Raw genomic sequence first — 144,179 nt, 5'->3', positions numbered from 1 at the left:
GGGCATTCAAAGACTGTAGCTTAGTTGTACGTTCTTTGAATGCCCAAGTAGAGTCAATGGGTTGGGTCCCTTCTGGGGGCATCAAATTCCGCTTGCTGGTTTCTCACAGGCATCCATTTGGCCACTTTGAGAACAAGAAGCTGGGCTAGATGGGGCATTGGCCTGATCCAGCAGCCACTTCTTATGTTCTTTTAAAACTGTGGAGATTCACTGCCAGTCAGTGGAGCTGACAGTACTGGGCTGGATGGACCAGCGGTCTTACTTGCATAAGGCAGCTTCCTAAAGAGTAGCTCAGCGTATGGGGCTGCACACATCACTCTGTAGTGCCCAGTCTTCATGTACTGAGGCCAAAAGTCTGTAGGTCGTGAATGGCACAGCACATAGCCAATCTGCTGTTTCCACAGCTTCGCCTGCACTGCATCAACCACCTTGCCTTTCAATCTCTCAGTTACCGGCCTCAATCTCCATCAGGCATGCAGCCAGGTATGCAACGTTGCCCCACCTTACTACTAACGGTAAAGGTAATTTAAATAAACATTCACATTATTAGCATCAGAAAATGTTTGGAAGATGGTGTATTTAATTTTATTTTTATGTTTTTAAGGTTTGATGTTATGTTATTAATAACTTTTTCTGTTGAGAGATAGCAAAGCGGGTGAAAATAGAAACAAACCAGAAACGCAAGTTGGGGGAAGTCTTGGAGGGGAGGGAGGGAGGAATATATAGCAAAAGTTAAGAATCTGAGATGTATGTAATGAACGAAAATGAAAAATGAATAATTTTTTAAAAATAAAATAAAATAAAAGGTAAAGGACCCTTGTCAGTTAAGCCCAGTCGCAGATGACTCAGGGGTTGCGGCGCTCATCTCGCTTTACAGGCCAAGGGAGCTAGCATTTGCCCGCAGACAGTTTTTCCGGGTCATGTGGCCAGCATGACTAAGCCGCTTCTGGCGCAATGGAACACCGAAAACAGAGCAGCACATGGAAACGCCGTTTACCTTCCCGCCGTGGCTGTACCTATTTATCTACTTGCACTTTTTTGGCGTGCTTTCGAACTACTAGGTTGCCAGGAGCAGAGACCGAGCAATGGGAGCTCACCCCTTGTGGGGATTTGAACCGCTGACCTTCTGATCGGCAAGCCCAAGAGGCTCAGTGGTTTAGACCACAGCGCCACCCGCGTCCCTTTACCAGCCACTACTATAGGGGAATTCTTTGCATGATCTCCTAGATGCCCTTAGAGTCCTCCTCATGATCAAGAAGCCAATCACTCAGGAATCCTGCTCTTAGGATTCCTAAGCCAAATGTGTCAATAATTCCCCATCATACCTTGTTGCTCAATGAAGGTAGAGCTGGCAGGGATACGGATGTTGACTTGGGGGGAGGCAAGCTAGCACACATGCCCTCTTTCCACAGGCATTCCTTGACTATGTAAATAGTGCTACTGACTAGCATGTATTTGTGTTCACATTTCATGCAATGGCCCCGGGATTGCTGCCTTTTTTTTCCTTGCCTTGCTCCTGTGCCTCAAACAGCAGATCAACAGGAAGAAATTAAACAGGAACGGGGTTTTTTAGCATCGAGAAAGAGCGAGATGAAGTATTTTTCCCTGCTTAATTTCTTGATTGCGATTTGTTTCAATTAGTTAGTCTAATCCTGGCACTTATTGCTTTATCAGGTTGCTGTTAAAGGGAAAGTAACAGTGCTCCACAACTCCCTTCAGGCCCAGCCATCATGGCCAACAATCAGGGAGGATTTGGGGTGCAGTCTAACATCACCTGGAGAGCCACAGATCCCCCATCTGTGGTCTTAGGAGAAACACCGCTGTGGCCTTGTGTTTAAGAGCCCTGTTGGTGAAATATACACAACTCTGTTGAGAATGCGGTTGTGTTACAAATACCTGTGTGGAGCTTAGACAGTTGACAAGACACACCCTTGACAGTATTTTCTATGTGACAAGCTATTTCCATGCAGTGGGGATTTCTTTTAAACAAAAAGAAAAACAATAACACCCCACAGTGGTTTGTTTTGGTTTTTTGTTTAGGTTTGCGGATTGCAATGGCAACGGGAAAATTTCTTAATCAACGTGACAAGCCACTGTTTTGGAATGTGTGCTGCATGCAGGAGCCTCCCCCAAAGCCATCTGAAGTGGCAGTGATCAAGCAAGCAATCTACTTCACAGCCTGCTGTCTGCACACTTGCTACAATTTGCTTGGCATTCCTCTATTTGACCCGGGTGCCAGGGTCTGTTCTAACATGCAGCCGGACATACTTAGAAAAGTGGGGAAGGGGGGGTTATGCCACAGGAACAAAGTTTTGGTGCCACTGGGTCTATATGGAGTGTAATAAGGAGTTTGCTTTCTCTTAAAATGAAATAGCATGGGGGTTGGAGAGAAGATAAAGGGAAATTGAACTAAGGATGAGAACTGTTTCCTTTCAATCTTCGTATCTTTTCTTTTCTCCAGCTTGGCTCCAGTACCGGAAATGGGGGAAATTGTGTTAAAGCAGTGGAGCAAGGGAAAGTAATGTGTAGGGTCAGGGGAGTGAGCTTCCCCATACGCTCCTCTTAGAATTAACTCCTACCCCCTCTTTTATAGCTGAAAAGGGTGAATTCCATGTTAGGAATTGTAAGGAAAGGTACTGAAAATAAAACTGCCAGAGCACTCTTCACGTGTTACTTGCATGTAAAGGGTACATATGTTGAATGGAGGCTCAAGGCTGCAGCATTCTGAATCACGTGGGTAGCCTTCATATATAGCAAATATGGGGGAAGGAGGAGTGGAATAATTTTTGGGGCGAGGCTATATGCATGGCCCCAAGCCCCCATTCAACACACCTTCTACATGTGAGTAGCACATGAAGAGGGCTTTCTTTTCTTTTTTTCTTGTTTTCCTTCCCTACTCTTCTTTTCCCCACCTCTTCTCTTTTTTTTGTATTTGTCCCCATTTACCTTCTTCTCTTTCCTGTTTTACTTTGTTACTTTTTGGTTAGCAATAGATACATGAGCAGTGAGCATGAAAGGAAGAAGAAAGAAAGAAAGAAAGAAAGAAAGAAAGAAAGAAAGAAAGAAAGAAAGAAAGAAAATGGGCTGGAGCAGGGGTCAGCAAACGTTTTCAGCAGGGAGTTGGTCCACTGTCCCTCAGACCTTGTGGGGGGCCGGACTATATTTTTTTTTGGGGGGGGGGAATGAACAAATTCCTATGCCCCACAGATAACCCAGAGATGCATTTTAAATAAAAGGACACATTCTACTCATGTAAAAACACGCTGATTCCCGGGCCGTCTGCAGGCCGGATTTAGAAGGCAATTGGCCGGATCTGGCCCCTGGGCCATGGGCTGGAGGGTTGCTGCATGAACTGCCTGTGCAGTGAACTGGGGTTGGGGGTAGACAATGGAAAGAACCTATGTGATCATTCCTACTACTACAGAAGCCACTGCTGCCTGTCATTCTACTATTCAACAACAGTAACTCTTTTGTTGTTTAGGTGGGTTGGACGGCAGTGTAGAGAGCAGTATCCCCCTATGCCATGCTTTTACCTGCTCAGAAGTATTTCCAGTTCTGCTTGGGACCTTGGCAGTCTACACTTCTTTTCTAGAAGACACACCATCCATAGCGAAGCACCCGTTCATGAAGTAGACTGAGGTGGAACTGAAGTAGACTGAGGTGGAAACCAACTGACGTGTATAGTACCTAGTGGGGCGACTGACTGTGGAAGAGGGAATAAAGGTAATTAGCAATTAAGTTAAATACGGTTAGGAAGTAAGTTTTATCAGGAAGCTCCCTTAGCTATCATTTAATGATATAGTAACCTTATTTCAGCAAATATAAGCTAGTCTTAAAGAAGCAATATAGTATTCACCAAATCATATCTTTGTAATTTATAAAGAATATATTGTCACTTTTGTTAATAAAAAGACGTTAGGCTGATTGATTTTGTACCACATCTAGCCAATACCTACTGGAATATAAATGTGTTGGTAAACAGCACAGTACAGATATTTGGTGACAGCGGTTAGGAGGCGAATCAGCAGTGATAAATAAAAGCTGGTTCTCCAGTCCACTTATAAAGAAATAAGAACTCCTTCCACATAACCAAGCATAGTGTATATCAAAATATAAAACACTGAGATATGTGGGACTCAGTCCTTCCCCTTCCACATGCCAAAATCTGACATGCATAACAACAAATGACTTCCTATACTGATGGCAGGTGTTACTTTAAAGAAATTAAACATTTACACCTATATTTAATAGCAATCCCAAAAGATTGCCAAAGCAGGGGGAACCTTTTCTAGCAGCAAACTGTTTCACCTTTCCATTTGAGTTGATCACTACAGTTTTCTTTGAGTTAATATAATTTAGTTATAATATGCATTGCATGGTTTTTCTTTGCTGTAGATCCTCAAACATTACGGTATCTCATACATTTTTGCACAGGTGTATATATAACTCTAGTGGATTGATTAATAGGATTTATTTCTCCAGCAGTTTCATTCCTTGTTGAGCTAAATTCAAGCTGAAACTGTGAGGCTGCTTAAACAGTGCTTCTATTTCCATATAGTGACGACTTATTAATCCTATTAATAAGTCGTTAATCTTAAATGAGTCAAATGTGGCTGTGAAGTAATGCAGGTATACATTTGGAATGACTAGGCCACCCTAATAGGTCTTACAACACAGCATATTCTTTGAAACGTAATGTATTTTGCTTCACTTGCAATTTCTTCTGTAGCATGAAAAACTATTTAGATTTCTTTTGCTAGTTTTGTTTCCTTTATTACAGATATATCTTGCCTTAGTAAAGAATGAAATATCCAAGTAGTTATTAAATGCTATCTTTCAGAAAGTTCTGTTTCTTTTGCTTGGCATAGTCACATGTTGGCAAACTTCAAGAAATGGTATAAGATGCTTAAATTGCAAAAAATTGATGATCAAAGCAATAAAATCATAGTTTGTTCATCCGGTCCTTTTTTGTGGTAGAAAAAACTATATTTGTTTCTCAGAAAATCATGCAGCTATGACTCAAAACAAGCTGGAAGGTGGTATAGATTGAGTATGCAATCTTTGTAGTCACGTTCTAACCGCAACCACAGACTTTGAAAGTCAGGAGCGATCTTTCACTGTGAGTTCCCATTGCTATCAGAAAAGAGATGTTTAGCTTTTTGCACAAGCTTGGAAGATAGAAATAACAGATTGTTGACCTTAAAACTATATTGTAATGGCAAATTTTATTATGTTTTTATAAGTGAAGACCCAGGTGTCTTTTGACTTGATTACTTGCAAATGAGTACTGATTACTCCCCAGATGCTCTGGTTGCGTTGGAAAAAGCACTTATGAGTGGCAACTGCAAACACAAGTCTTGAGTTTTGTGGTAGGTAGGGGCATGTGTTTATAGGCCATGCTTTTGGAAGCAATGGGAGTGCTCACTGGAAGGACAGATCCTGAAGCTGAGACTCCAATACTTTGGCCACCTCATGAGAAGAGAAGACTCCCTGGAAAAGACCCTGATGTTGGGAAAGATGGAGGGCACAAGGAGAAGGGGACGACAGAGGACGAGATGGTCGGACAGTGTTCTCGAAGCCACAAACATGAGTCTGACCAAACTGCGGGAGGCAGTGGAAGACAGGAGTGCCTGGCGTGCTCTGGTCCATGGGGTCACGCAGAGTCGGACACGACTAAACAACAACAGGGGATGTGTTTATAGGCCATGCTTTTGGAAGCAATGGGACTGCTTTATAGAAAAGCAGTGACTCTCTGGGTTCTTGTCTGCTCCTCCATGGTCAACATGTATATTTGCTAAATATATAGACATGCTATAGGCCTGCAGCACTCTCTGCTTGCAAGAAATAGCTGCCCCTGTATATATGTAATGAACAGGAAAGTGTGAAGCCCCGCTCAATAAAAGCAATGCAACAAAATAGAGGATTTCTTCTCCAGACACATTCAGTTGGGGTTTGTTGTTGCTGTTTTGCCCTCTCCTCTTCAAGGTGCACCTGAAAGTTAGGAACATTGTAAGCCAAATCCAGATTCAATAGTACAGCTGAAATTTAGCCCCACTGAAGGCAGCAAGGAGCTTGTTGTTGATTAAACCAATCCAGAATTTCACTCTAGACCATATGCCATTTGTTTGCTGTCCAAGTAATAGGCAATCTGACCCTACAAATAGGCCTTAGCCGATAGCTGTATTGCTGCAATTAAAACGATGCCAAATCTAATCCGAGCACTTCGGAGAAGAATCAGTCTTATCTCGCCTTTCGCATCTGACATAACAGAAAAGCAAGCCAAAAACACATTAGTTTTCTGTTATTTCAGATGGCAAAAGCGTAGCAGTGGACTGTTAGCAGATGCCGTTGCATAATTGGTAGTAGGAGACACTGCATTTTCTCCTAGCTTTGCCTGAATGGTGTTAAGGGTTTGAAACAAGGCCACAGAATTCACTCAAATCATAGCTTTAACTCAAGAAAGCATGGGAAGAAGACGATTAGATTCAGTTACCCAAATGTCATGCATAAAAGCGGAATGAGGCCTACTTTGTCCACCCTGTTTTAAAGAGTTCAGTGAACTTCTGCTAGTTTAAGAAATCAGGTGGACATTCCCGCCCCCCTTCTTCTTTAAAATATTTCACAAGAACATCAAGACAATGTTCTGGGAGTTTTCCAAAGGCTGCAACTGTCATTTTCTGTGCATTTTAAAATTTTGCAACAATTTTTATATAACTCACTTTTTGCAACATCTGGTTAAAAGCAGCACAGTGAGACAGTAATTGAAAGTGATAAAAAAGAAGAGAGAGGCCTTTGACTGTGTGCAAAAGTGTTGACTAAACCCATTACCAATATTGTCTTTTTTTTTATTAGATATTTATTGTGATTTTACAAAAACATAAGTTTACAAAATAGAAAAAAGTCACATAGAAAGAAAAAGATACAAAAAAGAAAACATAGAAAAATACATAAAAGAGGAAAAAAAAGGAATAAAAATACAAAATACAAAAAACAAATAGATAAAAAAAATTAAAAAACAAATCCGTTTTTAGTAACTTTAAACTCATTAGCTTGTTTCCTTGACCTCCTCACACCTCCCCTTTTTGTATTCCCATTTAAATAATCAAATCAGCAAATCCTTACCTTCTTTCGTTTATCTTAACTCTATATCTTAACATATTATAACTCTATATTTTCATCCATTTATCAATTCATTTTTGCATATTCTTATTAACTTTGTTGCTAATGCCACTTATTTTCAGTCCAACATCATTTTAACATTCATTAATTTTACAGTGTTTCTGAAGGTAGTCTTTAAATTTCTTCCAGTCTTCTTCCACCAACTCTTCTCACAGGTCTCAGATTCTGCCAGTCATTTCCGCCAATTCCATATAATCCATCACCTTCATCTGCCACTCTTCCAGAATGGGTAACTCTTGTGTCTTCCAATACTTTGCAATAAGTATTCTTGCTGCTGTTGTTGCATACATAAAAAAGTTCTATCCTTCTTTGGCACCAATTGGCCGACTATGCCCAGGAGAAAGGCCTCTGGTTTCTTCAGAAAGGTATATTTAAATACCTTTTTCATTTCATTATATATCATCTCCCAGAAAGCCTTAATCTTTGGGCACGTCCACCAAAGGTGAAAGAATGTACCTTCATTTTCTTTACATTTCCAACATTTATTATCGGGCAAATGATATATTTTTGCAAGCTTGACTGGTGTCATGTACCACCTGTAAATCATTTTCATAATATTCTCTCTTAAGGCATTACATGCCGTAAATTTCATACCAGTGGTCCACAACTGTTCCCAGTCAGCAAACATAATGTTGTGACCAATATCTTGTGCCCATTTGATCATAGCAGATTTAACCGTTTCATCCTGCGTATTCCATTTTAACAGCAAGTTATACATTCTTGAAAGTATCTTAGTTTTGGGATCTAACAGTTCTGTTTCCAATTTTGATTTTTCCACCTGGAAGCCAATTTTTTTATCCAAATTATAGGCCTCTCTTATTTGATAATAATGAAGCCAGTCTCGCACTTTATCTTTTAATTTCTCAAAACTCTGCAATTTCAATTTGTCTCCTTCTTGTTCCAATATTTCCCAATATTTCGGCCATTTGGCCTCCATATTGAGCTTTTTCTGAGCCTTCACTTCCATTGGTGACAACCACCTTGGGGTTTTATTTTCCAGTAAATCTTTGTATCTTATCCAGACATTAAACAGTGCTTTCCTGACAATATGGTTTTTAAATGCTTTATGTGCTTTAACCTTGTCGTACCACAAATATGCATGCCATCCAAAAACGTTGTTAAAACCTTCTAGGTCCAAAATGTCTGTGTTCTCAAGAAGCAGCCAGTCTTTCAACCAGCAGAATGCTGCTGATTCATAATAAAGTTTAAGGTCTGGCAGGGCAAATCCACCTCTTTCCTTTGCGTCAGTTAATATTTTAAATTTTATTCTAGGCTTCTTGCCCTGCCAGACAAATCTGGAAATGTCTCTCTGCCACTTCTTGAAACAATCCATCTTGTCCAAAATTTGCAATGATTGAAACAGAAATAACATTTTTGGCAATACATTCATCTTTATAGCTGCATCGACCCAACAGGGAAAGCTTCAAATTTGACCATATTTCCAAATCTTTTTTCACTTCTATCCAACATTTCTCATAGTTATATTTAAATAAATTTAAGTTCTTAGCAGTCATATTAACCCCCAAATATTTTACTTTCTTAACTAATGTTAAACCTGTCTCCTTCTGAAACCTCTCTTTCTCAATTGGTGTAAAATTTTTCTCAAGCACTTTGGTTTTTGACTTGTTCAACTTAAATCCTGCCACATGACCAAATTCTTGAATCAATTCTAATACTCTTTTCGTACTAGATTCTGGCTCCTGTAACGTCAAAACTAGGTCATCTGCAAAAGCTTTCAATACCAATATTGTCAATGGTGAGTGCTCCCACAGCAACTACATTTGAGAGCACTGGGTTCAAATAACCTTTGTGATATTCTGCAAATGCTTCTGTAAGCGGTAATGGAAGATGTTATGTTATAGCAGGCAGTTCTGCAGCTAATCTCTGTCGCCCATTTCTCAAAATGGAAGAATATCCTTGGATTTAGTTTCACTTTTCTGATACAACATTGTATGTGAGATATGCAATAGCTGTGAATAGGCAACACCTTTCCTTTGCAGAACAGCACCTTAGTTTCAGTACAACTCAACATATTTATGCTTTCATTGCTTTTTTTTATCCTTTTGATATGGTGATTTGATGTTTCAGCAGTAACACTGTACAAAAACAAATAAAAGTGAGCAAATGTTATTTTTGATCCTTGGAGCAATTGGGGACAGTAAAGCAACACTTTTTCTAGGAACAACAGAAAAGGACAAAGAGGTCCCATGAAAGTGGTTGCAAGTTGGACATTTAAAAAAGGAATAAAAAGACATTTCTGTTAGAGGGCCTGAGGGAAACCAAGACTCTTAAGTCTCATGCAAGTAAATGGTATAAAGTACAGAACAGGCTGACTTGAGTAGATGGCACAAGCTTGGGGTAGCTTGCTTCTACCTTCTAACAGGTCACAGGGGTCTTTCTTAAGCGGTCCAGTGTTGGTGGTTTCCCATGAGGACTGATAGGGTAGACATCACCGAAGTCAGCAGTAGATAGAGTCTGAGGTGATGAGGGTCACAGCCAATGAGTTCTAGTTTCTTCCCATTTTCCTCTCTGTAGAGCTCTACAATGACAATACTGAGACTGTGGAGAAGGAAGTTGACAGCTAATGCCACCCCCTGGACTGCTTTTAAGTAAGAAGGCATGGCAAAGGGAAGCTGGCTGAGGGCAGACTTGAGGTTGGTTGGGCAGCTCCCCATTCACCCTATGGAAGCATGGAAGTCTCCATGGAAGCAGTCACAAGGAATGTGAGAAAGGGCTGCTTAATATGACCAGCATATTGATTAGCTGCTTCCTGTAGTATGAGAATGCCTCTTCAAGATGGCTCAATCAAGAGTTTTCAGGAACAAAACCAAAACCACAAGAAAGAATATTCAAGCCTTTGATTATTTAAGGGGACCTGGCAGATGTAGTGGGCTGAATTCAACTAAATAGCTGCACTAGTGATTTCCAGTGCAATGAGTCCTTCTTAGAGCAATGGGACTACAGAGTAATACTGACTTATTACTGCAACAGTGTACATTTCTCTACACACATCCAAGGCTATTTTCAGATACTCTGAGAAAGCCCAAGCATAGCTGTAGTTCTTCAGTGAAGACAAATCTTACTTGCAAACAGTTTTCGATTTGTAATATGAATCTTACTCACAAAAAGCTTTCAAACAGCAACTTGAGTTCTTAACAATTTGGCTCCTATGAGTGATCATGAGAACGAAAGTCTGCTAGCAAAAATTGGCAGTATGTGTTTGATAGGCTAGTGATGAATTGCAGAAAGGGCAGCTAAAATGAATTGAAGGAGCTGTATATTTTCAGGATCTATCCTGTTTTCTGTGACTGCATTTCAGCTGATTCCTTGGTGACCTGCTGGAATGCGGAGTTAACCAGGGCTATCGACTGTCTGGCTCTGAAGTGCCCTCTCCAATTGCATGGAGCCTGGACAGTCCCATGGTTTCCCTAGAGCTGTGGGCGATGAAACAGTCACTGAGACGGCTAGAGTGCTGGTGGCAGAAAACTCATTCTGAATCAGACCATACAGGGGTTAGAGCTCAACGTTGAGTCTAACAAGTGGTGACAGCGACGGTGAAGAGGACCTTCTTCGCCGCCTCTGTTGCTTCTGCAGAAAACAGCAGCAGGAGACTCTTTCAGGTGGTTTGCAATCTAACGGAACCACCTCCACCATCAGGGCCTGGTGAAGACCCCAATATCTCCTACAATGATTTTGCAATTTTTTTTGCAGATAAAGTTTCAGAAAGAGGTAGACTCCACCATGGTAGTAGGGTCAGAGTGGGAGAGTGCTAGAGTCCTGTCTAGTCAAGTTGCATGGGATCAATTCCAATCTGTTACCTCCGAGGATGTGGACAGGCTGCTTGGATGAGTGAAACCGACCACTGTCTCCTTGATCCTTGCCCCTTAAAGCCCTAAAGGCCTCGGCTCAGTATACCTGAAGGAGTGTCTCCACCCCCATCGTTCAACCAGGACACTGAGGTCCAGCACTGAGGGTCCTTCTGGTGGTTCCATCCCTGCGAGAAGTGAGGTTACAGGGAATGCCCACCTATCACATGTCAAGGAAATAATCAAATACTGTATCCGACTTTTAGAAGACATCTGAAGGCAACCTTGTATTGGGAAATTTTTAATGTCTAATGTTTTACAATTTTTTGTGTGTGCTGTAAGCCGCTCAGAGTGGCTGGGAAAACCCAACCAGATGAGCGGGGTATAAATAATAAAATTATTATTAGTAGTAGTATTAGTATTATTTTGTAACTGCAAATTTTAAAAAACTGTTTTCAGTGTATTTTAAATTGTAGTAACCCACCCTGTGACCTTAGGGTGAATGCTGGGTAATAATAATAATAATAACTCCTTTTCAGTCTTGTTCCTTTGCAAAAGCTCACCACAAAGAAACTGACTGAAGAAGTGTTCTTAGTGCCCCAAAAATTATTTTTACAGAATTCTGAAATACCATCAAACTTTGGTATTTTTTAAAAATGCATCAGAAATCTATGCTGCTACGTTACAGCTGCAAACACCATAATTAAGTCAACTGCAATGTTTTCATAACATCATAATGCAATACATAATAGATTGGATCCAGGCTTGGTCATGCTCAGACCTGGTGGGAATTAGGTTAGTCATAGCTAAATACAAATCCAATATCATGTGTTTAGTATTACCAGTTGAGATAGAGTTGACTAAAGTTAACAAAGCATTTGTGGCTAGTTGGAAGAACAACTAGCAAATCAAGGCAGTGCTTGAGAGTGGGGAAATGCTGGTGACCAGCTTGTTCCTCTCCACAAAATCCTTTCTATGTGCTTGTATATAACTACTATCTGGAAACTTGACAGAGAGGAAAGCAGAGTAAGAGCAAGGAAGGCAATCCATGACAAACGAAGAAGTTGGCTTATAGTAGCAGTGACTTCAATCTTCTTGCAGATACAAGGGCTCTGATGCAGGCTCAGAATTTCCCCACCTTCCATTTCACTAGAGTGCTGGCTCTAGACTGCAAAGCTGCCCTCTCCGTTGAAATGAATGTGCAAACCTGCTAAATGGAAGCTTTATGGGCATATCAAGTTCTGCAATTGTCTTTGAGCTCTAATCTTCATTCTCCTCTACAATATTTTACAGCTAAGACATTTTCTAGTTGCATTTGATGATATGGGCTCTAGTCTACAGAGTCTGTGACAATAAATTTGTGAGTCTTTAAGGGCCAGGCAGCTCTTTCTCTTTCTTTCTTTCTTTCTTTCTTTCTTTCTTTCTTTCTTTCTTAAATCATTTTTATTGATTTTCCAATAAAAAACATCCAAATAATATATCCAATCATAACACTCCAATTAAAATAAAAAAGAGTAAATTATAGTCCAAATTATTTTTATTAATTTTTCAGAGCTCCCCACAGTCTGGATCTCTGAAGCATATATCCATATCTCAGTCCTGCCTCTCCTTGTTGTTTCCATATTTTCCACATCTCGATTTTGACGCTTTATAATTCTCCGTCCCTGAGTCCATTTCTTTTTCTTTTTCTTAACCTAACAAATGTGCTGCTGTATTAAATGCATTAAAACCACTTTTCTGGTACATCAACTTGATTTTCTGAATGATAATTTACCATTGGTTCATTGTGGATCATATAATTTGCACAATGTATTTGTTTGTTGTGAACTTGTAAAAATTGGCATACCAAGCAGTAGCATTTTTGTAAATTAAGAATGCTGCTGATATTGTTTGCGTGTGTGTCGTTGCAAAAAAGAACAACAAAACAGTTATAGGAATGAATAGACCAAGATAACCATTTCGACTTTTAGGACCTCATTACTCATTTCTATGGCTCCTTCCTACCAGTAAAAAGCAAAGTCCAAAACCACAGCATCTCTACCCACATGTCAGCCTCAAAGTACATTAATGATTCAATACTTGCTCAACAGGCTGACCCCTCATTGTACTAAGCAGACAGAAACTACCTGTTCATTGGTTTTTTCCCCCTTAGCTTTTGTAATCTGAATCAAGAACGAATGAATCAGTCTGTTGGCCATTCATAAAGGCAGGCAGCCACCAAAACTGAAACTTATACTTTCAGTAATTGCTTGTGAGTTGTAATTCATCTTTCAAATTGAAGTATTGTTTTCTTCAGAATGTTATTGGTACCTGCACCTGGCAAAAGCCAACACTAAGCTAGGAAGCATAGCACATTGGGAGGATAATGTTTTCTGGCTGAGTAGGGATTTGAACCCTGATCTTCCAGCTACTTGTCCAGCACTTTAACCACCACACCATACCACACAACAACTTCTGAGTAGATGTACCAAGTAGAATTGCATTGTCCATGTTAGATTGTCATGAGTACCTCCACCTCCTTTCTTGGAGGGAGGAACTCAAAACCCACTGAATTGGGAGGAAAAGATTCAGGTATTAAAGCAACTAGAATGGAGTAAGATACACTTTGTGCCCGTAAAGCTCAGAATTGATTTTTATTTTTTTTAAGTTACAATGCTTCAAATCCCAGGCTTTCAAACTTCTCAAGATGGTTTTGGTGAAAGATATATTTGTTTACTTGGTGAAAGATATATTTGTTTAAGAGAATGGTTAGTGGTAGAATGAGAGATATTATATTCAGGTTCTCCTTGCAAGCTAAAGGCACCTGGCTGGCCACAATATAAACAGGATGGTGGACTAGACGGGCTTTGGCCAGATCCTGCAGGGTTCTTCTGATGTTTTTGTTATACTACAGAGTCAGGTACCAAGCACTAGCTCTAGTTCCACCACCACAGGGACGCATCTACCACCAAAGCTCTCCAAAGCTTCAGACTATTATGCTTCAGGGGGTGCCCTTGGGCCACACTTACCAGCTATACCAGCTGCACTGGCTCCCCATGGAGCACAGGATCAGGTTTAAGGTGCTGGTTTTAACCCTTAAAACCCTATAAGGCCTAGGACCCACGTACCTAAACGACCGCCTCTCCTGTTATGTCCCACAGAGGACCTTACGGTCTTCAAACAAAAACATCTTGGAGGTCCCGGGCCACAGGGGGGTTAGGCTGGCCTCAACCAGATCCAGGGCTTTTTTGGCTGTGGCCCCGATCTGGTGGAACGCTCTGTCACAAGAGACTAGGGCCCTGCGGGACCTGACATCTTTCCGCAGGGCCTGCAAGACAGAGTTGCTCCACCAGGCCTTTGGCCAAGGCACAGTCTGACCCCCTCCTTTGGTAATCGTCATCGAACTCTAGCCCAATGGTTGCCATTAATTTGATTTTGAATTGATTTTAGAATGAATTGATTTTAGAATGCTGTGTTACTTTTATTGTTAGCCGCTCTGAGCCCAGCTTCAGCTGGGGAGGGCGGGATATGAATAAATTATTATTATTATTATTATTATTATTATTATTATTATTATTATTATTACTGCAGATAGTGGGGTTCAAAAAGCATAGTTTCAAAAAGTCTACCTCAGGCAACACTCAAAAGCAGGTATCTTCAACCTTTGCAGACCCAGGACTCACTTTTTACCCAAACATGCATTTGGGGACCCATTTCTTAATCTTTTGCCATATATTTGCATGGTAGTAGTGCTCCTGTTGCGACCTGCCTTGGATTACGTCATGACCCAAACATGCGTCCCAACACACCAGTTGAAGACCCGTGGTCAAAAATCAGCAGTACAGCGTGTTCAGGCAATGTACAGCAAGGTGGGTGTCTAAGAAGCCAGAGACCTGAACAAAAATGGAAACTAAGAGATTATGATGAGATAAAAGATCACTTTCAGAGTTGGTTGCACTATCAACAATTACATGAAACATACAAAGAAGACAATAAGAAAGGATTCACTTACACAATATCAAGGTTTCAAAGGGAAGTGGTAGAAGGGAAAGTCAAATTATTGAAGGGTACATGTAGCATCCTGCTAGAATGGGAGACGAAAGACGAAGATGTGAAATCAGTTATGATTAAATGGTCACAAGATATAGGTCATAATATTATGCTGGAAGATTGGGAAACGTTATGGAAAAGTGATTTAAAATTTACAGATCGCTCCTTGCTGAAAGAAAATTATATGAAGATGATGTCAGTGGCGTAGCATGGGGGGGTGCAGGGGGGGGGCCGGCCGCACCGGGCGCAACATCAGGGGGTTAGGGTTAGGGGACGCAAATCCACGGGTTAGGGGGCGCAAATCCACAGGTTAGGGGGCGCAAATTACTTGCCTTGCCCCGGGTGCTGACAACCCACGCTACGCCACTGGATGATGTATAGATGATATATAACACCAGTGCAACTAGGAAGAATGTACAAAACCAGTTCAAATATGTGTTGGAAGTGTAAAGAAAAAGAAGGGACCTTTTATCATATGTGGTGGGATTGTAATGAAATTAAAAAGTTTTGGGAAATGATATATAATGAACTGAAGAATATGTTCCAATTAACATTTGTTAAAAAACCTGAAGCTTTTTTGTTAGGGATTGTAGGAAAAGACCTGCCAAGGAAACTGAAAAATATCTTTATGTATGCGACAACGGCAGCAAGAGTCTTAATAGCACAAGGATGGAAGAACGAGGAAATCCCGACTAAAAAACTATGGCAAGAAAAATTGATGGACTATGCAGAATTGGCAAAATTGACACACAAACTACATGACAAGGATAACTGTGATTTTAAAGATGAATAGGAACCCTTTACAAAGTATTTAAAGAAACAACAAAATGAACTGGACTCCTTGGCAGGCTTTGAATAAACTTTCACAAACTTTTTATATTGATAACATTCAGATAGATAAATTGAGGATCTGTACAGTTTTGTAACATGCAGAAAATAACATATGCTGACAAACCAGAGACAGGAGCTGAGGGAAGTCTGGGGGGTGGTGGGTTATGTTGAGGGGAGGGAAAAACAGAGAGGGGAAATTTAAGGATGATATGTTTTTTGATAAAATGTGATGTTGAAATTACTAATAATTTTTAAAAAAGAAGAAGCCAGAGACCTGTGTTGTTTGCAACAAATGGAAATGCTTTGGCTTCCTAGACAATGACCGCTCCCCGCTTAAAACGGGGGGCGCCCTTTGCGTGGACGCGTGCAGCCCCTAGATCTGGAGCGGCTCCATCAGCATAGGCTTGGCTTTGCCTTCCCTCAGGTGGGATACCTGGAGGTCTCCGCCTACCTAGACAATGCCCTAACCACATCCACTGGAAGCAAAGGCGTTCCAGAGATTGCTTGTGCACAAATAAACATCCTTACTCGTGAGCCACACAATGACTTCAGGTCTGTTAACACATGCTATTTCATAGCTCTTCAAGGGTTCTTCAGCTGTCTGTCACTAGAGGGGATCCTCAGTACTGGTTCCAGGAGACCCTGTGTGCTCCATAAGGTCTTCAACCTGTGGAGTGTCTGGTTCATGTTCTGAGGAGTTTGTGTCTGGCAATAGGTCAGGACTAGGCATGACAGAAGTCTTTCCCAGCCCTACTTGGATGTTCCAGGATTGAATCTGTGACCTTTTGCATGCAAAGCATGTTCTCTTGGACATGCTTTTGTTGTTAACTTTGAAGCTAGCCACTCAGAAAACATGGGGTGGATCTACGCACAGGGGGGACGGGACGACGCTATAAATAAGTCAGAAATTAGATCGTTTTAACACACACACACAAACCCCTATGGAAAAACACGTATAAAAATTTATTGCTCTCTGGCACCATCTAGTGTTGCATGTTTATAGCAATTTTAAATCGTCGTTTCTTTACTAATGTAGTTGAGTCCATGACCTCCCACCCCATGCGTCAGCAATGTCATCTGAAAAGAGAGATGAGCTCTCCTTCCCTTTGGTTGGTTAAGTATTTTAAATGCCTATTGGTTTTGGTGGGAGAGGTTTAAACGAATGTTTAGCACTCATGCTGTGATCTAAGCAGCCTTAAGGAAAGCTTCATCTGGAATCGTGGAGTGTACTCATAGATGCTCAATAGTCATAATAAAAATGTTATGTACCACACTGGAGACAACTACTTTGTTTTGGCAAACTCTTCAAATGCGCGGCATTGATTTATAATGTTGTATTACATAAAACTAGTGATAAGAATCCTGTTAGATACTTGCCAATGAAGACCATTAATCATAGCCTCTCATGTTATACCATCGCAGCTTCTCATACCACCTGCAAATCCTTGTACTTAAGGTTTGAGCTGGCCCAAAACAAACACGCTTCTGGCTTGCCTGCCTTATGACTCAGTTCATTAGGCAGAGCCTTGGGCAGGTATAAATAACACACCTCTTCTTATACCATGTCATGTATGTGAAAGCAAATGCAAAAGGTAAGTGTACTTTGGGCAACCCCATAAAATCCCCTCACATCAAACAAGAGGGAGCCCCCTTGTAAATCACATTTGCATGAAATAGCAATACAGTGCATTTAAAATTATGGGAAGGTCACATGTTGTTACAAGCACTCTCAGAATTACAACATCTGTCAGCCATCTCAAGCCACAGGTGCAGAAGCAGATTACTCAATAGGAACGAGGCCTGAGGGACTGGTGTATTCACTGTGTTCCAGTCAGATGTTTTGGGGAAATCTCCAAGCAAGGCATGAAGGCAATATCCCAGTCCTGTTTCTCCCGGCAAGATCTGGATTTCACGGTATACTTCCTCTGAAAAACTAGGTTCCATTTAGCTACCATAGACTGAGGCTGTGCACACATCACCAGCTTTATTTATTTATTTATTTCTAGCATTTATTTCCAACTTTTTTCTCTGAGGAGCTCAAGGTGGTGTGCATGGTTCTTCCCTGTCATTTAATCCCACAAACAACCCTGTCAGGTAAATTAAGCTGAGAAACTATGAATTGCCCATGGTCACCCTTCATGACTGAGTGGAGATTTCAACCTTAGTCTTCCAGGTCCTTGTCCGATGCTCTAACCAACACAGCACACTGTCTCTCCTATGCTGCTAGGTTCTTTTTGTCAATTTGGATCAAAGCTGATTTGGGGGAAAGCACATCAAGGTGCAGTATTTCATAGGAAACAACAGGGCGGATATGGATTGGGGCTAATGTCATGTGTGCACAACTTCCCAAACCAGCAGTGGGAGCACACTGGATGCAGATTAAACAGGAGTGTGTACACCACCCTATTCTTCATGAATCTAACACTTTTTGAAGTCATTCTCTCTCTTTTTTAAAAAAAATATCTTTATTAATTTAAAATAAATACATTTATGAGAAAACAGACGCACACACAAGTAAACAAACATACAATCAAACAAACAAACAAATAACAGAAAAATCAAACAAACCACCACACTATAAGATACAAGAAGATTAATACAATTATCATAATATATACTCCTGATACTGAACACAATTATAAAACTTATAGAGAAGAAATTGAAAACTGACTTCCAATTAATCTCACTGTACTTTATCTATCCATTACTTTATACCGCACAGTTACATATTTCTTATATAATTTCTATTTACCTCCCTACGAACTTATATTTATACAATACAGGGATTCTTGGAGCATTGTTGCTTATGTAGCTAAAACAACACCATGCACGCACTCAAAGAGTAGGGATCAGCAGATCTGTGAGGTCACCAAAGTCTGTAGAAGTGCAAACAAAAAAATATTTTTTTGAGGTGGAGACAATTGGGGAAGCACAGAAACTGCCTAGACTGTCCTGGTTGGCTTGTATATATTATGGGAACATATGTCTTGCTTATGTGAAAAATTTGGGGTTGGCTTTTGCAGCCCAACTCCCTATCAGTGTCCTCTATGTCTATTATTGGTCAGAGAAGAAAGGATGGAGGCAGGAACTAGTTAAAGCAATCAGATCTTAATTTTTCTGTTGCGACAAAGTTGTGCAGGGCATGTGGGGGGGATGGACAACCGTGGGTATAAATCTGTGGGTTTAAGAAATAAACCCACTGGATAAAGTTTGAGTGCTTCACTTGTAGCTTTATAAATCATTTAATGTGCCAACACAAATAGAAGTTATTAAAATTGCAATTGCTGTATAAGGAGTTATTATTATGACCGGAATGTAATTGAAATTAATAAGATTTTGGAATGCAGAAATAAAAAAAATCATCAAACCATCAATTCTAGAATTATATAATTCGGTATTTGAATGATTGGTATTAGTAATTGTATTATATATTGGTATTGTTACAATGAGGCTCTTATTGGATTGTAATTGAAAACTAATACAAAAATTTATCAAAAAAGAAATAAACCCACTGGAGCTCAAAGATCATATAACAGTGTATGCATCAGTTATGTTCTTGAGGTCAAATTGATGCTAACGGCTGCTTGTGACCTAATGTTCTCTAAGCCATAGATTCTGGTCAACCTTTTGAAGCAAATGCATGAACTTCTGTTCATGAAAGCATTATGCAAACAAGGATTGCTCAATCATATACTCCCCACCCAAACTCCAAAGGTACTGTGAATGTGAACAAGACAGTGAGTGGCATTCAACTAAGTTTTACTCAGAGTAGACCCATTGAGATTAATGGCTCTTTATTTGAATGGGTTGTTTAAATAAATAAATGAAATAATAATAATAATAATTTTTATTTATACCCTGCCCATCTGGCTGAGTTTCCCCAGCCACTCTGGGTGGCTTCCAACAAAATATTAAAATACAATAAGTTCAATAGGTGAGTAAAACTTAGTTCAATACCACCAGTACATCTCACCATAGTGGAGAAGACATCAGGTGCCTTGTGTGCTTGCTCAATCTGCTGACCAGGTACTGCTACCTGTTGATGGGCAATTTCTCCCTTTTTCTGGTTCTTTAGCTTTGCACCAGACATGGACTGGGTAACCCTTAAAGAGAGGATGTCTACAAATAGAGGACTGCCCTCCATAATGTAGGACACATGGCCACACCACCAAGAAAATGCATGGGATCTGGCTGTAGAAACAGTCACACATCTTGTAGTCACTTTCCTCTCCCCCACCCTCTGCATCCCTCACAAGCCTCTCAAATGAGCTCCTAGCATATTGATTTCCTAGTACTTGTTCAGAGTCTAAGGTATTTTTTAAAAGGTCTCTTGTTCAGCCTGAGATGGTGGGAAGAGCAGGGAATAAAGATGACATGATGTGAGTCCCTCACTCTCTTCTGCAGAGAACAGCATAATCAAATTTGGTTGGACTGCAACTCCCAGCATCCCTGACCATTGGGTGTACTGACTTCAGCTGATGGGACTGTGACTGATAGCTGTGGACACAGCATAAATTTAAATCAACCTGCACCACCATGATGTGGGCAAAGCAAGTTGTGCCCTTTGGCTTAGACTGTATAAAAGGTAAAGGTAAGGTAAAGGACCCCTGGACGGTTAAGTCCAGTCAAAGGTGACTATGGGGTTGCGGCGCTCATCTCACTTTCAGGCCAAGGGAGCCGGCTTTTGTCCACAGACAGCTTTCCAGGTCATGTGGCCAGCATGAGTGAACGGCTTCTGGTGCAGCGGAACACCGTGACAGAAACCAGCGAGCATGAAAATGCCATTTACCTTCCTGCCACAGTGGTACCTATTTATCTACTTGCACTGGTGTGCTTTCAAACTGCTAGGTTGGCAGGAGCTGGGACAGAGCAATGGGAGCTCACCCCATCACAGGGATTCGAACCGCCAACCTTCCGATCGGCAAGCCCAAGAGGCTCAGTGGTTTAGACCACAGCAGCACCCGCATCCCTGTACACACATTTACTGGGTTGAAACATCACTAGGTTGTTCTTTTTCTCAATTTGAATAAAAGCTGGTTGTGGGTGGCAGGGAGTGCGTCAAAATGTGGTATTTTGTAAGATATGACAGGACAAACATGGGACAGCTGTGAATTGTGACTAATGTCATGTGTACACTGTTTCCCAGAACAGCAATGGGAACGCACTGAATGCAGAGTAAATGGAAGAGTGTTCGTAGTCTTACTCTTGAAATCTCTCTGTTCTTTTGCTCTTATACCAAAAAAGAAGCATACAACCAGATATGCCAGTTTCACACCTGGTCTACACTGATCCTCACACTTCGTGCTTTAAATGAAGTGCAATGACATGATTGTGCACTATTTTGTGATACTCTGGCCACTGGAAGGTAGGGTTGCTATATTTCAAAAAGCCAAAGTTAGGGTAGAAGATACTGATCTGGACCAATGGCCTGATTTTACATGAGGCAGCTTCCTATGCTCTTCATGGACACCTGCACCTGTCAAACTGTTGCTTGTTACACAACTGTTAACATCACAGAGACCTGGTTTTCATGGCACAGGAGGCCAAACTTGGGCTTACTGGGACCATGCAAATGTGTGGGTTCCCAGAGAGCAGCTTGTAGCTGCTTTGCTCTTCCACAGCAGAACTTAGCCAAAGTTTGGCTTAGCATAACATCGAAACCTTGGCTCGTGGTTAAGCTTTCTCCTCTCAAACCAAAAGCCGTAGCCAAGGTTTGTTCATAGTTTGGCTTACTGTGTCATGTGAATGAGGCCAGCATCTCTATCAGCGTGGAAATCAGTATTAATTCTGCAAAAGTAAGTGTGCTGGGAAAGCCACATGCAAATTATAATTGGGTTCCCTGCAGTACAGGCTGCCAAATTTCTCCTTACAAATAAAAATATTTAACATTTATATAGTGTTTTGCAACCCTGTGCATACCTGGAAGTAAGTTTTATTAAGCTGAATGCACCTGACTCCCAAGTAAGTACACAAAAGCATGCAGCCTTAGAATATTCACAGCACTTCACCTCAGTAATCTTTAGATCAACCCAACAATGTTGATCAATACTATTATCTCAACATGGCCGGGGGTGGGGTGGAGCTGAGAATGAAGGGCTCATCTAGAGCTATAGACAGTGTAATCCTAGGGTTTGCCTCCAGGTATGTACAGGAAGTCTAGCACTGAAACCCTAGTGTCATTTTGTGCCAGAAGGGACGTTTCAAGTGGGGACTTCCTGGTTTGAGACCCTGAAGCATCATTGTTACATGAGTTCTAAATGTGAACATAAAAGATAGCAATCTAAAACATCAAAACAATTTTCTGCATAACTTTATTCTTAGGTCTTTCTTTGCATGCTTCTTTCTGGGAATCAGCGGGTCAGGTTTGTTTGTTTTTTAACTAAACAGTCTTTGGGAAATCAAAACTACTCATTCAAATGTGCTATTCAAAAATATAAGTATGTGACTATCCCTTTTCTTTTGTTTTACTGTCTGAGTAACACTTTAAAATGCCATTTTGTCTTTACGGAATTTTTCACCAGGAAATAAGAGAGGGAGAACCCCAGTGACACTGTTGAATGCTACCATGAACTTTTTACAAACCAAGAATGAGGAAAGCCCCTTGTTAGAAAAGTATTGCTGATATACTACTACTACTACTATTAATATATTGCCCTATACCCAGAGAGCTCAGGATGGTTCACAGAATAAAATCAAAATATAAAGCCACAAAATATATAATCAAAATTAAAAACAACAACCCAATAACCCCCCCAAAAAAACCCCACTGCTTCCTTCAAACAGGCAGAGACCACTCCCTCTCGTAAAGAGGCATTGATCGCCTCCCTGGCCCAGCCAGCTGTTCCCTCCCTGTTGGTTTTTAACAGCCAATAGTGGTAAGGGCCTAGAGTGCAGGTGGTCGCCCTGACTGATCCAAGCACCTTGTCCACATCCTCAAGCCTTACCAAGTGAAACTCATCCACCACAACAGGACTAGACTGTGCTCTGGACACCCCATGAGATTCATCTGCTATAACAGCAGAGTCAAGGTTTTGGTGGATGTGAGCGATTTTGTCCTCAGAATGCTTTGCAAACAAGTCAAAGCGAGCTACCGTTGGTTCTGTCACCTCCTTTGGGCCAGCCTGCAAAAGGCCCTGTACAACCCAGCAAAGCTCTGCTGGATGACATAATGAGGATGCAATGGAGGCAGCAAAGTATGCCTTCTTTGCTGCCTTCACTGCCACTAGGTAGGCTCGATAATGAGCCTTTACCAGTGTTCGGTTGCATTCATTCGGATCTTTCCTCCACTTGTGTTCAAGCCGTCTCCCAGCTTGTTTCTATAAATATAAATATTACTGTATGCAAAACCAATGAATTTTGACTATGCTTCTTCTAGCTTACAGTTATTAAATAACACAATATTATGGGGAAATTATTTCAGATACATTACCTGGATATTTGAGTTTATTTAGAGATATACATACTGAGCACAGATGGAGGCACAGCTTTAAGACACCCAACAGACAGCCCACTCCACTGCCCTGCATCTCAAATAGCTCTGATGCAGACAAGGAACGTGCATGTATGCAGTGGCTCCTCTATTCAGATCCATGTAATTATTATTATTATTATTATTATTATTATTATTATTATTATTATTATTATTAATCTATACCCCACCCATTTGGCTAGGTTTCCCCAGCCACTCTGGGTGGCTTCCGACAGAATTAAAATCACAATAGAACATCAAACATTTAATATTTCCTAAACATTCCTTTGCTGCTTATTAAACTGAATGTGGCAGCCAGTCAGTGTAAGAATGTCCTGTAAGTAGTATTGATCTTGGGCAGATGTGTGAGCTATGTGTGTACTCTCTCTCTCTCTCTCTCTCTCTCTCTCTCTCTCTCACACACACACACACACACACACACACAGAGAGAGAGAGTAACTACAGCTAACACTACAATAAATCCTTACTTTGCCCAAATAAACAGGACCTATTGCTCGGAATCTGGTGAACATGATGATACAGGAAAATCAACATCCCCGTTGAGCAAGAGAGATTGATGTACCCAGTCGATACGGACATGGGTGTATTTGCATCATTCTGCTCATCTGAACCTCATTAAACCTGCTGGATTTAGATGTGGGCAGAAATGGGCATCTCCATTTAGGCAGTTGTACCTAGTTAAAGCAGGAGTGGAGCCATTGAGTTGCAGAGTTATTAGAGAGCATTCACCGAGAAAGTCTTTCTACATATTTTTATGGTTTGAACCTGGGAAAGCTTTTGCATACTGAACACTGATCTTCAAGACTGCAGATGGACACAGGAAAGAAAGAGCGTAGTGGCCAAATTGCTCATAGGTCATGATTATGAAAAGGGAGACACCACAGCTTGCCTTTCTAGAGTCACTTGGAATGTACACACAAACATCAATATGAGTCATATTTATTTGCTTGACATACATATACAAAATCCAGTTCCCAGGAAAAACATTTTTTTGTGTTTGCTAAGAGAGAAAAAACCCACTGATGGTGTCTAAATGCAAAGGGTACTGCTATTGGAAAATATTAGTCATCGATAGAGAGGCCAACTCATTTTAAATAGATTGCTTGACATATTACTTTAAGCAGATGAATAATAGGGAATTCTTGTGTCGCCTTTCAAGACATGGAATTTGATATACCAGATTTCTAGATATAGATGTCTTAGTAGACAGCAAAGAGTGAAAAGGCAGGAGAGAAAGAGGCACGTTGATATGTTACTGTGGAATTCTAGGGGATTACTTAAAGCAGTTATATAAAACAAAGAACACTGATGACGAGTTATTTCAAGGAGCATGACAGGCGTTGTAAAATTTCCCAGTCTCTTTACACAATAGTCTGTCTCCTGTTCACCCTGCAAATATAGGAACCGCCAGTTTAATTTTAGCACAATCACCAATTCCCAACTTTACTTGTGGATTTTCAAAGAAATGGTGAATATAGGCAGCAGTCATTCCCTGGTTTTCAATAGGGTAGTTTCCCCCACCCCTTCTTTTGACTTTTCAAAAGTGAGATAGCAGGCATCAAACATGTGCCAAGATTCTTTAGAGCTTCTGTTTTCAGGTTTACATTGTTGCCTGACTTTTAAACACCCTTTATAGCCATGGGGTGATATCCAATTGCAGAGTCCCACATTGCACATCTGACACCCAGGGCTGGATCTAGACACATCAAAGAAGCATTTCAGTTAAACACATTGTAAACTTTGTATGGAAAATCAGGTTGGCAAAAACGGAACTCCACAGCACCATCTGGTGTCACAATGTTATAATGCATATGCAGTACATATAAAATGTGTTTTCTTTACCAATCAAGCTGAGTCCCAGATTTAAAACTGGGCATATCCTTCCTCTCTTTCCCTATCCCACTTCCTTCAAAATCTGCTCTGGAGGGTTGTGGGATCCTTTGTAGTAGAGGTGGGTACAGGAAGGAGAGTAAGAAGGGGAAGTCCTATAGTGTTCATTGCTGTGGTGTTAGATCTTACCCATAGGATGAATCCTGTGCAAGGTTAGTCTGCTGAAATCCCAAACAGATTAATCTATACAGGAATGCTGCCTCATTTTGCATTCCTAAGCATGCATGTACATGGAAGTATGTCTTATTGAAACCAATCAGATTTTTTCTATTTTCAAGAAAATGAAAATAAATAAAAGTACATGTTGTTTTGTATGTGTACTTTTATTTTCCATTGTCTGAAAACAAAAAACAAAAAAACTCACACACAAAACCCTAAAATAGCAAAATATGTTGTTGCTGTTATACAAGTGTACATGCCACATAATCAAAAGTTTCTTAAGTGGTGCACACCACAAAATCTTATAAAAGAGTATAAAGTTAATATATAAAATTCTCCCAGCAGTAATCAGCTTTTGATGATTAGCGTATTCATATTTACTCCTAATCTTTGTGCGATATGTTTGTATCAGGGACCATGCTGAGGAGGGCGGTACTAAGGAAGAAGGGTGGGAGCCACCCCCTCCCCCTGATCCTGATCCTGAATCTTCCCAGGAGCAGCAGGGCAGAATAGATTTGGAACAGTGGTTTGCAGAGGGGCATAGTTCAGGAGGCAGAAGCTGGGAAATCTGGATAAGGAACAGCTAGGAAAAGAAACACTAGAAGAGAGAGAGAGTTAACAGATTCACAGTCTCTGGACAGCATTCACCCACCTCCTCCAAAGACTCCTCAGAAAGTGTTAGAACAGAAAGTGCAGAGGGTACAAACTCAGATTACAAGATGTAAGAGTGATATAGATTAATAGGGACGGCGGGGGGGGAGTGACCCTTAATTGGGAGCACCGCCATTTCTAGGAGACGTATTCTTTGTTCTTTCACTGTGATTATTAAAGATTCTAACTGGTAAGACGTTCCTTTCGTTTGATCTTCTTATCTACTGCCACAGGGGGAGGAAGCCAATTTCCTGAAGCCTGACAATTTGTTTGCTTATAGTTCCGTTTCTTCTTTTTACTCTATCCAATGTTTTTCTCAGCTGTTCCAAAAGATAAGATGGAGTCCATTATTCCACATTGGGTGCACACAATCAAAGCTGCTCCTAAAGCAACATAGTCTCTGTTAATATATGTAATAGGGGTCCTGATGCTCCAAGTTTCACATTGGATCTGTGCTTCTTTCTATTTTTTAAGGACTTGTTTATCAGTCCCTCTGTGCTTTGATCTGAGTTTCTGAGTTGCTTCCCATGCTGAAATTAGGCTCAAAAGAAACATTCTATTGAAGCAAGTTTTTAATACATTGTGGTGTGTGCTTAGTTGCATTATGTGCGTGTGTTCAACACTTTCCCTGATTTGCTAATATGCCCACATGTTCCAAAGGGTTGGTGAACCCTGTCTTAAAGTAATGTGAAAATATTGTATTGAAAGGATGTTGATCTGCATAAAAACTGATAGAAGGACTGAGGTGTTCAGGCCCTCTGAAGTCACACCCACCGCCTTCTCACACACAGATTCACACCCTTTGTTGCAAGACCAAACTATGTTCACTCTGTGGAGCCGCCTGAGAACTTTCCACTAGAAGCTTCACATGAAAGCAGAGTGCGACCTTCCAGGGCACTGCAAGAGGATGGTGAAACTAAGTCATTTTGTATGTCGTAGTTACAATGGTTTTTGGGATATGAAAAATGAAGCTAAGATTAGAGTGGCAGTTTGCATCATTCCTAGCACATGAGGCTCATGTTTTGCATAGAAAGTGTCCTGTGTTCGATCCCTGGCATCTCCTATTGGGTTTATTTATTTGTGGGCAGGGTGGTCCCTCCCCCTACCTGGCCTGATCACCTTGGCAACGCCTCCCCAGGCGGGATTGGGCAACTGGCTGAGGTAGGCGGAGGCCCCCAGGCCACCTGGGCAAGGCGAAGCCAAGCCTGTGTTAATGGTGCTGCATAGGGTCCCAGGGGCTACGCACAACCACGCAAAAGGTGCCCCCCATTTAATGTGGGGAGCGGTCATTCTGCCCTAAATAATAAAATTATTATTGTTGTTATTATTATTATTATTATTATTATTATTATTATTATTATTTATACCCCGCCCATCTGGCTGGATTTCCCCAGCCACTCTGGGCGGCTTCCAACAGAATATTAAAGTACAGTAGTCTATTAAACATTAAAAGCTTCCCTAAACAGGGCTGCCTTCAGATGTCTTCTAAAAGTCTGGTAGTTGTTTTTCTCTTTGACATCTGGTGGAAGGGCATTCCACAGGGTGGGTGCCAAAACTGAGAAGGCCCTCTGCCTGGTTCCCTGTAACTTGGCTTCTCGCAGCAAGGAAACCGCCAGAAGGCCCTTGGCACTGGACCTCAGTGTCTGGGCAGAACGATGGGGGTGGAGACGCTCCTTCAGGTATACTGATTGCAGGGTGGGCTTGCAACATAGAACATAAGTGCCAATACATAACACAATATCTATACAATGTAAAAATCAAAACAGTTATATAAATGCAATAAGTACATAATAAAATACAGATTCTCATAGCAGGGACAGCATACAAAAAATAAAGGAGGAGAAAATCAGCAGCTGGATATCTAAAATACAGAACAGTGCACAAATGCAGGATCTTCTCTCTATCCAAAAGTAGCTCTTAATCCCGGCCACCACAGAAAATGACAGACCCTCCCAGGTCTCACCTGGGAGCCTTCCTGTCATCTCTCAATCTTTCACCTTGTGAGATATTCATCCTGCAAGTCCAGTTTGCCTATTTCTGTGCTGTGGCAGCCAGTTAACACAGTCCTGTGTACCAAACTGAATCAAACAGAATGCAGCTTTGTTGCTCCAATCAGGCCATAAGCCTACACACTCCCAGAATGGTTTAAGTTTGAGAACCAAGATACCACTGTACTGAGAGCCCCACAACATCCCTTCACCTTCATCAGACAACAGGATTGGGAAATACTTTTGCCAGAGATATTGGAGAGCAACTGCCTGGCAGACCAGGCTATATTGGGTGAAGTAAATCAACTGCAGATTTGTTTGATCAGTAGTTCTGGTGACTCCTGGGCAGAAGGGGTCATGAGGTGGGGAAGAGCTGCTATGTTAGCTTCCTGCCAGGTGGGTTGTTGTTGCTTACCAGGAGAAAAAAGGGAAAGAGCAAGGGGGTGAGGAGGACAGCATGGTGCAAACACATGCTGCAAACACCATGCTGACTTCCCCACCATCTCATTCTTCCCCTCTTCTTTCTGGTAAGCAACAGTGACAACACCTGCCGGGAAGTTTGTGCAGTGGCTCCTCTCCACTCAATAAACTGCTTCTGCCTCTGGGTTCCTTAACATTCGGTAATGGTGAGAAAGCTTTCCTATGAGATAATTTGCACACCACTCTTCACTTTCCATTTAGCACCTACCCACCCACACTCTTTTAGGTCACTAACAAACTCAGTCTTTTGGTTATGATTTGTGTATATGCCCTCAGTGTCCTTTGCAAGCAGTTAGGCTTCCTTGCGTCTTGAGATCCACATTACTGTCAGGCTTGGACTTTGATTGGCAGGCTTTGACACAGGAGAAGAAAGAAACAGAAGGAGGCTGAATGGTGGAACCTGGGTTGGAGGAGAGGGGGGACACTTTGGAAGGGGGAGCGGGGAGGCTGGCTCTCCTTTCTGACCTTCCTGTGGAGCAGACAGCCTCAGAGAAGGAGCAGGTATGGGGGTTGATCAGCCAATGAGGGAGCATGAAGGTGGCAGAGACTGAAATGGAGTCTGAATAGGAGGGTGCAGCCTTGTCTCCTGGAACCAGATGCTTCCTTCACAGATAGGAGCAGACCCACCTGCCCTAACAGAGTGCACTTGAAAGCTTTACATTCTCACAATGCATGAGAGTCTCATGGGTGATCACACCACACTTTGTCTTTAAAAGCTGGTGGGAGAGGAGCTTTTGGGGGGACTTCTTTGTCTCTTCTGTCCAGTTCTGAACTTCTTGTCCTGCTGAATTGTGCCTCCTGAGCACTGCCTGCTCCTGAGCCTGTACCAATACTTGCCTGAGTAAAGATCTCTTACTTATAAATAAGAGTCGCTGCTTGCATGTGTTGGGCAGGAACCAGGACACCTTGACAGATTATTAGGGCTTTTTTGGCAGATGATGGGAAAGGAATGACCCAAAACCAGCCATTTTAAAAACTGTTGCATTGCATCCAGTCACCTTGATTTTAATTCAATTATTACATAGTTCATCTACCCCAGCTGCAACAAAACAAGTCTCTCCCATATCAGCCTCTACAGCCACAGCAGGTGCTGTAACCTTCCAACAGTTTGACGTTACCCTCAAAGGCTCCATTGTCTCCTAAGACAGATGGATATCAACCAGAACAGAGTTCTAAGTATAGACGTAATGTGATGCCAGGCACATATTTCCTTTGCATGAGCTTTTCCTGAATGCAGCATCATGCTTATTGTACACTTTTATTCTGTAAACCACCCTGAGATCTTATGATGAAGGGGGGTGTATAAAGTTTAAAATAAAATAAATATACCATCGGGTATTTTCTGTGCTCTCAGTAGAAAATAATGACATACAGATGGTATTATTTTTCATTCTGAAAATGTTTTTGGAAAAAAAATTAAAAGTGAGAAAGAAGATATATTATTTAATATTTTCCTCCTGGAATTCTGTTTCACCAAGTACACAGAAGTTGTCAGTTTGAATTCCAAGTATGCCAATAAGCAAAGCTTAGGAATTAAAACTGAAACTGCACTGTCATGAACTGCAGAAAATAGTAACATGCTTCCTACGCATGAAACCAACACATCTTATTCCTAAAGAGCATACAGAGGGATGTGGGTGTATTAAAAAATGCTTTAGGATACAAAGAGTAAAATGCAGGAGTGCCAACTTGAATAAAATATGGGGGGGGCAGGTAAGCCCCGCCCCAATAATTGATCACATTACATGGCTCATGCACACCATTGGAATGGCAATGCCCATCAACTTTGGGGGGGATACAGGAGAGTTAGACTGAGGGGGGGGGAAACTGTGGAGAAAGGTTTGCAGCCCCACAGCCGCAATCTGACATGTCTACATATATGGTTTGTCAGAAGCAAGGCATTTTGATCCATATCTTGTTTAGTTGCTTCCTAAATGAACGTAGTATTATGAGAGGATTATTCCACCAGACCAAAGATGCTGAATGACACAAAAGAACTGGGTGTTTTAGAAAACCATGATGCAGGAGAAAAGGTTGCGCGTCATATCAGCGTTCTGTGAATACGAAACTAACATGAAACTGTGGCAATCTCACACGAGGCCAGTTTGATTAATGCTTTCTCTTTCATGAAAACTAGAGCTAGAAATTGTCGCTAATAATATGTTTTTTAATCCAACCACAAAGCAGGAGATAAACAAATACATAGATTGCGTTATACTAGAAAAATGGAAATGCAAACATGCTGTGTTGGAGGAAATTGTTTGAGTGTTCAGTTCTCACCTTTTGGTCCCATATGTTCAGACATCCAGAACTGAGCAGAATGCTTAAGGTTATTATAAACCTTTCTGCTTCTGAGAAACTTCAATGACCTACAAATGTATACAATGACCTACAGATGTTTATAGAAAGGCACTGTCTCAAACAGCTAGGTGCTGGAGATGTAATGCTGGAAATGCCTTGTTGAGACACATGACAAGGGCATGCACAGTAATATATTCTTTTTAGTCTCACATTGTTGACACATCAATTTTATACTGGTAAAACCCTTGATATTTGCAGGTGTTCATTTATTTTAAAACTATATTCCAAAGGGGATTAAAGGCTGGACAACAAAAGTGGACTTTGTGGGCTATTATGGTAGCTAAGAGATTTATATATATATATTGCTACAAGGAGAAATACCCACTGTCTATTACACAGTGTTCTAATGAACTCACTGCCCTGGCTGCATCCAACATATTTCACATATATGTCAATTCTGCATGGATACCTATTTTGGTATCTGGCAAGCTTATATTAATTTATATGATTCATTTAAGATTCATGAACTTATGGTTCCTGTATCTGCAATGTGAATTGTTCGTTGTTTACTGCTATTAGTAGTATTAACTGTAGATTTTCTTTCTTTCTTTCTTTCTTTCTTTCTTTCTTTCTTTCTTTCTTTCTTTCTTTCTTTCAATTTCATTTCCCCCTTTCTCTTCTTCTACTTTACTTGTTAAATTTACAAATAAGAAATATTTTTTAATAAATCATTCAAATAAGAGGCAGCTTTTGGAGTATTCCAATCACCAGTCTTTCAACAGTATTTATTTTATGTAAGCACTGGTGATTGACCACAGCGGTGCCTTCCAAAACATTTAAGCAAGCCAACCATGTCACAGACCAGAAAACTGTCACACAAGGCAGTGTGTACAAAGGAAAACATTTATCTGCATCAGCCTTCAGCTATTGCAATATATTTCCAGAGTACATCAAACATAAAAATGCAACTGAACACATAAAATTGCCAGCTAAAAAATTATCCAAGTTGAGATTCAGAGATCACCATAGTGGCCTTTAATGCCAGCTGTTAGAAATTTTGCAGCCTATGAATTTCCAAACAGTTTCCAAACTGTGTAGAATAGCTGTTGGGAAAGACTTGGTAAATGCCTTGAAATCTGCCATTCTCACTGAGTCCAGTATCACACCTACTTTGATATGCATAACCCATAAAAGAGGATAGGTATAATTCAACACATTCCGTTAGATCAAAAATAACGATGGAGAGAAAGAAGTGTGGGACAGTAGCCAGGATAAAAACATTGCACAATGATTATCTAAATTACTATTTATATCCATTCAGAGATAATGTGAAAAATTCAATTCACATTTGTTTTCATATTGGGCAAGACTCCAGCAAATATAGAAAACTGCTTCCTCCCCACCCCCCATCTAGCCCAGCATTGTCCACTCTGAGTGGCAGAAGTCTTCCATCACATGTTACATGGTCTTTTAAACTCAATGTAGAACCTGGAATCTTCTGCATGCAAAACAGATGTTCTACCTATGGTCCGTCCATCAATATGGAAAGAGTAGTGCACATTTTTTGATTTATGATGTACTGACTTACTCTCCTCTGCAGCCTCTGGCCCAGTGGTGGCGAACCTATGGCACGTGTACCATAGAGGGCACTCAGAGCCCTCTCTGTGGGCATGCATGCCTTCGCCCCAGCAGGGCTGTAGCTTCCGTGCTGGGGGTGGGGGAGGAGAGGAGGGCTCGCGCGTACCATCCAAAGCCTGCAGCACCAGGGCTTGGTGAGCATCGAGGGGCTGAGCAGGCATTGATCTTTGATGTGCCAGGGCCTCCTGCCAGTCTGTTTTTCCTACTCGGGAGTAAGCCATCTTGAGTTCAGCAGGGCTTAACTCCCAGGTCAGTAAGCATATAAAGACGGTAACCTAAGAAGGGACTGCTGGGTTTACATGTTCGCTGGGCTTTCCCGTGGAAGCCAACAGAGAAATTCATTCCGTGGAGGCTGCGATCAAACAGCAGCCAAAGAAATGGCTAATAATAATTATAATAATATAATATTATGATTTATACCCCATTATAAATAATATAATATTATAAATAATATATTATAAATAATAAATAAATAAATAAATATAAATAATATATTATAAATAATATAATATTTATTTATATTAAATAAATATAAATAAATATTTATTTATTTATTTATATTTGTATGTGCACACGCAGACGATCATTATTATCTCATATTAAAAATTGGAAGAGGGTGGCTCTTAGTACAGCCCTCCAGTGTACACTAGTGGCCAGAATTGTGGAACCTTCTGGGGAAAATGTATTTCAGAGGTTTGATGGCTCTTAACACCACTTTGTTTTGGAGTAATAGCAGTGCATACCCTGAAACATTTTGTGAATTTAACAAGAGAAGAAATTCGTTGTATTTATTTTTCCCAATTGGAACTGTATTTATTTTTCCCTGGTGGTGATTTTCCTGAGTCAAAATGAAAGTACCCCTAAACATTTATTTTTTTTAGAAAAAAAGCACTAAGTTATACCATAAAATTATATATCAATGAAAATATAATTTAATGAAGGATTATTTATTACAACAGCAGTCATAAAGAAGAAACGTGAAACGCAGAGGAAAATTGAGATATACAGGTTAAATTGCCATGTTGGCACTTTGCGATAAATAAGTGGGTTTGGGGTTGCAGTTTGGGCACTCGGTCTCTAAAAGGTTCGCTATCACTGCTCTGGTCCATAGTTTTTCAAAGCCATGGATCATGGCCAATCGTACTTTTAAGAATATGAATAGAATTTAGGTATTGTTTATAACTATCTTATTTTAAAACGTTGGGACAAAAAAATAGAAAATGCTAGTGCAGTTGTATATGAAAAAGAAACCCAGTCATTATAGCAATCGAGATTCCATATTTGCTGATTAACAGCACAGATTTAAAATCTTAAAATATCAAATCTTAAAATCCAGTCTGAATGATTACTAATGCCATTATAACTGCCATTAATAAAGCAAAATATGCGAGAAAGCTTTCCTATAGACCAGTCATGCATTTATATAATATCATACTCCGAGACTAAAGGGCTTGTCCATCATGCAGCAGAGTTTAGGCATGCTTAAGACCAGTGAAATCAATAGGTTTAAGTGACAGAAATTTCACATTGAAGCTACAGTATTTATGGCCCATGGCTGTTTCAGAGTTTTATTGACTATATCAATTAGCATCTTGAATTGTAAGTAAAAATATTAGAACTTGTGAAGTGAGGTGAAGGCAGCAGTAGTAACAGCGCTCCTCTTGCCACTATGGTCCGCTTTCCTGGTTTATATGAGTGTGCAGACCGAATCCCTTTTCCCCTACCCATGTAATTTTCCACCCCTTTTGATTCTTCATGACACAGTAGTTCACCACTGCAAGTATATAAAATACACAATTCCCTCAAGAGACTTTAAAAAGACCATTTTAAGATAGAATATGATAGAGAAGCAGTTTTAATGACACATTCTGAGAGGCAATCCAGTTACCCCCAAGTGTAATGCTGTATGTGCTGACATCAAGAAAAAGAATCTGGGAAAGAGAGAACACGTGCTATAAGCAAATCAAATCAAAGCAAATCCATGCTGAAATATTACTGGAATCAACCACCAATTTTATTTTTTTAAAAAAATTCAGATTCTACAAATGTAAATTACATTCTACAAATGTAAATTTCCTCCCCCACCCACTGCAGACATTTCCCAGCCCACCCACTGCACCCAGCCCAGACATTTCATGGAAGAATGGAAGAATTGCCTTACTAAATAAAACTCAGCAGTGACCAGCCAGTGGCCTCTGGAAGCTCACAAGCATGACAGCCAGGTGGTGGTCATCCCTTCTTGGTTGTCGCCAGCATCTACTACGCTAGGTGCATCTGCCTCTAGATATTACAGAGGTCCCACCTAGCTATCGCATCTCAAATCTATTGACAGATGTTGACATACTTATGCAAAAACTGTCTGCAAAGCACAATTATAGTCTCCCATTCACTTCAGGAGCACTTTGTACTTGCCTGTGGCATTTGTTCCAAACATAACATTTGAAAGGATGCCAGTAGGAGTTTCTCCTAGCCGTCCAAAGTACATATTGACAGCAGAACAGTGCTGTTTTCCCAGAGTCCTGTGATTATAATATTATAATTGTCAGTACATTTAGGATTGCAGCTTCTACTGAACTACACTGGAGCAGCTTCTAAGCAAACATACGTAGGATTGTACTGCCTGCACTGTGAGTTTGCGAGGGCCTGGAACAGGGTGTGCATTCTGAAGGGAGGGTGCTTGAAAGATGTGGCTGGGAGGGAGACAGAGTAAGGAGGACTCACAGATAATCAAGCATGCCAGTGGTTTGGGTGGGGGGAGAAGAGGACATGGCTGGAGGGGGTGGGTCAGATGGAGACTTACAGATACATGTGTTATGTTGCTTGCACTAACCACCTTCCCACCTGTGGTATCACTGGAAGCTGTGCCCAATGGACTGCTGTTGTTGTTACTGAATGCTAGGCTGGTTCATTATAAGACCGTGCTGATCCATTATCTTATTGTGAATAAACAGGCTGATCTAGTCTGTATAATTGAGATGGGTGGGGGGTGTCCCTAGCCTCACATGGTTGTGCCCACTTGGGCACTCTGCGCAGCTTCAGTTCTGACCAGAGGGTTGGGGAGTGGGAGACATTTGCCATGGTTCATAGAAGTTAACTGTCCTTTACTAGGAAACCTCTCTGCATAGGAGCTGCACTGCATCTGGTGTGGGGTCATTGTCAAGGCAGGAGTTGGGAGCATGTTAGCAATAACTCAAAGTGTGACTGTGAAGGTAACTGGTGAGCACCGCAACTGTTCCCAGCAGGTCTTGCCCCAATGAGGCAAGTGCAAGGACCGAAGGTCCCCTCCTTCCCTCTGCTCTCTAAGACTCCTTTGCCTTCAGGTCCTTCCCAAGCAATCTAAGGCTCCTTCAACTTGTCTTTCTTTGTCCAGGGAGGAGGGGAGCTGGTCACAGCAAGAGGGGGGCACTCCCTGGCTTCTTCAGCAGCCACCACCAATCTACCTCTTGGCCTCCCTCCTCTTCAGCTTCCACTCTAATTCTGACTCTGCCACAGCCTCTTCCTGCTCACTAAACCCTGTTACCTCTTCAGCTTTCAGCACCTCCTCCTCCTGGTCTGCTCCCTCTTCTCTCTGACCACTCATTGTCGTCCCATCACCATTTCCTTGGTCTGAGCCTTCTTCCCCTGGGGGTTCCCTAGCTGGTGCCTCCCACTACTCGTCTGCATTCAGCCAGTCCATGACAGTCATGGAGGCAGGCTGGGAATACTCTTGGTGTACCACCTACCTTTACAGCCTCCCTTACTGAGCTGGTCTCCAGACTGCCTCCAGTGTGGTTTTGGAAGAACCACCCAGGTCTCTTGTCCTGGGTGACTTCAGCGTGCGTGCTGCAAATGCCACGAGGCCAGCCCAAGATTTCTTGGCCTCCATGGCAGCCATGGGACTGTCTCATACCATATGGTTATCTGGCCAATGCACAGAGCAGGTGTACCCTTGATCTAGCCCTTGCTCCCAGTAGAGAGAGGGGTGGTCTGGATAGAGTGGAGTGCCTTACCATGTTGTTGTGGTGAGACCACTTCCAGGTGAAGTTTGGACTTTTGGTGGCAGTCTTACCTTGTAGCAGTGGGGCACCAATTCAGATGGTCCAACCCCAGAGACCAGTGGAACCTCGTAGGTTCCTCAGTGTTGAATAGGGATAGTCTGGTCATGGTGAAAACAACCCAGAGCAGAACTATGCAGTGCTCAACAATACAGAAAAACACACACATATATATTTAGAAAAGTGCAAAAATTTAAAAGTGTCAGGAATAATTTTTGCAGTTGAAGTAGGTGATATATTAAACCCATTGGGATTTTAGCTGCATCTCCTTAGCAAACATGAAATGAACAGAATATATTGTTTTACAGTTAATCTCTTGTGTTATTTTTGTCTGGTTAATCCTTATTTGCATTGAGATATATATGGGGATTTTACATAGTTGGGGAAAACCTTTACGCTTTTCAGAGATGTGTTTTAAAAATCTGAAATTGATTTGCCTACCAGTTGTGGCAGTTTAACAGGAAAAAAACAATTTAATTGGGTTTTCAGAGATTTAAATAATGAAAGGTCATTTTCTCCCTTACAATAAGGACATTTACCTAAAATTTAGGAACTAAAGGAACAAAATACCATGATAAATGAGAAAAGCACCTTTTTGTGTTTCCATTATACTGTAATTAACACAGCACAATCTTTCCTTTCTCCTTTCCTACATTTAAATTTACAAGAAGGAAATTATGTAAAAAGATAGAAGGAAGGGGTCTTGGCAATTCTTTTTCTATTTAAAAAAAAACTTTTTATGGGAAGAGGTTGACCTTTTGGTTAATTTGAGTACCATATCCTGCGAAATGAGGAAGGAAGCTGGATGGTATAAATTAGGAGCCAATCAAGGTGATGGGCATTCAGATCTGGCTTTTTGCCTCTTGCAAATTGAGCTGAACCACAAAGGAAATCTGTGAAGGCATGAACTCTCTCAGAGCCTTTACTCTTCTGTCCCTGGTGCTCAACCTCGAGAATGCACAGGGCCATCTCTCCGAAAGCAGCTGTAAGCGTTTTGCAGACATCCTGCCTCACAAGCTCCGAGAGTTGCGGGTCACGTTTCATGAGATTAGAGATTATTTTGTGAGTATGACGATTCTTTCTTCCTCTAGCAGCTTCTATTGCATCCAGAGTTTAGGAAGAGTGGAGGAAAAAGGCTTTGCTTCTTTTTGTATAGCAATTGAAAACACTTAACATAGCTTACTGTGCTATTTGTTTTTCCATGTTTTGATTTTTTAAAAAAATGTTTTCAGTTGACGTGTTTTAAGCAGCTTAAAAAAATATTGTTGTATTGTTTTATTATTTTTCTGTTTGCCATCCTGGACACTTTTGGGAAGAAAGGTGAGATAGACATTTAATAAAATAAATACTTGCTGATAAGTACAAGAGATGCATTGCTTGGGACACAAACCACCAAGAAGTTCTCCTGTGCAAACCCCAACAAAATGAATGGGATTCAGTGAATTTTTTGATGGATTATGCCTTTCATTTCAAATGCTGTCTAATGAAATTATGTGAACAGTTGTGATTGAAACTGACAAGAAAAACTCATTTTCTGATTTTGGGAAGGGGAGAAAGCTTGTTAGGAACCAAAATGTTTCTGAGGGGGTCTGAGTAACATTTATATTATTCTATGTTGCCATGAATGTCCAGATATTTGGAGAAAGTTGATATGCATGTGTGAAGGACAACAATAACAGATGAAATGTATGAATAGCTGAAACTCTATATCCATTGCCCCTTTTTTAGACATGCTTGAGAGAAGGCTGGTGATTACATTTAAGTGTATGTTGCTTTCACTGGTGTATTTCTGAGCTTTTAGATAGCCACACATTTGAAATCATTCACAAAAGTTTAGGCATATACAAAGGTTAGGCATATACTATAATGTATATATATCCTGTGCAATTAAAAGCTTGCTGTAACAATATTTGTCATAGCTATTATCTACCAGTGGATTCAGTAGAGAGGGAAGACCCTCAGATAAGAAGTTGCATCAAATCTGAATGCTCACATGTAAAAGAAACTGGGCGATACTAGATGCTCTAAACTCTTTGCTGATAAGTGGGGTCAAACTTATCTGAGTCTTCTTCATTGCATACTCTTACAGCAAGCCAAAGATGATGAGCTAGAGATCATGTTGTTAAAAGAGGATCTACTGGAAGATTTCAAGGTGAGATTTCAATTGTCTTCACGCTATTTGGAAATTAGTCCGTGCTGATCTATGGGGTAATGGAAAGATGTTTCTTAGCAGAAATAAACTACGAGACCAATGTTTCAGACATCATGTCAGGCAGGAGGGTCTTTCTTATATCATAAACCGTCCGGTGATCTTCGGATGAAGGGTTGTATAGAAATAACAACAATTCACAATAATGTGAATCTGCCAGTGTATGTGTGTTGAGAGCTAGAAGATGCTGTTTTGAAATGCATGTTATTATATGCATTTGTGTTCTAAGTCTGTACTGTTAAAATCCTTGACTGCACCTCATCTCCCTTAACTCCCACTTTCCATTTCCACATACAGTACTTACTTGTGAGGAACTTGTAGGGGAAATTGCAACAGTGCCAACCCTATAACAGTCAGCATTACTGTATAATATTTAGGTTGTTGGAAGCCTGACTAAGAAAAGCAGTATTCAGTGTACCTTTGCCTGAACAAACAGTTCTGAACAAACTATCCCAAGAAGTCATTCCCTTTCAAAAGAGTTGAGGTTACATGGGGCTTTGTTCAGTTAATGCATAGTATGATCTAATGAATAGACAATAGAAGCAAGAAATATCTACTAGGACTGGCCAAAGTCCAGCATAACTCAGGGGAGTTATTCTCTCACTTATAGCAGCACTTCTTCTTTTGATCTTAAAGAGCAGGGGAGTTCAGGTCTCTTGTCAACTGGGAGTAATCAAGCAATCAGGAGCTAACTGAGGCTTTCTCTGTGTTGTTATATTTTTAGGGATAATAGTTTTAATGATGTTATAGTTAATTTACATGTATCAATATTTTTTTTATTGCCATGCGCTATGATGGAGCAATGGAAAGACATTATAGAAAATTTACTGAAATAAACAAGTTGGCAGTCTATGGAGTCACAATTTTTATTTGTATTCTTATTTTATTATTTTTTGCATCAGTTTCCAAGTATGTCATGTGCGTGTTTGGGGAGGGTTTATCTTGGCTTATCAAGTAGCACAAGGAAACTCTGAAGTAAGAAAACATTGTTTACAGCGACAGAATTGTCATATGTGTACTTCGTAATCCATGGAACAAAAGTCATAATGAGCCATCTTATTTCTGAAATGCCTTATTCATGGGCTCTTACCATTATTATTGTCTCCTCTTCCTTTAGGGGTACTTGGGCTGTCAGTCAGTGGCAGAAATGATACAGTTTTATCTGGAAGTTGTTTTGCCCAACGTAACCACTGGCAGCGCCATTCAGCGGACTGTAGACTTTCTTGGAGAGAGGCTACTGGATCTGAGACAGACAATCAAGCGCTGTGTAAGTCAGCCCATTTCCTTTCCTAGGCCACCTGCCATGCTCCCGAGCAAAACTGCAGTTTCCTGCCTCTGTGGAACTGTTCAAGAGGAGTGAAATATGGCATCCAATGGTGCTTAGACCCTAGAACCAAACAGCATGTTCATTATGCAGAGTTAGTGCTCTACAAAATAGGACTACATTCTAAAGTGCAATATATTACTTCGAAAGATAAAAGAATAGTTTCCACTTCTATTTGTAAAAAGTGTTGTGGGGACAGAAAATATAACCCAGAACATGGGTCTCCAGCTGTTTTTTGGACTACAGTTCCCATAATCCCTGAGCACTGGTCCTGCTAGCTAGGGAAGGTGGGAGACCCAAGTTTGGGAAACTCTGTATTAGAGATTTCAAAAATGTAGGCATTGCCAAGGTGCCTTCACCATTTCTTCAGGTGTCAGAGTCAGTGTTATGTATATTCTGGGCTACAAAAAAGATAAAAATGTCTCCTCCCAGGTAATCACAATTTTGTCCCAAGAAAAGTTTAATCCATAATATGTATAAATTACACATCGTAAGCATATGATGTGCATAACTTTGCTTATTTTGCCAAATTAATTTTGTTACTGCTATTTAAGCAAATGCAAAAAGTCATTCCCAGCACGTCAGATACTAGAAATCCAGCACAGCCTGTCCTCTAGATTTAAAGTTTCACTATGCATAACTTACACTGTTTCAAACAGAACTTCACAACCTTCAGGTCTAGAAGCTAAATTAAATTCAAGATTCTTTCTGTACTCAATTCTGCACCCAGTAACAATTTCTGCACACAACTGTAGGATGCACGTGGTCTTTGACATAGCTGTATTCATTAAGCACAGTGTTGTAGTTCCTTCAGGAATGAGGTTACCTTCTCTATAATGGTGACCTCATAAGCAGATTAATAAAGCACAGAGATAGATTATTATGTATGGGACTGCACAAACTGACTATTTTATCATACAGCCTGTGGATAAATATATAAGTTAAGTGCTGATGTCTTCTTTCATAAACCTTACGTAAAATTCTTACCTAATAGCTGCTGCTTCTACAAAGGCACAACTACAGATGACAGAGCAATTCAGTGCCACATCCTAACATTACTTTGCTGTGGTGTCCTCACTGTGTCATCTGGTCACAGTATGACTCAGAAAACAAGCACGCAAGGCCACAAGGAAACCCTCTGTGCTTAGCAGAGTTGCAAGAGGAAACTCTCCTCTCAAAGCTCTTTTCTAGGACTAAGGGGTATTCATGAACTTACTCATCAGAGTTGGGCTGGACCTTTGCCAAGTATAGAGCTGTAGGGAAAGGCATTTGCACTGAAACAAAGCAGAAGTTACCCTCTTCAATCTTCCGTGGTGCTTGGCTTTGGATTGTGGTGCACATCCCCACCAGGCCAAAGATGTTTCCTGCTTGTTCCGTGTTGCCTGGATGAGCATCCCCAGTGGAACACATCTGTATCCCTTGCATAGACAGCAGCTGATTGCATGGGTGGCTCTTCTTTGCACTGATGGCTCTTCCTTGCTGAATCAGGCCAATGCGCAGTAGAGCTCTTAGGATTTTCAAGGATAACCAGAAGAAAGCCACTGAATTCACGATTCTTCTGCTTCCTCTTTTCAGCATAGGTTCTTCATCTGTGAAAAGGAGAGCAAAACAATAAGGAACATCAAAGAAACCTATGAAAAGGTAGGTTCCTATATCACATGGCTAAATACCCTTGTTTAGAGGCTTTGCACAGTACATCAAAGAGCCAAAACAATTAGTGTGTGAGAGTCGTGCATCCTCTTGCCACTCTTCTGGATTAATACATACACTGTAGATTGGATTTACATTTTCAATTAATTCTGTGGCTTGCCAGTTTAAAAACATTTAAAACCTGAGAAGACTAGCGCTGTCAAGTGGAGGTTAAGGAGCGGGAGCAAGCTCACTTCATGGTGCAGGGAATGCAACTTTGTATTTGCACCCAGGCTTTTAGGTGTTCTTCTGGGCATGCAATGTACACCCTTGGGCAGGTTGCCACTGGCTACAATAAACACACACACAAACCAGTTGTAGGTGGTACTTAATGTTTTATTTTCCAACTCCATCAGCGAAGCTGAAAATGCTATATTCTACTGTCTGGAGCGAGCATTCAGTTTCAAACAACTTTCTTTCATTTTCTGTTTCATCCAAGTAATGTCCAAGGGATGCCTATGCTGTTACAAATGAGGACTTGCTTCCTTTTACATTAAGAATGCTGTCAAAAATTGTCCTGAAGTCCAAGTTGTAGTTTCAAAGCAGCTTTCTTCTGTGACCTACCGGTATATCCTGCACGGATCCAGTAATGTCTGTAAAGAGGAATTGTGTAGGTTGCTTGATTGAGATAGATTCTTCTTACACTAGCAATTTGTGTTAATTGTCCCAAATGATGCACTCAGAAACCTTTAAATAACAGTGATTTTTCATCTATTACTCCATTTGTTCAAGTGGCATGTTTACTTAGTCTTTTGTTTCACTGGAGACCCTCTTTTAAAAATGATTATTCTCCTTTGTTCCCTTCTTCAAGCCAGAATGGAATAAAGACAGGGAAATGAAGGCTAGGCTTCACACAATGGTGCAGAGCTGTGTTGTCACAGGGAGGGGCTGGCAGTCTTGCCCATCGCCTTCCCAGTCCTGTTCCCCATACTTGCCTCTCCTTCTTGCAAAGTATCACTTCAATCCTGGTCAACAGCGTTCAAAATTCTGTCACATGCCAAATCTCCAGAGTAGAATAAAAACGATGGGGAAATGCATGCATGTTTATCTTGCAACAACTATTATTCCTTCAGTTTGTAATTAATTATCCCTCCTCTTCCTTTCCAGCTGCAAGGCAAAGGCATCTATAAAGCAATGGGAGAGTTTGACATTTTCATTAACTACATTGAAGAATACCTGGCAATGAAGATGAAAAAATGAAACTTTTTTTTCCACTCAGGACAACTAACTTTTGTAACTGTAACTGGAATATATTTTGCAAAGGTTTTACAAGAAATCAGTATTACACAATACTATATATTTTTAACTTAAACTTATTTATTAACACAGATACCTCAGCTTTTGTCAGTGTTATACATTTTTATAAAGGAAAAGCTATAACGTAATTTATTGACCTGTTTTTGCTTCTCCTTCTCCTTTTTACATAGCGTGTTTTTGTCCTTTTAGTTTTCTCTTAGCTTAGGAATGCTCCAAACTGTAGCATTCAAGGAAATGCTTTTTAGGAAGTGAGAAATTGTGAGAAGTAGATTCTAAATCTTTATTATGTTTGAGTCAGCATTTTGGATTTAAATGTGAGCACCATGATCCAAAGACTTCAAACAGGTTGCTAATTTCAGCAAGGGGACTGTCTGCTGTACAATATTAAGTACATCTGAGCATGTCAGTTTCCATTTCAGGTCAGATGTTAACAACTGATAGTTTGAAAGTACAGCCACCAGGCTGCTAGCTGAAACTCATCACTGGGAACACATCCCACCAGGGCTTAAAGACCCTCACCAGCTCTTGGTCCACATCCAAGCACAATTCAAAGTGTTGGTGTTTACCTTTAAAGCAAGGGTAGCTAACCTGTAGCTTTCCAGATGTTTTAGACTACAACTCCTACAGCATGCACAGCAGTCAGAGACAATGGGATTTGGAAGCATTTGGAAGGGTACAGGTTGGCAGCCCCTATTTGCCCATGCACTGAGACCTGTTTTGGAGTATCTCTTCAAGGTGCCCCAACATTTGAGGCAAGATGGGTAGCAACTGTAAAGAAAGGTTTCTTGGTTGAGGGCACCCAAGTTACAGAGTTCTCAGCTCAGGGAGGCTAATTCATTGCATATACTGGCTTTTTATACTTCCAGAGATTGGGTGAATTTTTTTGAATTATTTCAGGTTTTTTCATGACTGATATATTTTTATTTCTGCTGAATTGCTTTTCAATTTTTTTTATTGGACTTTTCACAGTATTTTGATGGCAATGCCCTTCTGAAAAAAATGAAGGATAGAGTGGGGAAGTTTGTAAATAAATAAATAGGTCAAACAAGGACAAACATGCACTGAAATATTTTAAAATTTAATATCGTCGTTTGCTCGTGCAAAAATAATACCTGTCTCTGCGAGCACTAGTACATGACTTCTGGTACATTTTATTGCCTATGCTAGCAATGCATCAAATCACAATATGCTCGTGCATTTCTGTGGATCTGGGTTACAGTTGCCTTGACAAATGTGAGACTGTTACTGCCATTGATTTTGCATTTGTTTTTTTTAAACAGGAACTAAATGTTTTTTTTCTGCATCAGAATGATTTTTAACCTCAAAGTAGATGATTAAGCATGTTTGCTTTTTTGTTATGTAAGCTTATAAGGAAATGTGAAAGCTCTTGTTTATGTCCAACACACTCTGATGTCATTAGGCACCCCATGATGAACAATAAAAATAAAGTAAAACAAAAAACAAAAAATCTCAGCTCCTGACACTTATTCATTCTTAACTTGCTGTTATATGGAAAGGTTAGGAAGAATGAAACTTGGAATAAGAATATGAAAAGGTTGATTTTCCAATCTCATCTTCTGAGTCATTGTTCCTTCTGCTGGGGTTTGCTGGGATGTGATTCACTCAACTGGGCTCTCTGGCTTCTTCCCCTTCTTTTTGCATTGCTATATTAACTAAGCTGTGTCCTCCTTGCTGACTACTCCATCCCACTCAGCACCTTGAGGGTCCTCTGGTTTTTCCAGCTGTAATGTTGCTAACATCACCATGGCTTCCTGCAGTGTTGCAACTGCCACTTATGTGAGAGTTCGGTTCTGGTGGTCCACAGAGAAAGGTGGTGCTGACCTTTAAAGCCCTAAACGGCTTGAGCCCTGTATATCTGAAAGAGCGCCTCCACCCCATCATCAAACCCGGACACTGAGGTCCAACGCCGAGGGCCTTCTGGCATTTCCCTCACTGCGAGAGGTGAGGTTACAGGGAACCAGGCAGAGGGCCTTTTCAGTAGTCGTGCCCACCCTGCTGCACACCTTCCCAGCAGGTGTCAAACAGCTAAACAGCTATGTAATTTTAAAAAGACATCTGAAGGCAGCCCTGTTCAGAGATTTTAGTGTTTGCTGTTGTGTTGTATTTTTACTATTTTTTTGTTGGGAGCCACCCAGAGTGGCTGTGGCAACCCAGTCAGATGTGTTTTTTTCCACAAAATTGGTGGCAGTGGAAGAATAAAATAGTGGTGTACAGGTCAATAGTCCGTGAAACGACCGGGGGCTCTGTACAAATGCCACAATGGGGTTTTCAGGAAACAGGTAACCAGGAAAGCTGTGCAATGCAGACAAGTGAAGAGATGGTTTGCAGAATGAAAAGACACACACTAATAACCCTTGGCAACCTTAAAAGTATGGGAAGCACCAAAAACACAGGCAATATATGCAAACAGTATTAGCAAGAAGAGAAGTCTGAATCACAAGGGAATCTCCATGTAAATAGTGGTGGGTTTATCTTTAAAATAAAGCTCTCCACCCAAACTTCCCCAAGTTTGAAAATAAACTACAATGCAGTGAAAGTCATATTCTGTTCTTATGCATGAGGAACAACAGCATCAAAAATAACCCAGAAGAAAGGAAGTATAAAGGTGAGGTATAGGTAACTTATATTATTACTGATAGCGCCTGTTGTGTGTCTGTTTTGGCTATTATTCTGAACCAAGTTTAAAAAACAATATTTCTGGCACCTTTTTATCAGCATACAGAAATAGTGCACAAAGGAAACATTTTAAAATGCATTGCTAACAGTTATACATGTGACTCACAGCACCTACATCAAACTAGAAACAGAGTACTAAGTTTTAACTTCCTTGCCTTGCCTTATCATTTGCTTAAATCTGAAACTTGCTCACATAAGGTTTTCTGTTGCATGTTGTTTTTTATCATTGCATTTTCACATAATTTAAATTTAGTTACAGTGGTACCTCGGGTTACATACACTTCAGGTTACATACGCTTCAGGTTACAGACTCCGCTAACCCAGAAATAGTACCACGGGTTAAGAACTTTGCTTCAGGATGAGAACAGAAATTGCGTGGTGGTGGCACGGCAGCAGCGGGAGGCCCCATTAGCTAAAGTGGTACTTCAGGTTAAGAACAGTTTCAGGTTAAGAAACTCTGGAATGGAGAGGTACCACTGTATTTGGTTTCTCTGCTGCCTAAACTGTCCTTCAGATTTAGTTATAACACTGACAACATGAGCATATTTTCATTATCAGTACTCTAATCAGCCTTTCAGTTTGTGTTAAGGTGAGTAGAATTTCCTGATTTTTAAAAATGCATTAGCAGCGTCCGGGGGGAATTGGCAAAATGACAACTTTTTATGTCTGGATTTTTACTTCTTGGAATATGGCAACCCTACATTACTATGTATGAAATGGGGAATGAAATTCTACTTTGTTTGTAATGATCTGTCTGCAAAATGAGTCCTGCTTTTACAGGACAAAATGTATCCATTGTTCCTGCACTTTATGGAGGAGTTCACGTCTGGCTTATGGAAAGGGATTGTCTATGGGATTATGGCCCACCAATCCTGGCTGCAGTTTCCTTTTGCTAGGGAAATTGCTGGCTAATTACTCAGAATGGGCAGTCTCCAGTGATCTCTCCTCCAAAAAGGAACTCAAATTTGAGTAATGCTGACCCTGGAGCTCCTCACTAGTTGGGAAGATGGCAGGGAGCATAACAAGAACATTGCATTTATTTTCCAGAGATGATTATGTGATCAAAAACTGGAAATAGATTCAGAAAATATCCCATAGACACACACATTTGGAAAAACCACAACAACAGGATGAGGAGAAGAATAAAAACCCTACAGATAATCTCCAAGTCCTTGAGACAGATAGCATAGCTGATGGTAATGTGATATACTTCCTGTGCCTTTAATACAGAAAAGAGTCACAGGCAGAGACTGCAATATGGGGCCCAGAAGAGGGGATCTATCTATGACAAAACTACACATAGACAAAATCCAAACTTGCATAATTCTGGAGGCTGTACTTTTCGTGAATAACCCGTGAGCTAGTGTGATATCCAATGTGAATCACTATTACTTTGTCAGAATTTAGGTTAGCTCTTTCTGGAAGGGCATCCTGGTGAGATGGATAAAAGTATAGAAGTGTCAGTATTACTCTAAATAGAAAAAAACATTAATAGATAACACAAACTGTGAATAAAGACAACTGGTGACTAACAGGCATCATGTGGATGAGTGACCAGCACAAGAACCAGTGGGTTGTTGATGACAAAAGTTGTTGATGACCCATCGAAGAGAAATCTTGGGCCTGGGCAGACAGAGGTGCTATGCTGATGGTATATATGCTTGAGGTGAGAGGGAAAGAGTGTATTTCGCAAGGTGTACTTGGAAGAAGAAGGGAGAACAAAGATGGAGATCCATCTTGGGCAGGTTGGCTGAAGGCTGGCTGGGAGAGATGCCTTGCACGTCTGGGGGGACAAGCCCTTCTTGAGATGACAATGCTGTAAGATCTCTACTCCCTCCATGCAGACTGAAGGGGTAAATTTGTCTCTGCTACATCTTCAATTCTCCAAAGGAGTGCAGACCCTGGATGAGTTCCTGGAACCTCCTGGGAATTTTTCACCACTCGGCAAAGAGTGATGGTGGAGCCCAACTTTTGTAATAGTATTTTGTTGGGGGTTGCTGGTGTTCAAGAGCATACCAGAAATTTAGGTTTGTTCAGTTAAAATGCTCTGTTACAACAAACCCATTCTTTAAAACAACTTTTTATGGTTGGGAAAGAGGTGAGGAAATGCACCGAAAAGTCTATGGTTATTAATAAGAAGACTTTATTATCATTATTATCAGCCTTTGCACAGCAAGACAATTTACAAACATAATAAAAACAATTAAAATGTTTTTAAAAACAGTACAAAACAACAATGGAAAACAGGTTTTAAAGCAATGCAAAATGAACTCCCAAAGCAGAGACCTTTTCATCCAGCTGGAAATGCTTATTGAAATTGAAATATTTCTAGTTGTTTCCAGAAAGGGCAGATAGTGGGCATTGTGAACAGGAATGGTGTTCCAAGGAACAGGGAAATCCATACTGAAAAGCCCTGCTCCACGTAGAGCTTCTGATATAACCACCACACACGCAAATCAAAATGAATTCAGGATGAAAGTTCATTGTGGTATAACCACCCCTCAGACATACCAGAATGAATGCTCCTTAAATACCAGGCATACTCTAATCTCTGTGCAAGCAGGATAAATGCTCAAAAAACAGTTCATCTGGAGGTGCCCTTTGTCTCACTCACTTAACCACAGAAATGCAATTAGGGACAGTATCATCCCCTGTACTGGATATTTTCTTCCTGCTACATCAAGGAACACACGTGTTAATCATCTCTTTGTCACATCCTTGTTGACAAATCCTGGAAATATCTGGGGACCAAAAGATGGAGCATAAGAATGCTGTTGGGTAGGTGGCAACTTCTTCAAAGTAATATGAAAGATTAAAGGAAAGTCACGTTCACTTGTTTGGGGAGAAAAGGGGGAAGGTGCTGTCCTGATTTCAGTAGCTCTTCCATTTGTGCAATGTTCTAAAAAGGGGAGAGATGATCCTGTCCTGCCCCACTCTACTTTCAGGCCAAAAGAGCAAAGAATGGGGGAATAATAATAATAACAATAATAATAATAATAATAATAATAATAAATTTTTATTTATATCCCGCCCTCCCCAGCCGAAGCTGGGCTCAGGGCGGCTAACAACAATCAAAATAATCCAACATTATTGTGGATTAGTGGAGAACTGCCACTAACACAACACCATGGAAAAACATTGCAAGGTAGGCTGCGCTCAGACCTTCTCCTCAGCCTTCTAATCAATCTACGAGTCATGAATGGGAGCTAGGATTAGTTGGCCTACTCCTTCTCTGGGTGATCATGCTCCATCTCTGAAACCACAGCAGCAGAAGACATAATGTGCTCTTGTGGGCACACTTTCCCTAGTGTGAATGGTGCTTCCTATCCCTCTACAGCAGACATGACTAACCTGTGGCCCTCTAGATATTTTTGGATCTAGCCAGCTCTAGCCAGCTCTAGCCAGCATGGCCATTAATCAGAGTTGATGGGACTTGTAGTCTGGCAACATCTGGAGGTCAAAGATTAGCCACCTCCACCATCCAGGAGAGGGCACCTCCAGACATTCTTTTTGTGTGTGTGCATTCATGATTATATGTGTTCTTGTTGCTATCGGGACAGCCATACACAATCACATTTTCAATATTTTTAAAATGTCGTAGACTCTTCTTCATTGGAGGTTTTCAAGCAGAAGCTGGATGGTCAACTGTCATGGGTGCTTTAGTTGTGATTCCTTCATTGAAAGGGGTTGGACTAGATTGCCATTGTGATCCCTTCCAACTCTACAATTCTATTACAGTGGTACCTCAGGTTAAGAACTTAATTTGTTCTGGAGGTCCGTTCTTAACCTGAAACTGTTCTTAACCTGAAGCACCACTTTAGCTAATGGGGCCTCCCATTGCCACTGCACCGCTGGAGCACGATTTCTGTTCTCATCCTGAAGCAAAGTTCTTAACCCGAGGTACTATTTCTGGGTTAGCAGAGTCTGTAACCTGAAGCGTATGTAACCTGAAGTGTATGTAACCCGAGGTACCACTGTATTCTATTATTCTATGCTGCTTCATTTCCAATCAGTGCATATCCAGTAAGTAACTTCTGAAATCCTGTGACCTTTTCTACCACAAATGTTCCGACTTTGGTTTGGCTTTTGTTGCACGATAGCCCCTCTCAGCAGTGATAGTGTGGTAACGAGGGGAAAGCACTGCAGAATAATCTGAAGAAGAATAAGTCTACCTCTAACGCACTGTTGTGTCAAGCAGATGATGCAGAATACACATGTGATAAAACACAAGCCTGGAAGTGTCCAAGGAGATGCCTGTGCATGCTTCTCTCTGTGTTTCTTGCTCTCTCTCTCTCTTTTGCATACACAAACACACACTCACAAAGCAATGAGGCCATAGCTGTGTGCCTGTACGCAATAAATTGAGACACCTGATTTATACAGGTGGCGACATTTTGCTTTCCATAGCAAATAAACTGTGCAGAACGTGAAGGGAGTGGATTAATGTAGCAACCAGACAGTCTTGAATTTAATTATTGTAATTTGTTATGTCTTTTTATGATGTTCAAAAGAATCTGTGCAAGCAGGTGACCACAGACTATCTTTGATCTGTGTTCTAGACATCACAGACCTTTGCAGAAAGTCTGAGGTTTGCATAAAATAGGTCAAATTATGTCACTGTCTTTCATATGGGCTTGACACATGTACTGTTGTAACAAAGATTGATAGAGGAAGAGGCCTCAGTCCATGACTTCCCTCTGCAAATTAATACACTCTTTCTTACCCCTGCCCAGCCTCCAAGTCACCCAACTAAAATCAATTGCTGATTAAAGTTAAAATTACTCAGGTTACAAACTTTAAATTCTCAGAATGATTGAAGAATCCAGTAACAGTAATACTATCCAAAGAATGAAACAGATGTTGAAATTCACCACCTTTGCACACTTTATTAGTGGGGTGACAGAATGAAAGTCTGCAGGTGCAGCTTCTCAAAACATGAAATCGCAGTGAAAGCACGAAAAGCAATAATTGCTCATTTCCTGCAGAAAGCCTCTCTTAGGAAAAAGAAGATTGCATTGCTACCAGTGGATGACATGCTACAATTCTTTTTGTTTCATGAAGAGGAGCAGCACAGGCTCGGGTCATTTTCACACTATCCCACTTGTAGCACAATAATATAGTTTTTCTCAGTTTGGAATTGTTCTCATCCTCAACAGCCTCCATCTAGATTGATTCTAGCTCTTGCCATATATAAGGGTGGGTATGGTTCTGAAATACACATTTCTACGACATGGTCAACTATCATGAACATATTTTTTTGTCATCATAGCAACAGAGTGACAGTTAATATATTCTGGGCAGAGTAAAAGAAGAGTAAAAGCCAACGGAGAGTTGCTTGGCCCAAACTGGGCAGTTGTATTTGGTGCACTTTCTCAGTTTTGTAATGATAAAGAAAACCACACCTCTGGACCTTTGATACAGAAGCTTTTTCTCTCCATGAAATATTGCAGCTCTATCCTTAATGCTCAGGAGTATATTACTGTCCTTAGGCATCTTTGTGCATAGTGTCTGCTGGTTGTATGGTTGGGATGTGGGCAGTCTTGTGGGCAAGAGGCTATGCATTAATGCAGACACAACAGCAGCAAGTTGGTCACCAGCAGGTTCCAGAGCTCTTGATCTGTATCATTCAGTTCTGCTGTCCCCATTTCTTAGGGTCAGCCGTTATTACCCGACAGCCATCCTTACTGTCTGTAGCCATTACTGTCCATATTTCACCTGCAGGAATACTGCTTTTACTGCACATTTCATCATACATGTCACGCTCCTCTCAGTGTGAAAAGCATTCTGCATTTGTCACCAGAGAGGTTGGTGAAAAGGCAGAGGTACAAGCAGATGGGAATTCACACACCTTTGAAAAATGCCACTCTTAATGAACGACTATTGTGATGTTGTATCAGAGCAAAGTAGGAATGTGCATGGCTGGGTGGTGTACTCAGGGGAAATCCTGGAGAGAAATTTCCTAAGTTTCCCTTAAGGTGAGGAGTGAGTTCTTTCTCATCTACCTGTGAGGGTCTGGTTAGGGATTAATGTGGCCTGTAGCTATCAGGCTACAAATGCGGGTGGTGGTGGTGGTGTTGTGTTGTGATCCCAGCTGCATAAGGCTCTCACTTCAGGAAGGAAGGCCAGTAGGAAGAAGTCATGGTTGCTGGTATGCATCTACTCTTTCTCTAAAATTATTGGAGGCACAGCAGGTAAGGGAAGGCCGCTGACATTTTGCTAGCAGTTTTCCTGGTGCCTTTATCAGCTGCTATGCCTTTTTTCTTTATTGTATACAAGCCACCGGGGTCCCAGAAGTAGAAGAGCGGTTGTCTCATTCTGCTTGTGGGAAGACAGTATGTCTTATATAAGGGAAGTGGTTGTATGGGGGAAATCTGTTCTGGGTGACAACTGCAGGGAAAGGAAGCTAAGCTTGGTAGCAGCACAGTTTGTTCCATCTAATGCAGTCCCCATGCATGATATGTAATCTTGCAAATACTATAGGTAGAATGTGCTGTTTTCACTCTTAAACCAACCAAAACAAATTAAAGCACCATTTTTTCAGCCAGAAGCTTCTCTGCTCTGCCTTCATCTTTGGGCAGGGAACACGTTGTTGCGTCATTAGATAGGCTGAAGGAGCATGACAACAGTCAATGAGGGAATCTGTCCAGACTAGTATGACCAGCGTGTAATTATCCTGACACTGAGGTGCAATGATCAGAAAAGTATTTTTGGTTTCTGCACAAATTATGTTGTGGTTTCCCCCTCATGCCTTAATAGTCATTTTCTCATAACCAGGATCATCCCCCCTAACCCTTGCTTTCATATAAGTCCTCGACCGTTATCTCCTTATTAGTTATTTAGTGAACTAAAGAAGTAGTTGTTGAGTTGTCAGTATTGTGAAGTAGGGTAGTGGAGCATTTTGAGGGCTTTTGTTTGGTTCCATGAGTCAGATAAATTGTGCTGGCTACTGTGTGGTACATGAGGTCAGGGCTACACACATATATAGGCAGCTTCTCAGAAACAAAGTTGGCTTCAGTTAAATAATTTGAAAATAAATGTCTCGACACAAATTGGTTTACCAAAGGGTCATGTGAGTTACTCAGCTATTCACGTGTGAATTAAAGTTAGAACGCAGTTTGGGTGAGTGTCCCCCGACCAAAGGAAGTCTGAGTGGGAATGCCAGCAATATAGTAACCAGTGGGGGATCTCTGAGGTTTTTTGTTAACAGATATAGTAACTTTTTCAGTCAGCTTTTTCATTTACTGATAGGTATCGGCTTTCTCACAATTGAGAAATTGTCTCTAAGCCTTGGTTAACAAAAGGATGCAGTGGGCCTCCCACAGTTACCTCTTCCACTTAGGTGATAAGCACTTTCCCATGTTACCAGTGTACAGTAAGCAGGAAGCCAATGGCTGAGAAACCATTTTACGGCAGCAACTCTCAAACGGGGTACACATCCGCACATGTGAAACACTATGATACAATTTTAACAGGCATGGATCCCTTCCCCAGATCCTGGGGACTGTAGTTTGTTAAGAGTGTTGTCAGGAGACCTCTGCTTCCCTCACTGGAGAGCCAGTGTGGTGTAGTGGTTAAGAGCGGTGGACTCATAATCTGGTGAACCGGGTTCGCTTCCCCGCTCCTCCACCTGCAGCTGCTGGGTGACCTTGGGCTAGTCACACTGAAGTCTCTCAGCCTCACTCACCTCACAGTGTTTGTTGTGGGGGAGGAAGGGAAAGGAGATTGTTAGCCGCTTTGAAACTCCTTCTGGTAGTGATAAAGCAGGATATCAAATCCAAACTCCTCTTCTTCTTCACAGAGCTGCAATTCCCAGAGCTCCGCAGGAAGATGAAGATATGGTTAAACCACTCTGGTATTTGTAGCACCGTGACAGGAATAAGAGTCCCCTAACAACTCTCAGCACCCTTACCAAACTACAGTTGTCAGGATTCTTTGGGGAAAGCCATGACTATTAAAGTGGTAGAGTGAAGCTTTAAATGTTAAATGGTGTGGAGGTGGCCAAAAATAGTGTCAATGGAGCCACTGTCACAAACTCCCAGAAGCATGTCAAAAGAGATAAGCAGTGAGAGACTCAGGGTTCAGTTCATATGGAATGAGGGTCAGCAGAGGCTGTGGTGTCTTTAGGATATATGGCTTTATTTACACATATATACAGCCCAAGCATAATATGGAGGGGCTCACAGAATTAACACCCCGACAGATCTTACTTCTCCCTTGGTCACAGGGCTCATCCACACTTCCTTTTGTGCCATGCTTTGAGGCACAGGTCCATATTTTCCCCAGGAAAACCTGGCTTTCACCACTGAACGGAACAAACAGCAATTGGGCTTTCAGAGGATTGATATTTGCTCTGAATCAGTGGTAAAACATGGGTTTTCCCATTATTCTCCACAGTGTCTTCAACTGCTCAGAGGTTTGCTAGATATTCACCAAACATTTGCTTATGGTATCCTTAACTTGCATATTTATATCCGATCGATATTTCCTTTCAACATTTGATATTTGACAGTGTTTCATACTTGTACAAGCTGACATGGGCAGCTAACATGGACAAGTAGCATGTAATGTTTGTTGACATTAAATTATATTTAGCAGCTGGCCACACTTGTATGTTTTAGCGGACATCAAATATGTAATATTCAAAGCTATCAACAGTTTCCAGTAAAGTTACATTGACTCCGTTTTGGGACGGACGGGGTGGAATTCACAATTTAAAAAAAAATGTATCTTGAATCTGAAATATCCCATCCAAACTTTTAGTGGCAAAACTGGAAGATTTATCAGATTTTTGAATTTGTTAAAATATTGTGTTGACAGTTTCCTCTGTATTTTATTACTTTATAATATTATGAAGTTTTAATGATGTCATTGTACCTCATCATTATACTTTTCTATGAGTTGGAAGCTTGTAAATAATCTAATAAATAAATAAATAAATAAATAACGCTCTACATTTCACTTGCCCACCTGTCTATTTCACCCCACACCTATATTCCTGGGGTAGAATTAAGCGTCACTAAAATACAATTTTCCATTTGTGGCCATTTCTGTTTACCTGGTAGAACAATCACCCCTCTCCTGTCATGCATTTTCCCAACCATCCAGAGTGAATTGGTGGGGAGTGGGGAAGCAGCAGGGAGAGAACATTGTGCTACTGGGTGATCTTGCATTGGCTTCTGCTAGTGCACCAGATTACAGCAGTTTAATCTGGGCCCTGGGGACTTTTCCCCATATAATTCATCATGTGCTAGATGGAAATCAGAGCACAGGGTGAAGCTGTTACAACAATCATTTTGCCATGCATTCAGAATTTAGAGCAGGCCAAGGAACGAGAGCTAAGGCGCAGTATTGTAACGTATGCAAGCTTTTAGTCGCATATCTTTTAACTGTCTCTTTCTGCCAACTTCCGGTTAGTAACTCATTATTTGTCTTGGCATATTGGTGCTGGTGAATGTTCCTGGAACAGTGTTGTACTGATGTTGTTAGATAAAGCAGTAAGCGAGTGCCATCGTGTTCACACTGGCTAGCAGAGCAATTTTTAGGCTAGGCCCATTGTGTTTAAACGGCATATTTCCATACAGAGGTGGTGACCATTTCATGTAGGGGTTCCGTTCTTGGCCCTCGCACACATTAGCAGAACATTCATAAGCATGTCCCACCCCCTTATGCCCCTTCCCCTTATGCCCGTGTTACACCCTCTTCTGGGTCCAAAAGGACCTGCACATTGGCGATCACATGTCAGCTGGTCACTCCTAAAATGCTCATCAACTAATCTAGATTAACATCCAAATAGCTTTGGCAAACATTTCAAGATTAGAAAATCTGTAGTAATTAGTGAGCCCCATTGCCATTATATAAGAGAACAAGGGAGGTGTTCATGATGAGTTCTGGCACCTCTTTTTCTGGAAAAATAGCACTGGTGCTATGTATTAAAACACTTGGTCATCTTTCTCAAAAACTATGCAACGTGATTTACATTAGATAGCATCAGACAAAATTTGACAACCATCTGCCATCACAGCAACAAGCAAAGGTACTGCTTATAGACAAAATGTATTTGCAACAATTTTACCTGGAATTGCATCAGCCATATGCAAACAAGAAACTGGTGCAAGTACTGAGAATTTAGAGGATTCTGTTGAAAACTAAAGTTGTTAATCTAATAAACATTTATTGATGTATCGTATTTTTCCATGTATAAGACTAGGTTTTTTTAAAGCAAAAAATTGGGTTTAAAATTGGGGCTCGTCTTATACACGGGTAGTGCTGAGGGGTGTTTTCTTAATTTGGAGTCCCCCAAAATAGGGGGCGTTTTATACATGGGGGCATCTTATACACGGAAAAATACAGTAAATTCTTCCATAAGCCCTCTGGTTAGTTTAGGGTGGGGAAAACTGCCGCCACTATATATGTATGATGGGGAAGCATTTGATTTTACTTCCCAATATCACATGCTATTGTGGTTTGGAATTTAAAATATGAGTTGGCCTGAGTCTATATGACGGTGTTAGTTATATAACACCATAAACAAACAGCATCAGAGAAGACCACAGACTTCTCTCATCAAACTAGCTGGCTACCACTTCTGCCTTTCATGGGGAATATTTTTAACTGGGAGAGAATTTAGGCCAAATAAAAATATGCTGATTATGGATGACAACTTTTTTCACATCCTTTTGACTGTAGGCCTGAGGGCAATGGCCACCTTACTACTGTGTTTGTTTGTTTTTGTACACCACTTTGAGGTCTTTTTTGGCTAAAAAGCAGGTTATGAGTCTATGGCCATACTACCCTGAACACGCCCGATCTCGTCTGATCTCGGAAGCTAAGCAGGATCAGGCCTGGTTAGTACTTGGATGGGGAAAAGCAGGTTATGGATAGGAAGCATAGGAACATAGGAAGCTACATTATTCTGAGCCCAGCCATTGGTCCATCTAGCTCAGCAATGTCGGAACTGACTGGCAATAGTTCTCCAGGGTTTCAGGCAGGGGTCTCTGGGCCTTACCTGAAGATGCCAGGAATTGCCTTTCAGGATGCAAAGCAGATGTGGTGCCACTGAGCTATGGCTTTTCCCCATGGTTTCAATCAATTATTCTAAAGTGGCATCAGTGAGAATTTTTTCCTGCTCAGTGCGAAGCAGTGGTCTCTGTATGCTACCTTGAGCGCTGGAAAGACAACTTATAATTTTTAAAACGATAGTTATGGTGCGAATGAAGAACTCATTGTGCATTATCAAATAAGTAGGTTTGTTAAGAACTGGAATTATTATTATTTATTAAATTTGTATGCCACCCTTCATCTGAAGATCACAGGGGCAGTTCACAAGCTAAAAATACAAAATGAAAATACAAAATACTTGATAAAACAAAAGCCAAGCAAACCAATAACCTCCCCTCCCACAGACACATTTTAAAGCCCATAGAATGTTCATCAGCCCAATGCCTGGTTGAAGAGTTTTCACCTGTCACCTAAAGATGTGTAATGAAGGCGCCAGGAGTGTAGGAAGGAAGGCGAAAGGGTAGAGAAAAGAGGTGTTGGGCTGCACTAATACTCTAGTAGAGGAGTAGCCTCCATTTACTTTCTTTTGGGATACATTTGTATGTATCCAAATGGAGTTGTTGAAAAACCAGAAGTCTTGATGTCTGCTAAACATGTGCTTGCTGGTTTGGGTATATTTCCATTACTAAATAGAACACAGGGAATAGGAGTAAACCTGGCACCCGCTCTCTCCTCCCTACTCTGAGGACTTTATTCCCAGTAGACTCACTTTTGCCACTGGAGATAGACTGGGAGTGGGGAATTAAAGTGTGCAGCGCAGCGAAGCAGGCAGTAGAGGGGGAGTATTTTACTCCTGTCTCCCATCCATTTAGGCTGTGATCCTAACCCCCACTTACATGAGAGTAAGGTCCATTGAATTAATGTCTGCTTCTGAGTATGCATGGTTAGGATTAAAGGTAAAGGTAAAGGGATCCCTGACCATTAGGTCCAGTCATGACCGAGTCTGGGGTTGCGGTGCTCATCTCGCTTTATTGGCCGAGGGAGCCGGCATACAGCTTCTGGGTCATGTGGCCAGCATGACTAAGCTGCTTCTGGCGAATGAGAGCAGCACACGGAAATGCCGTTTACCTTCCCACCGGAGCGGTACCTGTTTATCTACTTACACTTTGACGTGCTTTTGAAGTGCTAGGTTGGCAGGAGCAGGGACTGAGCAACGGGAGCTCACCCCGTCGCGGGGATTTGAACCGCCAACCTTCTGATCGGCAAGTCCTAGGCTCTGTGGTTTAACCCACAGCGCCACTCGCATCCCATGATTAGGATTACGTTGTGATTTTTTTAAAAAAATAGACCCACAGTCTATTTTTATAGCCAAACAGTGAGTGTGTGTTTAGCAAACATACTTATGTGTCATTTGGTCCTATGGGTTTTAGTTCCAGAGTGATTTAATATTTGTTGTGCTGTACTATCTAAACTTTGCTGTACTATCTGAACTTTACTTATTATCACTTTGTTTAAAAATGTCTAAACTACCCACCAATCCAAGTACAGTGGTACCTCAGATTAAGAATTGAATTCGTTCTGGAGGTCTGTTCTTAACCTGAAACTGTTCTTAACCACTTTAGCTAATGGGGCCTCCCGCTGCCGCCGTGCGATTTCTGTTCTCTTCCTGCAGCAAAGGTCTTAACCCGAGGTACTATTTCTGGCTTAGCGGAGTCTGTAACCTGAAGCGTATGTAAGCTGAGGTACCACTGTAATCTGATAATACAATAAACCATAAGACATCATAAAATAGTAAAGACTAAAAGGCAGCAGCTAAAAACCCTTTAAAATGGCTGGGCAAACATGTCTTAAACTGGCACTGAAAACATTGGAATGCCAATTCATCTCCTCTAGGGTGGGAATTTCAAAACCAGGGTGCTACCACAGAAAAGGCACCTTTCTGCAAGTATAACTCACTTCAGCAAGTGGCGGCATTCAGAGAAAGACCTCAGTCAGCAATCCTAATAATCATAACACTATGTTAAGTTGTCTCTAAAGTATCTGTCTTTCTAGGGAGGAAAATGGTGATGATGTAAAACAAACAAACAAACCCTGAACATAGTTATTTATAGACATATGTACCATCTGATAAAACTCATTATCAGTGTTCTAATAAATATTCCTTCCTCCCCACCTACAGAAGGTGGTTGTGTCCGTAATCGTTGTCATTAGGTGAAAATAAAGCATCATCTTTGCTCAACTTGTTCCAAACACAGTCATAAAATGATATATTTATCTCACAGCTAGCTGTGACTTCCAGTTATACTTATGATGCAGCAAAATGGCATCACACCTTCATTTTATCTTGGAACATATTGTTTTGAAATCACCTCCGGTTTTCAGTAGAAATTTTAAACCAGGAGCTTCTTGTAAAGTGAATTAAAGGTCAACATGAACCCAATAACTTAACGAAGGTAATTAACACACTGTAACATCTATCAAGCATTTGTAAACACTGTTTATAAACACAGTTTCATACCGTTTCCTGTTCTGAGGTCAGTTCTGTGCAAATTGCATGCAGACAGGGGCTTGGATGCAAAAAGCCCCACGTGCCAGCGGACTGCAAATCCATCCAGTGAGGTTGTTTATTTTCCATCCCAGCCTGCATACACTTTTGCAGCTCCAGCCCTTTTCATACTGAGGCAGTGTTAAAGATGGTGTCGATGTTTTGCCATACTTTAATAAGATCCCTGCTTGCAATTCAAAATTCTTAATTCTGACAAGCAACCAATTAGATAGCTTACCTTAAACCTGGGGTGCAGAATCTTTTTGGCCGGGTGGGCTAACTCTTTACCCCCTCCAGACAGGCAGAGTTTGACAGGTGGCTAGGGCCACCCACCTCTCTCTCATCTGATGTCATGATGATATTAGGTGATTGATAGGTGGGTGGTTTCAACCGCTTGCCAAAGTTGGCCTGTGGTTTGGGGGAAAGGGTCTGCTTCATCTACACATTCCCCACAGAATGCACTGGCAAAGCAGAATGGCTAGGACCATTTGCTTGAGAACTTTGAATCTCATTCAGCTGGACTCTGAACCTCCTGAACAAGTTCACTTCTACATTCAAATTCTCACCACCTCCCACTCATTGACAAAACAGTTCCTTTGAACAGGGATGCCTTCACAGAAATGAGTGCCATTTCATATTTGTTTTACTCTCAGCTAGGAGCAAAGTGTGAGGAAAAGGGTGTGTTGCTACTTCCATCAACAGAGTTGCCACCCCAAGGATGCCACCATTCTAACTCATGAGACCAAATTCAACTAGATAGTTGCACTAGTGGGATCTGGCACCATGACTTCCAGTAACACAATGGGGTTTCCTCCTCTCCTCCCCCTGGGACCCTTGCTATGGGAAAGAATGTGCCCATAGAAACATTTGAGTATTTTTTGATTTGGTCCCTGTTTTCTTACAAGCCGCTTTCAACATGAAAGCTATTATGCGGGGAGCGGGGTACAGCCACTGACTGAAACTTAGTCAAGGAGGCCAAGAAACGCGACTCTTTTTATGCCAACTTGGCACTCTTCAATAGAATTCACTTAGAAACAGATTTCTACAAGATTACCCACAATTCATGCGTGGTATAGCTAGCAAAATAAATGACTGTAACTCAAATTCTTGGATGAACTGCATGCAGCCTTCTTTGCATGAGTTGAAATGCAGTAAGGCCATAACAGTTGTGGCTACTCTGGTGGAAATGAGCAAAAGTGTGAATTTTTGTTTTGTTTGCTTCATTCTTATGCTCTTGTTATAATCTGTTGTGTTGATAAAATACCTCTGTAATAATATATATACTGAGGAAAGGCAATGAAAGTGTTGAAAAAAATAAGTGGAGTACCAGCTCAAAAATAATGTATAAATTGGCCTCTAAGGGAACAAAGGTCCAAGCAACAAAAAATAGGCTGATATTTAATAGCATCAAGTGCTATTAAATAAATTTATATTGATGCAATATACTTCAGCATCTCCCCCCCAATTTTTTTTTAAAACAAAGCAACAGAGCTGCTGGAAGATACAAATCTGCCTATGCAATTAACTATAATGCTGAGTTTTCAACAGCAAGAAAGAGGTTTCTCTGGTTTCCTTCTGTGTCACGTTGAGGTAGTTGAGCTGTTTCATTCCTCTGCTCAACTCATGGCTTCCAACTCTACAATTCGCCCTCAATGACAAATGCTGATTTCAGTGCTGTTTGCTCAGAAAAAGATACTGGCAAGCCACAGTCTTTTCCAATGGCAGCCATACACGAGCTTTCACAACATTTTGTGTGTATACCGATAAGTGTTGCAAAGGCCAAATTACAATGCATGTGCTGGAGAAAGCCTAAATTTGTCTGGTACCTTTGCCCTTCTATTTGTGTGCTCGCATGTTAAAATCTCTTGGCCAGATTTTAAAAGCTGCACGTGACATCAGCATTACTGAAGCAGTGTCACAAAATCCAGGAAGCACTCTCTTCGAAACCCAGAATGCTAACTTAAAGCCAGTTTAAGGGCAATGGATGCACCAGAGCTAGACAACTGGCTCTGTCTAGTGGAGGCTTCCTGTCAATATAGAGCAGATGCACACCATACATTTAAAATACAGAACTTCCCTCAAAGAATCCTGGGAACTGTAGTTCCCTCTCACAAAGCTACAAATCCCAGCACCCTTAATGAAACAGTTTCTATACATCTTTTTTTGGGGGGTGGGTGGGAGTGTCCCACTTCTGACACCAGTGTAACACATCACTCCAATCTCTGGTGTGAGATTCCAGAGGTTCCAGGTGCTTACCCTAGGGCACGTGTTTCCTTTTGGAAATGAGGCACAGCAGAGACTCTACAATATATGGTTTATTTACACATATATACAGCCTGAGCCTACAATGGAGGGGCAGACTGAAGTTAGTGGCACATTGTTCCACCACTAGGTCTGCCTGGGAATTAAGATCAATGTCAGAGGCCTTGCTCTCTCAATGCCATCTCAGGAGATTCTCATTGGCAGTATCGTATACTCTCCCCAACTGAATAGTGCAGTAGATATCTGAAACAGATATTATTGAAGTGTCATATATACGATGCTCGATTCTTTTCATGTGGCTCTTCCATGCCAATATTCTCCAAGTAGCCACTGCTGGTATATGTCTGAAACTCCCTGCTTGCATGCCGTCTTTAGTACAATCCACAACTCATTATATGTGAAAAGCTGATCTGTATTAAAATCATAACAGCTAGAAAACTCTTCGATCACACGTCTGTGCCACAGATATAGCCAGCCCTTTCTGAGGCAAAGCCTGTTCTGGCTTCCCCCACCCCCCACCATGGATCACACAAACACAAACTCTGATGTATTGGGTGTCTTTAATCCAAAATGGGAAAAAAGCAGAGCAAATAATTTTTTTTTCCAGCAATGAGACACCACCAACAACAAAAATTAAAACATATTTTTTTTTACAAATTAAAATTTCATACAGTGTCTAAAATGCCACCTAAAAGCTAAACCTTTCTTTAAAAAAAAAGGGAAAGTGTGTGTTTTTAAAACACTAGTATGCCAGTGAAACAAACGTGGCAAAAGATATTCATTCATGGACTAAAGATATACAGAAAGAGGCAGAAAAAGGGATTGACCACCAGCATAATGAGGCAAAAGTTTACGTGAAGGAATACTTTCCTGCTTTTCTTCCCTAAGGTACAGGTAGAGTAAGACTCAAGAGAGCTTGACTTTAGACATATGTGCCCAAGTCTGCAGCACATGTCAATTCCCTCCTTCAAACTTCAGCTGAGACTTTTTGGTTTTCTAGGCAGAATTCCCATCATCATATTCCCATATTAACATTTGTGCCAACTGGCTATTCAACACCCAAAGATGCTAAGGAATCCATCAAAAAAAGACTCATTTTTATGGTACTGTTTCTGTTTTTTCTTCACATATCAGAGTGTGCATGTGGCAGGTTCTGTCCCACATGAGCTCCAAGTTATATTCCAATGAGATGCAAATCTCAGATTTGAGCCTTTTGCTATGTGCTCCAAATAGTTGCAGTTTCCTGGTAAAGTAAAAGATCAGGATGGTTGTGAACAGCAACACAGAACAAGAGCCACAACAAAACAGCTGGGGTGGAGGATATGAGCCTGCAACCTTGCAGCATGAGATCTTTAGAACTGCATCAAGGTCTTAAGTTTTAACACTGCACAAGATGGTGGTGGAAACTGGGCAACAGGACATATTCTGATGTAGTGCTCCAGGAAGGCTGCATCAGTTATTGAAACAGATCAATCATGAACGTCTCCACTCAACAAACACCTACTTTCCATCCCTCCCACCCACCCAAATAACCCTGAGATCATAACTGAATTCTGGGTGCTTCATAGATCCTCCCCACACACTACCCCTCAAAAATTCAAGGTAGAATACAGAAGGGCCTTCCTGCCTATACTTACAATATCCATCCTATCACATTATTACATACAATCCACAAACACACAAGTGAGAGGAAGTCAATCCTGTGATTGCACAGTTAGAGGCAGAAGGCTTTCAGTTTAAGGAGCCCTATTGTACTTGGGACAATAACTTCCCAAACTGAATTTAAGGTCCATCAGCCAAGGAACAGTTTTTGATGTTAAATGAAGACCACAGTATCGTCAGTGCCTTTGTTTTCAGGTGGAATTCTTCAACAGCCCTGGCCTTTTGTTGTTGTTGTCGACACAAACTGAAAGCCTTTAACGCTAAAATAACAACCGCTGTACTCAGCACAGGACTGCTATCTTGATTTCAGCTCTACAGTAGTTTTAAAAATATAGATTATATATATTTTATTTATATTATTAACCTTTAAATGGTGATCACAGGAATTTCAGTGTCTCTGATGGAGAAAAAAACCAAGGGGGGATGTTACTAAACAAACAAACAAAATCTGATTACCAGAAATATTTCCCTACAGGACCAGGGGCTGGGAAATAACATAAAAGTATGTTTTGTACATAGAGCAGCTGTCTCCTGCTGGACCTCAGAAAGGTCAGAACCACGAGAGGCAGCTAAAAAAACAAAACTAGTCTGGTATAAAGATCTGAATTCCATGTGTTTGATATGACAGTCTTTATCTCCAATTTGTTTTAAAAAATATATAGATATAGTTATTGCTTTCACAACCACCAGGTTTGGCTCTACTGAATCCTCAGTGGGGGAGTGCTGTAGGTTCAGTGGGGTTTGCTTTCTTCCGCCTCTTCATAAGCAACGGGTTGGATGAATCTTCGATTTTCTTAATCTTGATTTGTTCATAATCCACTCTCATGGTGGCCAAGGCACTTGTCATCTCCTCCTACAAATGTGAGGTAGAGGAAACAAATTAACATCTGGCTAGCCAAATTATTCTAGCTTCAGGCATTACTGTCATCCAGAGGAAAGATCCTATTTGTAACTTAACAGTGGGCACAAAAGACTACTTCCAAGTTCAGGCTGTGGTAGAGTGAGGAGGGCCTTTAAGCCTGCATATCTGGCATTACCTACTACAGTGGAACTTCGGTTTTCAAATGTAATCCATTGCGGAAGACTGTTCAACTTCCGAAATGTTTGAAAACCGAGGATCAATGGGCAGTTGGCAAAATCCATTGGAAAAAAAGGAAAAACACGCAGCGAAAGCTTCCGGGTTTTTGGCATTTGGGTTCTGAATCGTTCGGCTTCTGAGAAGCTCGAAAACCGAGGTTCCACTGTACAGGCTAGGAGTGGCTTGCAGCACTGATGGACAGACTCACAATCACTTACACCTGGAGTTGCATAACCTTCATCCATGCTGCTTAGCAGTGTGTGAGATGAAACTTCCAGACAACTTACCTTAACGTCCTCCCAAAGATCTTTCTCTTCTTTCAAAACTCTGCTAGTGTGCAGCGGGGTTTGTGGCACTTGCATTGATTGCTGCAGAGGGAAGACAAATGGAGCTTTAGTCTAGGGGTTGGGGAGCCTCTGGCCTGGGAAACTCTCTTTCCAGTCCTTGGGACTTGCCAAGACTTCTTCTGTCCTTCTTTGACTGGCTGGGTGGTGATCATGCCCCTTGCCTGATCGGATGTAGCGGTGTGTGTACTGTAGAAGCCTCTGACTTCTGCATGGCTGGAATACAGCCTCCACCCAGTGCTCTGCCCACTTTCCCCTCTGGCCCCATCCACTTTTGCCTCTCTTCTCTCTCCCCTGCCCCCTTACTGGCATGCAGCTGCAGGAGTTTTCTCACAATGGAACTGGCGATTGAGCTGAAAAATGTTTCCCCTCTATCTATAAAGCTACCTCAGACTCCCTGCACTCCTGTTTCTCAGCCTAGGCTTCTGCGCCAGTTTTTCTTCCTGAGAAATGACAGGTGGATTCTTACCATGATCCAAGGGTGATTCATGAACTCCATTATAGTCATTCGCTGGGTTGGATCCGTCTTCAGCAAATTCCGGATCAGCTGCTTAACTGAAGGTGGAGGAAAGGCAACAGCATTAACAACAACACATACTGTGTCTCGCCACCTCATTCCAAAGCTCTCTTCAGATGTTGCAGAAATCCTGAAGCTTGCACGGCAAAAGGAGAGACAATGTACACAAAGGGATGGGTCTATTTTAAGGAGAACATGCTTTGACTCATATAAAAACCTGAAGGGACTTCTCCTGAGCAAATACGTTGCTTGTGGAGATAACACATGAAAAGTACTCTGAGGACTCTTAATACTAATTAATTTTAGTACATATGATGAGTAATGTACTTGAAAGAATTGTCATGTGTGACATTGTGGGGCCTGGCCTTTTGGGGGGGATGGAGTGTTTATTTTTATTCATTTTCCCACTCTCCATGTTGCAACCTTTTTATATCATGCATGCACAAGATAACAAAGGGAGTGGGGAGAGTCAAACTGGCCATGGGCTGTTAGGGTGTGGAGGTCCAGGGGGAACCCTCACCTTGCCAAAGCCTCCAAACACAGGAGCAGAATCCCGTAGGGGAAGGAAGGAAAAGGAAGAAGAGAAAGGCAGGGCAAAGGAAAAGCAAAAGCTGTTATGTACTGAAGTTCTCACCCTGGGCCAGCAGGGGGATACTGTAAATAGTTATGCAAATAAGGGATCGAAAGTGACGTTCAGTGATTGGATAGTTTTAGAAAATTGTTACAGTTACATTGTACTGGAGCTCTATATAAGCAGGCTGACTGAACCCTTCAGTTCAGTTCTGTTCTGGCTTTTGAATAAACAAGAGCTGTTTGAAGAATCGCTGTGTTGTCTGATATGTTCACCCACAACTTAACAGAAGCCATGCTATGGGGGCAGCAGGCACTTTTTCTTCCCTGCCAGCAAAACACTCCAGCTATGGTGGCCCAGAACAATTTCTCTGAACCAGAGCAAGGCCTCCTCTTGAGCCATAGCCTAGTCATGAGTAAAAAGGCCACTCATGAAAGGCAAGAGAGCCAAGGAATGAATAAGGTTAGTGCAGGGGTGGGTAATGTTGGGGGTTGTATTCCAACAACATCTGGAAGGCCACAGGTTAGCCAACCCTAGCCCAGAGAATCACATTTTTTCAGGTTTTGAAATCCCATTTTCCCTTTCAAAGGAGAATAGCAGCTTCTGTTCACAAACATTTACCTTCCTCAGATACTTCTGACCACTCTGGGTTGGGAAATTCGTACTGACCCATCCGGATCCGTTTCTTCATGCCCGGAGAAATGGCCAGACCATGGTTGGAATAGAAAGGGGGGTACCCACACAACCTGGGCAAAAGAGAAAAATAGAGAAATGACATGTAGAAGAGAAGTCCATTTTGAATGCCAAACTGATCTAATGTGCTTCCCCCCAAAAAATGGTATCATTTTTATTGTTTGTACTATAAAAGGCTGTCAGGTAAGAGAGTCCACTACAGCAGTGGGGAACCTCTAGCCTAAGGCTCTAAGTTAGGTTTGCTAGGCCTCTCTGCCTTAGGCCTGTGAGGCCATTTTTGGCAAACCACGCCTATCTGTCAGTCACTTGGCATCTGTTATCTCCAATCTAAACAATACAGTGCTAAGATGAGAGATAACTCTGTGCTCACTCTCTGAACAGGAAGTTGTCACAGGGCTGGCAGCATTTTCCTGATCTTCCACCTTAGTGCTGTGAGACCACAGTCCTAACATCAGAGAGAACACCCTGCTCCTGCTGTTTACTATCAAAGAGCAAACAGAGACTTATCTCTGATCTTTATGCTTATTGGACCTGGGGAATCATCTCTGTAGTTCCACTGTACTTCCAGGCACAGTGCAACACTGGGAAACTAGCCCTGACCCACAGCTCATATTGGAGAGAAAAGCTGAGGTCCCTCTTGTTACACTTGTTGACAGAAAGCAATGGAGCACTCCCCATGGCAAACATGGAAAGCTGAATTGTGAACTTTTGTGAACCTGGATGATGAAGGGCCCTGGGGAGACAGGTTAAGGGCACAGCTGTGCTATACAGGGAGCAGCAAGAAAGCACCAGCATCAGTGGGATAAGGAAACATGTTGTCTTGTACACATTTGTTTAGCATGTTTCCTGCCCTTCTCTTCAGCACAAATGCGCTCCAAGCAGCAAACTAACTAAAAGGACATTAGGAAAAACAGGTTCCAAGGTACTTTCAACGTTAAAATCACTTTGAGGTGTGGCATGCTGCAAACCACCTGCCTAAATCAGGGGTGCCCAAACTTTTTTCAAAGAAGGCCAGATTTGATGACGTGAACATGTGTGAAGGCCGACCAAAGTTGTTGAACTTTTTTTTCAGGCTTGAAATTGCTGAGCTTTATTAGGATTTTACCCCAGGACATATGCTGCCACGGGGGCCAGATTAAATCGACCGACAGGCCAGATTAGGCCCCCGAAACGGACTTTGGATATGCCTGGCCTAAATCCTATGAGCCATTGTCTCAGTGCATTAGTAGCTCACCAACTGGGACAAACATTTTAGCAATGACTCAGCATATAAAACAAGCAGTGCTCCAAGTACAGCGTAATCATATCACATGTGCATGCTTCTTGCACGAATTCAGTTGCAAAAGCTTGGCTCCAGCAGCAACAGCCTTCCTAGCACAGTTGCAGGAAAGACTAAGGCAGAAGGGAGGAGGGAGGCAGACAGAGAGAGATGCAGACAGAAGAAAATGGGTGGAATGAAACTGCAGCTTCTGCCTGCCTCTCTCCTCCTTTCTGCAGGCATGAGAACTGGATTCCTTCTTCCTCTGCCTCCACCGCTTTGCCGCTCGTCTTGCAGTCAAGGGAGGCAGGGTATTTTCCTCCTCTGGCAGCGGCCTTGGCAAATATTCCCAATTTCATCTTCCCCACAATCAATGCATCCAATTTTATTTCTACCGCCTAGGGCTTGTTCCTAAAGTGTGTTGAATCAGCCAGCATAATCTGTGCTTTTTTCCTTGATATTGACAAAGGATCTTCCTCAATGACTCAATAAACAGAACATGCCGGAAGCACAGTTAACTGGCTCGAGAATATCCCAGAAGAAGACTGAACATCCCTAACTTTGGAACTTTATTGAATCCTGCCAGGAGCAAGTACACACAGAGGAGAATATACAAAGCAACTAACTGTGCCATACAGTACAGTGCAGAAGAATAGACTTACAAAATATACATGATGACACCAAGGGACCACATATCGCAGGACTTATCATATTTCTCTGGGCCTAGTACTTCTGGAGCTAAAGGAGATGAAAACAAAATGCAAAGTCAACTTTGTCACACATGCTATCAGTACAATTTTCAGACATTTACACTTCAAGAGGACAGGCTGTCCCCCTCTCTGGGGAGCTTATTACCCTTGGAACTGTGCCTGGAGTACACTTGCAAAATAATATGCTGTTTGGATACAGTTTACCTGGCACTTGATATTAGTTCTCAGTTCATGGGAAAACCTCTGACACCAAGGCTGTTTGCCATAGAACATTTATAAAACTGCCAGCGAAGGACATTAAAGGGTCCCAGAAAAGTACTGTATTGGCCCGAATATAAGCTGCACATTTAAAATTGGAGGGAGGAGGGAAAAAGAAAAAATACCGGAATATAAGCGGCTCCCTTCCTCGTTGCTTCTGGCTGCATACTGGGGGGGGGGGGGGTAGCCACGCTGCATTGCTGGCAGCCTTTTCCCTTCCTCGCTCTCTCCCTTCCTGGCCTTGGGGGAGAGGACGGGGGACTACATGTGGGGCGGGCACCGCTTTGCCACGCTCCTGCTGCTGTTTGCCTCACACTCCTGGCTGCATACTGTAAGGTCGCGAATATAACCCACACTTTAACTTTTCAAGGTCGGAATTTGGGGGGAAAGTGAGACTTATATTCAGGCTAATACGGCGTTTAAAAGTGACCAGAGGTCTTAGCCTTTGAAACTGAATGATGCATTGCTTTTCTCTCTTCCATTTAAAAATGGACCAGAACTAAATCCCCAAACTAATAATAATAATAATAATAATAATTTCCCAACTTTTTCCCAGGCCAGAAACTGTTATAGGATGAGGGGGGTCACCTGCACAACCTCAATCTGGTCGCCACATGATAGTGACACCTGTGTTGGCTGCTTTTGTTAAAGGTTTCACCCTGTGCCAATCCCTTTTCTTTCCAGAATACTAAGTAGGCAGCTCAAGCAATCTATTGGAAGCACATAGAGACCAGCTTTTGAAGCATGCTCACCTGTTTGCCCAATCAGCTGCAGCCCAGTGCTGAGGTTTTAAAACTTGAGAGAGATGCCATTTAGTTTAAATGATGTAGCAAATGAAATAAAATGATTGGGCTGCTTGCTTGAAAATCTTGAAAAACCCATCCCTGCTCTTATTACAAAACGCAACAGCAGTGTACATGTGCCCTGAAGCTCACCATCACTATTTCTATGAAAAAGAGAGGTGCTGGAGGTTGCAATTCTTATGTCTCAGAAGCGGGTGATGCTCTCCAATGGTTTACTTACCCACATAGTATGGTGTGTAGCATGGTGTAGCTAGAGAGTTATGTGTGGTGGTTTCTTTAGCAAATCCAAAGTCGGTGAGTTTTAATACAGCGTTGGGCCTTTTTGAGGTGTATAGGAGGTTTTCTGGCTGCAAGACATAATAAGCAAAACCAGCTTAAGAGAAAACTATATTTTGCACCACCTTGCAGATCCTAGGCTGGGCACATGGTAAGAACTAATGATCAGGTGTCCATTAACCTTTGCTTATTGATTTATACCATTTCCTCATGCATCTGCAGTAAACATTACTCCCAAGGAAGCCTGACAGTCATTTCAAAGACATTTAAAGACAGTAGAAAAGTGAAGCACAGCTATGAATAAAAAACAGGAACAGACTAAGAAACAACAGCATTAACAGGGGCAAGTGAAAACAATCCAAATGAATTTTTAAAAGACCTGGGGGAATGAAAACAGTCTTTTCCTGGTGCTAGAAAGGCATGATAGTGACAGGCAAGCATCCCCAACTGAAAAGGCCCTCTCAATAGCTGCAATTATGCAGATGCCATTACACATCTGTGTACATTAGGTATATGATCCAGATTATATTGACAATTCCCTATAATGCTTATGCTACTGAGTTTATTTGCAGTCCTCAAGACATGATGCGTTTCATATTTGCAAGGTCAAAGCTTCAGAGAGTCTTTTACAGCAGAGACTAGGACATTAGAGGGATTTATAGAGGAACAGAGGAATTAAACACATATTTACAGGGGAAATGGTGGTATTGCCAATTTACCCTCCCAAATTAAATAAATACCTGAAGTAAACATAGTCTCTGAACTCTTTATAAGTGTTGGCCACAAGGCTCTTGACCAGTTTATTGAAATGCAACGTTCCCTAGCCCATTTGTTCAGCGAATGAAATGTTATGTAATGTTTATTAGCACAAAGCTTAAGGTTGTGAACTTTTGGTGGGCAGGAGTTCAGCCACGAAGGGAGTAGGCAGCATTACAGAGAGTTTTCGATTTTGACATCTAACCATGTTTTAGTGTTAAATGGATGAGCCTCATTGAAAAACCGCTACACATACCTGTTGAAGTCCTCCAGCTGCTTCCCTGTGGCTCATTCAGGCTCAGCCACAGACCGCTAAACTATGGTTTTGCCTTAGGTGGGAACATGGTCGGTATGTAAAAATCTTTGGGTCTATGCAAGTGGCATGTTAATGGAGTGTGTGTGTGTATTTGAATTTGAGTATTGCAAATCTCTCTCTCTCTCTCTCTCTCTCTCTCTCTCTCTCTCTCTCTCTCTCTGTGTGTGTGTGTGTGTGTAGTAGTAGTAGTAGTAGTAGTAGTAGTAGTAGTAGTAGTAGCAGCAAGAGTAAACCAGAATGTGAACGGCTTAGATTGAAAAGATATATGGGGGAGGGAACCTAAAACTACCCTTCACACTTGAGAGTGTATATCCACCCACACCTCAACTTCTATCAGTGTATGCAAGTATATATTTTGTTTCAGAAAGCATAAAATGATCAACATATACTTTGCACCTTGAATATTAATAATATAGATCAAGATCCACAGCAGGCATGTGTGTGCATTGGCGAGAGCCAATATGTATCTAGAGCTCTGTTTTCACTATTCACAGCTACAGATTGTGACGCCAAACAACCAGATCCCTGTTCAGCGGGGTGTGTGTGTGTGTTATTTTTTAGATGTTTCAGCAGTGGTGCAGTGAAACCAAGGCTCAAGTTGTCCACATGAATACCCCCTTCTTGATATTCATTATCTAAATAACATGCGTCTGTTCCTGCATCTCCATAAAAGAGAAGAGCCAAAAAGAACAAGACTAAAAATACGGTTCCATAGACTTTGAGGACTTGAAATTTCGTCACTTAGGAGAGAAAGAATGTGCTGGCAGGTGATGTAGAATTATGTAACAGGCAGGGAAAGGGAAACATTTTCAAGCCCATCCTATTGCCTCAGGGGGAGTGGATTATAATTACAACAATTGGATTTTTCCAGCCTCATCCTAAATCTAACAAAGAATCTACCTTTTATTTTTTAAAAAAACATGCTTGGGAGCCCCTTCTGTTAACAAGGATTCTTAGTCCAAATATCCTGGGGGGTGGGTTCTATACAAAAGGAACCACCTAACCAAATTAGCATTCTTCCAGGAATTCATTAGCTTTCCCTTACCATGCTGAGCTGCACAATTGCTATTCCTCAGTGTGGTTGCATTCTAGACTTTGTTCATGTGTCCCTGCTTAGCTGAAAACCACATCCAGAGAAGATTCTTTCAGAGCACCTGCCTACATGAACCTAGTGCAATTACGCTGGAGCTATTAATTTTACCCACAATCTCTTCAGGAATTAAACTGGGGTTGCTCTGATTTAAATATGCTACCCTTGCTTTGCCCTCTCTGTTAACATGACAAGCAAGCAAGGGCTGCCTATTTAAACTAGCACAGACAAACATGTGCCCTCACCATCCACTCATAAAGCATGGGTGGCGTTGTGGTCTAAACCACTGAGCCTCTTGGGCTTGCTAATCGGAAGGTCGGCGGTTCAAATCCCCGTGATGGGGTGAGCTCCTATTGCTCCGTCCCAGCTCCTGCCAACCTAGCAGTTCGAAAGCACACCAGTGCAAGTAGATAAATAGGTACCACTGCAATGGTAAGGTAAACAGCATTTCTGTGCACTCTGGTTCTGTCACAGTGTCCCGTTGCACCAGAAGCAGTTTAGTCATGCTGGCCACATGACCTGGAAAGCTGTCTGTGAACAAACGCTGGCTCCCTCGGCCTGAAAGCAAGATTAGCGCCGCAACCCGAGAGTCGCCTTTGACTGGACTTAACTGTCCAGGGGTCCTTTACCTTAAGCATTAATTTCTGTATATGTGAACAACTGCTTGTGCATAGTCACAAGGAGTCCCTTTTGATAGAGCATCTAGGTGCAGCTTGTAATGCACAGGGCACCTGTTCACAGATGCCCACACTCAACGTACAGACACTGGAGGCGGAGCCAGGAGGCATCCCATTCTGCCCTCCATGAGTTAGCATGAAAGGGGATTATGTAGGCATTCAAATAAGTTCCATTAACTTTCACAGTTCATGAACGGTTGAGATGCAGCAGGGCAGGTCTCTCTTGACCAGAACAGTTGAGTAGGGCAAGGGGATAAGAGAGTTCTACAGCACTCTCTACCAATGGCTGCCAGTACTGGTCACTGAGAAGATGAAGGGGGTCCTCTTTCAGAGACCAACACAGGTGGAAGGGTGTGTGGGTGGAAGGGTGGGTTTGAATCTACATATTCTCAGGATGCTTTCAAATCATAAAAATAAAGGAATATTTCCTCCTTTGCTGGCAGACACTGCTGATATCAGAGGTAGGTAGTATTTGTTTTATGCCACTGTTCAATTAAATGTTAGACCTCCTAAATCAAATTTAGTACTATTCCAGAAGCCATCTGCTGCTTGCATTTTACTGCTGGTACCACATGAATTACACTCATCACGTGAAGTGTAAGGATTGGTTGCAATGAAATAATTCAATCTTACTCCCACCAAACCACTACACATGCATGACCCCAGATTTTTAGGGTCAAACTGGACATGAAATTATTTGACATAACAAATTAGACATGACATTTGGCTTTCCAGAGTTTCCCCCTAATAAATAGCCAGTGTATTGGGGGGAGCCAGACTGGGCTCAAGGCATGTGAGGAAAGGGGGAATTAACTCTTTGCTCCTGCCATGGCGCTAGTCCCAATCTCCCAGTCCGCCAGTGCCTTCAATTTGCAACCAGAAGAAAGCTCACATTGGCATAACAATGAATTTCAGGAGCTGGGAGGCTAGAGCAATTTGAATAAGAACCATGGCAGGGGCAAATAGTTAAATCCTCCTCCTTACCATGGTCCTAATCAGGACACCTTTTGCCATGCTGGTTATGCACTCAAAACCACCACCACACAAGGCCAAGTGATATGAACAGCATTGTGTCTGGACCTTAGGGACAACTTCGTTTGGTCAGAGTCTTTGGAAATAGGTGTCTTGTGTGGAGTCGAGGTTGATGGAAGTCCTAGGCTGTGATAGCCAAAGGTTTGTTATGTTGTTTAAAATGGGATGTTATGTTTGGGAAAAATGTGTAAAAACCATTAAAAATTATATTAAAAAGAAGAAGAGTACCTTAACATCCCGGTGTGCAATGTTGATTGAGTGTAAATACTGAATGGCTTCTCCGATGCTCTTCATTATTTCAGAAGCCTCTGGGGAAGATAAGAAAACAAAGCGGGTCATTTTACTCTGCAGCCAAAGAGGCAACCGCCACATAATACACAGATTACAAGGAGTTAGAGGGAACAAACAACATTACTGGTCAGGTTTCAGAGCAGAAACAAATGTTACGAAGAACATGAAGCTGATGCTGTCCCATGGTGTGGTCCTCCTCTTCTCCACCACAGCACCTACATAACTTACCCACCCACCTTGATGTTTCCCCACCTTTCTTCCACATCACTGGGTGCTGTTAGCAAGAGAACATGGCACCACATTCCTCTTTTTTTCCATATAATATTTATTGGAATTTTACAAAAACATCAGTTTACAAAATACAAAAAAGAACATATGAAAAGAACAAAATAAAAAAAAGAAAACCTAAAAAATACATAAAAAAGAAAAAATACAAATAAAAATACAATATACAAAAAACGAATAGGTAAAAGAGAATTAAAAACAAATCCCTTTTTTATAACTTTATGCTCATTAACTTGTTTCCTTGACCTCCTCACACCTCCCCTTTTTATATTCCCACTTAGATAATCAAATCAGCAAATCCTTACCCTCTTTCATTTATCTTAACTCTATATCTTAACATATTATAACTCTATATTTTCATCCATTATCAATTCATTTTTGCATATTCTTATTAACTTTGTTGCTAATACCCCCTATTCAATCCAATCATCATTTTAACATTCATTAATTTTACAATATTTCTGTAGATAGTCTTTAAATTTCTTCCAATCTTCTTCCACCAACTCTTCTCCCTGGTCTCGGATTCTGCCAGTCATTTCCGCCAGTTCCATATAGTCCATCACCTTCATCTGCCACTCTTCCAGGGTGGGTAAATCTTGTGTCTTCCAATACTTTGCAATCAGTATTCTTGCTGCTGTTGTTGCGTACATAAAGATTAAGTTCTGTCCTTCTTTGGCACCAATTGGCCGACTATGCCCAGGAGAAAGGCCTCTGGTTTCTTCAGGAAGGTATATTTAAATACCTTTTTCATTTCATTATAGATCATCTCCCAGAAAGCCTTAATCTTTGGGCATGTCCACCAAAGGTGAAAGAATGTACCTTCATTTTCTTTACATTTCCAACATTTGTTATCAGGCAAATGATATATTTTTGCAAGCTTGACTGGTGTCATGTACCACCTATATATCATTTTCATAATATTCTCTCTTAAGGCATTACATGCCATAAATTTCATACCGGTGGTCCACAACTGTTCCCAGTCAGCAAACATAATGTTATGACCAATATCTTGTGCCCATTTAATCATTGCAGATTTAACCGTTTCATCCTGCGTATTCCATTTTAACAGCAAGTTATACATTCTTGAAAGTATCTTAGTTTTGGGATCTAACAGTTCTGTTTCCAATTTTGATTTTTCCACCTGGAAGCCAATTTTTTTATCCAAATTATAGGCATCTCTTATTTGATAATAATGAAGCCAGTCTCGCACTTTATCTTTTAATTTCTCAAAACTCTGCAATTTCAATTTGTCTCCTTCTTGTTCCAATATTTCCCAATATTTCGGCCATTTGGCCTCCATATTGAGCTTTTTCTGAGCCTTCGCTTCCATTGGTGACAACCACCTTGGGGTTTTATTTTCCAATAAGTCTTTGTATCTTATCCAGACATTGAACAATGCTTTCCTGACAATATGGTTTTTAAATGCTTTATGTGCTTTAACCTTGTCGTACCACAAATATGCATGCCACCCAAAAACATTATTAAAACCTTCCAAATCAAAAATGTCTGTGTTCTCAAGAAGCAGCCAGTCTTTCAACCAGCAGAATGCTGCTGATTCGTAGTAAAGTTTAAGGTCTGGCAGGGCAAATCCGCCTCTTTCCTTTGCATCAGTTAATATTTTAAATTTTATTCTGGGCTTCTTGCCCTGCCAGACAAATCTAGAAATGTCTCTCTGCCACTTCTTGAAACAGTCCATCTTGTCCAAAATTTGCAATGATTGAAACAGAAATAACATTTTTGGCAATACATTCATCTTTATAGCTGCAATTCGACCCAACAAGGAAAGCTTCAAATTTGACCATATTTCTAAGTCTTTTTTCACTTCTGTCCAACATTTCTCATAGTTATCTTTAAATAAATTTAAGTTCTTAGCAGTCATATTAACCCCCAGATATTTTACTTTCATGGCACCACGTTCCTTACCACAGACTTAATTCAGGTGATCAGAAACAAAAGTATGAGCTCATGGTTTCCTTTCCATGTCATTTTTAGTCATACTTTGTCATGACATCCAAACTGGCAAACTGAACACTAGTCCAGAATCAGAAATCCACTTCAGTCCTTTACTCGCAGGTTCCAGTTTGTTTGTCCTTTGACATACAGAGGGCCAGTGGTCCCCCTTCTCTGCCTTAAAAAGTAAACAGTTGTGCCTGAAGTCTGAAGACTTAAATTGTCAATTCTTGTTAAGCTTTACGAAATCTATTGTATCCCTTCATACCTCTTTCTGTGAACGCCTGGTCTCCTCTGTCTTGAATTCGACTGAAGAGTTCCCCACCATCCAAGCTGAAAGTCATAAACAAGTGCAGTTACAAAAATGGAAGCAACAAGAATTACTGCCTAAGCAAAACCACCACCAGGCTATGAGTACATTTCCATGCACACACACCACTTTCCCAAGGCCTCTGGGTGAAACTCAGATCCATCTGGAATTAATCTGAGCCTTGAAAAGCACATATAGAGTTGAAAAAGAGAGTAGGAAAGAGTGTCACTCTTCCTCCTTCAGCTCTATGTAGTTTTCCAAAGAGAAAAAGGTAACTACCATCACCACAATCATGACCAAGGGACCTGGGGCTCAGAGGGTTTGTGGGAACCAGGGAAAGACATCAATAAAGTTATTTAGGGCATAGATTGTTTCAAAAGAAATGTGGCAGTGAACCCATGTAGTCAGCACCCATCCCAAGAAGCTTGCAACGGCCACAGTGCAGTTAATAAGCATGGAGTGATATATCTGCTCAAATGTCTCTGAACGAAAAGAAGAACAAGGCAAGCTCTAAAAGACTGAAGCTCCTTTAAAGATTGGAGATTAAAAGAAAGAAACATATTAAACTGGCTTACAATTTGACTTTAACTATCTTGATGAGAATCTCTTTGGAACACACACACACACACACACACACACACACACACACATATATATATATATATGAAGAAAAAAGGGTGGGGGCAGAACGGGCTGCACAAAAGAGCAAAATCCTAATAAAGTAATAGGTCTATTAGCATCTAATGCAGATTCAAACTTTGCTTAGAAGTTTTCCACTGTTCAAGATGTTTTGTCACATAAAACACTGAAGAGCTTTCTTCTGTCTGTCTGCTTCTGAAGCTACCTAGGACTTTGACTTGTCCTGTACAATTGCCTATGGCAGCCAAAGGTTACAGAAGCACCAAGCAGTTCACACAACCTGTATCACCCCATCCTGCAGCCCCTCGTAACTCAATAATCTTCTCCAAACAATCAGTAGGGCTTTGTCACACAGTGTAAGGTGGGAGTCGGTGTAGGGGGATGGCCATCAGGTGGAGCACTTTTTTGCTAGCAGAGCTCCCCCTGGTGGAAGCTCCCTCAGCTCACATTCAGACACCTCCCCCGTCCCTGCTTTTAGAAGTTCAGCAGCAGGACAGGATTCCTAGTGTTCAATCTCTTCCCTTCTTGGATAGGAATGACCTTGCCATGATCTAATCATGTCAGGATTGGATTACTTCAGTGCATTGCACACTGCAATTCCTTTGAAGACCACTCAGAACGTTCAAGTTGGTTCAGAATGCAGCGGCAAGTCTGCTAATGTCAACAGCCAGAAATCAATACATTGCATTCATCTTTAAAAATATATTTATTGGCTCCTGTTGTGTTTCCAAATTAAAATGCTCGTTTTGATTTATAAAGCCTTAAATGGCCTAGGTTCAAGGAATCTGGAAAAACTGCTTCCTTCCATAGAAGCCTGCCTGCTTACTTAAATCTGCATTAGATTAGGTGTTTGTATCTTTTCCACCGTGCCACCATATCCTCTAAAGCTGTATCCCACAAAATATCCAGGGATGTTCTTCTGTGTTACCATACATCTAAAAGCATTTCACAAAAGAAATCCACAGCTAGTATTTAGACACTCAGTAAAGACCTGATGATTTGCCCTAGTTTCTATCTCGCTATTTCTTTCTTACTGCGTTGCACTTCCTTACTATGGTTTTTCTTGTTTTGAATGTGGTCCCCCCAAAAAAAATTTTTTTAAGCCACTCTGGGCATTTCTCTCCAAAAAGCATGGCGTACAGATGTTAAGCAAATAAATAAAATAAAAGCACCCACCCCCGGATTTAAGCAAGGGTAGCAATCATGAATTTCTTTTTTAAAAGTAAATTACAGCAACAACCCAAAAAAAGTCATCTGGAGCACTTTACCCAAGAGAAAAGTTTAGAAAGCAGGAAATGAGTTAAAAACAAAACAAAACACCCCACAACTTCTATAATCTCTCCCTGATTCGCACCCTGCCCACCCATCCACTACTCTGCCAGTTTCAGTACCAATTTACCCAAGTAGAAACACTTAAAATCTGTATCAGCTAACTCTTTGCAAGGAAGATGCCCTATCTTTAGCAAACTTATGGTTGGGAATAAATTATCTCGGCACTGTAATAGTTGCATATGTTCATGAGTTCAAATGCGGATCTAAATGCCATTTCCAGTGAAAATGAATGGTATATATGGGTTGTGGTGGGTGGGTCATATCCACATTTAGGGAATGTAGTGAAAAAACAGCACTTCTGACTACAAAGCTCTGTGTGGTGCTCTCTAGCTGTGAGCAGTGGTTAAGCATGGCCAACTGCACAACTCGCTTTGTCCCATCAAACCACAACACTCACCATTCCATGACTATCAGGAGACATTTTCGACCCTGGTAAAGATTTTCATAGACGTCTATAATCTTCACGATATGAGAACACTGAGATGCCCTCCAGTGCAGCTCCACCTCCCTGCGAGCTTTCGGACAGTCTTGTAGCATCTGGAAAGGGAAAGAGAAAAAGGAAGTGTGAGCTTAGCATGCTTGTCCATATCATCTTTGCCTAACAATTAACATCTTGCCAGCAATCATTTCCCCAGTGTACAGTAGGATAAAGTTTGCGTCATGAACCACACGTGGGACTCAGATTTTACACAATCCCTCAAAAGAACACAATCTTTCTCTCTCTCTCTCTCTCTCCTTTTTTCAAGTAGTTTGTTTAACAAATCTTTGCATCTGTCATGTTCACAACAGCTAGGCAGATCCTAAGTCCCATTTTACAGATTGGGAACTAAGTGACCTCCCATAGTCAAGTCAGGAGTGGCTGAGGCGGTAAGTGCAAGATGGGAGCTGCACCTTTGGATTTTCTTGGTGCGCCCACAAAGTCCTGACCGAACTGTTATCTTGTCCCTATATCATCCTGGTGAGTGGCAGAGACACTGTTTTCTGTAGAATGGCATAGCACCATTCCACTAGGCCAGCCACTCCTAGCTTAAGTGACAAACATGAAGTGCATTAACAGGACCCAATTCAATAATTCACTGGACATTTTATCACATTAAGATTCCCCACCCCCCAATTTCTTCCAAGAACTTCAGGATACTACTGTATACTTTCTTATTTTTGCCCAAGAAACCCACCACAAAATGGGATGAAAAATGGACAAGACCACCTTGAGAAGTTCACAAGCAGGGGCTTGAACCAGGCAAAAAACCATGAAGTCTGATGTAAGGTTCAGAAGAAGTTGCATTTGAATCCCTTACGAATCTTCTGAGCCAGCAAAACAAATAAAATATCAAGGTATGCACTGCCATCTTGTGGTGAATACTGTAACTGCAACTCACACCACTTGGCTGGAGCAACCAATTGTGGATGTATCCCAAAATGGTTTTTGACCTTCTAACGGGAAAGTGGATGTGATTTTCACTGTGCGACAGCGTCAAGAAAAATGCGGGGAGCAAAATCAACCCCTATATATGGTTGTTTATTGACCTAAGACCTTCAACACTGGAAATCGTACCGCCCTGTGGACTGTCCTTCCAAAAATTGGCTGCCCAAATAAATTTGTGAACATCCTTTGGCTCCTCCACAATAATATGATGGCAACAATTGTGGATAACCATTCACAGTGGGTTCATGCATTAAACGGGGATATATTATCACCCCAAGTCTATTACAGTGGTACCTTGGTACTCGAATGGCTCGGCTCCCTAACAAATTGGCTCCTGAATGCCGCAAACCCAGAAATAAGTGTTCCGGTTTGCGAACAATTTTCGGAAGCCAAACATCTGACACTGCTTCTGCTTGAGTGCAAGAAGCTCCTGCAGCCAAATGGAAGCCGCGCCTTGGTTTTCAAACAGTTTTGGGAGTCATACTCACTCCTGGAACAGATTAAGTTCGAGAACCAAGGTACCACTGTATTTTTATCACCATGGTCCTACACATTGTCGAAGGGAAACTCCCCATTGGGGTAGAAATCATATATTGAGCAGATGGAAAGCTCTTTAACCTGAGTAGCCTGAAAGCAAAGAGGAATGTTACCGTAACTTCCGTCATAGAGCTTCAATATGCTGATGACAACGTAGTGTGTGCACACTCAGAGGATGACCTCCAAACCATCCTAAATATCTTTGCAGAAGCTTACGGAAAGCTTGGCCTATCGATCAATATCCAAAAAACCAAGTGCTGCACCAACAAGCACAAAACAACCCCTCTGCACCAAACTCAAATTAATGGTGTAACATTGGGAAGTGTTGATCACTTCTCCTACCTGGGCAGTTATCTTTCCACATTGATGCCAAAATTGAGCACTGCCTGAGCTCTGCGAGTGCAGCTTTCTCCCAAGTGAAGCACGGAGTGTTTAAGGTCTGGGACATTCACAGAGAAACCAAAATGCTTGTTTACAAAGCTATTGTACTATCAACCTTACTGTATGCTTGTGAAACATGGACCACTTATGAATGCCATCTCAAACTCCTTGAAAGATTCCACCAACAATGTCTCTCAAAAATTTTACACATCACTTGGGAAGACAGGCGAACTAATGCCAGTGTACTGGAAGAAGCAAAGATCACCAGTGTCAAATCAATGATTCTTAATCATAAACTTTGTTGGACTGTTCATGTTGTTTGGATGCCTGATTATCATCTTCCAAAGCAACTACTCTATTCAGAACTTAAAAATGGAAAGCGTAATGCTGGTAGACAAAAAAAGAGGTTTAAAGATGCTCTCAAGGCAAATCTTTAAAAATGCAGTATAAGCACAGAAAACTGGGAAACACTGGCCTACGAGCGCACCAATTGGAAAAGAGCCTTTACCAAAGGTGTTGTGGACTTTGAAGAAGCACAAACTCAGGGCGGAAAGGAGAAATGAGCTACAAGTCTGTGAGCACCTAGAAAGGAATGCTGTGATCACCAATAGTCAGCATGGATTTCTGAAAAATAAGTCATGTCAGACTAACCTGATCTCATTTTTTGACAGAATTACAAGCCTGGTAGATGAAGGGAACGCAGTGGATGTAGCCTACCTTGATTTCAGCAAGGCATTTGACAAGGTCCCCATGATATTCTTGTAAAGAAGCTGGTAAAATGCGGTCTTGACTATGCTACCACTCAGTGGATTTGTAACTGGCTGACTGACCGAACCCAAAGGGTGCTCATCAATGGTTCCTCTTCATCCTGGAGAAGAGTGACTAGTGGGGTGCCACAGGGTTCTGTCTTGGGCCCGGTCTTATTCAACATCTTTATCAGCGACTTGGATGATGGACTCAAGGGCATCCTGATCAAATTTGCAGATGACACCAAACTGGGAGGGGTGGCTAACACCCCAGAGGACAGGATCACACTTCAAAATGACCTTGACAGATTAGAGAACTGGGCCAAAACAAACAAGATGAATTTTAACAGGGAGAAATGTAAAGTATTGCACTTGGGCAAAAAAAATGAGAGGCACAAATACAAGATGGGTGACACCTGGCTTGAGAGCAGTACATGTGAAAAGGATCTAGGAGTCTTGGTTGACCACAAACTTGACATGAGCCAACAGTGTGACGCGGCAGCTAAAAAAGCCAATGCAATTCTGGGCTGCATCAATAGGAGTATAGCATCTAGATCAAGGGAAGTAATAGTGTCACTGTATTCTGCTCTGGTCAGACCTCACCTGGAGTACTGTGTCCAGTTCTGGGCACCACAGTTCAAGAAGGACACTGACAAACTGGAACGTGTCCAGAGAGGGCAACCAAAATGGTCAAAGGCCTGGAAACGATGCCTTATGAGGAACGGCTAAGGGAGCTGGGCATGTTTAGCCTGGAGAAGAGGAAGTTTAGGGGTGATATGATAGCCATGTTCAAATATATAAAAGGATGTCACATAGAGGAGGGAGAAAGGTTGTTTTCTGCTGCTCCAGAGAAGCGGACACGGAGCAATGGATCCAAACTACAAGAAAGAAGATTCCACCTAAACATTAGGAAGAACTTCCTGACAGTAAGAGCCATTCGACAGTGGAATTTGCTGCCAAGGAGTGTGGTGGAGTCTCCTTCTTTGGAGGTCTTTAAGCAGAGGCTTGACAACCATATGTCAGGAGTGCTCTGATGGTGTTTCCTGCTTGGCAGGGGGTTGGACTCGATGGCCCTTGTGGTCTCTTCCAACTCTATGATTCTATGATTGTATGATTCTAAGGAATGCACATTTGGCAAACCCTCGCCATTATCAACTCCTGCCCGGAAACCTATGTCCCCACTGTGGAAAGACATGTGGATCCAGAATTAGCCTCCATAGTCACTTACAGACTAACTGTTAAGACCCTGTTCATGGAAGACAATCTTACTCGGCTACAAGTGATCGCCAAAGAAGCAGCAGCAGATGGGTCAGCTATGCAAATTCCAGCTTGGATACAATACTAGAAATTAATATGCTTAATTTAGTCCAGTAAATAGCAATTATATATGCATTTAGAGAAACATTTAGCAATCAGAAACTCTTTTAAGTAATTAATTGGTCCTGTGGAGATCCCTCCATGGGCCATTTTCGGTGTCTGTGTCTGCACAGATGCGTTTTTTGGCATCTGCGCATGTGCAAACGCAATTTCCAGCGCCGCAGAAGTAAGTCCCCACTCCGCGTTGCATCAGTTTAGGGCCGCGTGCAAGCAGGCAGCTCAGCTGTGGCTTGTGGGCCAGTCAAACAACCTTCGCGGGCTGCTCCCGGCCCATGGGCCTTAGGTTGCTGGCCCCTGATCTATATCTATCAACAGCAGCAACGAGAGAGCAATGAATGGAAAACTACCTCTTTTGAAAAACATGATTATGTGACCTGTGGTGCCACCTAGTGGCTGAGATTATTCAAAAAGTTTCACTCCTAGAATTGCAACGTAAGCCAGACCTCCCCTCAGCCCAGTAAGTCCAGGGGGGGACCAGGTTGAATTCACCACATGTTACAGTGACCTTGGACCAGTCACTCTCTCTCAAGCCAACAGTTTGGTGCTGTGCTGCTGCCTTCCTAACAGTCATTGTTGCTGCCTCTTACTGTGAGGTAGCAGGGCAGGGCAGCAGCGGAGACAAAGGTTATACACTGGCAGAGCCAATCCAGCGCTCTCACACATCCCTGACTGCACCACTGCCCGGCCCTAGTAAGTGGAAGCAGCATCACTATTGAAAGGGTAACAGTGCAGCACCACCTTCTTCCTTGGTTAGCCCCTGCCAGCTCAGACGATATTAGTGATGATGATGATGATGATGATTCAGGGTGGTTAAAAATCAATTGATTTTTTTAAAAAAAATCGAATCGGATTTTTAAAATTAAAATCGGATTTTTAAAATAAAATGCTTTTGGAGGAAAAAATTTTTTAAAGATAGTTTTCTATTTAAGTTACATTATAAAGGGTAAAGGTAAAGAGACCTGACCATTAGGTCCGGTCATGGCCGACTCTGGGGTTGTGCGCTCATCTCGCTTTATTGGGCGAGGGACCTGGCGTACAGTTTCCGGGTCATGTGGCCAGCATGACTAAGCCGCTTTGAGCATTCAAGGCTTTCCTCCAAAGTATCCTATAGTTACAAACTGTAGTTTGTAAAGGGTATTGAGAGTTGTTCGGTGATCCCTCTGATGCTTCTTTAAATGTATAATTCAGATGGGACCTTAATAATTAAATTTGTAAATTCGCCTGAAGAACACACAGCAGTACAGTGGTATCTCAGGTTACATATGCTTCAGGTTACATACTCTTCAGGTTACAGACTCCACTAACCCAGAAATAGTACCTCAGGTTAAGAACTTTGCTTCAGGATGAGAACAGAAATCGTGCTCTGGCAGCACGGCAGCAGCAGGAGGCCCCATTAGCTAAAGTGGTGCTTCAGGTTAAGAACAGTTCCAGGTTAAGCGCGGACCTCCAGAACGAATTAAGTACTTAACCCGAGGTACCACTGTACACAACATAAAAATGCATAACAAAAAGAGGAGTAAAAACAAAAACTAACCAATAACCCCATTCCTACAAACACATTTAAAAGGACATAGAATGTTTAATTAGCCCAACACCTCATTAAATAATAATAATAATAATAATAATAATAATAATAATAATAATAATAATAATTTATTATTTATACGCCAGTAGTCCAAGCGGGAGATAACTAGAGCATGCACCACTCTGGCGAGACAGTCCGCGGGTAGGTAGGGTCTTAGCCTGCATACCAGGTGGAGCTGGTAGATAGCTGCCCTGGACACAGAGTTAACCTGCGCCTCCATGGACAGCTGTGAGTCCAAAATGACTCCCAGGCTGCGCACCTGGTCCTTCAGGGGCACAGTTACCCCATTCAGGACCAGGGAATCCCCCACACCCATCCGCTCCCTGTCCCCCAAAAACAGTACTTCTGTCTTGTCAGGATTCAACCTCAATCTGTTAGCCGCCATCCATCCTCCAACTGCCTCCAGGCACTCACACAGGACCTTCACTGCCTTCACTGGTTCTGATTTAAAAGAGAGGTAGAGCTGGGTGTCATCTGCATACTGATGAACACCCAGTCCAAACCCCCTGATGATCTCTCCCAGCGGCTTCATATAGATGTTAAAAAGCATGAGGGAGAGGACGGAACCCTGAGGCACCCCACAAGTGAGGGCCAGGGGTCTGAACACTCATCCCTCCCCCACTTTCTGGACACGGCCCAGGAGGAAGGAGCGGAACCACCGTATAACAGTGCCCCCAGTTAAAGAGAAACATTTTCGCCTGGCAGCTAAATATATGTAATGAAGGTGCCAAGTGAGTCTTCCTGGGGAGCGCATTCCACAAATGGGGAGCCACTGCAGAAAAGGCCCATTCTTGTGTTGTCACCTTCTGGACCTCTTGTGGAGGCAGATGAAGAAGGGGCTCTGAGGATGATTGCAGGGTCTGGGTTGCTTCATATGGGGAGGAAGTCCTTGAAGCATTGCAGTCCTGAGCCATTTTACACTGAACTGAAACTGCCATTATGTATTCACCCAGTTTATTTTATAAATTCATTTTATAATCTATTCATCTATTTTATTTGAAAAGATTCAATTTGAAAAGACCATTTTGGAGCTCCTTTTTTTCACCACTTGAAGCAATCTGGTGTTGACGGAAAACTTGGCCACCCCATTGCTCACCCCAACCCTAGAACCATTTCATATTCTGCCACAGAATACTTATTTGTCATTTTATTCGGCTGCAGCAGAATACATTTCCCAACTTCTCCAGCAGGAGGAGCCCATTGCTTTAAACAACACCACTTTCTTTCTTTTTCAGAGGAATTGTTTCTCAGCCCAGCAACCCCTCCTCCTTACATCATAGCTAACAGTTTATTACCCTTGGGGAGCATAAACAAGGCAGTGTTAATTATACCCTGCATGTTTGCAAATACAGAGCATCAAGGTGTCTACATCTGAGGCTGTTGACGTTGGTCCAATGGAGCCCAGACTAGATGTCAAATGCTTTGCAATTGCACCCAGACTCTCAAGTGTATTTTGCCTTTTAGTTTTTTTAATCAAACACTTCAGAGGGACAGTTTTACACAGCCTGTCATAAGACGGAAAACCCCTCCCCGCTTAAAGAGGAAAGGCCCCTTTCATACATATGTTTTTAATTAAAATCCTTGACCTAATATCAACATTTCACATGTGATATTGTCAAAAATTACCAGCTAGAAACCAGAGTTTTCACTTCTGCATGGAATACAGTGTTAAAATGGAGAGAGAGCTACAGTAATAGAACAGGGATATACCACACACTTTCAATACATAAATGTCTCAGGTTAAATTGGAAAGACTGTGAAAAGTTGTTGCCAGTTGGAAGAGACTAAACAAGGCTAGATGAACAAGTGGCTATATATGAGATTTCATATGAAAATTATCCAGGATCCTCAGATTGTAGGGTTTCTTTGTTTGTTTGAAATACTGATGCATAATGAATTCCCCTACTGTTACTTTGTGAGCCCAAAACAGGAGTGCTACCAGCCAGCATCTCTACAAATCTGCAAAAGGTGGATTTAATTAAATTCCAGGATTTCATTAAGCATGTATTTTGATACCCTAGCCAGAAATGCAATGGGGTAGTGCTTGCCTTAGATTCTCAAGATGCAAAATAATAAAGCCTGTACTTCAAAAGCAAAAACAGCTAGAATATTTGCTAAAATATTAGATACGTCAGCAGCATGGAGCAGAAACCCATGCAGATGAAAGGGTAAATAATAATAAAAAAATGCTTGTTGCATGTCATCTCTGCTCTCTGGTTTGTTATTAGGTGCAATGAAAATATTGCTCCCCCACCCCCAATTCCACAAACACACGTGGACAATTTTTATTTCATTTAGCAAGAATTACATGCCACATAATTTTAAGAAATCTCCAAGAGAGTGACATAAAATAGTATAAAATATTTGCTTATTTCCCTGGTGTGAGCCATTCTTAAGGAACTGCATCTCTGAGACTAGGACTTGCATACTGTCGAAAGAGATTTTCTGTTCATGCCTTGGTTTTAGCCGGAAAGGATGTTGTTCACCTGGCAACAAATGCCGACTTCTCACTGAGGTAGCAAACCTGTTGCTGGGCTGTACCACTTCAGACTGTATGGGGGGGGGGGCTCACGGGGCTGGATGCTTCTCCATACCCCTCCATACAGAAAACTAACATGTCAAGGAAGAAGAGTTGTGGCTTAAGCTAGTTTTCACTAGGGATCTCTGACTCTCTTTGGGGGGAAGAGTATGGAGAAGCAATAGATTATGTGATTTTTTTCAACTAAAGTCTGAAGTGGTAGAGTCCAGACACAGGTTTACTACCTGGATGAGAATTAGGCCAAAGTTGCAGCAACAGAAATAGAAGATTACTCACCCTACATTGTTTATGGAGCACTTGAAAGAGACAGAGAGGGATGCACATATAAGGAAATGTTGCCTTATCTTCAGATCTCTAAGCATTTGTTTATGGCTTTGAAGGGGGAAATTCACCATGCTCTACTGCACATACAAACATGCATAAGGTGGCAGTATGTAAATAGCACATAAATCACATCTGTCAATCATGGCAACCAAGTTGCTCACATCTTATAGGAATCAGTTCATAACAGCAGTCATAGTTTATGACACAAGTAGTGTCATGGTCCAATATGCCTGCCAATAGGATCATTTCATGTGTGACAGCTGACAAAGCCAAGGTAACTTTGAAATGTTCCTCTGTTACCACATTGTAAGCTGTTCCAGCTATATAGAAGGTTGCCAGATGATGCCCAAAATAGTCCACACCAACATAAAAAGCAACTCATCACATGGCAATAGCCACCACACAATTAAATGTAAAGACTTTACATTGGTTTGACTCAAGGGCTATTTTGACGAGAATAAGCCAGGTCTCCACTCCCATTCCCCAGACAGGCCACTATATGGATCATTCCCTCCATATAGTCCTCTTATCCTTTAGGACAGCTGGGTTCCAGACAGAGGCGGATTCTGGGGAGTGTGACCGGTGTGCTGAGCCGAGAGAGCGCTGCAGGGAGCGCTGCAACAATGATGGACAATGGAAGGCGAGAGGCAGGGAGCAAGTTGAATTTTGGCGTTGCACAGGGCACTACTGAAATATTAAAGCCCAAAGTCCGCCACTGGTTCCAGATGAGAGTATGCTCTTGAGGGGGAAGTGGATTTAGCCAAGGGACCACCAGGAGAAAGGGAATGGACTTTTCCTTGGCTTAGGGAGATTCGGGCCTAGTTCAGATGTCACTTCCAAGCCTGCAACTGCGCCATGGATTGCTCTATTTCACACTTTTAGTTATTTATGCATAACTTCCCACAAACCATCTCAAAGCAATGTCACAATAAAATCATCAATAAAAACAACTACAGAAATCTTTATTTCAAACAATTATAACTATGTTCTTTGAAAATGGAAAAAAAAATCAAATTATAAACAATTTCAAATCCAATACAGATATATATACTGGGATAGCCACTCCTCCATTTCTGGATTTCGTCTAACCACAATTTTTGGCAGATTTTGTGAGTTGTTGTTCTATGCTGATTAGTTCCTATGAGATTTCTTTGGGATCACGTATGCTGGTGCCTTGAGAAGTCCCCAGAGCTGCTACTACCACACTTTCCATACCATTATTTCCCATCAAAGACTCCTGAATAATACCTCCCTCAAAAATGCAGGTTTCCCAACATTGCCCATAGCATATGCCTACCTGCCCAAAGAATGACCGGAAGAAAACCCTAAAAACCATTTTAATGCTTGTGCCACCACACTTCAGCCAGCATTTTCCCAAAAAGAAAAGAAAAAAGCTTCTTCTTTTTTTAAAATTGTTTGTGCACATGAAAATAGATTTTTCATCCCGCTCCTTGGTCCTGGCACATGAGGCTTGTACAAGTTACTGTAAAAACATTCACAATGTTAAGTTCATAAGGGAAGATGGCTGAGGGGGCAGGGAGAGTGAAAACAGGGCAACTGCATTCTCTTGTTGACCAAAGGACACTGCCACTTTTTTGGTGCTACTGTTAAAACCCCAAATGTTTTGTTTAAAATCCCTGCCTGAAGGCAGATAAAGAGGCTTCCCTGGAATCCAAACTGCAACCAGCAATGCCAGACCAACAAGTCTATGACAGCTTGTGGAAAGAATGCAGCACATGGCCAGCCGAGTATGCATGAGATAGAGCCAGCCACCAGGCGTACAATCTGCAGAGGGTCAAGAGAGGAAGGAAGGAGAGTGTCGGTTGAGGCAAAGCACTGGCACCACACACGGGGCTAGAGATACACACGGACAGACACTGAGACACTGGATACTTCATGGGCAAGCAAGGCAGAGAGGTCTCTGCTACAAATTCAAAAGGGAGAATGAAAGAAAGAGTTCCTCTGGATCAAAAGGTTATCAAGACAATCAGTGAATGCATGCTCAAATAGCCTTTAATAATCCTCCATTCAGATACAGTAGTGTGATGCTCCATTCCAGAAGTTATCCCTCCAATTCAAAAGGGGGGGGGGGAAGCAGAGCGAATGTTCTCATACCCATTTTCCTTCGCTGACCTGGTCCACATGTAACACTAAGCCAAACGATGGCTTACTCTGAATGTGCAGGCTCCTGGAAAGAAGATAGCAGCAGCTTTGGTTCTCCTCCTTTCCTGCTGCTGTGAGCTAAAGCCAGTATTGTTTATCTTAGTGCTACGGCCACACCCAGCCTTGCAGTTTACCTTGCTCCAAGACATACCATAAGCTGTAGCTCAGGGGTCAGCAAACTTTTTCAGCAGGGGGCCAGTCTACTGTCCCTCAGACCTTGTGGGGGGCCGGACTATATTTTGAAGGGGGGAAAATGAATGAATTCCTATGCCCCACAAATAACCCATTTTAAATGCATTTTAAATAAAAGGACACATTCTACTCATGTAAAAACACGCTGATTCCTGGACCGTGTGCAGGCCGGATTTAGAAGGCGACTGAGCCAGATCCAGCCCCCGGGCCTTAGTTTGCCTACACATGCTGTAGCTTATTGCTTGTGGTTTGTCTGAGGGAGACGAACTGCACACCTGAGTGCGGATGTCACACTAAGTAAAATCTCACAGGAGGAGCAGCAAGCCCACCAAGATCTTCTCTCTGGGAGCCTCATTTATGCTAAACCATGGTTTAGTATTATGTGTGAATTGGGCCATTGTTTAAGAGATGGGAACATGCATATAGGACTGATGGTTAATCTTTATAAACCTGACATTATATTTGTTTTCCCATCAGTGGTAACAACAACTTTCCGGCATGAGAGCAACAGAGAAGCAGATTGTAGCTTCTCAGTGCTACCATGGACTTAATTTCTTAAGACAGAAAATCACAGGAAAGCACTATGACAGCTGCACCAAAGACTCTTGTTCAAACCTTCTCCATTCCAGAAGCAACACTGACTTCACTCATTGGGGAAAAACAGCAGCACTACAGTAAGTAACTATCTGTTTCATTGGGAGTCAAAGGCTTCTATAATGCTGTCATTGAACAGCATCTGTGGAGTGGGAACCTGGATGAGCAGAACCGAAAATGATTTTGTTCAAGGAAATACATCTACAGTGGTACCTCAGGTTACAAACGCTTCAGGTTACAGACTCCGCTAACCCAGAAATAGTACCTCGGATTAAGAACTTTGCTTCAGGATGAGAACAGAAATCGTACAGCGGCGACGCAGCAGCAGCAGCAGGAGGCCCCATTAGCTAAAGTTGTGCTTCAGGTTAAGAACAGTTTCAGGTTAAGAATGGACCTCAAGAACGAATTAAGTTCTTAACCCGAGGTACCACTGTATGGGGAAGGGGGCTAACATGGGGGGGTATGGGTGGTCCCATTTTATCTAACTCTGCAATTCTAGGACCTTTGCGCCATATGTTATATTAAAGAACCTTAATGAAGCACATTTGCCCTCATGCAGCCCCTGTAAGTAAGATAAACATGCTGTTCCCTCAGAGTACTTCTAAACATTACACTATAAACAGAAAAGGAAACAATAAAGTCCTAAGAGGCTTGAGGAAGTCATTTAATAGTCCTGTAACAGCCTGCGAAACATGGAGATCCCCACCTGAAAAGTATGACCTTTGAAGTGGAAGCCCACGCTGTCAGAATAGTTCCCTGGATATTAATAGTGTACAAACCAAAGTCATAACAGTCATTTGAGGGGGTAAAGAGGGAGTGGAAGCCCTAGCCCTTATTATAAAGGATGAAGTTTACTCAAAGGGGAAGTTCGTCAACCATATTCATAGCATTTTCCCCAAACCAAATACAGTGGTACCTCGGGTTACAGGCGCTTAAGTTCTTAACCCAAGGTACCACTGTAGTAGAGCAGCCAAACACTCCAGTCTCCCAAACCTGGTGAAACGCTTTTCAGCATGCTATCACTGGATAACTCTATTAAGCCTAGGTTCCTTGTACTGCTAAAACATGAGGAGAATACTTTATATTGTCAGGGGCTGAATAGAATAATCAGCCAGCAGCACTTCTATACAGTGACATGGGTTGGAGGCAATTAACACTTAAACAGTATAACACTTGAACCAACTGGCTGCAACCAAACAGGATTGCCAGCTCTTTGCTGTTTTCTGAAGCTTTGTCAGGCTTAAATTCTAAAATGGAACACGATGGGAACTGAACAAGTTCTCCCAAAGTGTCCCTTTCAGAAAGGGAACTTGCTAGATGTCTTTTATTCAAACGCTCGCGCATCTTTTCCGTTGTTTTATTTCAAGGGTAAGACAGTTCCATTAAAAAAAAATGTTGCTTCTTAAGAGCAAAAAAGCTCTGTGACATTTTCTACCAGGGTCTATTCCAGACCTAGATCAAGGAGGGTGAGAGGGAGTACATGCCCCCGGTGGCAGGTAGGGGGATGGCAAAACAGCAACCTCCATGAGAGAGAGGGGAGAGATGTGCTGGGGCCACAGCACACATTTGGGTAGAATCTACACACACATAAAAAACGCTTTGAAAATGCTTTTTTATATATTAAAAAAAAAAGTTTTGGAAAGAACATAGAATTCTGCATAGCTCACTTTCGCCATCTAGTGTCACATTTGTAGATTGCACTTTACAACACATTTAAAACGTGCTTGGTTTTTTCCGCAGCTGTGTAGCTGAGTCCTTGGTGCCTCCTTACATTCCAGATACCAGGAATGTAAGGAGTCACCAAGTGTGTGCTTGCAAGCCTGCAGTGCATCTTTCTTCTCTTTCTCCCACACTGCGCCATTGTCAGGGGGTGGGGTGCTGACTCCTCCTTTATGTTCAGGCTGAACCTTTGTTTACCCCCTGCTGCCATGACTCTCAGCAGCAGCAGCAGCGGGGGGGGGGGTGTAGTGGGGGAGGCAATGCAGACCTAAGGGTAGAATTTATAGATTCATGGGTCTATTTTTCTCCATTAAAAATATGCAAAGCACGGCAGCAGTGAGCAGGGCAGCCCAAATTTTGGTCCTTAACTCTCAGGTGACTGGTATGGCATGTTTCATACTTCTCTTCTGAAGGGAAAGACAGAAAACAGGCATTTGCCCAATTAAATCCAGAAACAACAGATAGCTCACTTGTTGGGGGAGAAGAGATGCTGGCTTGTCTTAAAGTCTGCAGAGAAAATACCGTTAAGGAAACACAGTGGACTTACACTGCAGACAGTTCTACTACAGTCAGATTCAGCAGAGAGATGGTTTTGACAATGCTGTCATAGGCAATTAATAAGCAGTTAGGCTCACAGAAAAAGACTTCAGGGAACCTATTTTCAAAACGCTGCATCAGGTAGACTAACCACTGCTAATCTCTCCCTCGGGAGCTGCCAGCATTAGGGCCTTTAATTCAGTATTGCAGGCCATTAATTAAATACGCTACAGGTCACTATGTATAAAAGCCACTCTATGAAATCACTTAAGAGCTTAAACTACAGGACAAAATGTAGTTCGGTGGTCACAAAAGAATATGAAAGTCTGAAGAAATCATTCCTGCCCTCCTTTTTATTTAGATTTCTTTCCCATCTGAACTAAAGGGTTCAAGGCCCCCAACTTAATACTCTTTCTCAGACTATGCCAGCTTGATGCCTGGCAGACGTTTTGGCCAAAATTCCTATCAACCCCAGCCAACTGTTGGGCAACCTTCCACAAGTCACCCAAGGACCAGTTTCTTTTCACAGGTTTTGTCCTCTCTCCCAATCTTTCTGGTTGGGCACATAGTCTCGTGGGCGAGTCATGTAGACAAGTGGACTGGGTGGTCGAGGATATGGCCAACAGCCATTCACATTGTCACAGTGGCATGCCTGACAGCCACAGATCAAATATAGTACTGTCAGGCAGGTGTGCAACAATCTGGCTTAAATATCATTGCCTCATGAAGTTCAGGTGCCACCTCTCAAATCATCTTTTGCCAGCTACTCTAGTAAAGCCTTTATGTATTCTGGGAAGCTTTTGCCCTGCTGGGCACACGATCATTTTATTTAAAGCTTGTACTTATCCGTTGTATGTTATATTATGATATTGTGGTTTTAATTGCTTTAAGCCTCCCTGAATGTTACATGTGCAGGTTAGAAAACACCCTATGAGTAAGAGCTGAGGAACCTTTATCAACTCAAGGGCCACATTCTCTCCTGGCTAACTTTCCAGGGGCCACATAGCAATGGTTGACAGGGCCAGAGGTAACAACTGGAAACAGCAACATCCATGGTTCTTAACCGTTGTTCAGTAGACTATATTCCAGCCACACAATTTTAGAGGTTTCTTTCTGTAAATACATGCCCCACACAACCCTCCCTTCTTCCAAGTAAGAGGCATTGTCAGTACCTTCATACATCTGTTGTTGTTGTTTAGTCGTGTCCGACTCTTCATGACCCCATGGACTAGAGGAAGCCAGGCACTCCTGTCTTCCACTGCCTCCCGCAGTTTGGTCCAACTCATGTTGGTAGCTTCGAGAACACTGTCCAACCATCTCATCCTCTGTTGTCCCCTTCTCCTTGTGCCCTCAATTGTTCCCAACATCAGGGTCTTTCCCAGGGAGTCTTCTCTTCTCATGAGGTGGCCAAAGCATTGGAGCCTCAGCTTCAGGATCTGTCCTTCCAGTGAGCATTCAGGGCTGATTTCCTTAAGAATGGATAGGTATGATCCTCTTGCAGTCCATGGGACTCTCAAGAGTCTCCTCCAGCAGCATAATTTAAAAGCATCAATTCTTCGGCGATCAACCTTCTTTATGGTACAACTCTCACATACATCATACATACATCTACTTATGTACAATAAATATATGTAGTGTGAAATGTCTCTTCATAGCCATATTTATTTTCCCTAGTGATTTAAAGCACTGCATTTCCTTTCATCAGTACAGCATTTGTGTGGGCCTACATGTCAAGAGCTTAATTAATACCACTAGTTATTTTCAAAAGGGGGTGGAGAGAGAACAAAGGAACTACCCAGGGCAGGCAAACAAATCAACATTTCCCAGCTAGAAAAATCAAAAGGCAGGAAATAATCTAATTACCTTCCTCCATAAAGAGGATAAAATAAGAACATACTTCTGCTTTCAAGAGGTTTTTCAGAATTAGCACAGAGGTTCTTTTGAATTAGCACAGTGAGTTACTAATGACACTGAAAGACATAGGCCACCATTACCTTCACAGGTGGAGCAAGACGTCTTTATGGAAGGATGCTCAAACATCAACACCTCCTCCAAACATGTCCGGAGAGCATGTTTAGAGCATGTACATGCAGCAGGGCTTCGTCCTCAGCCCCTCCCTTTGCAGAAAACAACAAGTTCCCACAACTAGTTCTTAAAAGTCTGCAATTGAGATAAAACAAATACTTATACTTCTCCAATTTCCTGCCTCGCCAGGGGAATGAGGAACAATCCAGCCCAAAAAGGAGGGGACCAGATATAAATCATCAATAGTAACCTTGTGACAATGTTTGCTGTTCTTGAGGAGAATGTCCTCGGCCCATAACTCAAACTGAGTAATAACATCAGGATCTGGGAAACTGTAATGTGTATTTAAAACAAACAAACAAACAAGTTTTGATTGTAGACGTGTGTGTGTGTGTTGCTTATATTGAAACTCAATAAAAATTATATACTAAACAATAAAAACAGCGGGATCTTAAATTCTGAGACACATTAATGCCATTATCTTTCAGTCAAGGTTTTTATTGTGGTAGTGGATGGTAGCCCAGCTGGAAGTGGAAGTGAAAGAAACAGCTCCCATTTTGAGACTAATTGGCTTTGAAGCACAGAAAATTAGCTTTCTCCCTAATGACAAACACAAGAGCAATTTGTAAAAAAAAAGTAAAAGGTGAACTGTTACAAACAAGCCAGAACCAGAAGAGAGTGTGGTCTAATTATAAGGCCATTTTGTAACCACAAAGTGGCCAAGACTTGCTAGATGGACATTTGGAGAGTCACTTTGGCTATAACTACACTATAAATGTATATTGGTTTTATTATAAGTTAACTGCTATGGTTTCCCTAAAAAAAATTCCTGGAAATAGTAGTTTGTGAAAGTGCTGATAGAGCCAAACTAACAGAGCTACATCTCTCAGAGTTCCTTGAGGAGAAGAAATAACTATTAAACTAGCTTAAATCTACACCAGACTTATGCCCCTTTCTCCTCCCTCTCATGTTTCAGTTGCCTATTTGTAAAAGTGTTGCATTCCCTAAGGAAATGGCATGCAGAACTGGCTCTTCATTCCTTAGGTATGACAGAAACTGAGGCATCTTGTGTCCAGTCTCTCTGTCACACAATCTGTTTTCATCAACACTTCTGGATTCCATCACAGCACTAGCACACTCATTATCTCAAAGGCCTCCGGATGTAACTGAACTCCAAAAGGGATAGCAATCTTGCTATCAAGTTTCCTGCCATTCTTGTTCCTATTCTTAGATGCTCTCCTAATGCCTCTGCCACAGGTCAGCCATGCTCTGCTACTCGTATCCTCAACCTCAGTGCACTTTGAACACATCAGGTCACAAATCAGCAAAAGTCAAATGGGGATTTTTCAGGAGGCTTCCTACAGAAAAACCTCAGACCACATCCTTGACAACAAATGCGCAGGGGCAGGCAGCCTTCAACTGATTCACCATGTTTCCTGCTCAAAACCACTCCTTCCCAAGCCTTCACAAAATTTCCCACTCTACCGGAGGTCAGGGGTGGAGAGCAGAGTGCTGGGGTCATGCACAGTGTATGTGGCCCTTTTGCCCAACTTATGCCTACAGTCCCTGTCTGGACAGCACCCCTGAACAGGGCTAGTCACTCTGCTAATTCCTCTTAAGTTTCATGGGAGACATAAAAGATAAGAACATTTCTGCCTATGCCAAAAGCTATGAGGCTTACTGGCTTCACAGGCCCTTTCTGAAGTACAGTGGTACCTCGGGTTACAAACTTAATTCGTTCCGGAGGTCCGTTCTTAACCCGAAACCCTTCTCAACTTGAGGCGCGCTTTCATTAATGGGGCTTCTCGCTGCCGCCGTGCCGCCAATGCACGATTTCCGTTTTCATCCTGGGGCAAAGTTCTCAACCTGAGGTACTACTTCCGGGTTAGCAGAGTTTGTAACCCGAAGTGTTTGTAACCTGAGGTACCACTGTACAGAAAAGTATAGTAAAGTGACAGTTACTCTTTGTCACTCTGGACCAATCTTTTTTCACCCTCAATCTTGTGTCTCTAAAGCATGAGCACCCTTCTTGCTTTGGATACTAACAGAATAAGCTCCAATAGCAATAAATGAAGCTGAAAATAAGACACTGAACAAATAAAGTGACTGGGCCATGCAACGTGGTGGTATTACTTCTGGTTCCTTCTGAGCTCTCAAGGCTCATGGCATCTTTCTATGTATACTATGGGGATCCGTATAGTTTCATACATGATCTAATAACATAAGAATGTTGGTTTGCCTGCTTGAGGTTTATAGGCCATCTTTAAAAGTGAACTCTCCCAAGGCAGTTTACATCATCAAATATCAAAACACAGCATAATACTTAATATGCTGGACTACATAACCTCAATACACAACTTCACATCTTCACCTCCCCCACCCCCAACTTTTAAAGACTGCACAACATACTTTTTCTCACTAGATGATGGTAAAATGCTAACAGCCTAGCCCACTAATGATCAACATGTTCCATAAGATATGTTGTATCTTATACATGCAGGTCCTTCTCTATCAACATTCATTAAATTCACTAATCCAAACGTGAGGAATTAGTATGCAAACCATGCTATACACACAGCAGATTCAGATATCTATACAGAGAACATTTTTTTACTTCCATGTTTGCCTTTTGCTGGTTGGTTGAAGAATGGGGAAGGGGACAATTGGGACAAATCAGAAAGCAGTTTTCCAAAGGGGTTTTTTTTTGTTTCGTTTGTGGTGTGTGTGTGTGTATCAAAATTCCATGCTCAGGAATGCATTAGAAAATTTCCCATAGAATTCACTGGAAATCGTGGGCTTGTTATGTGAACACTCGCCTAACTAACAATTTCCAGGGAATGCTTTGTGTTTGGTGAGACAGACCTATGTATATATGTTTGGAATTTTCATAGTGCTTCACAAACATTCTTTCAGCAAAACCATACAACAAACCAGTCATGTCAGTCAGCATTTCAATTCCTATGTTGTAGATTGGGAGGAGGGGTCCACTAATTTATTTTAAACTACAGTTTACTGTGATGTGGAAACTGGGCCACTCTTTCTTGCTACACTATATCAGCTCTCATAACATCTCACATTTGGCTAGAAATGAGGCACTCTAGGTGTGTACATACACAAATGATCCAGCATCAGAGTGGAATGTAAAGAAAAGCACTGAGTGTCATAAATAACCTCCCGAGCTAAGGGTAGAGAGACAGGACAGGGAAGAAAAATGACAAATATGAAGATAGATGGTTTGCACTAAAATACAAGGAAGCAGCTGTTCAAGGTTCACCATTTTCCATTTGGGGAAGGGTCATAGCTCAGTGGTAAAGCAACTGCTTTGCATGCAGAAGGTCACAGGTTCAGTTCCTGGTATCTCCAAGAACAGTCGGGAAAGACTCCTGCCTGAAACCTTGGAGAACAGCTGCCGGCCAGTGTAGACAATACTAAGCAAGCTGGAGCAGCAGGTAGTCTTCCTCTCTTCCGACATGTGATGGCCAAGGCCACCACTTTGCCCTTGTCCAAGTGGAACATCTGCACAGGCAGCTTGAGCACATTCTGGCTTCCTGTTTCTCTGGTTGCTGTGACTTCATCAGGTGCCATATGTTGGTGCAACAGCTGTTTACAGGGCTTTGTGCTATTGTTTGTTTTTCTCCCATTAAAAAAAGGTTATGATTCAACCGTTGCTGATGGAAAGAACACCTCACATCTCAGGAAGAAGAACTTAGCACTCAGACCATTTCTCATTCAAAATGTGCTCCTAGACAGAAATAGGTATTTGGGGGGAGGAATCATGTACACTGTTCACTTCTGAAGGATGGTGCATGTTTTTATTTGCTCATATTATAGAATCGGGGAATCACTATGTACAATTTGACTTTCATGTGGTAAGTGGCCCTCAGATTACTGGAAACGCTGTCATAGTCTGAGAGTATGCATCTCGAAAGCAGCTTCCCTTTGATGCTGGAAATGGCTGAGAATACTTGAATGCTCTGTATAAGTGCTAAGTATTTTTATTAGTAAATGCAATATACACTCTTAAAGTAGCATGTAGACTAGCTGTATGGGAGGCTGCTTAAGTATGGTGCCTTGATATATCCCCATCTGTAATGTCATATCATCACCTGGAAAGATCCATGTCAGTAGTGGATGGCTCCAAGGACATATATGATGCTAGCCTCTGGAAGAGCACCCAAAGGAACCTCTCCAAGAAATTAGAAGACTCCAACCTGCACCAGATTTTCCTCATGTGTTCACAGATGTTTGGGTGTTCACTACAGCAAACCTCTGATTGGAAGATGCAGGTTTTGTAAACATGCAGTGGACAGAAATGCAACAAGGAGCTGCAGCCCATTGTGGCTACCCAGGAGAGAGAAAGAGAGAGGGGGGGGGTTTACCGGTAGGTGTGTCCACCATAGACACTCTGCAATGGTCACCATCATAAAGACTGAGCTTCATTCAGTAAAAACAATTGCTGGGTAAGTGTGAACCAGCTTGCAAAAGTCTGAAGTTAAAGGATTCTCCAGAATCTCTGTGTAAGATTGGATTGGGGGGAAGCAAGGGGGGGTTGCATAAAAACCTATGCAGCCACAGTTGCTGACCTAACCTTGGTCTCACCACAACCAAACCGTGAGTTTGCAACACTTCACCAAGTTTAATCCCACCCTCTACTAACATGTTACCATAAATGGTGGTGACATTTCACAAAGAGGTGAAGGGTAGCTGAGACACTGAGGTTGCCTGGAAGTATGGGGCTTTAAGAGGAAGCAGCCTCATATGGCAACACTTGGACAATAGTTTGATAATGTTAAGACTGGACTTCTTGGTGCATCCAATAACAGGCAGATAAAGGGCTTTCACAACCGCAAGATAGATAAGATATCATCTTGAGCGACACAAACAAAAATCAGACTTCAACATCTTTTTCAACACCACAAAACAACTTCAACACAAGTATATGATAAATTACCATCAGGCTTGATAAGATCGGGGGGGGGAGAAGGGGGGGAGATCTATCAGGAAGGGCTTAGCAGCATAAAAAGCATCCATGGGAATTTCCTTTTAAAATATTATATGTTCAGAAGGTGACAGGCTGATGTGGGCATAGGTAAAAAGCAGCAGAAATATTCAGCAGCACAGATGGGCAGGCAGTAAGTACAGTGGTACCTCAGGTTACAAACACTTCAGGTTACAGACTCCACTAACCCGGAAGTAGTACCTCAGGTTAAGAACTTTACCTCAGTATGAGAACAGAAATGGCACGCCGGTGGCATGGTGGCAGTGGGAGGCCCCATTAGCTAATGTGGTACCTCAGGTTAAGAACGGTTTCAGGTTAAGAACAGACCTCCGGAACGAATTAAGTTCGTAACCAGAGGTACCACTGTACTGCAAAAGTAGCTTTGCCAACACCCAACTAATATTTTCAGAGCTCACAGCAGAGTCTGTACAAACTCGATCCTACCATGTATCAACTCACAGCACCCCCCATCTCTCTCTCTCACACACAGCTCTTTGGTAAAAGCAAGTGGGTTCTACCACACGTAAATGTTTTCACCTGCTCCAGCTAATCCTCCTATTTATGTCACACAAGAGAGAGATTTTAAATCATTGGCCCATAAACCAGTAGCTTGCAGACCTAATGTTTGACTACAAGACTGTCAGTTGGAAGCAGAACTCAGCCTTCCAACTTGGGTCAAAGAAGGATTGATGGAGCTGAACACCTCTCCCATAATGCTCAGAAAAGTGAAGTCTGACTCTTGTTGCTTTTTGGTTGAATTTTAAGTGGGACCCCTCTCCCACGTATGCCATCTGCTTTCCACACTGTTATCTGCTGAACTGATATAGTACTGGACAGCGGGAAAGTGTGTATCATAGTGATTTGGGGCTGTAGGCTCTCTGGTTGAAACCTTATCTCAACCACAAACAACCCACGGTGTGCCAGGTTCAGTAGCACCATTGTGTGTTATGTGGGATTCCACTACTTTCGGATATCTGTGGAGCATTTAGGAGAAGCTTAATTTTTTATAAAGTATTATTATTAGCAGCAAGATGCTGATTGCCAGACCAGTGTGGCTTTTGTGGTGAATATTGTCAAATGCATACATAGCAAGATTTCAGCACAGCCCCCCACTCACCGGCCAATGTTTACTGAAAGCAAATGCTGTTGAGAAATTTCTAGGCTGATAGATTCATAGTCAGGGAATCATGGTTCCATTATCAGCTCTGCTGCTTATCTGTCTTGTATAAGTCATTTCTCATTTATCTTTCTTCCATAGCTTTGGGTTTCTTCTCTATTTTGTGCAGAGCGTAGAAGCACTCACACCCACCGCAGCCACAGTTTTCTTTCAAGGTCAGCTAACAATGTCAAGGAGTGCAACCTAGATATTCATACCCATGTCTTGGAACATACTATTCACTGGTTATTTGAGGGGCACAATAACAGTTTCATGGGTGTGTTTTTTTTACTTTAGGTATCTGTGATTACATAATAGCCAACAAAATACATTTTAGCTACAGTTTTTCCTTAAAATATGTCTGTCTCATCAGTGATAATTTCTAATTTCCTATTTCCTTTCCTTATAAAGGCCTCCAAAGGTCTATTTAAGTTTTGCATTTGTTTTGCACCTTTCCTTCAGTGTGTTCAGGGTAGTTTCGTAAGGGTTTCTCTCTAGTATTTGCAACCATCTGCAACTCTGTGTCCAGGTTAGGTAGAGAGATGCATTTACCAGGACCACCTAGCAAGCTAGAATGCTAGGATAAGAACCAAGGTCCAACCCTGCATCCTAGGTCAGTTCTGCCTTTTGTCAATAGGTCAATTTGCCTGCAAACTCCCCAAAATTATTTGAAGTTACATGAACAAGCAGAGGGCAATGAACATGCTAATTCCCCCCTCCCTCCAAACAGCTCATTTTTGGCTTGCAGCAATGAATAATTTGCAGTTACATTGAAATCTGCATTATATGGTTTTACACTTGCTCTTCAAATCAGGATTGCAAACCAGCTTTAAAACATCGCTTGAGATCTGGGTTTGGAGGGCCATTGCCAGTTTGTATGGAATGGCAACCTATGTTTCCCTTAGAATTAAGAAGTACAGTACCTAATTAATCTCAGTTTGGGGAGAAGCCTTAACCATGCACATCTGAACTGTGTAGAGCTGGGTGGCCAATGTATTGCCCTCCAGATGTTGTTGGACTCCAAATCCAATCATCCCCAGTCAGCATGTCCAATGCTCAGGGAGGGTGGAAATTGTAATCTGGCAACATCTGGAGGGCATCATGTTGGCTACCCTTGGTTTAGGACCACAGCAATATCCATGGTGTAGCATATGGTAAGTCAACCTAATACAAATTCTTTAATGTGCACCTGTTTTCAACTTCATGTTGATGTGCCCAGAATCAGCACACTCTGTGAGAGGTACACGGTAGCTGAAGTATATTATAGGCTTCGTAAAGGGGCAGAGATGCATCCACAGTATCGATAAGGGCACAATATTAAGCTCTGGCACTCCTGCCTCCACACAGTGAAGCATACACTCCCTAAGGTGCACATGGAACGCAGGGAATTTGGAGGCCCTCAGCCAAGTAGGGCATCTGCTGTGTATTTATTCAAACAAGTGCAAATGGTCACTCTTCCAGAATGACAGCTGTGGCAGCTATTCAGGCTTTTCAGCTGGGAACAAAAGCCCCCTCCAGAAGCACAAAGGCAGAAAGTGAGTTGTGCTTAAATAGGAGCCACCTGCCAGGGGCCCCTTGCTTGCCCCCCCCTTCATTTGGGTGGGTGCGTGGGTGGGGGAACCCAGCATCCCTGCATTGAAAACAGCTTGTGTAAACAAGGCGCTGCTTCCGTCCAAGCTGTGCTTCAGTACAAAACTCATTAGTCATATTTTTAAAACATACAAAGATCACCCTGTATTGGTTTCTCCCCCCCCCCTTCCAACCAAAATCTTAAAAGTAAAAGCAAACAAACTACACGTCATAATTCCAAAAAGGTTAGCAAGAACATTTTGTGGGAGGCGAGAAAAGAGGACACAATCATTGGAGGAAGATTATGACATCTACTTTCACCCGAAGGAAAAGGAAGTAGGTGGGTAGGGCTGAAAACTGTAGTGTTAAAATGACAAGGTCAAAATGTTTGACTCAAAAGGGTGGCAAAAACAGAGCTCCAAAACTATCTCTCTGAACTGGATGAAGGGGTATTAAGAATGTTATTCAGTGTCGGTAAGTGTAAAGCAATATAGGCTAAGGGCAAAAATAAAATAAAATCCTAACATCACCTATACAGAGATGGGGCTCTAAGCTGGTAGTGACTGACCAGGAATGAGATCTTGGGGTCATAGTGGATAGCTCAGTGAAAACACTGCAGCTGTGAAAAGGCAAATTCTGTGTTGTAGATTGGAAGCAAAACTGCCCCCATCATGATGCCACTAGACAAATCCGTAGTAAGACCACACCTGAAATTCGGTGGAGAAAGTTTTGCTCCTTCTCTTGTACTACCACAACTCAGGGTAGTCCAGTGGAGCTGAATGGTGAGAGATTCAAGGCAAATAAAAGAAAGCATTTGTTCACCCAGTGCATAGTTAGACTATGGAATATGCTTCCACAATATGTTGCAATGGCCTCCAACACACACAGACCTAAAAGGGGATTGTATTAATTTACAGAGGATAAAGCTGTCACTGGCTGCAAATCGTGATGGCTCTGTACTGTTTCCATGATCCATGGCTCTGTACTATTTCCTTGCCTCTAAATACAAGTTACTGGGGAACTACAGCAGGAGAGGGCAATAGCACACATGTCCTGGCTGTGGACTTCCCAGAGGCATCTGGTTGGCCACTGTGGAGAACATCTTGATACAGTATCTTGATACAGGACTAGCCAGGCCTTTGATCTGAGCCAGAAGAACTCCTCCTATCTTCGTAACATGGAAGTGCTACTGGCAACCTCCATTTATGTAGTATTGTATTTCTCTGTGAATTAGTGCAAACAAGCAGGGGACAACAAAAGAAAATGCATGTACACAGCTCCATCAGTGCAGGGAAGGGAACTCTCCAAAACAGACAATTCTCACCACCCTTAAGCACTTCCTACTAAGAACTACTAAGTATCAAAAGCCTATTCTGAATTGAGCCAAAGCAAGTTCAGCCATCACTCCCTATTACATTTTCATGTCTGAGTCTTCAAACAGGATTGCCTAAAATGTTTTCAAGTTGTTTGGGCACAATTATTGTTGTTCTTATTTATTAAATGTCTACACTGCCCTTCATCTGAAGATCACAGGGTGACTTGCAATATAAAAACACAAAAATACATACCATAATAACAAACCAAAACAATAACCCCCCCCCCAGTTTAAAAGGCCATGGATTGTTTAATTAGCCAAAGTCCTGAGAAAAGAGGAATGTTTATGCCTGGCACCAAAAGATTTATAAAGAAGGTACCAGGCAAGCCTTCCTGGGGAGAGCACTGCACATGTAGGGAGCCACTGCAGAAAAGGCTCGCTCTCATATTGCTGTTTAAGGCTTTATGGGTCAAAACCAGCACTTTGAATTGGGCCCAGAAACTAATTGGCAGCCAGTGTAATTGGGCCAGAATTGGCATTATATGCTTAAACTGTCTTGCCCTGGTGAGCAACCTGGCTGCCAAATTCTGCACCTGAAGTTTTCAAACCATCTTCAGAGGCGGCCCCATATATAATGCATTGCAGTAACCTAATCTAGAGGTTACCAGAGCATAGATGACAAGACTATCCTTATCCAGCTGATAGAAGGGACAATAATCAAGAACTTGCATTTTTGAAAGCAAAGTTAAAAAGAGATTCTCAAGTTTCTGACAAGGGCTCTACCAGATTACATGATGTTTTTATAGACAGGTTTATATTTATAGGTAAAAGTTTATCATACACACACACACACACACACACACATATATATATATATATATATATATATATATATATATATATATATATATACACACACATACACACACACACACACACCACAACACACACAAAAGTAACATATTACAATGCATCAAATTTCCACTTTTCCGTAGAGACAAGTGTGTGGATTACATTGTTGCCATTTCACATTAGGTAGGGTAGAAGGAGAGGATTAGCTTTCAACGGTTTGTTCATTCAGAAATGGATTTGTCGGGAATCATTCCAGTTTAGAGAATCCTCCTAGTTACATCTCCTCAAAAGGCTAAACAAAGCCTAGTTCAATGCAGCAGATTAAACCCCATGTGCCTCTTTACTCATTCTGGGCTGGGGGAAGGGTTACTTCTCAGGTGATATAAAACCAGGTTATAATCCGAACTGATTAGCTTTTGCCTAAATTTAAGTAAGGAGGAAAAGCTTCATCTTTAGTATCTCTCTGACTTCCAGTACTGTGGAGCATTAGAACTGCTGCATGCTTATTTGCACATGTGCCTGTGAGAGAAAGAAGAATATAGGTGTTTCTATGACAGTAATGCTGCAGCCACTTGCCCCGATAAACTCTCACCTCCACCACCTCCACTTAGGAAAAAAACATACATAGGGATGGATAGATCAGTCTCTTTTCATTCTGTGCCCATTTTGTTCTGTCCCTTTCTTGCAAAAATCTGATTTAAAAATAAATAAATGCTTATGAACATTCTTTTTTAAAAAATGCATTTAAATAGTATTTAAATATGTATTTCATCAAATGTATCCCTTTAAAAACATTTATAAATGCAATTTATCCATCATCCTATTTGTCATGCATCTAGGTAATTTTTTTAATCTTAAAAGAAGTGCAACCATCTGAAGGATAACTATATTCCAATCCATGTATCAGTCAGTGGACATGGCCTATTCAGTGAAAAATGAAGACCAAATGTAATTCTCCTCCATCCCTAACTAAACATGACATCAGTGATGCAATTAGCAGCTGCACGAATGGTTCTTTAATAAGTTCAACCATCAGCTATGGGAAGGATGATCTGAATTAGGGCCCCTGGTGGTTAGGGAAGGGGGCTTTAACCTTTCCACCTGTAGTCCTAATTCAGATTGGTGTCCCTGATTTTTGCATTGGAAGGAAAGCTTCTGCTGCCATGGTTCTTTGGCTTAAAGAGACAACTTGCACTCAAGACTCCATTCAGTAACTTTCCTCCAGCTCAGTTCCTGCCCTTCCCCAGTCACGTGAATGCAACAGAGATACACCCTGCCTTCTTGGGCAAGTTACTTAAGCAGGTAGTGCTTGCACAATTCCAGCTGCTCTTGGATGAAATGGACAATATCCAGATCTATTTCCATGCAGTTTAAGGCCTGGGTTTGGTACAGAGACTGCCTTGGCTGCCCTGTAGGATAGAGAATGAGTCTTTCTAGATTCCCTGGGACCTCTCAGTGACTTTCAATACCCTTGTCTATTACTCCTTTATGGATAGCTTCTCTGGATTGGAAGGTGGAGGCACAGCGAGGGCTAATTCCAGAAGGTGGGGCTGGAGGACTACTGCTTTTTAACAGTTATGTGAGGTCAATTAGGGATTTGGAGGGAGGTACCACTCAGGTGCTGATGGCATTTCTGTTCCTCATTTTCATTGTATTCAGGTGAGGCAGTGGAAATGCTGAACCAGTATCTGAAATCAGCAAGTGGATGTTTGATGAACCATGAAACCATCCTTGTTTTTGGACTTCCAGGCGTCTCTTGAAGACCTTTGTCTGCTGACAAACCTTTGCAGTTGCTTAATTTTTACTTTTGTTGGCCCGTCACCTTAGTGATTATCTATCTTTTTATTTGTATTTTAAATGGTATTTTGTGTTTTCACATTGTAAACTGCCCCAATATTTTAGGATATGGTGGTATAGAAAAACTTTCACAAACAAACAAACTGGAACTCAGTCCTGGAAAGACTGAGGTTCTATGAGTAAGTGATTTGCCTAGTGGGAGGGATGGTTCTAAACCTGTTTTGGACAAAAGGGTCAAATTCATAATCTGGGATAAACCCTCTATCCAGTTTTTCACTGGAAGCTTAGTTAGCTTGTATAGCAAGGAGTACCTTTCATCAGCTTTGGCTGGTGCACCAGCTGTGCTCTTTCATGGACAGATATTATTTGCCCACAGCCATCCATGCTCACACCTACGATTGGCTACTGTAATGTGTTCTACATGGGGCTTCCTTTGAAAACTGTTTATGCATTTCCATTCCTTCAAAAAACAGCTGCCAGAAAGTTGACTGGGACCAGTCAGAGGGAACATATATTGCTGGTAATGGAAGATATTCACTGTAGGCAACAGTATAATATTGCTTTGCGAAGCAGTGGTGGGGCAGTTTGAAGGATCTTTGAGATGTACACACGGATAAACTCAAAGTATTCTAAGTTGTAACAAAGCCACAGATTAGTTATATATAACTATAAAAAGGTAAAATGTGGAAGAGGACAAAGGGTTCATCACTCTTCCCTGGAAGAAGCAGGCAGCCACAATATAAGTGGATTTTACGTAGGAAGGCTTTGAGCACACACAAAAAAAGGTGGCTATGAGTCAACAAAATTTCAGAGAAATAGTACAGGACGCAGTAGGCAGGGAAAACAAATAGATCAGAGCAAATTGGGGCCATCAAAGGAAAGGAAGAGGAACTGTCTCAATCAAAGGCAGAATAATTGAATTGCTGTTGTGTCAGCTGGTAACTTAGTGAGTGGCAATCAGAAATGGAGAGGAGCAAGAGCATATATTTTAGAAAGGTATATTCACCTGAAAAATGGAACACTTGTACGAACACACACTGAAGAAGCAATGTCAGGGCCAAATGTGAACAATGGGGAAGGCATCTGAGCCTCCTTTGCCAGTTTACTCCTTCATAAAGTGCTCTTTTCGTATGCTACAACAGCAGCTAGAATACTCATTGCGAAGTACTGGAAGACGCAAGAACTACCCACACTGGAAGAATGGCAGATGAAGGTGATAGACTATATGGGCTTGGCAGAAATGACGAGCAGAATCCGAAACCAGGGAAGAGAAGCAGCGCAAGAAGAATGGAAAAAATTCAAGGACTATTTAAAGAAATATTACAAAGTTAATGAAAGTTAGAATGATGTTGGACTGGAAAGTAAATGGTTACTATTAGTAATGGTTAAGACAAGGAGAATAAGGAAGAATAGTCTAAATTTAAATTAAAATAAGGGAAGATTTGCTGAATAATCAATAAGAATTTGGAATACAGAAAGGGGAAGCACGAGGAAGTCGGGGAAGATGGGACATGAAATTAGGATATGAAATGATACATGTTTTTTTTGTTTTGTTTTGTGTTTTTTTTTTTTGTATGTTTATGTTCGTTGTATTGTGTTTAAATGGAAAATAAAAATATTATATAAAAAAAAAAAAACATAAAGTGCTCTTTTCTTTTAAAATCAAGTTTTATTAAGAATTTTCAACATAAAATAAAAGCCAAACTAATCTAAAGAAGATAAATAGGTAAGAAGCAAGAATAGGAAAAAGGAGAGAAGAAAGAAAAATAGAAGAAAAGAAGGAAGAGAGAATAAACACCAGGCCAGGCCCTCTATCACAATTTTATCTTAATCTTTATTCCATGCAGAGAAAACCTCCCTCACCTGCGGGGGAGCTTCTCTCTCTTTCCTCAGCCTCCCACCCTGGAAGACCCTCTCTACCCTGCCTCTCACTCAGGACCCTTCACCTTCTGTCCATCACCCTCCTGCGTGTATCTTCATTAATAGGAAACTTCAAAAAGCAAAGCATAAATATAGATAAAATTAATAGAGAGAAAACAAAGATTAAAGATAATAGAAAGGAAGATAAGAAGAAAAAGAAGATCTTCCAATTCTCTGTCTGCCCATTATGTACATGACAATCAAAGCATTAAAGGTATGCACTCCAGATAACCTCTAGCTGTGCTAGTGTGCATTATCAGACAGATAAAATATCCAGACTATAAACAAAAGCCCAGCTATATCAAACCAAAGGCCCAGTAATTTCAGCACTGTTTCCAGCAGTTGGAAACCAGTCACAAACAGCCATCTCTTGTCATTTGCCCCCAAGCATATGGTATTCAGAGGCATGTGCCCTTGAAAGATGAGAAGCTCAGTTTAGCTACCATGGCTAACAGCAGGGGGGCCAGCCTGTGGTCCTCTAGGTGCTGTCACTGATCATTGGCTATGAGAGCTGTGGCTGGTGAAAGCAGGAGTCCAACAACACCTGGAGGGGCCTCAGTTCGTCATTCCTGGCTGACAGCTTTGGGCACCGTTGCTCCCCACTGGTTTTTAAATCGAGATCTTCAAGGGACTCAAGGAAAGCAAGAAGCATCAGCTAACTTCAAATTACAGCCCACCCAACTCCTCTCTTCTATCTGTGGAAAAGAAATGCAGCAGTCTAGCTTACAGGATCTGTTTGCCAGTCTGTTTTTGGAGGGCGAAATAAGGAAATAATAAACCCAAGTTACTAAGGTGATATGATAAGAGCACACACAGCTGCAGGCACAGCAGTGAGGTGTTCCTTCCAATTCCAATACCACAATTCTTTGGGAACCCAATGACTTCCTCAGCTATCATAATAGCTTCAAGAAGCAGACAAGGACACTACAATGGCACTGCAAAGCAGATCTTGTGAATTGTGTGGCATTATGACATTCCAAGCACTACATGTTGTCCTTAGGAATAAAGGGTTTGGGAGAATAAATCTGAACAAAGGATCAAATGTGGCAGCTTTTAAACAGGTCAGGATAACCAAGGAACCTGGTGCTACTTTGGCACAGAATTTTTTTTTTGGGGGGGGGAGGAGGAAGAAGCCACTTAACTTTGTAGAAGTGGACACAGCTGACCATCCAGTGCATGTCAGGATCTGACAGTTAAAGTTTGTCAGCAAAGGAAGAGCACAGGGATATAGAAGTCAGACGAAGCACAAAGACACGGGAGACCATAAAGAAGTGTAAAATCAGAACAAAAGAAGAGCTCTGCTGGGCCAGGCCAAAGACAGCATCCTGTTCTCACAGTGGCCAACCAGATGCTAATGGGGATTCAACTAGCAGGACCCAAGTGGAACAGCACCCCTCCCACATTGTGTGATTCCAGACAGCTGGTATTCAGCTGCTGTCACTGGAGGCAGGACATAGTCATCATAGCTAGCAGCCATTGATAGCCTTATGCTCCATGAATTTGTCTAATCCTCCTTTAATGCCATCCAAGTTGGTGGTCCTCCTCACTACATCTCCTGGGAGCAAATTCCATAGTTTAAGTATGCACAGTGTGAAGAAGCACTTCCTGAAACTTCCAGCATTCTGCTTCCATTGGATTCTAGTATTATGAAAGAGAGAAACTTTCTCCATACCACACATAATATTATAAAGCTCTGTAATGTTTCCCCATGGTCACTTTTTTCTCTAAAAAGCCCCAAATATTATAACCTTTCCATATACAGCTGTTGCTCCAGCACCTTGATAATTTTGGTTGACCTTCTCCCAGGTTCTACAATATCCTTTTTTGAGGCAAGGCATCCAGAGGAACTGTCAGAAGACCATTCTGCCTAGTTATACAGAGCTGGGGAACGTGAGGTGAAAAGCAAAGAGAAAGTCGCAACACGTAGAGTCAAAGTGATCTGTGCTGCATTCAAATAAAAGATTGTTCACATTACAGAAATAATCTACAATCTAGTCTAGATTCTGATGCTAGAACTTTGTTGAATTTTACAACAGAATTCTACAATAGGATTAAGAAGGAGAGTCTTTTATTTCCAGTTTAGGTGCTAGTCCCCTTTTAATCTGCACAACTATCAAAAGGCTCCTTAAACTGTCAGAGGGAGGGAGAGGGGGGGGAATCAGTAGAATCTATGGGTTTCCCCTATACTAGGAACTTGTCTCAAGCAAAATTTCCTCTAATTTATCCCATGCCAAGTCTACAATCCTTTGAGGCTCATCGCTGTTTATTCTTCTCCTTATTTGCCTGAAGCAGTCCAACTAATTGAAAAAGTTCATGTCTGAGAGCTGAATGTGCTTTCTTTGGAGGATATGGATTTACATGTCACCGACTAGCCTAAATTTAAGTAAGGAGCACAATAAGCATCACTTTGCAGGGGTCTAAAACACAGCTTGTTACATGGGACTGTCCCTAACTCCATTCCAGGCAACCTCTGATGCCATGGATGTACAAAGATCCCTCTTCCACTCCCACTTTTCCCACACAGGATAGAGAGCATAAATAGGATGTTTACACTGGACACAAGAACAAGGACAACATCATAACAGAGTCCTGGGGAAGGCACCCTGGTGGATCCCTCATCACAAGACAAGAGAGAACAAGCAGTGGCAAACAGCACGGCTCTAGTTGCCCTGATACTCCCCCTGCCTAGTGCTGTAAATTGAGGAGTGGGAAACCTCTGGCCTTCCAGATGTTGATGGACTATAACTCCCACAATCCCTGACCATTGGGGAGATGGAGTCCAACAACAACTGGAAGGTAGCAAGTTCCCCAACACTTGCTCTAAAGTTAACTGCTGTAAGAGACCAGCTCCATTGCTCTCAGAGTCATCTGGTTTGTGCACAGGACTGGGGTCTTCTCACTCTCTTTGTACTGGTCCTTGGAAACAAGAAGCAGCACACGTTCCCTCTTACAGTTTCTCATTCTTCGTAGTGCCTGGTGCAAACGGAGAGACCAATTTCACCATATGCCGGAGTGGAGAAGGGAAGAATAAAAAAATATTGGTTATTAAACCAAGCCAAAATGAACCCAGGCATATGGCTACTACATATGCACTTTTAAATAATTTGAAAACATTAAGTAACTCCACAGACTGGATTAAAAGTAGCCCTCCCCGTGCGTCTACAAGTAGGCGTTGTTTCCTACTGTTCTTGGAATTATCCTGTTGCAATTTCCCTTGTCTCTTCAGATAATGTGCAAAACCAGTTTTTAGCCTGGCACAATAAAGAATTGTACGAGATCGTCTGCCTTGTCACAATAGCCTTAAGCTGCTTAAAAAGAAGTCACTTTGGTACCTGCACAAGTCAGAAATACACAGCATGTCTGGAGAGTGCAAAATGAGATGCAAAAGCATAAACATTTCTTGGCTTTAAATATATGTAACATATGGGTTCTTACTTCTTACAGCCTAGACAAAGGCCTGTACTCTTATGCTTTGGTAGCAGGTGCTGTGTTTGCACAGCTCCATCCTGGATCAGTCTTGGTTAATGTCATAATATAGAAACAATATGGAAATAACACTGCCACCAGTATCACCAACACCACCTCCACCTTCTCACAAGTACAAGTGGTTTCTTCATTATCTGGAATGGTGTGGGATGGTGCTAAGGAGAAGTGGAAAATGGAGCACTGGCTTGGCAAAATAATTTAGTCTTCAATGGAAGCAATGGCAGTGATGGTGAGGAGGAAGGTAGTTGCGTGCTGAGGTCCCCCAAAACACCCCTACCCCAATAACTCACACATCACTCATAAATTTTTGTTTAAGGTTTTTGGCATAATTTTGGCCACAACTTTATTAAACATACAAATTGTGAGTGGTTGCTTAGGCATTGGTTATGACTATCTGTCCGCCCCCCCCCCCGCCTTGGGGGACAGCACTGACTCCCGGATTCCAGCGAAAGCCAGTGTGGAGGAACAAGATCAGGGATAACTAGAGCTGCGGCACAGACCCTCAGCTTCTCCCCGCATGCTCCCAGGGGCTTACGCGGCCCAAACCCGATTCCAGGGGTTTGGACAAAAGGATGGTAAGCCCCTGAATTCCTTTAACGGAATTCCCATGCAGCAGCAGCATTGGAAGGGCAGGCACAGCCAATCCATACTCCTTCACCAACCAATTTAAACCAATGCCTAACCGCCAACCTTACAAGTTGTGACGATTTGCTACGCAGTAGGCAAAAACCAAATGGCACACACTAATCAGCCAAATGGAAAAATTCCTACCAGGCCCCCACACCAAGGCGGACGACCCCATGATAGGCATAGCAAGGTCAAAGCACAAGCCCAAACAAGGGAGGGAGGGCGGGTGATCCGTTGCCCACAGCGAAAGAGAAAGCAGCTTGCTGTGAACCTTGTTTAAATAACCTCTGTTCCCACCCCCAAATTGGCAACATCAAATTTACCCCAGCAACACCAACCACCAATCCAAGCCAGGCCTGCCTGGCAACTATGGGGTGCTTTGCCTGGCCCCATCCGCAACACGTGCTCTCCTTTATTGAGAACACACTTAACAATAATAGCAAACACTACGGGTTTACTTTCTTCCATTAAGGAAATAGGTTCAAAACATGCACAACAGCTCACACATTACTCATGTGAAAGGGCGATGCAGAGAAAAAGGGACTGCGGGACCATGCCTCTGCTCCCCCCCCCCAGCCACATGCGCATAAGCACAGATGTAATGCACAGCTCCCCATAGATTTGGAATGGATGACTGAGACAGGGGACCCTATACATATGCATCTCTATCTTAGAAGGCTTTCCTGGGTCCTGGAATCTTGCAAAATTGGGGTTCTCGGATCCAAGGAAGTCTGCACAAGTAAGCTTGCCAGACTTAGACATCCACACTAATGCATGGAGATCAGTAATGGGGTCGGGGGGATGACGACACAGAAGGTATGGCCGGGGGCAAGGGCAGAGATGCGGCCCTGCAGCTCCTTTCTACTCACATTAGCTCTTCACACAAGGAATGCCTGACAGAGGTATTGAAACATAGTGAGGTGGGCTTCTAAGAGGCAGCACGACTCCTATTCTTACAGTGAGACAGCTTATGTAAAGGTAAAGATCTCTCTCTCACACACACACACACATATTCTTCAGAGACACAGAATGATGCAGATTCACAGAGCAAGGCCATACCTAACCGGGGCACATTCTCTTTCACTGTAATGATACTTCAAGTTATAAAAATCAGTCTTCTCAGCAGGAATGTAATACAATATTATAACAGGCTAGGCATGTGAACAGGTAGGCGAATGGTTTATGTACTGAGTATGTATTGTATTTTAATATGCTGAACACTTTAATAATGTATACATGAAATGATAGCTTTGTATGGATAATTCATGAGTATATACTGCAACTTCACCTGTAAGATAAAAGGTACTTGGTGTTACAAGATTATATTATTGTTAATGCTCTAAAGTGCTTTACTTGAGGTTTTTTTTTATCCCTTTAGAATTAACAAGAAGTCTGTGCAAAGCTATCAGGTAACAGCCATTACTAGCTGCAGCAAACCTCAGCAACATGATGTCCAAACCTGTTAATTACTGGAAATTCTAGCCGTGTTATTAGTAACCCCCAGGCTGCTAGGGAGATAGAGGTGTTTGGGGATTCTTCCTCACATACTGCTTTGAAGAAAATTTGTCTGCTGTTTTACACTAAGACCCTCACCTGCAACTAGTATTTCACTGACATGCCTTAACAGCTGTATTAGGCAGAGGAATAAGACCTTATTTAGTTAAAACAGCAAAACTGGGGAACACATTCAAAAACACCAACTGTCAAGCATTTGTATACTTATTTCAGGGTTGAATTCACTGTGGGGCTGAAGGGGTGTTTTTGGATTTTATGTGACAAGGCATGAGAATGACTGGATGATACCCAAATTGCAGAGTGTCTCATCCCACAATTTATAAGCATCATCTATCATGCATTTAAAGTCAAAGACTTGTGCATGTTAATCTGAAAGGTCCTGTTTGAATACCAAGCTAAATTAAGTCAATCATTCCATGCTGTGACCCGATGCATCCTTGGGCAGAAGTTCTGTTCCTATAAATCACACTTGCTTTCAAGTAAATTTCTGACAAACTTCCAGTTTCAAGTCAGTTTAGTACATAAGGTTTGCTACATCACTGGTCTTAAGAGTTCAATGCTTTTTAGGCTTGGAGATACCTGCTCATATGCAAGTGGGCCTAAACTCAGACCTGCAATGCAAATTTCTTTCCCAAAGTGACAAGGCATTCAGTGCCAAAGAACCTGACTTTAATGTTCAAGCAAAATGGACAACTGAGCAAAGGAGTATTTCAAGATGACTTAACACAATTGTCCAACTTCAATTCATGCAGACTGCAAACTAACTGGAGCAAAGGCTACATCTTTCCTCAAGCCAGCATGCCACACTTGTTGCTCCCATGGCAACTTTCTCAACTGAACAATCTCTTTTACGTACATTACAGGAAGGCACTGTGTTTTTCTTCTGCCCACCCCCCACCCCACCTGCTACTTTTACAGCTGGGGACAGAGAAGCACAGAGAAGTGGGAATCACTCACCCATGGCCACTGCTGACTGGAGCAGCTGACGCAACTCAGATCTCATGATTTTGTACATGTTTTATGAATCACAGACTAGTTCCTTCCAAATAGCACAAAAAGGACAGCAGACTCCTGGTGATTTGTAACTATGTTGGACAATTTATGCTCCACCCCCTGCACCCAACACATAGTGAACACCTAAGAATCCAAGAAAGAATGTTCTCAAAACCAGAGACTCCTATAGCATTTTGAACTACCTAAACTTTGCGATAGTGAATGCCAATCCTCTCCATGTGGCCTCAGCCAAGCTGAGTACAGTCTAATTTAAATGAGCCATATGGTACAACTGGCAGCTGATCTCTCCAACACCTGTTTGGTTCAACCACCAGCACATGGGCTGTGTGGACAACACATTTGCAACCCATGTTTTTGGTGGATAGATATAGATTCACACAACCTATGCCTGGCCATGTGCATCTCTATTCACTCTCTCTTTAACCTATACACAAGCTCAAGTGCAATCCAACTACATAAGCAGTCACTTTGCCATTTTATTTGTGGGAGAATGCCACAATAGAACGGGGTGCTTGGACTGCATGGAGATTAGTGAAAATACAGAATAAAAACAGTCCCAGAGAGTAAAATCTGCTTAAAGCAAAGACAAAAAATTAATGCTTGGGGAAATAAAAGGGTAATTTACCTGGAACCAAAATAATACCAAATCAACCAGCCCAGTTAACAGTCTCACAGCAATATTCTGGACTATTTTCCAGACTATTTTCAAAGGCAGCCTCATGTAAAACACAGCAGTGGGAGGTTACCAGGGAATGGACAAATAAAGCAAGGCTCTATATCTGTCCAGGTTGGGTCTGAGCTGGCATATCAGTCTAAGCTGGTAAAAGGGAAATAGAGGCTACTTGTATCTCCAGTGACAAAGATGGTTCAGTGAGCACTCCCAGACTATAAACCTGATCCTTTAGCAGGAGGGCAGTCCCTTCTGCAAGAGGTTGAAAATCACTTACCCAAACAGATAAACTACCCACTTATCTTGTCTGAACTGAACTTCAGTTTATTGGCCCTCATCCAGTCCCCTGCTGGCTCAGTGACTGAGTTCTCCTGCTACCTCATCTACATTAGATATAAAGAAGAAACAGAATGGGATGTCATCCTCAAATTGATGACACCTCACTCAAAATCCTCAGGTGACCTCATTCAGTGGTTTCATGTAAAAATTAAAGGGCATGGGGAGCAAAATAAAACCCTGTGAGACCCAAGAGCATTAACGCCAAGGAGCCAAGCCAAGACCCAAAGTACCACCTTCGGGAAATGGTGATCCAGGTCTGAGCCACTGGAGAGTAGCCCCCCCCCCCCCCCCGTTTGGATGGTCTCTCCAGAAAATAACCATGGCTAATTGTATCAAAAGCCACTGTCACTCTTTCTTGGTAGAGGTCCTCCCACAGAGCAACTCTTAAGGCAGTTTCTATGCCAAAACAAGTCCTGAAACCCAACTGAAATGGGTGAGGGAAAACAGTTTAATCTAAGAGAGCTTTCAGTTGGTCATCAACCACACACCCAAGCACTTTGCTCTGGAAGGGAATGTTAGACACTGGCTGACACTTGTTCTCATCTTACTCTAGCCTCACAGAGCATGATCAGAACTGTCGCAGTGCTACCATAATGGGGATAGGAGAGGAAGACCAGCACCTAGACTAAGAAGGAGGATCAACATCTCTGTGAACAGAATTCAGCCTTATAAGAAACTATTTTAAAGTGACACGTGTGGGCATCACAGGTTTCATAGTGAAATACAAATATGGCTTCTTTCCCCCTCTTTCTGCATAAAGGGGATGAAAGTCATTTAAAGATTCCAATGCGGCCTTTTGTCACCATTGCCTTTCAGACAAACTAAGCCAAAAATGTACACATGAAAAGTCATGTACACAAAAGATGTTCAAAGCAGGGGCAATCCATGTCTCTCCACTAAAAAGTAGAAGAAAGCACCCAAGCCTATATCATTCTTCTTATAAGAACATTTTGCTCTGATGCAAACTTTCCCTGCCTCAGGGCCTGCTTTTGAAAGGTAACTTTTCAACAGGAAAGCAAGAAAAGCAAAAGAATCTAACTGGGTGCTTTGCAATAATTCCCCTGGCTCCGATCCAAATATTATGGAGAGATTATTTGTAACCCAGGCATACAATCCCCAAAGAAGGACAGGCTCAACATTACATGCAATACTTGCATGACTAATGACATGCTCATCCTCACACACCTTCCCCTCAGTGCTGCTATGTTAGTCATATCTGCAACCAGTCAGGTATACAGCGAAAGGATACATGCGTCAGGAAGTTAGCTGTATCAGTTTTCCCTCTCTAAACTGAATAACAAAGCTATACATCTACAACACTTTGGGATATAGAGGTAGCTGTCACTTATCCCACAAATGTGTGGGTATACCTTGGAGCAAATCATATTAATAATTCCAGCTAGTTTGGCTGAAGATTTAACACAACCATTTTTTAAGCACACTGAGCTTTTCGTCTAAAATTGTAAATGCTGAACCACAGGTCTGTAGCAAATGAATCCCCTTTCATTTGTATTTCTGTTGAAGATTTCTTGCGTGAAGAGTGGCAGCTCTGATACGAATGGAAGGTCTCACCTTGGTCTCACGTATCAGAGACATACAGTAAATGTCCAAACACCTCTGATAAGGGAGTCATATTTTTGTTCACAGCATGCATAAAAGTTGCAGGATATAAATCAGGAAGTTCTAACCCTATATTATACAGCGTAATAAGATTACCACCAGTGATATATCAGTGGAGATAGGCACTGGTTGTAAACACTAGGGGTGTGTACCAGCCACAGGATTCAATTTGTTTCTGTAGCTTTGGAAAGCAGCCTGATCTGTTTCAGAGTCACTGCATGACTTTCCAGTTTGACTCAGTATTTTGGGACTGAATTAGATATTTTTTTAAATGAAGTTTTATGATGGGGAATCCAAAATCAGCTAAGGCACCTCTCCTGTTGTTTTTCTTCACAGAAGCAAATAAAATCTGCAGGCATAACAGCCCTCCTTCCCAAATAGATTAAGCCTACCAAATTATAGACTGATAAAATCAGTGGGGGACATTCTGTTGCACTAATGGGACTTGGTGCACTTACTTCTGCTAGTTGAATCCAGCCCACAGCTTTTAATCTCTCTCCCAAATCACTGTGATTGGGAGAATAATTGCGATCTGGGAGAATAATTTCCTGTGATTAAAAGCCTAGACCTGCCTGTCAAAATGAAAGATTTACCCAAGCTTCCATTGCCTCCCCGCTCAAACTTAGCACAGTTCTCTAGTTAGCTTGGTTTTAAAGTGATCACTTGTAAAATGCCGAAACTCAGAACTTTGATCCAACTTGAGAAGCCTTGTTAGCTGTGTAATCTGACTCAAGAAAGCCTCATCTGAATCAACACAAGCTGCTTTGTAACTCTGGTAGTACACAAAGCTGATGCCAAGCCCTGGTAAACACCATTCTCCCATTCAGAAATTAGCACAAGTTGTGTTGTACTCTTCATCCATTTGGGACTAGCCCCATAAAAACTGTGTACTGCAGTGCTTTATTATATTAATTTCTCATAGCCAGATTTCCTAAATTTGAAGAAAGTTTCTGGTTCACTCCTATCTCCTATGCAAATGAAGCCTTACAGCTAGAACACCTTCCAATGCTTATTGCTATGCAAAGCCATCATGAGCTCAGCAAGATCTGACCCAGTCAACTTTTGGGTTCTATGGATTACACAAACTACTTTTGTTTCTGCTGTGTTTTCTGTATTGTTAAGATAGATTTTTATACTCTGTGAATTTGATCCAAAGTAAGCTGGTTGAACTTAATTTCATTTATTTCAGTGGGACCTAACTTTAACTAATAGATCTAGGTCTGAGTTTTTATATTTCTTAGCGGCTTTGAGAGTCTATGCTTGGCTAGTCTAGAGGGATATAAATTTTAAAAGTAAAAATAGAAACAACTGGCAAGGCTAAAATCAGGACAGTTTTGTTTTGTTCTCAGTTAGCCATAAGGCTCTGTAACTCAGCTGCATAATATTTATACAGTAATCACTTGTAATAAGCTGTTCCCCCCGTTCCCATGGTGATATTTTCCGGTGGTTGGCTCTACATTTTGTGTACTGATCTAACAAAGCATAATATAAATATAATAAATCTTCAGCAGCATCACAGGAAATGTCCTCTGCACATGCAAGGTGTGTGTGTGCAAGGAACACACACAAATTCACTAAAGAACATGTGCCATACATTTGGCAGGGGAGAACCTGCCCAATACCTTCACCATGTGATGATCCCTGGGAGATCCTGACTTCAGGTCAACTACTTATAGCATGGACTGCCGCCATCATGCTGAAAGGGAAAGTTGGCCTTGCCATGAAGTGTCCTTCTGGTCAGCAGAGAATGGAGCATGCAGCCCTGCCCTGTCCCTGAAGTTGAACCTAAATGGAGGAGGTGAGGTATTCTTCAGAGAGCTCTCCCAGCATTTTGGGTTTGTGTAGTAACCAGATCGAGGTGGAGAGGGCAGTTATATCACCTTTACCCTTCCACTGGGCTATGATGGCTGCACGCACCTCTCCTCCCAACCTTCCAGCACCACCAGGAGTAAATAATATTAATAAATCACTCCACTTTCACTACTCTCTCTCTGTCAGAGGAAGCAGCTCAGATAGTCACCATTATGCTCTTTCCAAACTCAGTAGGAAGTTTCAGGAACTTGGAACGGAAGTGACAAAAGGCAGGGAAGTAGGGAGAGGATCCAAAGAAGGTGAAGAGAAGCAAAGGACTTTGAAACTAGTGTTGCCCTTGGACATTGGCCAACAGGTTTGAGTCAATGCACTATTTATCCCCCTGTGAACCCAACCAAAAGAAACATAAAGGACTTTAAGAAATCACCAGATCATCCAAGGTGTGTGGCAGGTTGACATTTGTAATTCTTAAACTTTGAATATTCGTTAAATCGAAAGGCATTACAGTGGTACCTCTGGATATGAATTTAATTTGTTCTGGGGGTTCGTTCATACCCCGAAACATTTGCATCCAGGCGGAAACCTTTCCGTTACTTCCAGGTTTGCTGCATGCATAGCCTGAAGCATTCATATCCAGAGGTGTTCTGGTAGAGGTACCACTGTATCAGCATGACTCCAAACCTTCCACTCAAACATATAAGATCATATGGGGACCATTTTTATAGCAGTTCTTACTGATGGCACACCATGCAGCTGTACTACATGGACAAGTTTATGTGACCCAGCCTTGGAATGTTATTAGCTATACAAGCTATGATACATTTCCCTGACCCTGATAGCTTGTATTCAATAGCAGTGTTTAATTTTATGCAACCCACAGGACTTCATTATCATCAGTTATATAAAATCTCTGGAGATTCCACATGAATATTCAGGGTTAAAAACCCCCAGAGCACCTTGAATTGTGTCTGGAAGTCTGCAGGAATCTAAACACAATGTATTTTTTATACATTGCCACATATTCCTGGAATATTATTTTCCCCTCCTGATTGTAACATCTATTCCCAAATAGTTTGTTTTATGCTTCTGAGACCAAAAATAATATGCTGCCTTCCAAATACAAGTCAAGGTGCAGATTTTAACGGGCAGGTTTCTGAACCAAAGATGGTTTCTCAGCTGAAATCAGTGTGTGTGTTTTACTTTATATGAGAGAAGCAGTCCACAGTGAGAGTAAGTGGAGGGAGAAGAATATGGGAAAACCAGTTCAGTTAGTATAGGCTTCCTCAACCTCGGCCCTCCAGATGTTTTTGGCCTACAACTCCCATGATCCCTAACTAGTAGGACCAGTGGTCAGGGATGATGGGAAGTGTAGTCTCAAAACATCTGGAGGGCCAAGGTTGAGGAAACCTGAGTTGGTACCACTAGATCATAGCTGGGGGGGCCTATGGTCCTCCAGGTGTTGTTGGACTTCACCTGCTCTCAGTCCCCAGTTAACATGGCCAAAGATCAGTTGTGATCCAGCAACATCCAGCGGGTAACAGGTTCTGCATACCTGGCATAAGAAGTTTCAGGTGGGCATTTCCTGAGAGGCACACCCAATGCAAAGATTTGGTAGAATATGGAGGCCAATCGTAAAGATGGCAGTGCCAAAGCAGCAACTCATTCAGAGATGCAGTGGGCAGCCTTATCCTAAGTGTGACCAGGTGCTCTGGGCTCACAGCGGCCTTACATTATATTATTTAATTCATTCTTTGTAGAAACACTAGAAGCCAGGAAGCAATGTTATATCAGTTGAGGCTATTTGTCCATTCAGCTGATTCTTCTCTACTCTGACTGGTCTTGGGCAAAGGTGTTTCTCATTAGCTGTTGCCTGGTGTGTGTGTGTGTGTGTGTGTGTGTTTAATTTGACAGGCCAGGGATTGAACCTGGGTCCCTAATGCATGATCTACTACTGAGCAGTGTTCCCTTCCCAAACCTTTCCAGCTGCACTCTAATGTGTTCCTGCACCTGGTCAGTGAGCTACTATGACAGGTATGTAGTCAACTGAACTTCTTAAGGAAGTACTTTATGTGTCAATTCTTTAAAAGGAATGTGTTCAAATGCATGTGACTAATTGGTTCGTGCCAGCATAAGCCTATTTTCTTTGCTGTTGGCAAAGGTTAACTGCATGTCTTTGTGGGTACACATGAAATCTTTTTTTTTAATGATATGCCCCCAAACTCCATGTCTGCCGCTGCCACCCAGCAGACCAGATTGCTAACAACAACATCTAGCCACTAGAGACCAAGTCTCAGAAATACCAATAAGTAACCTTTAAAAATAATTTTTTTTTAAACCTGACAGATGGCCTTATGACACCCAATTAATTATTTGCATTTGCACTAGCATTTAACTAGACAGAGTTGTCCCAGGAGGTTACAAACAGCAACACAGATTCTCACAGCCTGAGGGCACAACCTAAATGCCTCCCCAGCTGACAGAGAGAAATCCCAGGTCTTGCACTGTAAGAATTTAAGCTTCTCCAATCCCAGTTATACAAGAAGTATTATGAAAAGAGCTTAGGGCCTGAGGAATGTTGGACCCAGCCAACTTTCAAACAATCCATCTTCTGTGAGCTTCTGGGCTTAGTCTACCCTTTTCAGGAGGCTAGGTAACATTTATCACAGTACGCACAAGGCCAGTGTGACTAGTAGGGGCTAGTCCCCCCTAGAGACTAGCTAACCCTCAGTACATAATGGGCGAAGGAAGCCCACACAACATGGCATCTAGAAAGGGTATATCAGGATCCCCTGAGATATCACAGACAATACCATGGAAAAACAAAACCTGACACTGCTTCACTAATGTTTTCTGTGTGTAAGCCAGGAATTGTGGCCTAGTATCTTATACCACCCAGCAAGAGTCCCTAGGATACACCTCTCCGGCAATGCACTGTAGATCTAGGAAAACAACATGTCTTGGGTAGATGCTGGGAGCATAAACCACTCCTGCAAATGTCACATTGTAAGTGCAGTGCATTGGTCTTATTCTGCTCATGCTGGATTCCAATTTATGTGCTCTAGCTTAATTCAATTGCCACTGTAGTGAGAGGAATGCATTCGTCACATGCTGCCTCCTTATTAGCCCTGGTTTCTAAAGTCTGGCCAGCATCCATTTTTATTACAGCTCAAATTCCAATCTAAAGTTTGAAAAGCAGTGTGTGTGTGTGTGTGTGTGTGTGTGCGCGCGCGCGCGCTGCACTTCCTTCATGTGCTGCTCACTGCCAAAAACCATCCAGGGCTGTTGCATTTCTTTCCTTGACCAGACCTTTCCAGGAAGATGTTTGTGTATGTGCATCCCCTAGGAGACTAGAAACCTGTTCTCCTGGAATTCCCTCATACAAATGCCAATCAACCTTGTTGCTATGGGAGTTTGAGGCCACGCTGACCTGGAAGTGATAATTCATTTTCCTCCTGCTGGGAAATCCTATTTGCAGAAAGCTCCCTAATTGGCTTCTTTCACCATAATTGGCCAAAGGACCTGGGGAGGGGTCTGATCATGCGGAACTCTGGGCCTGGATTTCTTATCTTCCTCCCTCATTGTTACTCGTGGAAGAACACTGATTACCACTTATTGGGTATGAATTCCATTGGCATGCTGAAGATACTTAAGAACATTAAGGGTAAAGGGACCCCTGACCATTAGGTCCAGTCGTGACCGACTCTGGAGTTGCGGCGTTCATCTCGCTTTATTGGCCAAGGGAGTCGGCGTACAGCTTCCGGGTCATGCGCCCAGCATGACTAAGCCGCTTCTGGTGAACCAGAGCAGCACACAGAAACGCCGTTTACCTTCCCACCAGAGTGGTACCTATTTATCTACTTGCACTTTCACATGCTTTCGAACTGCTAGGTTGGCAGGAGCAGGGATCGAGCAACGGGAGCTCGCCCCGTTGCGGGGATTCGAACCGCCAACCTTCTGATCGGCAATTCCTAGGCTCTGTGGTTTAACCCACAGCGCCACCCGTGTCCCTTTAAGAACATTATCACTGCACAAAAAAGTCTTGATTGTTATGATTTAATCGACTTCCCACCACCACCAATAAGAGCAGCATGTGGGCATCACTGTCAGCACTTGTCCCTGACTGTTGAGGTTTCCAGGGTGTCAATGGATATGCCAGCCATTTTTCCAGAGTTTCTGAATCCCCTTGCCTCCCTGGTTGAGCATGTATAGGTCACTCAGTGGTATTTCTTCTCCCACCCTAGTGTACCTGAGGCATAGCACTGCTCTGCCCAAGGACTTTTCTACAATCAAAGAGCCAAATATGGCAGCTGGAACAGCTGTGAGGACTAACCCTCACCTAACAGATTGTAGTGGAATGTCACCTGGGCTTGCCAAAGTTTGTCTGCATGCTGGCAACGTGCTAAGCAGAGATTTCAAAAGGGCCTTCTCACCCTCCTTGCTTCAGCTCTTGTGTGTTTTGATGGAAAGCTTTATTCCCAGTCAAACACTTCAGGGATTTAGAAGAAGCAAAGACCTTTTCAAAAGGGTATGCAAACCTTAAAAGCATTACTCAGTGCTGACTTAGATCTGCAACAAGTGACTTCAAAGCCTAGCACTTTCTGTACAGCATTTGAAGTACCAGATCTGGCACTGTGGGCGAGGAAGCAAGATACAAATTACCTTTTTAAAGCTCATCCCAGAGTGGTGGTGGTAATCTGCTGTGCGGGTACTGCAACTTTGCTTCATAAGGCCTTCACATAACCAGCAGGAGTGTGAAAAACCAGACATGAATGCATTCTTACTCCAGCTGCACAACTGTTGCCACTGACAAGCTCGATAATGTGTTTCTATCTCCCCTTACTGGTAGGGAGCCAAGCTACCCAGGAGGACTCCCCTGCTGAGCGCCTGAGGGCCCCAGTCCTGTCACTCACCACCTGGCCTAGGGCGGGGCCTGATGGGCTCCATAAAGGACTGCTGCTGCTGCCGCCGCTGCTTGGTAGAGAGGGCTCTGTGTTTTTATTTATTTAAATTGCTGTTATTTTTTTACCTATGTCATTTTAAACTGCGATATTAATGCTGTATTCTTAGTTTTAGATTTTGATTTATGTGGAAATTGTTTTCCATTTGGTTGTGTATTTTTTGATGCGGTTTATTTATTGTTATGACTTTTGTAGTTATGTAAATCTTGTCATGTTGTAAGCCGCCCTGAGCATTGTTATTGACTGTGGAAAGGCGGCATACAAATAAAATGATGATGATGACCTAGCAAGCTGTATGAAAAGAGCCATGAAGATTAATATATTGGAGACTATAAGACACCTGTACTTCTGTATATGGAGAGGGCAGCCAGAAAATTGTGACTCCTGAATCCTGGACAGTAGTCGCATGAAGTTAAGCAGAGCCTTACACTTTATGGGAAGATCTAATATATTTGAGCTACCTGCACATCAGAAATAACTACAGTCAATCTCCCAAAATAAGACAGACAAGTGATCGCCAGCTCCAACTCCTGATTCCTTACTTCCATTTGTAGGATTTGTTAAGTTTACACCAAAACAAGTGGTGGACTCTAAGCAGCATTAGGATTGCTGAAACAAATATACTTTGCTACAGGTAATTCCAATAATGAATGGATTAAGAGAGTTGCAAAATCTGTATACTTAGTACATACTGTGTCATAATGCTCCTCTGTTCGTATTGACTCACTTCAATATGTTTCATGGGAAGACATTCATAAATAAACATATGGTAATATTAGGGGGGCTATGCATTTTTAATTAGTTGGGTATGTGGATCTCTATCGTTTGTGTTGTGCTTCCAAAAACATACAAATTTAAAGGCTAGTTATGTTTCAGTTCTAATGCTGTATGAACCACCAATTCAATCCACATTTGATTTATTAAGAGATATTAGCTGGTAACATTCTGTAACACCAAAAATCTAAAATTTACTGCAGCTTTATCTGGGTCTTTGTCTCCTTCCTTTCAAATCCAGGTAATAGAAGATGGTATTTTTTAAGAGCAAGCTACAGGTGTTCAGCTCGCTGATCGAAATGAGATCCTAATATGACCTGACAGACTTGCAACCTGTTGTCATCTGACAGACTCTCTCAAGGGCATCCTTTGTCAAGCATGGGATACAGCAGGATTTCACAGCTGTGTGACACAAAATAGAAACAGAACACATGCCTTCCTCCTGCCAGATAATACTAGGAGGGCTCTCTCAAGATAAAAGCACATAGAACTGATAAGTGTGCATGAAAATCTACCACCTCTCACAGAAAGCACTCCGAGACCAGAACTACCATTTCATTTCGCCACCTTTGTTAATGATAAAACTAATGACTTATGTTCACATTATATGAGGGTTTGGACGTCTTGCACTTTTGGAAGATTTAATATATTTTGGTATGCATTACGATTTACATGTAAATTGTTTGTTTGTTTTCTGTTTGTTTTCACTACACTTACCTGCTGAGGAGTAAGGGAAGTAGAAGAAACAACACAAACCAACACCAGGCAACAGTAGCCTAGAACTGATACAACAAGAAAGGGCTTTTATGGAATAGATTTGTCTGAATAGTCTGATGAAACAAAAAATAAAAAATAAAAAGGAAAGAAATGAAAGAAATGAAAGAGAAAGTTTCGGCATTCATTCCACTAATGCCACTGAGAATCATCTGATCTGTATAGAACATCAATAGTGGACACTCTGCTCATATTCAGAGGCTGGTCATATTTCAGTGCTGAAATCGGCAAGAGAAGCAGCGAAACTTTCTGATTGCTAGAGTGGAAGAACTTTGCTGAATGTACCAAGCAGCAAGTAGCATGTACTATACTGCTCAGTTCTGCCTAAGAAAGCCACAACGAATACAACCCAGTGTGCTGTACAGCAACACCCTGACCTTCAAAATGAACTCTTACTAAACCAATTAGCAATAAGACAGCCGGCTCAGATCATCCAGCAGTCACTCTCATTTTACTCACTTCATGTGAGGGGGGCGGGGTGGCATATAGGTCATCTGATAGTATATTGGCAGACCCAAGAATAGAATCTAGGCTGTCCCAGTCTCTGATTCCATGGCTCTGGAAGATCAAAGTACTGCTGTCGGTAATGGAAACACCACTCTCTACCACAAAGCAAGCCCTTCTGAAGGAAATCCAACTGTGTGCTACTGCTGCTGCAACATAGGCACTGTGTATAGGCTACTCCCTAATGGCTCTTATCCACAATGCGGAGCCAGTCCAATATTCTGGATTCCTTGAGCACGATGAAGGCAGGCAAGCCCATCAGCTAAAAGCTGCTGAGTCACAATTTCACTATGATGATGATGTCATTTGGATAATTACACAGCTGCAGATGCTGGCAAGCTTTGCTGGCTCACGCAGACAGACAGACTTTGGCATTTGCCTTACTCATCTGAAAAAGGAAAGCTGGCTGCATTGTCCCGAGGATTTAAAAGAGGCATCCCAATCTGATTATTTCCGGCAAATCTTCTTTCCAAGGAAAATGAAAATCTGATGGATGCCAGCAACTGCAGCAAAGACCAAGTACGTGAAGCAAAATCTGAAGGAGGAAATGCAGTGGAGGAGGAACAAAGGATAAGGACAAGTTCAGCTCATTGTTTGAACAAGCAGGATCCTGCCACTGATTGTTGTAAGGCAAGCAACTAAAACATAAAACAGGTGTTAAGTGAAGAACAGGTCTTCTCTCCAGCTATTTGAATGTATGTCTTTTGGCAAGCCGTAATGAAATGGGTCTCCTATCCTATCCTATCCTAAGCTGTTTTAAACACTGTATTTTAAGGTCCCTGGGAACTTAGGTTGAAGGGCAGAAACAACAACAACCAGGATTATATATCTATCTAGCACCAAAAAGTAGACATGGGTGAAACTTGCTGGAGCAATTCCACAGACATGACATTACCATTCAGTTACTGGTCCCATTCAGCTACTGATTCTGCCCTCAAATCAGTGGAGGAAACCATGCTTGGCAGATTGCCTTTAAGTATCAGACACCCACTGACATCACCGGCATTCACAAGCACCAATGAAAACCTCTAACAGGTAAGGCAATACAGAAGAGACACTGAGAACCGGAACGTCTGTGCTGGTGAATGCCTCTGCAGCTCACTTTAAGACCATCCCAATAACGAAAATCTTAATTTTCAGTGTTGCTCCAAAGTATTTCATTTTGTTAAGATTAACAGGACTGATGAACTACTTGTTTAATAACCAACATTTTAAAGAGGAAAAAAGAAAACTTAACAGAAAGAAAGAGAGATTGATTTTGCTAGACTATGCAAAGGCTACTTGCTGGGTTTCTAAAGCAATACAGTATCGCTGTATCCCAGTTTGAGACGAGGGCTCTGTCAGAATCTTGAATCCAGGCAGTCAATCTATTGATAGACCCTATTTTTAAAATGGAGCTGAATACATATATACTGTTAGACTTCCATAGCGGAGTTTTATCACTGCATTTCCCTGAAATCACATTTAGAAGTAATTCTATGAATATTGTGGATGATTCTGAATTCACAGAAGGATCTTTTAAAATGTCCCTATTGTTATTAAACTCATTTCAACTGTAGCCTGTTTAAAGAAATTGTCACTCTGTGAACAGGCACACTCTGTTGAGAATTTAGGCATGGGTTGTCAGCCTTTTCAGGCCCATGAGCACATTTGCAAACAGGAGAACAAATGTAAGCACCCCAAACAACAGCTTCGTTAAGCAAAATTGCAGCAGGAGGAGGGGACCCTTTGGGTGCCAGGAAAGACTCCCATGGGTGCATGGGAGGTGACAGATGCATAGCTTTGAGGTTCTCCAAGTCTTAGGACAAAACTCTTTTAGAAAGTAGCTGGAAAGAGACTCACAGCCTGAGCATGATTTTAGTCTTCAGAGTCATAAACATAGAAGAGGAAATAATTGTTTAACGAAGCACCCAGCTTGGTCCATTCTATTTACAGATCAACCATACGCTGTGCAACTGCCATCAACTCATTCATTTCTATTTGTGCGTACAGAAAACATATAAAGTGGCACTCCACCCCTTCCTTCAGTTCTTTCTATTTTCTATGCCCGATAGTCATTATCAACATTGTTATGTTTTGTGCATTCTTAGCAAAACTCAATTGCAGCGGCTCTCGGGCATTCAGTTTCACATATTTTGGTGGTCCTAATGGTGGGGTCTCTGAGAGGTGCAGTGATAAGTGTAGTTATATTAGGGCTTTCCAAACACCCACCTTTTACCATGACTTCATGAATCTGCCCAAATGATGTCACCCAGGAAGTTTTCCTGTTGTCTGTGAACAGTGGTTTCTCAGCAATCAGATCAGCAAGTTTTGGTGCAATAATTCCATCTTCCCAGCAAGTATGACTGTTTCACATGATTTATTGCTAGAGAACTAGATGCAATATTATCACAGGACACATTTAAAGCATTCTTATACCATGGCAATACTAATGGCTTCCCCCAAAGAATCCCGGGAATTGTAGATTGTTAAGGGTGCTGGGAATTGTTAGGAAACACTGCAAAAAGATACAACTGCCAGCAACCTTAACAACTACTGGTCCCCAGGATGCTTCGTGGGAAGCCATGACAATTGAAGCAGTGTAAGAATGCTTTAAATATATGGTGTGTGTAAACATGGTTTAATGGGAGCAAAGGACAACACTACGAGGCATGTTAAGAGTCCCTGCCCCCTGCCTGCTGATGTCTTTCTGGAACATGGTCTAAGTTGAGAGCATGTGGGGTGCCATAGCAACTGTGCTGCAATGGGTAATTATGGCCCCATCTGCACTATAGGCTGCTATTCCCCTCACATGGCTGCAATCTCCAGAGTTCCTTGGGAAGAGAAAGTGATTGCAAAACCATCTGGGATTGTAGGGGGAATAGGGATTTTCTAAGAACTCTCAGCACCCTTTACAATCCACAGTTCCCAGGATTCTTTTTTTTGGGGGGGGGGGGTCATCACCGTTTAAAGTGGTTTGATAACTGCTTTAATTGTATAGTGCAGATGGGGCCTAAAACACAGGCCTCAGGGTTACTACTATGTGTGAATACTATGTAAGGCACTGTTCACACTTCATTCTACCATAAACGAATTACAAATTAGGAACAGCATCTGCCTGTTGCGCCTTCCATATTTTAAAACTATTCGCCTGTAAGGTAATTGTTTCAATTCTCTGGCATACGAAAGAAAATGAATTACGTTACATAACACACCTAGCTGTTAAGTCAGGAGAGTCGACATGAGAACATTGAGTTCAACTGCTCCAGGGCATTAGTGGGCATGTCTATGCATTTGTTTACAAGGAAATAAGTATACTGAAATGCGTAACCAAATTCTGATACAGTTAAGTAACTACATACCTTGGAAAATCAAGATCTCCAGGTGGAATCTCAATGGAGACAAAGGGCTACCCAGTGCAACAGTCACATTCCAACTCATATAAGACAACAACAAAAAAGATATGAGGCAGAGGAAAAGCTAGGATGATGGTCCCCATTGCCTCACCCTTCCATGATGGCTTACACATTTTGACAATGTCTGAATAGGTCTTATGAAAAACTCCTATCTAAGATTATTGCTTGGTTGTTGTTGCTTTAAAAAAAAAATCAAAGCCTTTTACTAAAGATAAAACAGTAAAATCAAGAAAAATTCACAACCCTACTTTAAAACATACAAAAGTTAAACTAAAACAGATTCAAATTACAGTTCCTTGTTGATATTACCCTTTCAGACCGCCCTTCACTAGAACAAGATACACGTCAGGCAGGACAGTTATTCTTGGAAGTCTGAAGGTGACCTCATGCAACAGGACTTCCCACCTTTCTTCCTCCTGCACTTTCCCAAATCTGCTCTAAAGGGTTTGGGGAAAACCCAGGACAGATTTAATGGGCTCATGGGGGGAGGATGGGGGGCAGTAAGCCCTATTGCACAAGTGCAAATCCTTGCGCTAACAGGATGGTTAACTTCCACTACTTAGGATACAAACCCCAGTCTCTTCTTTGATACACTAGTCCAAAGTAGCCATTTTAGCCAAATAAAATGAATGAAATATAAAATCCTGGTCAACCTTATACATTGCTCTAAAACAGGTTCATAGCTGCTTGCCAGCAATCTCAAACCACAATGCGACATTTCTGTTTGTATGTTAATGCTTCTCTAGGGTAATCTCCTACTCACAGATTTACCACATTCTTAAAGGCAGTGTTTACTAAGGCTTTCCAAACAGAACATTTTTTTAAAAAAAAGAAAACAGGAGACACAAATTCCAAGATTCCTTGGCTAGAATACTAAGTGGCTGGAATCATAGCAAGTCGTCACTGCAGCCTGTAAACAAAGAGATAAATAAAGAGGGTCTCTGTGATGCCAAGGAAAGGAGACCTTGCTATGGGCTATTTTTGGAACCACAGCTGAAGACATTTAGCAGGAAATACTGCTGGAGTCCAAACTGTCAAATATAGAAGTAAAAAGTCAACCAACTCTACAGCTCTCTTTCCCTCTTCCATATTGGCTGTTTTTCCACTAGAGCGATAATCAGTGTCTAATTCAAACAATGGACTGATTATCTACCAGCAGCAGCAGCAGCAAATCTGCCCCCCTCCAAAAAAATACAGAAGCTCAATTGGCCTAAAGCAGAAGCCAGGCATTTAGTGTTGCTGGTCCCATGCTGTGAAACACTCTTCCAGCCGAGGATCAGGGGGCATCCTCACTTTTGACTTTCAGGTGCCTCTCTAATCCTTTTTTTTATGCCAACAGGCCTAGGCAGCTGTTTGAAGCTTTTTTTTTGACTGGTCAGTCATTTCATGATGGTTTTGTACTGTTTTATGTTACATTTCATTGTTGTACAACACTCTGGGACTGCAGTATATAAATGGCAGTAAATAAATAAATGAATAAACTTGTTCCTCTCTCTTCCTTCAAAGTCTCCCCTCAATGTTGACTTCTTCCACAAAGTCTTTCCTGACCCCCTACAACTCACCTGTGCTGCAGCCTTCGCTAAACCCTTCCCTACCTGCTATCCACTGTATCACTGTCTCAGACTCCCTGCACTGTTACCTTGTGTCACTAGGACCACAGTCAACTGGATCTCCCTGGCAAATACACACACACAAACATTACCATTCTGATGCATTTCTCACATCATTCTTGAATGATAATAGCAGGCTTCCTCAACCTCGGCCCTCCAGATGTTTTGAGACTACAAGTCCCATCATCCCTGACCACTGGTCCTGCTAGCTAGGGATCATGGGAGTTGTAGGCCAAAAACATCCGGAGGGCCGAGGTTGAGGAAGCCAGGATTACAGCCTATGCACCATATCTGTGTCCTCAACTACAGTGCTTACTTCCCTATATATATTTGCCTACTTAATTTATATAGCTGCGCCATAGTAGAACTCTAGAAAGCCACTGCGTTATGAAGGGCTGAGCGTGTAGCTAAGAATTCTATGTGCATTTACCAGGGAGTAATTCCATTGAATCGATGGGACTTGGTTCTGACTAAAGATGCATAGGGTGGCAAGGCCTCACTATGCACTTGAGTGAAGAAGGCTCATTACATGAAGCAAAGTGCTACAAGAATGAATGTCAACAGCACATGTTCTAGAAAGCTTGCTGCTCTCTGTGAAGCACTTTGAGGTCCACAGGTGGAAAACACTACACAGAAGCCCTGTATTAATACACAATAAACAGGGAAATTATGCATGAACACAGACGAAACAACAGGGACACTCAATCTAGGACTTGACTCAGCCTAGAAGCCTCTTTTAGAACTCATGGGATCTGCATTTATATCGTTTTTTCCAATAATGAAGACCTTAGATCAGGCATCCCCAAGCTCAGCCCTCCAGATGTTTGGGGACTACAATTCCCATCATCCCTGACCACTGGTCCTGTTAGCTAAGGATGATGGGAGTTGTAGTCCCAAAACATCTGGAGGGCCAAGTTTGGGGGTGCCTGCCTTAGATGCTTAAAATGCAGGGAATTTTTATTCCAAACCAGTACAGACAGAAACAAACACTGTGCAATTAAAAAATGTGTCCTTTGGAGGGGGTGGGGGAAAATAAAGTCAGCAAAAAAAGTCTCCTTGGTAACATTTTGCTTCGATGTTTTAACTGCTGCATAAGGACCCACTTTAGACTTCTCAGGAAAAATTGTGACTGAAGATAACATGAAGAGTCCATGTAGCCACAGAAAGACAAAGGCTGTATACATAACCAACAGGCAACAGAAAGAGTTATCTGAAGAACTGACAGTGTCACTATAGTGAAATATGCATAAATCCAGGTGAACACTTAGGTGGGTAGAGTTTAACACTTCAGTTGGAGTTACTGCAAGAGAGAGAATAAGACACTTTTTCCCCTGACAGTAGTTTGAACATAGGTGTACACCCCAAGGTCTACATTAAGTTTTTAGCTAAAGCCATAGGAAGTTGCCTTATACAGAGTCAGACCATTTGTCCAGGTATCAAGCACAACAGCTAGCATTTGAGGGAAAAGAAAGTAGAGAAAAGAAAGTAGCAGCAAAAGAGAGAAAAGAAAGTAGCAGCAACATTTCCTGCGCCAACCAAGATTGCTTTTGACCCAAATCATTCTGACTGAAGATCAAAACAACACAAGTCAAAGCCCATAGCCTGTCCCATTTGCAATCTCTGAACCCTGCCAAGAGCAGAAGCTTCAATATATTAGGAAGAAGTCTTCATGGGATCTAATCACACGCCCTAATTAATGATTAACTTGAGCCCTAAATCTGGTGGTTCTCCCTGCCTGAAAGCACTTATACTAGAAAGCTCATGCTTGGATATTCTTCCCAGAGAAGATATAAACAACAACCAGAGGTGGCCCCTTCATGTTAGCATTCCACATATAACAGCTAAAAAAAGGACCCAAGTCCTGAAAACTAATTGTGGTTACAAGGGAACGACCAGATCATATTTCACAATGCTTCTTTTATCCAAGCACATGATTGGGAGAGGGGCATACAGAGAATAAATATGGATGATGAAGGGATGAGAAGTTGAACCTATTCCATGTTCTCAAGCTGGATACGAAGCAGACATCCAGATAATTTCCTAAATAAATGACCAAACAGGCTCCAAAGTAGTAACTCAGGAATATCGGGCAGGGGGGCGGGGAGGGAAATCTGAATAATGAACTCTAGTTCTTTTTACTTAAGGAGAAGACAGGAACAGCCCATCCCATTGCACTGCCTAAACTGAGTTCAGGTGTGAAGTTCCAAATCTCTGAACACTAAAACATGGTTACAGCAAAATGTGGAGAGAGGGGTGTTTGCATGAGTGAGGAGAGGTGGGAGTATATAAGCCTTATATAAATTTGTGATATTTAAACAATGCTTTGAACTTTGGTCCAGTTCAAATGTAAACTTCCCAATAAAATAAATCAGAAGCAGTTCAATCCAAATCCCAGCATAGCCAAAACAGTGACATCATTTATGCAGATGACATCTAAAGCACAGTTTTTTTGCATTTCCCCAATGACAAAATCAAATAAGAAACCTGCACTGATTGTTATGTCCATCTGAATTCAAAATGGCTTGCCTCACATTAGACAACATTTGTGACCTATTCCAGACCAAAAACACAGTCCTTGCTTCTTTTGTGAAGATGCCCTCAGATTTAAATGGATTGAATCCCCTTTGAAGCAAACCAGCATAAATCAGAGTATCTTAGCTTTGAAATAGATTGGGCTGCCTGCCATTATGATGTGCATTAAATAGGCTGATCAATAGCAACTGCGTTAACCACACCAGTGAAAAATCTTTTCAGCTGGACTAAATGAGATTCTCTTAAGTTAAGGAGTAATAAACACGCATACACCCATCATTGTGAACAATGCAATTATTCTCAGGCTGTCAAAATGGGGGTGGAGGGTAAAAATCTGCACACTTCTAATGGCCAGGTTTTGTTTTTCCATATTCAAAGGAACACAAATGATGCCTGTTCTGTATAGGACTGCACTCCCTCTGAAAAAGCAGGTACATAGCTTTGGGGTACAAATGGATATACATTGTCATCAGAGACCCATGTTTAGCTGAGATTCCTACAATGCGGGGGGTTGGACTAGATGACCCTTGAGTTCCCTTTCAACTCTACGATTCTATGATTCTAAGTGACTCCTATGGCTATGAGTGCTTTTTACTAGCCATATCTTGATGACAACTGCGGTCCATGCATTTAGTAACCTCATGATTGGATTGCTGTATATGCTCTAGGTGGGGTGGCCCTTGGCTAGTACACTCCAGCTAGTACAGAATGGAGCAGGTAGATTGCTGATCAAGAAAGATGGCTGACAGCATGAAAAACCTCTGCTGAAATATCTGCACTGGCTGCCCCTATGCCACCAGGTTGTGTTAAGAATCAAGGCCCTGAACAGGATGCCATAAGGACCCTCTGAGCCCTTATATTCCAACTCAGTTACTGAGAACATCCAGAACAGGGCTGTTAGTTGTTCCTCATGTTTCAGAAACCTGACTCTGGCTTCAGGAAGAAGTCAGACATTTAGTGTCCCTGGTCCCATTCTGCCGAGTATTTTGCCAACAGAGATTCGGCAGGCATCTTCACTGCCAACTTTCAGACATCTCTTGAAGGCTTTTTGATGACAACAGTTCATCAGTTGTTTCAATTTTTTTAAAAAAAGGATATTTATTTATTTAATAAAATGTATACGCTGCTTGATAGTAAAAAAAACCACAACAACCGAAAACCTCAAGGATAAAAAAGATAAAACAAGAAAAAATTACAACCACATTTTAAAACATACAAAAGTTAAAATACAGTACTAAACAGATTAAAAGTACCTCATTTTCTAAGCATCTGGGTAGACTTGTCTAGACCAGAATGTTTGTAAGCAGGTGCTGAAAAGAGTACAGTGAGAGCACCTGCTTGATATCAATAGGCAGGGAGTTCCGAAGTGTAGGTGCTGCCACAAATAAAGTCAAACCTTTGGAGAGTTACAAAGCATGCTGTGGCTGTAGAAGCCAATATGGGAGAGACATGTTTTGTTGCAGCTGAGGCAGATAAAGGGTCAGAACATTGCCCAAGCTCAATGCATCAATACTGGTGACCACACACTTGAGGTCGTAGACGATTCTGTCTACCTGGGCTCCATCAGAACTAGCAACCTCTCCATCCACACTGAGCTGGACAAGCGTACTGGCAGCTACAGCAATGGCTCGCCTCTCCAAAAGGGTATGGGAGAATGTGATGCCAACAACCAATACCAAGATGAAGGCACCTGGTCTTTTTTAAAATAAAAAGTTGAATTAAGGAAGCCAGTCACATCATGTCTCTGGATCTCATATAAAGCTGTAAACACCATCAGGTTTGAATTTTCAGTCTGAGGTGTTGTTTTCCCAGTTCTGCAATCTGTGTCACATAATGCCTGGACCTCATTAACAATAAACAGATCCAGGTATAAAGACAGCAGTGATTTACATACTCCAGATTTCCCATCGTTCATACACTTTATTCCTGTCTGTCAAGCTTGAGGGGGAAGCAATCATTTCTGCAAATAACTGGCCACAAACATTGACCTTCAAGCTGCCATTTGACGAGGACAGTATAGTACAAATCTTGCCAAGTGCTTCTCCTGAGCTACTTGCCACTGTCAATGGAAAGTTTCCTTCCACTTTACAGAATTGCTTTCTAGAGGAAAAGGTGTCCAGGTCTGAATGGATACAGAGACAACTTGCTGTTTTCAACCTGCCGGGGTTTAATTACTACTGAGTGCTTTTCCAATTTCATTTTGTATAGCAGAAAACAGTGACCAGCCAACATCTTTTAAAGGAAGTCACCTGCAAGATTTTATCATACTGCTGAGTTTTAGTTCTTTAATGAATGGCTGCTGAAATCCTCTTCACACTTACTTGGGAGTAAGCCCAACTTAACTCCATAGAGCTTACTTCTAAGTCGACCTGCATTGTTTTGTGCTCTAAATATATTTCGTAGACAAGATTGTCCTATATACCATGGCTACTTGAAACACTTTGCTGGGAAACTTAGATTTATTCAGCTTAAACATACATGGACTTAATACAATTTCCAAAACATGGAGTTCCCAGAGGAGGTGGCATGTCAAGCAGCCTCATTATGTAGTTTCTATCATGTGCTAAAGATGCACCACTCACCTTTGACAGTTAAGATTTGTGTGGCTTTTGTGAAACGGCCTCTATTGTTTGCTGTACACCCTTCAATTTGCTTTGAATTGCTTGATTGGGTAGTGGTGTAGTGTAGTGGTTAAGAGTGGTAGTCACGTAATCTGGGGAACCGGGTTCGCATCTCCGCTCCTCCACATGCAGCTGCTGGGTGACCTTGGGCCATTCACACTTCTCTGAAGTCTCCCAGCCCCACTCACCCCACAGAGTGTTTGTTGTGGGGGAGGAAGGGAAAGGAGAATGTTAGCCACTTTGAGACTCCTTCGGGTAGTGATAAAGCAGGATATCAAATCCAAACTCTTCTTCTTCTTAATGTTATATGATGATATGTCTGTAGTAACCCATGTTCTTAAATAAATGAAACCATTTCCCCCTGTTCATATCATGGAGATAAGTAATCATCAAATCATAATGTAAGAGCGCCTAAAATGAGGGCAGATTTAGCAACAGGCCCTTTCAAGGGAATTCCCAACAGGACCAAGCATAACTAAAAGCAGTACTCTAATATTTATGAGGTTTACAATTGTCTTCCCCTTTGAGCCAAGTTTGCATTAATGCCCCATGACCGCTGGAAACAAGAAACACCAATGGGAAGAGTCAAATGGGCAGAATTGCAGGGAAAGTTTCAGCTTTAGCTCCTGGCAACAACTCAGTCCAATCCTTTGTAACCTTACCGGAAGCAAGACAAGCTGTGTTGCAATTCTTTCCAGATATCTGGTTTGTTCAGTTATTGTTTTTTTGTGTTGACGTTGCTAAATAGTCACCTTTAGTTTATATACAGATATGGATATCAGCCAAACAAAAGCAATATATTTCTAATGTACTGTATATATGCCCCACTTCAGCCCCTGTTTGGCAAATGATGAGTTTGGAAGAAAACTCCAGGCATCAGTAAACTACCAGGTAGCTCTACCTGCTCAAACTCTCAAACAATTAATTCAACAGTTTAAATGAAACTGGAAAGGGTCACAGACCTGTACTTTGCACTGAAATTGACGCATTTGATAAATGGTTTAAGCTCATTCACAAGGAGAGGGAGGGGAGAGTAAGAGTTCCCCCCTAGAGAGAAGTGCAAACAGAATGTCATGTCTACAAACAGTGAAAGCCAAGATTTTACAAAACATTTGCCCCAGCTTAGATCAGGGCTTCACTGTGCTAGGTACAAGTGTGTTTGTTTTAACCATAATCAGTCCTAGCAACAGTAGATCACTCTGGCTAGTATGAGTGACATGTGTCTACCCAAGCCCCCCAATATAATCTCATCCCTGCCATGACCTCACAAGTTAGGGAAAGACCATCTAACTCAGTGGCACAACATATGCCTGAATAAGGTCCCAGGTTCAACCTTGGCATCTCCAGGTTGGACTGGGAGAGACCCCTGCCTGAAACCCTGAAAAGTCACTGCTAGTTGATGTAGTCAATACTGATGTACCACTGGTCTGACTTAGTATAAGGCAGCTTCCTATGTAAACTGGATTACCAAAACAACACAAGTAAATCTCTTTGAACCCTCAAAGATAGATGCCACTATTTATTTCTGTCCAATGGAAAGAAAAGAAGGTAACAGACATGAGGTGAACTGATCTGCAGAAGGCCAATACTGGAGATAGATTCACACACACAGACACACACACACACACCCACCCAAGTCTCTGGTCTACTCCTCTAACCACTGGTCAACACTGGCAATATCACATTTGGCCATATACTTTCCATCTGTACAGGTCTCATACTGATAAATAACAAAAGACCTGGGTTCTAAGAACAAAGTTTAATATTGTGTGACGTATTATTCACCACTAACGTATTACTCCCAGCCTATAAACGTCACTTTAATTGGTTCCAGTTTATTAAAAAAGTCAAAGTGAGATACAGCGCATGACTGTGGCATTGTGCTTTGCTGTCGGCAAGATAAATGGCGCTTAGAGACCTGCATGCCTTATCTCAACCCATGTTTTCAACGCAGAGTGGTCATGGAGATACTGGAGTGCACGCCTTCTCTTCCGCCCCAACCCTCGTTCCTCCTGCTTCACACAGGGGAGCGTTAGAAACTTACAATTTAGAGTGGTTGTGGCAACTGCTGAATTGATTAAGAGTGTTCTGTCAAAATAGAAGCTGAGCCTATTCATTTACAGCTTAGATGGGGGGGATAGAATTAGTGTGTCTCAGACATAATAATAGTGATAAATGTGCATGTTCTCCGGCAAAATGCAGGAATCTGCCATTCAGCTGATTAGGTAAAAGAGCATTTTCCACAGGCTCTTTTTAAGCTCAGCATTTATGGCTACACAGAGACATTTGCTTTGCATGAGAATTGCCAGGGTTTTTCTTTCCAGTTGCTTGCAAAACGGATGTTTCAAAAAAAGGGGAAATAAGATTTAATTGCAACAGAAGGAGACTTCTTGTTTTTCCATCTTTACAATTAACAAGATAATGTATAGCATTTCTGAACAGCTAATGTGTGGGAGCAAATTTATGTCTAAGACACAGGCTGCTCCAAATTTCTGGAAGAGGCAGCAGAGATGTATCCATCTCACGTTCACCACTTCCAAAGTCATTTAGAAAAGGGTTCATGCTCCAGACACATATGTAGCACCTATGTCACAATGAACAATACACCACAATGCTGTCTAACATAATTATTGAATCAGCCTTATTGAATTAAGCCCAAGGGGTCTCTAGAAATGAGAATGGTCAGGGTAATTAGCATTCTACAGGTTAACTTTTAGATAACTATTATTATATGATGAATCACATGAAGGAATATCAATGAAGGTGCCATTTTCTTACTGGCAGAATCTTATGGAATCGCTCACTCCATTCTTTAAACTTTATCTCACAAGGCTGTGGGTTTGAGTCTTGTTAAGTCTTGTTCATGGTTGGTTTAGATTAGATTTGTGTTCATCATAAAGCAGATTTATAAAGGCACACCCTAGTTATATGCAACAGCCACACAAGCCAGCACCTTTCGACAGTAGTGCTGTAATGGCATACTATCCTCATGCACCCAAATATTTCTGAAGTGAGAAGGCAGTGACAGCTGACGCAGAAATATTACACAAATACTAGTGATGAGAAGGTACGTTTCGAAACAAAGAACAAAACAAACATTGACTGTATGCAAAGTATTATGAGATCATTCAGACCCATGTGGAGAGTTCTACTTCTAAAATGTTTCCATTGGAGGAGGTCAGCCAGTCACACAGAATGTAAATTACAGTCATACCTCGGGATAAATACGCTTCAGGATAAGTATTTTCGGGTTGCACTCCACGGTGACCCGGAAGTAACGGAGCGTGTTACTTCCGGGTTACCCCGCTCGCGCATTCGCAGATGGTCAAAATGATGTCACACGCATGTGCGGAAGCGGTGAAACGCGACCTGCGCACGCGCGCATTACGTTCTGTTCAGGATGCGAACGGGGCTCCGGAACGGATCCCATTCACATCCTGAGGTACCACTGTATTCAAACCAATGTCAGGAGGGAGGTCAAGAAGATGAAGAATACTAATCACCGCAGCGCTTTACATTCCTTTCTTATGCCCTTACAACACACCTGCAAGGTAGGTTTGCATTATTTCCATTTCATGGATGGAAAAACAGCAGTCTCCCTTGGCATTCCAGTGAGGGCTGATCTTTATATGCAACAGAATGAAGCAGTAGAACCCTGAGGTTGTACGATTTTAAGCACAGGGGGGAAATGGAGGGTTTGAGGGATCTACCTGTTGAATCTCATTGCAGGCAAAATACAACCTTTATCAAGTTTCGGGGGGGGGGGCTATCAGAGAAACAATATATATTCCAGCTCATTTCCCCGATGTGTTAGCTTTCTGCTGCATCTTTTTATCACTTAAGATGTTGCTGCCCAAGGTCATTTGACCACTTCAGGATTCTATTGCTCATTCTCACCTCATTCTTCCAGGCTTCAGTTCACAAAAACCAGAGACGCAATGACACAGTATTCAGCCACTATCTGAAATTTTTGTCTCTTAGCTCAAGCTGGTAAAAAAACCACACTCTCCTGGATAATTGTGAGCTAATAACTTCTGTAGTCTTAGTTGCAAAGCTATTTTGGCTGTTACCATCCAGTATTCTTTATTATTAATTGGTATTAAGGTTAGGCTGAGACAGACATCCTCAAGGCCAGCCAGTCAACTTCATGGCTGAGCAGGGATTTAAATGTAGGTCTCCCAAGTCCAACACTCTATACCACGTGGACCTCCCAGAACAGCCACTGCCAGCTTGATGTCATAGATGAATGGGTGGATGTGGAACAGGGAGTCTCAGGTCCAGTATCTAGGTAGTCATGCTTCTCCTATCTAGGTAGACAAGTCGCTCACACACACACAGCCTAAGTTCCCACCTGTAAAATGAACTCACATTTAAACTCAAAATGAGATATTCTCAATAAAAAGTTCAGACATAAACTGTATTAGGAACACCCACAACCGTAGCACGCTTTTACAAATGACGCTGCTCTCTGTAACTAATATAAAACAAAAGGATTTTTACATATAACACTGTAAATATCTTTTAGCCTCTCACCTGCTATATTTGTGGAAATCTGAATGTTGAGAATGCAGGACAGAAAGAAGCGGGGGTTCACCCCTTTTTTTATAGCTGTCAACTATTCTTGCGAGGAATCCTATTCGGAATAAGGGACTTTCCCTTTTAAAAAAGGGAAAAGTTGACAGCTATGCTTTTTTTACACAGGGCGCACATTTTCACAAAGCTAAATTTTTTACATTCACTTTATAGGAAATACAAAGGGCACTTCAATTGTAGCGCATATGGTCTCGCACATGTACACTGGGTTTTTTTTAATCTTCTGTGTTTTACCCCTACACAAATTGACATGTCCTTAGAAGTAACTCAGGAGAGGCTCAAAGTGGTGTGTGTCTGTTGGGGGGGGCGGTTTACAGCAGAAGCCCAACCACGTTTACTCAGAAGTAAACCCCACTGAACTAAAGTAGGGCTTGCTCTCTGGTGAGTGGGGTTAGGATTGCGGCCTTAGTGCCTGAAAATGACTTCGAGAGCATTTACCAGAAATGGACCCCCCCACACACACACACACACTCAGCGGGCAGCCAAGGAAGTCCAGCCGCCCTGTGCTCTCTTTCCCTTGTCAAAGCTGAGGAAACACGTGAGCTGTCAACATACATGTTAAGAGGACCACTGGCGAATCTCCATTTTCCTCACCAAGAGGTTCGCTGCTCATGGTGGGCGGCGCGTTTTTTTTCTTTTTAAAAAGCCTTGTCGTGACTAGACGACCAGCCTGAGGAGAAGACTCCCCACGGAAGCCCCTCCTCCCCGACGCGGTCGCCTGCCTTTCACTGCCGAGCAGAGATCGGCGGAGGGTCCATTTCGCCTCGTCCCTCTTCCTCTTACTCAGACCTGCGGGGAAAGAGGGGGAGGGACCGGCGATGGCGAAACTAACCGTTTCCCTAAAGACCAGGAACTGCCTCCTCCCGAACCACTTTGGGAGGCTTTTACAGAAGCGGGACTTTAAATAAAAGCGGGGGAGGGGGTGGGAGAGAAGGGTGCCCCCCCCACAAGACCCAAAATTAATGGCTCGTGAGTGCGGGTGGCGGGTCCACCTCCGAGTCGTTACGGAGTCGTCCCCCCCCCCCGCCGTCTCGTTTACACTTCTACACCGGGGGCTGCGGTCTGCGGCCGCCCCACGTGAGATGCAGCAGCTGTCCACGCCTGGCTTTCGATTCTCTTGTTTGTCGCCCCCCCCCCCGCCCCGGAGACACGAGCTAAGCCCTTCTCTCAGTCCTAGGACATGACTGGTCACAAAACACATTGCAACCCCCTGCAGAGGGTGGGGTGGGGGGCAGAGAGAGAGAAGGGTCAAGTGCCAAGCCTATATTGACAACACTGGGCACAGGGTTGCCAACTTGAATAAAATAACCGGGGTCCCAGGGAAGCCCCGCCCCGAATAATCGATCACATGGCACGGTGCACGCACAGTATTTGAATGGCAATACCCATCAACTTGGGGGGGGGGCAGCCCCTTCAAATATTTTATTGGGAGGGGCCGAAGACCCCCTCGGACCCTAGGAGCTGGCTCCAAGGCTGGACAGCATAAGCTTTCCCGTTCCTACTCAGAAGCCAGCGCCCACCCCCCATGATTTCAGTGGGGTTTACACCCAGGTAAGTGGGGCTAGGATTATAGCCACCCCGCGCTCTTGAGCCGCTGGGGATCCCCCACCCCCGGCAACTCCTCGCAGTTCATTCAAACGCGGGATCCGATTGAAAAAGGCGGCATTGGTAAGGAGGAGTAAGAAGTAAGAGTAAACCAAACAAACCCCGCCACGTGATTACATCATCAGCTGCCCCCCATCCCTTAAAAAAAAGGGGCAGAACTTTCCACTGGTGAGTAAGTGCGGAACTCCTGCCTAGGCCGTAAAGCGCGGCGCCTCCATTGCAACTTCGCCAGCCTGCGGGTTTAAACTAGACACAATACCCGCCACCCCCACCTCCACCCCCGATCAGCCGCCCCCGATAGACACACGTCACGCACCAAAATGGAGCAAGTTTTATTGTTCTACGCCGCTACGGATCGATCTTCTGCCATAGGCAGGGTCTACAAGAGCCCGATCCTAATGGTGTTTACTCGGAAACAAGTCCACTATTCATTTCGGCGGTTGCTTTCATGGGGAATGACAGCCCCACAGGAATTTAAAACTTCTAGGGCAGGGGAAACTTTCAAATCAAGAAAAGGATCAGAATCGGCCTCCCGGAACCTCGACCCGATTCGGTCCGCTCCCCCCGCCGGCAACCCGCCTTACCTTCAGAGCGAATTTGTCTCCAGTTTTCTTGTTGAAGATTTCCAAAACTTTCCCATTAATCCCCAGCCCTAGGACTTGCGTGGTGACCTTGTAATCATCCGTGATGGCGTTTTTCTTGATCGGGAGGACGGACTTGATGTGGAACTGGGGGAATTGTTGCTGGGCCAGTTGCTGCTGCTGCTGCTGTTGCTGTTGGGGCGGCTGGATCGGCGGCGGGGGCGGCGGCGGCGGGTTGGGGAAAAGTATTTGGGGGTTCTGGTTCTGGGTGTTGGACAGCATCGTGCCGTCGGGGGAGCCGAGGCCACCAGCAGTGCTTCCCTCCCGGGCCGCCTCGCCTCGCCCCTCCTTCTCGCCCTCCTCCCTCTCCCCCAACAGTATGAAGTTTTGCGCGCGGCAGCCGGGTCGGAAATTCAGGGGTCTTCCCGATCCTCCTGGGCGCTGGCGAAAGGCGCGATCCCTCCTTTGTTACGACCCGCGCCCGCCGGAGCTCCCGGCCGGAAGAAGCGGCCGCCCGCCCTTCTCTCGCGGCTCCCCTCCCGCCCCAGCTTGGCCCCAGCGCCCGGCTGCTCGCGGAGCGTCTCTCGAGCGCCGAGACAGGAAAAGGAATCGCTACAATGTATCCACCTCGCTCCTTTCCCCGGTCGGCTTCCCTGCGCTGATGTCACAGCCTCGCGTTGACTGGCTGCGCCACGATGGGTGGGAGGAGCCGGAGGCGGGGCCTGTCCAGGGAGGCGGGGCCTGGAGTTTGTGTGTGGGATAGTGAAGGAGAGGCGAGGCGCCTGAAGGCTGAGGGAAAGTTGCCACACTTTGGGATGAACTGCTGGAAGGCGACTCCTCTCTCTCTCTCTCCCTCCCTCAGAGTCGTTCCTGGTTTGCAGGCTTTGCTGGGTGGAAAGTGAGCCTGGCGGAGCAGCTGTTCCTTTCCTGTGGACACCAGGCCTGAAGAAGAGCTCTGTGTGGCCGGGAAGTTTGCTTACCAGCGTTTTAAACACTTGGCGGGTCCCCAGTTAAATGAGGGCCTAGCATGGTGACCAAGCTGTGTGGATTCACGCTGGGCAGAAGCAGTCAGTCTCCTGTATTGAAGGCGCC

At 42.2% G+C, this 144,179-nt stretch overlaps 3 protein-coding genes across 5 annotated transcripts in view; 1 reads left to right on the top strand and 2 right to left on the bottom strand.

Moving 5' to 3' along the window:
- LOC310764057 (interleukin-20-like) overlaps positions 1-34,810 on the bottom strand; it is a 52,540-nt gene extending 17,730 nt beyond the window's left edge. Inside the window, exons 1-3 of the mRNA XM_083617192.1 lie at positions 34,603-34,810; positions 14,734-14,857; positions 3,534-3,703 (exon numbers count right to left, since the gene is read on the bottom strand). The gene's annotated coding sequence lies outside the window, so the exon portion shown is untranslated. The remainder of the gene's footprint in view (positions 1-3,533; positions 3,704-14,733; positions 14,858-34,602) is intronic.
- Positions 34,811-34,977: 167 nt separating this feature from the next.
- Positions 34,978-44,422, top strand: IL10 (interleukin 10). 3 transcript variants are annotated; one of them, XR_014548993.1, is made up of 6 exons: positions 34,978-37,537; positions 38,565-38,627; positions 39,802-39,951; positions 41,584-41,649; positions 42,805-43,637; positions 43,852-44,422. XR_014548993.1 is itself a non-coding variant. In XM_083617194.1 (6 exons), exons 2-6 carry the CDS (start codon positions 37,379-37,381, stop codon positions 42,895-42,897), a joined length of 531 nt encoding a protein of 176 aa, XP_083473320.1. In that variant the 5' UTR covers positions 35,052-35,068; positions 35,550-37,378; the 3' UTR covers positions 42,898-43,833. The 3 variants fall into 3 exon arrangements, 2 of the variants coding, with proteins under 2 accessions (XP_083473319.1, XP_083473320.1); XM_083617194.1 differs by lacking the exon at positions 43,852-44,422 and having other exon boundaries at positions 35,052-35,068; positions 35,550-37,537; positions 42,805-43,833; XM_083617193.1 differs by lacking the exon at positions 43,852-44,422 and having other exon boundaries at positions 42,805-43,833.
- A 17,577-nt stretch (positions 44,423-61,999) lies between these two features.
- Positions 62,000-143,771, bottom strand: MAPKAPK2 (MAPK activated protein kinase 2). Its single transcript, XM_083617153.1, has 10 exons — positions 143,091-143,771; positions 78,702-78,841; positions 76,292-76,356; positions 73,726-73,805; positions 69,571-69,697; positions 68,242-68,317; positions 66,250-66,374; positions 65,010-65,095; positions 64,484-64,564; positions 62,000-63,971 (listed from the first exon to the last, which is right to left on the bottom strand). Exons 1-10 carry the CDS (start codon positions 143,367-143,369, stop codon positions 63,828-63,830), a joined length of 1,203 nt encoding a protein of 400 aa, XP_083473279.1. The 5' UTR covers positions 143,370-143,771; the 3' UTR covers positions 62,000-63,827.
- Between the last annotated feature and the right edge of the window lie 408 nt (positions 143,772-144,179).

Source organism: Podarcis filfolensis, assembly GCF_964270895.1.
Source record: "Podarcis filfolensis genome assembly, chromosome: 6".
NCBI lineage: Eukaryota > Metazoa > Chordata > Lepidosauria > Squamata > Lacertidae > Podarcis > Podarcis filfolensis.
The sequence above is the reverse complement of the archived record's forward strand: the minus strand, read 5'-3'. Positions and strand labels throughout refer to the sequence as shown.

Excerpts from the sequence above, each read along its gene's own strand:
- IL10 (XM_083617193.1), top strand. The coding sequence starts at position 37,379 with ATGAACTCTCTCAGAGCCTTTACTCTTCTGTCCCTGGTGCTCAACCTC. Across the intron at positions 37,538-38,564 it reads ATGAGATTAGAGATTATTTT|CAAGCCAAAGATGATGAGCT; the intron begins GTGAGTATGACG and ends ATACTCTTACAG. Across the intron at positions 38,628-39,801 it reads ATCTACTGGAAGATTTCAAG|GGGTACTTGGGCTGTCAGTC; the intron begins GTGAGATTTCAA and ends CTCTTCCTTTAG.
- MAPKAPK2 (XM_083617153.1), bottom strand. The coding sequence starts at position 143,369 with ATGCTGTCCAACACCCAGAACCAGAACCCCCAAATACTTTTCCCCAAC. Across the intron at positions 73,806-76,291 it reads CCAGGCGTTCACAGAAAGAG|AGGCTTCTGAAATAATGAAG; the intron begins GTATGAAGGGAT and ends TATCTTCCCCAG. Across the intron at positions 64,565-65,009 it reads TGAATCACCCTTGGATCATG|CAATCAATGCAAGTGCCACA; the intron begins GTAAGAATCCAC and ends TTCCCTCTGCAG.